General features: G+C 44.9%; 15 protein-coding genes and 3 long non-coding RNA genes across 21 annotated transcripts; 9 read left to right on the top strand and 9 right to left on the bottom strand.

The window, feature by feature from the left end:
- Positions 1 to 1,726: 1,726 nt before the first annotated feature.
- On the top strand, positions 1,727 to 3,963 carry LOC100822280 (costars family protein). Its single transcript, XM_010233092.3, has 2 exons — positions 1,727 to 1,912; positions 3,455 to 3,963. Exons 1-2 carry the CDS (start codon positions 1,832 to 1,834, stop codon positions 3,632 to 3,634), a joined length of 261 nt encoding a protein of 86 aa, XP_010231394.1. The 5' UTR covers positions 1,727 to 1,831; the 3' UTR covers positions 3,635 to 3,963.
- An 8,824-nt stretch (positions 3,964 to 12,787) lies between these two features.
- LOC100821972 lies at positions 12,788 to 14,433 on the top strand. Its single transcript, XM_003559512.4, has one exon. It carries the CDS (start codon positions 12,929 to 12,931, stop codon positions 14,288 to 14,290), a length of 1,362 nt encoding a protein of 453 aa, XP_003559560.1. The 5' UTR covers positions 12,788 to 12,928; the 3' UTR covers positions 14,291 to 14,433.
- Positions 14,434 to 16,512: 2,079 nt separating this feature from the next.
- LOC100821654 (1,4-dihydroxy-2-naphthoyl-CoA thioesterase 1) lies at positions 16,513 to 17,966 on the bottom strand. Its single transcript, XM_003559511.4, has 3 exons — positions 17,593 to 17,966; positions 17,299 to 17,490; positions 16,513 to 16,779 (listed from the first exon to the last, which is right to left on the bottom strand). The coding sequence occupies exons 1-3, from the start codon at positions 17,734 to 17,736 to the stop codon at positions 16,627 to 16,629; spliced, it is 489 nt and encodes a 162-aa protein (XP_003559559.1). The 5' UTR covers positions 17,737 to 17,966; the 3' UTR covers positions 16,513 to 16,626.
- A 4,571-nt stretch (positions 17,967 to 22,537) lies between these two features.
- LOC100821351 (uncharacterized protein At4g38062) lies at positions 22,538 to 26,532 on the top strand. 2 transcript variants are annotated; one of them, XM_024456598.1, is made up of 2 exons: positions 22,538 to 22,690; positions 22,946 to 26,532. In XM_024456598.1, the coding sequence occupies exon 2, from the start codon at positions 22,951 to 22,953 to the stop codon at positions 26,332 to 26,334; it is 3,384 nt and encodes a 1,127-aa protein (XP_024312366.1). In that variant the 5' UTR covers positions 22,538 to 22,690; positions 22,946 to 22,950; the 3' UTR covers positions 26,335 to 26,532. The 2 variants fall into 2 exon arrangements, with proteins under 2 accessions (XP_024312366.1, XP_014753809.1); XM_014898323.2 differs by having other exon boundaries at positions 22,585 to 22,846.
- A 799-nt stretch (positions 26,533 to 27,331) lies between these two features.
- On the top strand, positions 27,332 to 29,787 carry LOC112269708. Its single transcript, XR_002961610.1, has 3 exons — positions 27,332 to 27,414; positions 28,108 to 28,563; positions 29,203 to 29,787. It is a non-coding gene; the product is annotated as an uncharacterized LOC112269708 (long non-coding RNA).
- A 2,855-nt stretch (positions 29,788 to 32,642) lies between these two features.
- On the top strand, positions 32,643 to 33,551 carry LOC104582659. Its single transcript, XR_730528.3, has 2 exons — positions 32,643 to 33,012; positions 33,123 to 33,551. It is a non-coding gene; the product is annotated as an uncharacterized LOC104582659 (long non-coding RNA).
- A 6,069-nt stretch (positions 33,552 to 39,620) lies between these two features.
- Positions 39,621 to 47,189, bottom strand: LOC100832402 (ribonuclease TUDOR 1). Its single transcript, XM_003561032.4, has 17 exons — positions 47,031 to 47,189; positions 45,866 to 46,033; positions 45,438 to 45,512; positions 45,215 to 45,328; positions 45,030 to 45,134; positions 44,709 to 44,915; positions 44,414 to 44,629; positions 44,221 to 44,328; positions 43,921 to 44,091; positions 43,642 to 43,839; positions 43,181 to 43,543; positions 42,862 to 43,092; positions 42,599 to 42,784; positions 42,166 to 42,243; positions 41,874 to 42,068; positions 40,739 to 41,116; positions 39,621 to 40,227 (listed from the first exon to the last, which is right to left on the bottom strand). Exons 2-17 carry the CDS (start codon positions 46,013 to 46,015, stop codon positions 40,039 to 40,041), a joined length of 2,964 nt encoding a protein of 987 aa, XP_003561080.1. The 5' UTR covers positions 46,016 to 46,033; positions 47,031 to 47,189; the 3' UTR covers positions 39,621 to 40,038.
- Positions 47,190 to 50,356: 3,167 nt separating this feature from the next.
- Positions 50,357 to 58,072, top strand: LOC100846860 (HIPL1 protein). The gene is made up of 7 exons (XM_003559509.4): positions 50,357 to 50,588; positions 50,724 to 50,881; positions 52,106 to 52,900; positions 53,033 to 53,249; positions 53,832 to 54,010; positions 56,441 to 56,682; positions 57,450 to 58,072. Exons 1-7 carry the CDS (start codon positions 50,474 to 50,476, stop codon positions 57,841 to 57,843), a joined length of 2,100 nt encoding a protein of 699 aa, XP_003559557.1. The 5' UTR covers positions 50,357 to 50,473; the 3' UTR covers positions 57,844 to 58,072.
- A 761-nt stretch (positions 58,073 to 58,833) lies between these two features.
- LOC100846550 (beta-glucuronosyltransferase GlcAT14B) lies at positions 58,834 to 61,552 on the top strand. Its single transcript, XM_014897538.2, has 3 exons — positions 58,834 to 59,715; positions 59,827 to 59,942; positions 60,593 to 61,552. The coding sequence occupies exons 1-3, from the start codon at positions 58,943 to 58,945 to the stop codon at positions 61,237 to 61,239; spliced, it is 1,536 nt and encodes a 511-aa protein (XP_014753024.2). The 5' UTR covers positions 58,834 to 58,942; the 3' UTR covers positions 61,240 to 61,552.
- A 2,276-nt stretch (positions 61,553 to 63,828) lies between these two features.
- LOC106865890 lies at positions 63,829 to 65,278 on the bottom strand. The gene is made up of 2 exons (XM_014897539.2): positions 64,599 to 65,278; positions 63,829 to 64,229 (listed from the first exon to the last, which is right to left on the bottom strand). The coding sequence occupies exons 1-2, from the start codon at positions 64,880 to 64,882 to the stop codon at positions 64,190 to 64,192; spliced, it is 324 nt and encodes a 107-aa protein (XP_014753025.1). The 5' UTR covers positions 64,883 to 65,278; the 3' UTR covers positions 63,829 to 64,189.
- LOC106865891 lies at positions 64,165 to 66,587 on the top strand. The gene is made up of 2 exons (XR_001405463.2): positions 64,165 to 64,303; positions 65,287 to 66,587. It is a non-coding gene; the product is annotated as an uncharacterized LOC106865891 (long non-coding RNA).
- A 1,388-nt stretch (positions 66,588 to 67,975) lies between these two features.
- LOC100835177 (protein UPSTREAM OF FLC) lies at positions 67,976 to 73,255 on the bottom strand. 3 transcript variants are annotated; one of them, XM_010233059.3, is made up of 7 exons: positions 72,370 to 73,255; positions 71,763 to 71,980; positions 71,596 to 71,665; positions 71,384 to 71,499; positions 70,359 to 71,280; positions 68,469 to 68,753; positions 67,976 to 68,343 (listed from the first exon to the last, which is right to left on the bottom strand). In XM_010233059.3, exons 2-7 carry the CDS (start codon positions 71,920 to 71,922, stop codon positions 68,277 to 68,279), a joined length of 1,620 nt encoding a protein of 539 aa, XP_010231361.1. In that variant the 5' UTR covers positions 71,923 to 71,980; positions 72,370 to 73,255; the 3' UTR covers positions 67,976 to 68,276. The 3 variants fall into 3 exon arrangements, with proteins under 3 accessions (XP_010231361.1, XP_010231366.1, XP_024312980.1); XM_010233064.3 differs by having other exon boundaries at positions 68,439 to 68,753; positions 72,370 to 73,252; XM_024457212.1 differs by lacking the exon at positions 72,370 to 73,255 and having other exon boundaries at positions 71,763 to 72,187.
- A 3,857-nt stretch (positions 73,256 to 77,112) lies between these two features.
- On the bottom strand, positions 77,113 to 82,234 carry LOC100830687 (hydroxyproline O-galactosyltransferase GALT6). Its single transcript, XM_003561027.4, has 7 exons — positions 81,440 to 82,234; positions 79,746 to 79,978; positions 79,323 to 79,604; positions 79,105 to 79,233; positions 78,858 to 79,031; positions 77,990 to 78,097; positions 77,113 to 77,669 (listed from the first exon to the last, which is right to left on the bottom strand). Exons 1-7 carry the CDS (start codon positions 82,113 to 82,115, stop codon positions 77,460 to 77,462), a joined length of 1,812 nt encoding a protein of 603 aa, XP_003561075.1. The 5' UTR covers positions 82,116 to 82,234; the 3' UTR covers positions 77,113 to 77,459.
- A 1,087-nt stretch (positions 82,235 to 83,321) lies between these two features.
- On the bottom strand, positions 83,322 to 87,561 carry LOC100829451. Its single transcript, XM_003561024.3, has 2 exons — positions 86,998 to 87,561; positions 83,322 to 83,701 (listed from the first exon to the last, which is right to left on the bottom strand). Exons 1-2 carry the CDS (start codon positions 87,502 to 87,504, stop codon positions 83,696 to 83,698), a joined length of 513 nt encoding a protein of 170 aa, XP_003561072.1. The 5' UTR covers positions 87,505 to 87,561; the 3' UTR covers positions 83,322 to 83,695.
- A 2,164-nt stretch (positions 87,562 to 89,725) lies between these two features.
- On the bottom strand, positions 89,726 to 90,487 carry LOC100827949 (uncharacterized protein At5g01610). The gene has a single exon (XM_003561019.3). It carries the CDS (start codon positions 90,402 to 90,404, stop codon positions 89,895 to 89,897), a length of 510 nt encoding a protein of 169 aa, XP_003561067.1. The 5' UTR covers positions 90,405 to 90,487; the 3' UTR covers positions 89,726 to 89,894.
- A 2,808-nt stretch (positions 90,488 to 93,295) lies between these two features.
- On the bottom strand, positions 93,296 to 99,223 carry LOC100826717. Its single transcript, XM_003561017.4, has 9 exons — positions 98,643 to 99,223; positions 98,206 to 98,292; positions 97,710 to 98,111; positions 96,691 to 96,826; positions 96,400 to 96,562; positions 95,237 to 95,365; positions 94,159 to 94,353; positions 93,955 to 94,077; positions 93,296 to 93,867 (listed from the first exon to the last, which is right to left on the bottom strand). The coding sequence occupies exons 1-9, from the start codon at positions 98,884 to 98,886 to the stop codon at positions 93,766 to 93,768; spliced, it is 1,581 nt and encodes a 526-aa protein (XP_003561065.1). The 5' UTR covers positions 98,887 to 99,223; the 3' UTR covers positions 93,296 to 93,765.
- A 9,850-nt stretch (positions 99,224 to 109,073) lies between these two features.
- LOC100824252 (neurofilament medium polypeptide) lies at positions 109,074 to 112,283 on the top strand. The gene is made up of 4 exons (XM_010233033.3): positions 109,074 to 109,764; positions 110,333 to 110,434; positions 111,130 to 111,405; positions 111,775 to 112,283. Exons 1-4 carry the CDS (start codon positions 109,216 to 109,218, stop codon positions 111,973 to 111,975), a joined length of 1,128 nt encoding a protein of 375 aa, XP_010231335.1. The 5' UTR covers positions 109,074 to 109,215; the 3' UTR covers positions 111,976 to 112,283.
- Positions 112,284 to 112,476: 193 nt separating this feature from the next.
- On the bottom strand, positions 112,477 to 115,466 carry LOC100845944. The gene is made up of 3 exons (XM_010233030.3): positions 114,819 to 115,466; positions 113,731 to 113,793; positions 112,477 to 112,745 (listed from the first exon to the last, which is right to left on the bottom strand). Exons 1-2 carry the CDS (start codon positions 115,365 to 115,367, stop codon positions 113,773 to 113,775), a joined length of 570 nt encoding a protein of 189 aa, XP_010231332.1. The 5' UTR covers positions 115,368 to 115,466; the 3' UTR covers positions 112,477 to 112,745; positions 113,731 to 113,772.
- Positions 115,467 to 115,955: the final 489 nt, after the last annotated feature.

Below are 115,955 nucleotides of genomic sequence, written 5' to 3'. Positions count from 1 at the left end.
TTTTTCATATTCCAACGACATATACATGGAATGAGTTGTATTCATTGATATTTTTTAGTAACATGAATAATGTTCACATTAACTTGCTTTTGATGGAGAATCAACCATTTGTTTTGTCGTTGTACCCTAATGAGGGTTGGACATGTAAATATGAATACAAATGCAGATAATGTAGGTCAGAATATAAACTCGAAAATGAGAAGCCCAATAAAAACATCTGCAGTCATGAATATTTTGCCGATTTTTTTGAGGAAACACAAAAGCCAAACGCATTGGTGATATAACTTCCTGGACAAATAGCTAAGTCAAAAATGCTTGAGCCGGTAGGGTTGTTTTCAAAAGGCAGACATGGGGGTTGAGTTGAGATACAAAAGGTGAGCACATTAGCTTATCTCACATATCCCATATGAACTATGAAGTTATCTGGGCAATTTCGTTAAATCCCCCAAATAATAAGATGTTGCAAATATCACTCATCATGTATTGTATCTTCTATCGTATATTTTCTCTTTTTCATAAAGGTTGGCATATTTGGTTTCGTCGAGATAAGACCTCGATCGGTAATAACTTTATTAATACTCCCTCCGATCCATAAAAAGTGTCGCCCACTTGGTACAAAACAGACGACACTTTTTATGGATCAAAGAGGGTATGTGATTTTTATGATAGAAAACCACAATTATTAGCAAACTTTGAGAGACGAATCAATTGATATTATTTTTTTATCAAAGTCTTGTCTTATTGAAACCAAACACAATGACCTTTATGAAAAAGAGGGAGTATGCCGTAGTCAGGGTCAGATAAAGACAGTAGCATGTACTTATTCCGCCAAAGCCATGTCATACCATAAGATCAAGTTTGGATTGCTGCCATGAAATATCTGTTCCGGTTTCACCTCTACCGGCAACCACCACTAGGGGACAAATTTGGAATCCAATCTTCTGCATGCATAGTATGCATGCGGTCGTATGTAATGCATCTACACTATAGCAAATATTTTCAATAATACTTGTGTACTTCCTCCGTCCAACAAAGGATGTGTCAACTTTGACTAAATTTGAATGCATCTATACACTAAGTCATGTCTAGATCCATTCAAATTTTGACAAACTTGAGATATCTTTTGTTGGAGGGTGAGAGTATGATGATTGACATGTTGTTCGAAGATTATTCCCAAATATGTTGTAGATTGCTCTCTATCTTATCTCTCTCTACAAGTTCCTCTATTTTCTCGTAGGAAACATTTCATAGGTCATGAGTGTAAGTTATGTTTATGGTCCCTATCAAAGACATGTGTACCCTGATACTTCTTTTTTTTTCTACTTTTCATTTTAAATTCACACGCTGACGTAGGCTCTTACTCCAACCTCTGGTACTCTTTACATCCGTAAATATAAAATGATAATGTCTTTCAAATTTAATTATTGACAAAAAAATATTCAACAATATATATGGAATCTTTTTGAGCTGCACAATATATGGATTTATGATACTACCTCCGTCCGGAAATAACTGACTTGGATTTGCATTTATTTTAAAAATAAATATTATTTAAAAAAACATTTTGATATTATTTTTACAGCTTTAATATTGTCGATTGTGTAAGAAAATTCACTTCGAACCGTCAAAGTTGAAGTGATTTTACATCTTGCCCGTACATTTTCTCCGATCGACGGTGCACGCGCTGCGCCCGCGACGATGGGTGGCACTGCTACTTCACCCCAAGCAGAGGCTCTCCTGAGTTCCTCCATCTCCCACCAAAATACCACGCCACGACAAGATCCAATTCGCAGAAAAAAAAAGGAGCAATTACCCAGATACCTGAGGCGCCATGAACGTTGAGGAGGAGGTCGGGAAGCTCAAGGAGGAGATCCAGAGGCTCGGCCAGCAGCAGCCTGACGGCTCATACAAGGTAAGCATTTCCTTCCCAAAAACAAACGCAGATCTGGCATCGGCCGCCGCATTCCACACCTTTCGGGGTGGCCTGAGTATGGCTGAGTTCGCCTTGGGGGATTCATTTCGTTTCCTTGACCACCTCACGCCTATACGCAGTCTAGCTTCCGCGTGTCAATCATTCGATATGAATTTGTCTGCTATTGCCCAATTTACTGGGTTCGGTGGCGATCTTTGTGGTTTTGCTGCTGATGTGCGTATATAGCAGGGTGTCGTTCATAGAAGAGGATGTGTTTGTCTGAATGGATCACTCTATTCTGTAAATAATATGTGCAGTGGAGATCCAGAATTTGTGATTCTGAGACCACTATTACAGGTCCATGAAATACAGCTAATGGAACCTGCGTGCATTTTGTAACACAATTAATGGTCTGGATAATTCATAAGCTGAATAGATTGTATTAAAACTACAAGACATATTTTTCCCGTTTCTTGCCTGTGGAGCAGAGTTTACTCTGCATTTTTATATGGTTTCTGTATATTCAATTCGAACTATGTGGCTGCAGCAGAAGGGTTAAGAAACCACCAGTTCACCACAAATAGGGCTGCAGTCTAGGCAAGGTGATATCCTATACCAATAAAGATTTCCACTAGGATTATATGACAAAATGAAACATAGAAACGCAATGCACATGACTGTTCACCTTTTCCAGAACTAGCATGGTGTCCTGACATGTTGTTCGCACGAGATATTATATCAGTGTAAGGAACTAATATTCAGGGTTGAAAGCCAACCTATATGACTCCATGACCTGGCATTCTTCTACACACAAATATGTACGTGTAATCATTATGCCCTTCTTTAACTCCTACGTTCTAAATTCTCTCAATTCTCGTGTGTTCTCTCCTAGGAGGAACACTGTAAAGACTTCTTAATGAGAGCAATGCCAGAGGCTTGTATAATAGGAAGAGCGTAAGGAAAAATACCTGGAAATTTTAAAACGACATACAATTCTGGGCAAAAGAAATGGCTAAATTTACCTATATTTCTGGACATGCAGAGACAGGGTGGAGAGAGAGAGAGGAAGAGAACAACTAGCATGGACTTCTCTATTTTGGCTCATCGTCTATAGTATGTTCCCTTGTCATTCCTGTAAAACACCTGGTTGATTTACAGCCCTTGACTGTAAAAAAAGTTTGACATTTTGGATATGCAAATGGACAAAAAAAAACCTCAATATGATATCATTGTAGACTAGATAGAGCTTGACAGATCTTGGACCTTTTGTTCTTGTTCTGACATGGCATATTTTTTATGCACAACACTATAACAGGCAGCTGATCATTTAAGATTTGCTAAATGCAGTCCTCGTTTCCTAGAAAGGTTCTGTAGGAACTCTAAACATGTATCCTATTAGTAACTTCATCAAACGTAGGCTTATAACACAGAATCTTTATAATTCTATAGGAATTATCCGTGACAAAGTTTGTAGCATAGCTTTCCTGCACTTTCCGAACATATTCAAAGGATGTCAAATAAATGCAGTATTGTGGTTTGTAGGTGAAGTTTGGTGTCCTCTTCAACGATGACCGATGCGCAAACATATTTGAAGCATTAGTTGGCACCTTGCGGGCCGCCAAGAAGAGGAAATTTGTCACCTATGATGGTGAACTACTACTGCAGGGTGTCCATGACAATGTGGAGATAACCCTCTTGCCTCCTGTGGTCGCTGCTGCTTGAAGTGTGGAGCACTGACAAGTCTCTAATGTCATTGCCTCGAAGTGCCTTTAATTTTGTGTGCTTAAGTTCCCATGAACTGTTTGGTATTTCCAGAAGAGTACAATTATGTGATGTATAAACTCATGACCTATGCGGTTGCTTTCCTTGCATGGTTGTGTTGGAAATTCAGTGGTGATATGCTATGTTGTGAAAGAAACAATGACAAGCTCCGACTTGAGTTAATGACAGTACCACTCATGTTCACGGGGTATCCAATTGGCATTAGTGTTCTCATTGGCATGTAATATCACATCACTTGTCTGAGATATTGACATCCATGGTACTTCTCACCTCTCATTTGACATCATGTTGCATGGGCAACTGGGCTATGACTAGTTTGTTTTTACAATGTGGAGTGGCTCTTGCTGTTAGTGCTTTCATGAGATAGGAGGTATTGGGAAGAAGATACTATTTTTACTAACATTTAGACGTAAAGATATTGTATCGATAGGCATAAGTTATATCACTTCATCTTTCACCTTATCATAAGCCGATATGGATATCAGTATAACTTATTGACTAGCTATGTTTCACATTATTGTTAAGTCTGAGAAGAGGGTTGTGTGCAATCCAACAAGGACATTCTAGGGCTAAAACATAGCATTGCCCTTGCCCATGTGTTAATGGCATTATGGCGCTTGAGACTGATTTTCTAGATCTTCCTTTTCTTTGATTTAATTTTTCATGGCATATACAGTTGTTCTTTCTGAGTGAGCAATAACATGTCATTTATGCAGCCATCCAGAATTCCAAGTCAATGAGAAACTTACCTCTTCACACATCATTTTTTCCTCAGCTTTGTTATAGATATGAACTGTAATATATGACCCGGGGAAAACAATGGAAGGATGGGAAGGACGATGGTCTTTACCATTTCGCTTTTCCCCATGTATGCCTCTTGCCCACATGAGGATTGCAGGTGCCGTAAACATGGTAATGGTAGCCCCAGTGACTAGTCTAACAGGCACTGCATGCTGTGGCCTGTCATGTGTCAGGGTAGTTGGGATCCCGAATTCGTGATCAAGAATTTGATCGTCTTCCCTAGCTAAGGATCACAAATAATAGGGTTGATGTAGAGTTTAAGGTCAAATCTTATTCTACCCATTTAACATTCTTTAAAATCTGCGATGCATTAGTCAATCATACACAGACTTTATATGAAATATGTAGGGCAAAATAAAAATCATTTGTTACTTTGTAGCGGTAATTGTATACAATAAACCACTGGAATTTAGTAGAATCATGTAGGGTCAGATGAAAATGTTGACGGAGATAGTACAATATTTGGTAGAACTATCACAGTATTAATATTACCCATTAATATTCTACCAAATCAAGACTCCACCTAGCTAGGATCAGGTCGTTCCGGCCTATCGATCTATTTTTTGTAAATGATAATATTGTATGACTGAAATGAGATTCTGACCAACAGTGGTCTTGTGGCTGACCCAAGTTTGTGTTTTATTTGGTCTTTTGTGAAAAGAGAAAGACATTTATCACTGGCCGATCACTGTTATATGAAGTACAACACTACAGAATGATCAATGCAACACCTTGGTCTTCTCTCTTATGGTTTCTCCTCATCTTATATAAGCTTCTAAATGCAAAGCAGAGGAACAACTGAAGGATGCAAGAGAGATAGAGAATACTTGCCCCAATAGGAAAGTCACCATTTGCCAGCGTTCCGAGTCTAGTGTTTCCTGCATTTTGCATTTCTCAATTGTAGTGTGCATAAGGATGGGAGGCGTCATGAAAACTATATGTGTCTGTTCAGATAGTGATGAAACATGCAAGTTGTGAGTGTGAAGCGGTTTGAAGGAGCTCATAATCATATAGACTTCAACTCAACAAAGGAGCCTTATTACATCTCCAATAACTGCCTCAGTTTGCACTGACCTTGTCAACACCACTAGAAATATACCTATTATCAATAAAGTAGTAGAATTGTTCTAGATATATTGTCTACTATCTCTTAATTTAAGGTTGGTGGGTGGTGGTTGAAAGGGCATTTCGATTCCTAAGTGTTTTGGTGTTAATGACAACATAACTTGTATACTAATCGTGCACCAAGTGTTTTCAGATTTTATAACTAGTGTTGTGACACGATTCATCGCCCTAAAAAAGGAAAGAAGAGTAGAAAGATTTGCGGCTTTTTACTTTATTGAGTCATAGAAAATCCGTACTATAAAGAGGGAGTCCATTTGGGAACGCTTTGTGTGAATCAACTTCACGTACACAAATCTACTAAATTGCACCCACATAAAACCTAAACCCCGTTTTGAGTTGAGAGTTGTCGTTATCCTGCTTTGCCTATCAGACTTTTTCAGTGATAGCGGTACTTCCACCTAAATAGCCGGAAGTTCCGGTGGGCGGAAGTTCTGCCCTGGTACTGGTCTGGTACTGAAACGCTACTGGAATCATACTGCGTATAGCGGTAGGAGACCGGTAGCAGGGCGGAAGTTCTACCCCTTAAAACTTCTGGTCCACTACCGGCCTAGTACCGGTGTTACTGAAATGTGTCATAACGGCTGGATTTCGATGGGGTATAAAAGGGGCTTCGTCCCCAATGGGTTTCCTTGCCCGAGTACACCCAGTTCATCCCCATTTTCTCACTCAAGAACAACAAGAGTTTCAAATCTCGAGATCTCTCTCCCTAATGTGCATCCCCCAAGCCAATACTTTGAGAAAGGGTTGAGAAGAGCTCGATCTAGGCTTTCACCAAATCAAAAGTTGATTCCCCTCGTTTTTCTTGGTGGATTTTATTACTCTTGGGATTTTGAGATCTCTAGCCGGAAGGTGTCTCTTCAAGCACTCCAATCTTGTGAGGAGGTGTTTGAAGATTTCGGAAGGAGCCTCCAATTTAGTTATGGATTCGTGCCCTTCCCTTTGTTTATAAAGGTTTGGCGTTCGCCTTCAAGAAAGCCATTAGTGGAACTCACCTCGCCTTTGTGGTGTCGTGAGAGCTCATCCCACCTTTGTGGTGTGGTGAGTTGGAGAATAGAGTGAGCCTTCGTGGCGTCTCTCCTTTTGTGGTAGAGCACTCTTCCAAACGGAGACATACACCGATCCCAATAGGTGGAACTCCGGTGAAATCTTCGTCTTCCCGTGTGATATCATACTTGCCATTTTACTTACTTGTTTTACTTCATTGTCTATACTTTGCTTTGGCTAGTGCTTCGGCTATTGCACTTCATACTAGGGTTGCATTCCTTTTAGAGAATTTAGTGAACCCTAGGATTAAGTGTTTGTATCTTTCAAGAAAAGAAAATTAAAAAGTAAAATTTGTTTGTCGCCTATTCATCCCCCCTCTAGTCGACCATACCGATTTTTCAGCGGTTCTCACACTCTCGATAGAATTTGCCATTGTAGACTACAATTGAGAAATGCAAATCTTTGTGCTACTTTCCTTTTACCCAATTATGCTGCGAACAGAGTAGTTAATTTTCAATTACAGTGGTCCGGAGCTGCCTCTTTATTATTACTTTTTATACTTCTAAGTCCTAATTTATTAGATTTGCTCACAGTTTATATTTGTTCCCATCTGAGTCTTTCGTTATGGAATTTGGATCATGAAGTTCAAGTTTACCGTGTTTGGTCAATTATTTGAAAGTCAAAGAGAATGCATGTTCATAAATAGTTTTTTAAACATCTTCACAAATTGTTACAATAACCCGGAAATTGGAGGGAACTTTTTATATGTGTCATGGCTAGGAAAAAAAACACTTCGTAGGTAAAGACCCCTGATAGTTATTATTTTGCATTATAACATGTTAGCCGATAGCTTGATCTCTATGTACTTTTATCCAGGTTAGCATTGCCATGTGCTCTGTTCGTTGTCAAAATTAAGTGCCCCTTCGTGTGTTTTATATATATTGAAAAAGGGAGCTTCTTGGCCTCTACATCGAAGCGATGCACACAACCATTTTATAACCATATTGTACTATTCATATCCCTACTGCATGTACTTATTCACACAATGTGCTGTATCGTGGGAGATGTTTTTTTTAGGAAACACAGTACGAACACAGACGCTCACAAGCACGCACACACACTCACCTCTAAGAGCGCACGCACGCACACCCTACCCCTATGAGCACCTCCGAGAGACTGGTCCGACACATCATCTTGAGATTGACAAAGTCACCACAGGCGTCTCATAGTTGACGGGTACGCCACTCCCGCTGAAAACACAATGCCGGTTAAGTCCTGAAATAAATCCAGCGAAATGCGAACACCCATGTCAAATAAAAACTTGAACTTGGGTGGGCTTGTCCCACCACAAGGATCCAACCACCTGAGTTAAGCTCAGTTCGCATGTGAGATGGTATTTGATCTCTGCTGCAAGCACTTCTTCTATTTTTTTTCTTTTTTGCTTTACATTTGAGTTGGCATTAAGTTATAAACACTCTAATTGGATCAGAAGAACCGTTGGATTCTCACATTCTTCGAGGCTAACTTATGATCATATCTTTCAAGGTATGAATATTTCTCTTCTCTAAAGGGCAAAGAATCTGGCCCTTGTTTTGTGCATCAGCGTGTCTCAATCTCTGCCGTTGCTGTCTGTGATCGTGGCCGTTCGTGTCCCTACTCGTCTCTCCTCAGCGTGGAACACAGCCTCCCCTCGATCTCTCCGCAGCGCCGCCGCCTCCTTCCCGTCCAATCCATCGGCGGTGCCCGGTCTCATCTACTTTCCTCTGTCCTCCCCAGCCGACGCACACGCTCTCTCCCAATCATTTTCCCCTCCCCCTCCTCAATCGAAGGCCGGCGGTCCAGATCCATTAGCGCCGCCGCCCGTGGTGCCTCCTCCCTCTGCGCGGATCTGGCTGCCCGTGGTGCCTCCGCCTTGTCCGCGGATCCAGTCGCCCGTGGAGTGACTCTTGCTGTTTGCGTTTTATTTGGTCTTTTGTGAAAAGAGAAAAACATTTATCACTGGCCGATCACTGTTATATGCAGTAGTACAACACTACAGAATGAATTAATCTGATCAATGCAACACCTTGGTCTTCTCTTTTATGGTTTCTCCCTATCTTATATAAACTTCTAAATGCAAAGCAGAGGAGATAAAAGAGAATACTTGCGCCGATAAGAAAGTCATCATTTGCCAGCGTTCCAAGTCCAGTGTTTCATCCAATTTGCATTTCTCAATTGTAGTCTGCATAAGGATGGGAGGCATCATGAAAAATATATGTGTCTGCTCAGATAGTGATGAAACATGCAAGTTGTCAATGCAGAGCGGTTTGAAGGAGCTCATAATCATATAGACTTCAACTCAACAAAGGATCCTTATTGCATCTCCAACAGCTGCCGCAATTTGCACTGACCTTGTCACCAGTGTACCCATTATCAATAAAGCAGTAAAAATCATAGCCACTAAAAATAGAATTGTTCTAGATATATTGTCTACTATCTCTTAATTTAAGGTTGGTGGGTGGTGGTTCTCACATTTTCGATATAATTTGGCATTATAATCTTCTGTGTGCTACTTTCCTTTTACCCAATTATGCTGTGAACAGAGTAGTTAACTTTCAATTACAGTGGTCCAATGCCGCCTCTTTATTGTTATCTATACTTTTAAGTCCTAATTTAGTAGATTTGCTCACAGTTTATTACTCACTCCGATGCATAAAAAGTATCGCCCATTTTGTACTAAGTCAGTACAATTTTTTTACTAAGTGGGCGACAATTTTTATGGATCGGAGGGAGTATATTTGTTCCCATCTGAGTCTTTTGTTATGGAATATGGATAATGAAGTTCAAGTTTACAGTGTTTGGAAAATTATTTGAAAGTCAAAGAGAATGCATCCTCACAAATAGTTTTAGTAAACATCTTCACAAATAGTTACAATAACCGGGAAGCTGGAGAAAACTTTTTATATGTGTCATGGCTAGGGAATAACACTTCGTAGGTAAAGACCCCTAACAGTTACTCCCTCCGTCTCATATTAAGTGACTTATATTACATGTATCTAGACACTTTTTAGACATAAATACATTCATATTTCGGCAAATTTGAGTCACTTAATATGAGACGGAGGGAGTATTATTTTGCACTATAACGTGTTAGCCGATAGCTTGACCTCTGTATTTTTATTCGGGTTAGCTTGCCATGTGCTCTGTTCGCTGTCAAAATTAAGTGTCGCTCCGTATAATTTTTTTTTAAAAAGGGACACAATCATTTATAACTATATTGAGTACTATATTCATATCCCTATTGCATATGCTTATTCACACAATGTGTTGTATCGTGAGAGATGCAATTTGATCTCTTCTGCAAGCACTTAAACACTTAAATGGATCAGAAGAACCGTTGGATCCTCATATTCTTCGAGGCTAACAACGCTCATATCTTTCAATGTATGAATTGTGTTTAACTTGTCATGATCTGCTCACTGTGGATGAACTCTTGTTATTGTGCTATTTTATTCGAACTGCTTATCAGCGCATCGTGGATAATTATATATACTCCCTCCGTCATGAATTAAGTGACATGGATTTGTATAAGAATCTATACAAATTCACGTTAGTTAATTCGCGACGGGGGAGTGGTTAATTAATTGGACATACCTTGGGTTTCTATTGTTCTCTGTATTCCTCATGAAACTGATAAGGCCTTGAATGCCAAACTTATGATGTACATGTTTGAACTGATGTCTGGATTGAAAAATAACTTTTTGAAAAGTGAAGCCTTTGTTGTTGGTGGGGTGGGGGGGGGGGGGGTAGTAATAGTATTGATTCTTATTATGCTGGCCTTTTTGGCTGTCGGATTGGTACTTTACCAATTAAATATCTGGGAGTGCCTGTGAGTTTCTCTTCACTAAAAAAATAAGGATTGGACTTTTTTTTATGCTAAATTCCTGAAAAGACTAGAGGGCTGGAAAAGTTGCACCTTATCCATGGGAGGGAATATTGTTCTGTTGAATGCAAGTTTATCTAATTCGCCCTCTTATCATATGGCTATGTTACTGTTTAACAAGACCTTTATTGAAAAACTGGATAAACATAGAAGAAAATATTTATGGCAAGGTAACAGTGAGGAAGTACCATCTTGTGAAATGGCAAAGAGTTTGTAGATCAAAAGACAAGGGTGGCCTAGGGATTAAGGATCTCAGAAAACAAAATATAAGTTTACTATGTAAGTGATGGTGGAAGCTGGAATCTGGACAAGATTTGTGGCAAACTGTGATCAGGGAGAAATATCTGCATCATTCTACAGTGACTTCTGTAAAACCTAGCTAGAACTACTGATTCCCCCTGCTGGAAATCTCTGTTGAAAGTTAGAGAGTTTTATTTGGAGGGGACGAGGATTAAACTTAATAATGGGCAACCGATCAGGTTTTGGGAAGATGTGTGGGGAAATAACGTTGTCCCTCTATGCCTAAAATTTCCTGCCTTATATGAAATTTGTTCGCATGTGAACGCAAGTGTGAGGACCTTCAAAGAACAACTGCACCTTGTGACCTCCAGGAGGAGATTATGCTCCAATTTAGCTGGGCAATGGGTGGAGCTTTCCAGCCTTGTGTCCAACTTAGTGTTTAGCGATGAAGAGGATCAGGTGGTCTGGGCTTTTGAGAAAAAAAATGAATGTACCCTGTCAAATCAATGTATAAGTGGCTAGAAAGAAATCTGCATGACAATCATCATAAGTGGATCTCCCAGATGTTTCATGATGCTGTGCTAACTAGAGATAAAGTGAGGAAAAAGAATTGGCCTGTCTCCTTTCTGCTCCTTCTGCAATCAATTGGAATCAACTCAACACTTGTTCTCTACCTGTGTGGTGGCTAAGGTTGTATGGGGTGTGGTGGGATCTATGTTTCATACAATCTAGTGCCTTCATCTGTGTGGCAATTCTTTATTCGGATGCATTCTTTTTTGCCTCATGGGGATAAGTTTTGTGTTGGTTTAGCTGTTGTCCTGTGGGCTACCTGGAATTGTCGCAACAAAGTCACTTTTGAGAAATATGTGATGCATTCCCCTTTCGAGATTGTTTTTGCCGCATGCTCTTTCCTGTTGTCTTGGGCAGGTCTTCAGAAGCCAGTGGACGCAGAGCTGCTATGATCTGGAGCGAAGCAGCTGGTGCGCAATGCGCATGCACTGATGCGCCAGATGGGAGAAAGTGCGATGAACACTTTTGGGCCGGCGGATGTACTGGCTACTATACGGATCACTAAGGCGTGATCGCAAAAGGCTGATGAATTCGCTTGATAGAAGATGTTCTGCTTAGTTCTTTTGGTTGTCTTTCTGTTGATTTTTAAATTGGAACTCTGGTTCGTATCTGAACTGTTGGTAGGGATAGATTAGGGGGCAGGTTTTCGTCCCGTAATCAGTTCCCGATTGCGGGGCTGGTCAATGGGTTTTCTGCTCCACAGTATCCGATCTCTCCTACCCCTGTTCTACTCGCTCTGGCTGTAATGTGTGTGGGGTGTTGGACAAACTTTTGTATTTCCGTTATGCAAGTAATGAAAAGGGAAGAGATCTCGAATTGAAAAAAAAATATTACTCGAAAAAAATTGCTAGTACTTCCTCTGTCCAATAAAATATGCCTCAACTTTAACAAATTTTGAATGCTTATATACACTAAGTCATGTCTAGATACATCCAAATTTTGACAAATTTGAGACATCTTTTGTTGGACGGAGGAAGTAATACGTTTTAAGAAAACATGTGTGTAACTTTTGTTTTCTGCAGAGGTCGGCCCTCTTATTATCTCTTTTTGTTAATTAGGCTTCTAAGAAATTAACTATAGCCTTGCTTTTCATATTTGGACTTTTTTTTTATCACAAAACACGAGTTTTGAAAATTTTATCACTTAATCACAACTATTCTGCTAATCCGCTTTGAGAAACCGATAATTAATATGCTGATCGCGGTTTGATGGGACCCACCCGTGAACCTCTTGCCGGAAATAATATGGGGTTTTCTCCTCGGTCCGGTTCTAATCGATTCGACCTTCCACCTGTTCGCACGGTTTCCGTCGTCACCACGGACGTTATTAGCACTAAATCTGGCCCATGCGTCATCAACTGCTTACTTTCCAGAAGCTTCACGATTCCCCCAGTTACCCGCGCCCCGCTCCCTTTCTCCAAGCAATCCGGGGACTCCCCTCGGGACCTGTCGAAACATCCGACTGCTTCTCGAACCTTCCTTCATCTCCCAATATATCCCCTCCGCCCCAACACCGGACAGAAATCACAACACAGACAAAATCGAAAGAAGACGAACACCGATTCCGAGCGATCTCCAAGAGAGCGAGCGACAATGGCTTCTCGCCGCTTTTTCACCTACGACCCCTACGACTACTACTACCCCACGCCGTACGGCCACCCCTACTCCTACTACCAGCACCCATCCGCCGCCCGATCACCCGCACGGAACGATGGCTTGTTCTACCCCCACATCCAGCGCACCGAGCCGGCGGTGAGGGCGGCCGCGCGTCGAAGCCCCTACGATCTCTTCCCGGACGTCGAGAGTACCGAGGCGCCGATGGGGGCGTCCGGGTATCCCGACATCTACTACAACCAGCGCCCCTCCGCCTCCGCTCGTGCCCCTGCGCGGAACAACGGCGCCCTGTTCCCGGACGTCGATTGCGCCGAGCCGGCGGCGAAAGAGGCAAGGAGATCGGTCTCCGTCCCTGTCCACTTTGCCGGGCCCGAATTGGGACCGGAGCGGGAGCGGGAGACTGCGGTGGCGACTGAGATGGCGATTCCGAAGAAGCAGGCGCCGTCGGCGGAGCAAGCGGCGGTGAGATTGCAGGCGTCGGCGCGAGGGTTCCTGGCGCGGCGGATGGTGCGGGAGGTCCGCGCGGTGGAACGGGAGGCGGAGGCTGTCGCGGCGAGGATTGCGGCCGAGGCAGAGGCGCTTCTCGCGAACACGAGGGCGAGGGTGGCCATCGGGGAGGAGCTCATGCGGCTGCTGCTGCGCCTCGATGCGGTGCGGGGCGTAAGGGAGTACCGGAGGAGGGTGACCAAGCGGGTGCTCGCTCTCCAGGACGCCGTCGACGCCCTGGAGATTAAACCGGCGCCGGCGCCCGTCGAGATGTCAGAGGAGAGCGGGATGGCGAATCAGGCCGCAGAGCAAGGCGTCCGGATTGAACCTGAGGAGGAAGGCGTTCCGATTGAATCTGACGACGCGGTTGATTCTCCGGCCACCGAGACAATCGCTGAGATGGACATGGTGGTCGACGGAGGAATTGCCACCAGCGACGAGCGCGACCTCGGCGAAGCGGAATTGATGATGGACGGCGAGAAAGCAGAGGAGGCGGAAGGCGAGAATGCAGAGGAGGCGGAAGGCGAGTGGGAGATGGTGGCAGAAGAAGAAGCTGTCGCCGGTGAGAATCCGGCGCCCAAAGAGCAGCAGCAAGAACCGGCGGCAGAGGAGAAGGAGAAGAAAGCGGAGGGCGGAGGAGCTACCGACGGTTTAGACGCGAGGAAGGTGATGGAGATGGTGGCTGCCATGTGCGAACAGAGCGCGCAGCAGTGCGCGGCGATCGGGGCGCTCGCTGAGCGGGTGGACGCGCTTGAGCGTGCCGTGCGGCGGGTGGAGGTCGCCGACCGGCGCCGGCGCAGGAACAAGAAACTCAAGAAGGATGGAAAGGCTGCAAGATGCTGCTACAGCGACTAAGATGTCAATTCTTTTGTTTTATAGTTGTAAAAGTTTGGTCTTATCTTATTTTTTGTTGATTTTCGTTTCGTTTGTAATCTTGGATTTTCTGAAGCAATTGAGTTACCTGAATCTGTGATCAGACGATGGACTAACAGACTAAATTTTGTCACCAAATGTGATCAGCTAGCTCAAAAATTTGCCGCCCCGCATAAATTTTCATCACCAAATGTGTACTATTCATGGAGATTCCAAATATCCATCTACCTCTGGATGGAACTATTTAATCATTGTACTATTTCTAATCCTATAATCTTATGCTATCTAAATGAAGTGAGGTGGAGACTAGAGAAAACATGGCAAAATACGTAGAAGTACGAAAATTACGGTTATACTAGCTTAGCTGATGTAGATTTTGTCAGCTTTCTAGATGAAAAATGAGGCGGAAACTAGAGCAAGGAGTTGCCTGAATCAGTCTGTAAGAACACTATCCTCTTCATTCTACGTGTGACTAACCTGCAGTCGTCACCTTGCTGTCAAAAAAAAAAAAACTGCAGTCGTTGTCTAAGCTGAGCATGCCATGTCAATCTTGTTAGGTTGTGGGGGTTCCTGCAGGCCTTCATATCTTCTGTTTGATGATTAGTTTATTTTCTTCTCTATTTTCTTTTAGTTCTGAAATCTTGCTTATGATGGTAAATAAAGTAGGGTGGTAGATATATTCTCATGGTTATGCTTGTCCACACTTCCTCAGGGCAAGCGACACCTTCTTCCGGGTACTCCTGCTTTGTGATTGTGATCCAGAACTCAGGTGCATCCTGGTTGTTCAAGAAGACGGATACGTTAGCAAAGTACACAAGCAGACCACAAGACATTATAATGCGAATTCCCATGTGTTGTTTCTCCTTTAGTAATGCATCATTATATTGTATTTGGAGTGACAACATAGTCCTCAGCGCCATCACGGTGTCTTCCCTCTTTTGTTTCTCCTATGCCTGAATCGACCGAGCATTATTTATACTCGGTACATCTTACTACTTGGTTGAGAGAGCTTTGGTCACTGCCTTGATTGGCATTTGGCAGGCTTCGGCACTTCCTCCCCGTCGGCAAGATGGGGTAGCCTCTTCGTCGTCAGTCCATCACAAATCAACGTCAGAAGAAGAACCATTTGCGTCAGTGCTTTTCCAGGCTACTCCCTGAGAGGACCTGGTCTAGATCTTTGATTGCCTCAACATCAAGGCGATCGTTGAGTGCGTGCACTTTCTGATTATGAGAGACTGCGTGAAGGATTCGACATAGCCTAACCAGCATTGGTCCAAAAGTCTGGGCAAACAAGTAAATGTTACAAACTAGACTGTTGGAATCACACAAAAAAATCAGCTGTCTGTTTCAAATAAGTTTACCGTTACTCTCTGGCACAAGGGACATCTTTTTCCTGGTACCTCTCATCCTTACAGATGGAGAAATGAAGCGAAACGGAAATACCATAAAACTCCCACACCTTATGTCTTTTCTCCATCATTCTCTTCTAGTATTCATTTTCTGTGTTCCGCATGCCGACGTTTTATATAGACAAGACGGGAGAAAGGGACATGTATATATACTCGAAAAAGTGGATGCGGCATAGATGACAGTTGTACTTACGGATCACATGTACTCCAAAGACCCATAAAGAAAGAGATGCGGAGTAATTGTATTTTGTCCTTCAACTACTGCAAGAGCGTAGATTTCTGGTGTGTTTGCCATAGCTCCAACTTCACAAATTTGGTGGAGTTGGTCATTCATGACTCCACTTTTTTGTGGAGCTGAAGCTGGGAGTACTTGGAAGATGTTTAGAAGTTTTATCTTGCTGAATCTTCGAATTAATCACAACTTCAACTCTACGAAAAAGTGTATTTATAATGACCGGCTCTACCGAATCCGTGGTGCTGAAGCTTTACCAAACACACTCATCACCTAATTTTATGTGTAAACTCCATGCTTCGATTGTCAAAACCATGTAGATTTGGCTCTAATAATGGTTTGATTGGATCAAACCTGATTTGGATTCCGTTTAAAAAAAACTGATCTGGCTTGACATGTCAGCTCGAAGGTGGTTTAACCACGTCAGCTAATGATGTGGCGACCCAGAGTACCACGCTTAGATATTTTCCCATACCTCTCATTATTTCCGTTAGGTGTAAACTGAAGTCACGGCATCATCACATATGAATATATGATGTACCATGAAGCTTGTTCCCGTGAGCTGATTAATTTTTCTAGATATATGAGAAAAAAATAAGAAGCTTGAAAACAATATTTTACATCATGGTCACATGTGAATCATCGATAATCCAATATGAAGATTGTCCCTTGGAGATTTACAGTTTAGAGTATTTTCTAAGATTTTCTCCCGCAGTTTTCGTCTCATCCGGCACCGGTAGATTACAGAGCAACGTGACTCTTGCTTCGGCGATTTGAAGTCCTTTCCCTTCTGTGGATGGATCCATTTTCCAGAGCTTTACCTCCCATACCTTCAAATCCATTTCAGCACAACTATGGGTTAATGCCAAGCATCATGAGATTTGATAATGTTAAGCAACTACTCCACTATAGAAGATGGCTTTAACAATTCCGTCCGTCCTAATCAGCTTAGACAAGTTGCAGGTGTTTCACATTGAGACCATAATACCATTATCTTAAGGTCGTATGGAAAAAAAATGTTCCATTATCTTTCTCTTAAGCAAAGAACAACTTGCAGCTTATTATAAACAACTAACAACTGGGACCCAGTTTATTTAACATCACATGATTAGCATCAGCCTAGAAATTTCATTTTCAGGGTCAGCAAATAACAGCAAAATCGAAGGAAATCCACGCGGAATTGGAAAGCAGAGTTGGAACGAGTAAAAACAATTAAAGGAGAGGTTTCAGAGTCCAACTTGGGGTTGGGGTTGGCGTTTGGGTCGTAGTCAAAACCGATCGTGGGGTGGGGGCGGCGTATGGATCGATGAGAAGAAGAAGAAGAAGAAGAAGGGAAACAAGAAACGCACCTGGGTGGAGCGGCCGACGTGGACGGGGACGGCTTGCGCGTGGACGGTGTCCCCGAGGGCGGCGCTCCGGAAGTGGTTGATGCTGAGCTGCATGCCGGCGACGCGGCGGTAGCCCGACGCCATGTGCGCCCCCATGCTCGCGAGCCCCTCCGCGATCAGCGCCGACACGCCGCCGTGGAGCACCTTGAACGGCTGCCGGCCAGACACGCACGTGTAAAGCCCGAGAGCGTTTTGATTTCGACGGGTGGATTCAGGCAAGTCGCGAGGGGAAGGAAGGAAGGAAGGAAGAAGAACCTGGCAGCAGGTGGGCGTGACGAGGAGGCGGCCGGTGAGTCGCGACGGCGAGACCTCGTCGATCTCGAAGCCGAGGGCGTGGAGCGGCGCGTCCAGCTCCTCCGTCTTGGTCCGCGACGAGGCCGTGGCGGCGGCGGCGGCCATGGCGGCCGGCCGGCCGAGGACCTGCGGTGCGGTGCGTTGGGCGTTGGCCGGTGTGGGGGAAGGTGCGCCTGCCGGCTGCCGTGTCGTTGTGTACGCGTGTGTGTGTTTGGGGAGGAATGGATCGCGGTTAGTGGTCCTGGGGAATTTTAATTCGTTCAGACAACTGATTGCGATTGGCACCAACGGGATATGTATGCATCGGAGAAACTGGGCAGAGGCGTGGAGCCGTTGCCGATTGGACAGGGCTGTGGTGGAGTCGCTGGACCGAGATACTACTCATATTTTTCATTTGTTTCTTGTGCTTTTTCGGTTGTGTTCGTGCTAGCTGCTCCAGACAGCACGAACACCGGATAGTCAACCACACGTTTTCAGATCTGACGACTGCAAAATTTCGATGGCTCATTGCATAAATCTCGTATGACTATATGTCTGAGATCATTTTTTTTCTCAAAACATCTAAGGACCAGTTCTTTTTAGCTTCAACTTTTATAAAAACAGTTTTAACTTCTCTACCCACAAAAACGGTGGTGAGGAGAAGCCCTTAAAAAACTACAGTTCGGTTCTTTTCGGCTGTTGACATCTCAGCTTATTGTTTGAGTTGTCTGTTGAAAAGTCTATAATAAACTTGTTCTCTGTTGGATATCAAGTAACACAATCTGAACAATCTGATGATATACTCAAACAATATATGCTGAAAAGTTCAGGGGTTGTTCAGCTGATGCTTTGAGCTTACATCAGTAGTTCATGACACAGGGAACAAAATAGTCAAGAACACAAGTTTCACGCTTCGGCATCACAAAATTGTCAGAACTACAGAATGCATTGCATATTTGATCGATACCATCAATCACGTCTGAGGTGTAGCATGGCCACTAGTGGAGGTGGACGAGATCCTGGGATGATGCAAAGCCGCCTAAGAGGCGGGGGGGGGGGGGGGGGGGGAGGGGGGGAGCCGCGATGGTGCAGGGACGGCGCTGGACATCGACGAGGTCCCTTTCTCTGACCCCCTTCTCCTCCTCTCGTCGGAAGCGGCGATCGGGGACGACGACGACCGTTGTCGAGGCCGCGCTTGGCAGGGGCGGCAACGCGCTCTAACCAACAGCATGGACAACAGCGGGGCTTCGTGGGTTGACGGCAACGGAGGTTGGAGACGAATCCGCAGCGGCGGAGGCGGCAGCGCCAGCTCAGGGGAGGAACCCTAAGAGCATGTACAATGCAAGGTGCTAAGACATGTGCTTACGAAAATAAACCAAACACTTTTTAAGCACCAGTGCTTATTTGTATAGAGGAGGTGCCAAGTTAGGCATCTGCTTAGTCTAAATAAGCATCAGTGCTTAACAAAAACCGGTTAATTTTTCTAAGCATCCACATAGGCATCTTGCATTGTACATGCTCTAACCGTGGCTATAGAGGAGAAGGAGAGCTGGAGAGGAGACCGGAGGAATCGCGAGGGGATGCACGTGGGGAAAGAACGAACCGGTACGCGGCTGCATTTCTATTGTAATTAGAGTGCCTTTTTTGGGCAAAGAAAGGTGTGGTATTTCAGAAGTTCAGAAAGTTGTCCCAGACCAACTTTTTCTCGTACGAAGGATTTTGGGGATTGGGTCGTCACCAGAAACTGGTTGAAATCTATGGGCTGCTTGGTTTGAGTCCACAATGCACTTGCCAAATATTTGGTTGCCAAAATATTGGTTGAGGTTTTACTTGCCCATGATTTGGCCAACTTTGGTCAAAAAAATGAACTAGAGTTGTTAGTGGGGAATTGGCTTGTCAAAAAATTGATTTTGATCCAAACAAGAACCAAATCTTAGTCAATGACCAAAAATTTGATAGGGCATGGTTTAGCCACCATCCAAACATACCCTTATTTTTTTTTTCAGCTTGTCTGGATCTAAAAGCTTGTTTAGAAGCCGAAAAGAAGTGGCCCTAAATTTAGATGACACGGTTTTTCTCCTCCAATTGACCAAAACCGTGTCATTTGTCTCTATGTTTTGCTGCAGGTTGAAGCCCCCATCTCCTCCCAACCCTTCTTGATAGCTTTCTGCTTCCACCAACGGCCCAGCTCTCTCTGGCCGTGATCATCTCATCTCTGATCCTTTATATGTCAGTGAAAATCTTTTTCCTAATGCCTCTCATCCTTATCCTTATGCGGGCATAATCACATAATTATAATGCATAGTCTAACTTTGCACACGTCAGCTATCTTTTTCAATCCGTGTTTATCTTCTTTCTTTTTTTTCACGTTTCTGTTTCACATTTGGATGCTTTATAGGACAAATATAGGAGAAAATAATGAGAAGATATCAAACAGGTACCCGTTGTATTTATGGCGCGGTGCATCGTGAATGTATCCTCATATGTGAAGAAGTATTATTGCCACTTACCTCCTCACTGCCCCCTCATGATAGTCGCTATCGTTAACACAGGAACACACTCTTTAGAAGTTCACTTTCTATTTCAAGTAAATTACTAATCGGACAATCTAATTAGGGCACGTTCCCACCGTTGCGCTCCCGTGCGGCGCGCGTTCGTGCATGCACGGTTCAATGGCCAGCTGAGCATGCGGGCGGCGCACTCCTGATCCTTTCTCTTTTCTTGTTTTCTCCTCCCCGATGTCTCTCAAGACCGGCCGCGCTGTGTGGAGTCGTTGGGCCGAGATACTACTTGTACAATTTTCCTTTTGCTTCTTCCGCTTTTTCTAGTTGTATAGTTTTTTGGAAGAATTTTGTTGTTTCTATTGTGTTCGTGCTAGCTGCTACCCATGGCTGACAGAGAGGGGATAGAGTGAGGCCGATAAACCTGATAGTCATGCACATGATGTTCAGATCTAACGACTACAAAATATGGATCCTTTGCGAGAATCCGATATGAGGTCAATTTTTTCAAAACAATTTTGGATGACATATGCTTGTTTCCTACAATCTGCTACCCCATCTCCCATTAACTTTCTTTCCTTCTTGTTCGCTGTCTCCTTCCACCACCAACAACTTCCACCGGACGTGACCGTGTGATCATCTTATCTCATGTATGCACATATGTGCTGAAAACATTTTTCCTGATGCCTCCCATCCTTATGCTGATCCAATGAAACGTCACGAGTCTAACTTTGCACCTCATCGGTCTTTGTCAATCTATGTTTCTCTTTTGTTTTCTTTTTGCGTTTTTGTTTCACATTTGGATGCTTTATAGAACGAAGATAGGAGAAAATGAGAGAGAAGTGATATTGCAGATGTCAAACAAGTATTGTGGTATTGATGACACCGGTGACATCGTAGGTGAAGCATTATTGCTTAGAGGTGAGGCCATAACTAGTTTAATGCATGTATCATGGAAATAAAATAAAGCCAAAAATATTGCAAAATGTCTGGAGAGGGCAAACTATAAAGTTCCTCGTGCATGTATCAAGTTCCACTATCCGAAGACAGCAAAACAAACATAGTCAAGAATCCACACATTCATGTACACACTTGTCGTGCTTGTTATTTTTAACAGGAACGTACTCTACTCTAGAAGTTCATCGCTTACAAGTTCAAGTAAACTACTAAGAGAGCAAGAGAGCAAAAGGGGCCAAAGCTATTGCAACAGCAACACAGGACAACAACATATTATAAAAGAATAACAAGAGGCAAAGAACCTCCTAAAAAACATACATCGATATGTTTTTGCTATCCTTATAGGTTTTAAAAGGTCCTCTAAATCGTCCATCTAAACAAATGGGAACTCGAGATCATTTGATGCATCATGGCTAGGGTAACATTCCTTGGAAAACAGCGAACTATCAAACCACTACTCTGTGGTTGGAAGAAGATTAAAAACACGAAAAATGGCATTTACTGGTACATAGTTCTGCCCTTTTTGTTGATTCCATATCAGCCGTCGGAAGCCAAGATGAATTGAATAAGATCGGAACCGTGGACAATTCTCCTGCATAGCATCTTTCAGTGGTTCTAACCAATACAAGGAGATTGAAGTATCATACATGAGATAAGTCAGCAGGAAGATAGTAGCGAGAGACTCAAGGTGTTCGACACACCGACAGACAACAACCTCAATATATGTAGGCCAGTCCTCAAATATGGGGCATTAGAAATTTATCTATCCAGACCACAACTTTGTTATGGCCTCTTGGGCCGTTTTTCTGTTCATGCCTAGACTAATTAATAATTAAAGGAAATGATCTAGTGGCCTCGTAGCACCGCAATAACTGTGTTCGCCTCACAACTACCACCCACCACCGCAAGAGCAACCGGCGACGGAGAAGAGGTCATTATTTAATATTTTGATGTTGTAAACGGTGTTTTGATATAGCTAGAATCAAGTTTTTTTGCCACATACAAAAAGCTATTATGTTGCAACTATTTTTTAGTGTGCTTTGAGGGGGGTTTATGTTGCATGTGCTGGTTTTTAATATGGTTTGAAGGACCAATATTGCAAACATCTGAAAAATGCTGCATACGAATTTTGATGTTGCCATGGTCTAATAATGCACGAGAATACGAGATTCGAAGCTTTTTTTAGAAAAAAAAAATCCGACGGCCAGAGAGGCGACGGATCGAGGGCTGCAATCCACCGACGGGAGTACTGCCCAGAATTAATGCTCACGCCCTCGAATCCGACAGGCGCGACATGGTCCTGGGCCAGCCTGAAGAGCGAACCGTTGGGCTGAAGCTGAATAGGCCCATATGGACCGGTTAAGTTAAGCAATAAATTGTTCGACATTATCCCTCAAATTCACGTGGACCCATTTGTCAGCTTAACACCCACCCTCTCTCCGTCTCTCTCTGTGGCGGAGATCTCCCCCGCCGCGCGGCCAAATTCAAAAGCCGAGAACGGCGAGAAGGACCAAACGGAGCCCGACCTGGCCGCCGCCCAGATCCGATCCACCTCCCGTTGCTGCGGCCGCGCCGCAATAATCCAACTGACATCCCCCCCGTTCACCCAAAGTCACCCCCAGGTAAATCGCAACAGCGCCGCCCAAATTTCAAATCTTTCTCCCCTGTCCCCTCTCCCCTCTCTAGGGTTTCCCCTACCGTCTATATGTCGAATCTCTAGCCTCTCGATCCCTCCCGCATGCCCCCCTCCTTCTTCCCGACCTGCTCCTCCCTCAAAGGTGGCGCGCTCGCCTCGCCGTCCGCAAAGATTTGATGTTGTTTTTTTGTTGCCGTGTGTTTAACATCGCGGTCCGTTTTGTTCTGATTTGTTTGAGCAGTGGAAATGGAGGAGATGAGCAAGGAGTTGGACGAGCTGAGGTCCGAGGTGGAGGCCCGCACCGCCGAGTGCCGCGCCAAGTCAGCCCTCGTCGACGGGCTGAGGCGGGAGAGCGCCGAGCAGGCCGCGCGGCTCCGGGAGGCCAGGGCGGAGATCGAGAGGCAGGCGGGGGAGATCGCCGCCAAGGACGAGGAGGCCTCCTCCGCCAGGGAGCTGTGCGAGCAGCTCAGGGCCAAGTTCGCGGACAAGGAGCAGGCCCTCAGGCACCTCTGCGCGGCCCACGACGGCCTCAAGGCCAGCCTCAGGGAGAGGACGGAGTGCTGGGATACCGAGAAGAGGGATCTCGTTGCGGCCCTGGAGGAGTCTGAGGTGAAGCGGCAGGAGCAGGATGTGGCCGTGCGCTCCTGTAACGAGGAGATTGCGCGGCTCAGAAAGCTCTTGTCAGAGAAGGAGAAGAAGTGCTCGGAAGCTGACCAGAGGGCATTGGCACATAGGGAGGTCATGGTGAGGGACGACACATTGGCCAAGCTGGAGGAGGAGAAAGCTTCCATCCAGATCAAATTCAAGTGGAAGACCGAGCAGTTTCGGCACCTTGAGGACGCCCTCAAGAAGGTCCAGGATGAGTTCAGTGCTGCTAAGAGGGAGTGGGGCTCTGATCGATCTGCCTTGGTTGATCAGATTGACACTCTTGAGACCAATTTGGATTCCAAGACCAGGGTGGCCGATGAATTCAGGTCGAGGCTCGAGATGTGCAGCCAGGCGTTAGCCCATGAGGAGGGCCGCAGGAAGCTGCTCGAAGCAGAGATGTCTGATTTGAGGCACATGTACGGCAATGTGGTTTCGGAGTATGAAGAGGCCAGGTCAACAATTGAGTTGCTAACCTCGAAGAGGGATGGTGAGATTGCATCTTTGAGGAGCTCACTGGCTGAGAAAGTCACATTGCTAAATGAAATGGAGTACTGTAAGGCACGTCTTGATCAAGAAAATGAGGAATTGCGGTCTTCACTGAAGGAGTACCAAGAGTGTCAGATTAGTGGTGCAGATGCTGTAGTATCCTTGAAGGGTCTGTGGGAGAAATTCCGAGCTCTGGAGCAAACACATAGAAGCTGTACTGAGAAGCTGAGGGATAAAGAAGCAGAATGGAAAATGCAGATGGGCAAGCTTGGGAATGACCTGGATGGATTCTTGTCGCAGCTGGATTCCAAAGATATGCTGATCAGGCAATTGCAGAATGAGTTGATGAGCAGTTACAGTTTGCTGGATCTGCAGATTGTAGAGAACTGGGAAGCTTCCATAGTTCGTCTCTCTTTAGAATCAAAATTGTATGATTGCTGGTCGTGTATTGATACTTTAGAACTGAATATGCAGCAGCGTTGTGAAAAGTTTGAGCAGAGTGTTGCTGTCGCCAGAAAACAATTAGAGGAAAAGAACTTTGTCATTTCTCAATCACAGGCTGAACAGGCACACCAACTGGAGGTAATCGCGACATTGCGTGGAAGAATTGAGCAGCTAGAATATTTGGAGCGTGAACATGAAAAGATGCAAAAGCAGCTTGGAGCATACAAAGAAATGCTTGATGATGCATCAAGAAATGTTCACTGCTTAAAAGGTGACACTTTAGAGAAGGAAAATAGCTTGCAGGAGAAATTGGGGAAAGCATTAAGTGATCTCGATAAAGCACACCATGATCTTGCTGAGCAGAAAAACCAACTGAGCCAATTCGAAATCAATCTCCATCAGCAAAAGCAACTAGTGGACCATTTGGAAAAGCTAAAGCTTGATTTGGAGACTGAACTTCAGGGCTATAAGGATGACAACCATGTACTGAAGAGAGATCTGGATGTTGCTCTTAACGGCAAAACTGATTCCGAGGTATCTCTTATAGACGAAAAGGAGAAGTTATTAGGTGCTCTCAGTGAAGCAAAGTGTGCCCTTTCCGAGAGGAAGAGCGAGCTAAGCGAGAATGAAATCATTCTTCATCAACAAAAGCAAGCAGTAGAGAACTTGGAAAAGCTTAGAATTGATATGGAAATTGATCTCAAGGGCTACGTGGATGAAAACCATATACTGAAGAGGGATCTTGATGTTGCCCTTATTGCCAAAATGGAAGCCCAGGAGTTCCACAGAGAAGAAAAACAGAAGTTGTTGTTGACTGTTGATGAAGCCAATGGTGCCATCTCTGAGATGAAGAAAGAGGTGGACCAACTCAAGGCCAATATTCATCAGCAAAAGCAAGCAGTAGAGCATTTGGAAAAACTGAAAGTTGACATGCAAACTGAACTCAAGGACTACAAGGATGAAAATCATGCACTAAAGAGCAATCTTGATGTTTTACTTATGACCAAAGTCGAAGATGAGGACACCCTTAGAGAAGAAAGGGATAAGTTATCAAGCATAATTGATGAGAGAGATAGGAATATTGATGACCTTCAGCAATACATCAATGTGCTGGAAGAAGATAATTTGGGTAAAAAACTTGATGTAGCCAGTCTTATTAAGTTAGAGGTTGAGAAATCCATTCGAGAAGTGAACAACAGGTACTCTGAAATTGTCGAAGTCTTTGACAAAAAGCTCCTGGAGCTTGAAACAAGGCTTGGTTTCTTTGAGCAGAAATACACATGCAGAGAGCACGAAATCATGGAAATATTTGATCAAGAGGAAGCAGATTGGTATACACTAATAGCAGAGAAGGAAAATGCTATTGCTGACATTCAATTAATTGTTGAATCTGTTCAACTTAACATAAAGCATCTTCTTGAGGCCGCTGCATCCAAGCTCACAGAAGTTCAGCTTGACGTCAAGCAACTATATGGTTTTGCAGAAAATCTGAATTCATTAAATCTCATCCAAGAGCATGATAATTTTTTTAAAGACATGCTCATTGCAGAATGCGAAAGAGAGCTCGAAGGCATGCAATTGAAATTAGTTGAAGAGAAAGAACAGTCAGGAAATTTGAAACATGTCCTTGATAAAGTAAAAGCTGAGACAACTGCAGAAATGCTAAAGAAGGCAAAGGAGCATCTGGAAGTAGTAAATAAGCTGAAATGTTTGGAGGAAACAAAAGAAATGTTGGAAGAACATTTGGGAGAGTTGAAATCTAGAACAAAGGATATGTGTAATGTTGCTGTACAAGAAAAGAAAGGGTTGGTTGATGAGCTGAATGGTATCACCTTTTCCATTGAAGCTGCAAACCATGGAGATGAAAACCTGATGATAAGCTTGAGAAGGATCATGCAGAAAGTTAACATTGAAGAACCTCTCTTGAATGCTAGCAGTAAAGGTATGCCTAGCTTAGAGAAACCAAACACAAGAAATCATGTGCCCTTGACCAGGAACAAATCTGTAACTCTCCCAGATAGAAGATTGCCACTAAAAGAGAACAACTATTAGTCTTGGTAGGTGAAGTCAGATTGTGCACTGACTTTGTTGTAATCTCTGTACCCTCTTTTTGGGGGAAAGTTGTAATCTCTGTATCCAGTTTCTCTAAAATCCCACAGGCTTCATATGCTTCCTGCGGATACTTGCTGCCATTTGTGTTATTTTCTTTATACGGAATGGCTACGTTTATACAACATTTCTTTTCTTCAATAGCCTTTGAATTTTTTTAAATGAACTAATAAATAAAATGACTATGTGTTCCATTACCAACTTGATATTTTAGATCTGCTAGTTATTCTCATGTCCAATCTTAATCTCTTATTGTAATATGCATAGTTCTCACAGTCACATGTCTATAACTTTATGTTACTCCTGAGATATTTGTTATTATTAAGGTCATGATGATTGATGAGAAATTGTTGCATCTATCAACTGGCATCACAAGAAGGATCTGGAAGCGGTAAGCAGCAGTCTTTCTACCACACTTATGTCTGTGTGAACAGCATTCATCCGCAATGCAAATACTAGTACCAGTGGAATTACTTGCGTCGTAAAATCTTGATGTCTTCATTTTCTTATCACTTCATAGTTGATAGTTCATAGTATGTTCAGTTGTAGCTTGGGTGGTAATGTGACATTGACCAACAGGACTGAGTTTGGGTTAATTCCACTTGTTATTTGGCTTAGTTCACACTGGATCTCTTAGTTTTATAGATATGTATCAGGTTTCCATATTCCAAATGTTGTCAAGAACATTGGACAATAACATCATGCAGTTCTTGTGCCGAACATCAACGCATTAGATTTTGGGTTGCATGTTCTCTGCATTTATTCCTACTTTGCACATTACTAACTGTTTTTAGGACAAAGTAGAAAACCCTTCCCACTTCCCAGATTATTTTAGTAAACTTATTTGATATTTGGCATGATTTTCCGCAAGTTATAGATTTGTTTTTGTGGGTTAAAAGGTGCATGGAACTCAATGTGATGCCGCAGGTTCGCTTTGCCACTGTGACCCTTGGGTTTCTGGAACAGCAACCTTTCCAGGCATTGCAGAGTTCGAGGCAGTTATTTGTCTCCTCGCTTCTTATGGTTAGTTTTCATTTAAATGCTCAATCAGAGGTCTCGACTTTGTATGCTCTTACTGTTCTCTGCATATAGATTTGGTTGGATGGTACTCCCTCCGTTCCATAATTCTTGTCGAAATGTTACATGTATCTAGACGCTTTTTAGGAATAGATACATCCATTTTTGGACAAATTTGAGACAAGAATTATGGAACGGAGGGAGTAGAAGTTAATTTTCACAGAACTGCACACAACTATGATACTATTTATGTGTTTTGTTCTGGTGGTCAAGATCATATGGGACAAGCAAGTGAAGCAGCAGTCTATTCATTCAGCTGTAGCTTTAACCATTATCTATCAGGGTTCTGTTCTACTCCATGTGACTGTTTCGTGTCGGTTAAATTGTTCTGAAAAATGACCACAGAAGTAAACACTTAGTACTAATTTGGTATCTCATGGAAATTAGTCTGGGCATGTGCAAAAAGCCTCTCGAGAATTAAAACCACAATGTGACGCTTGGCTAGTGTTACTCTCTTTTGGTTACTACATGCTTCATGTTTGGAATTGCTTTGACTGGTCTGCAACGAAATAGTAATCTGATTGTTACTGCTATTCATCTATGGGCTATGGCCAAAGAGGGCAGATAGAGCATTTGTGCACTATTTACCTGTAACCTTTTTTTGTTTTTTTGTAATCTGATTTCTTGATTCCTCTGCAGCACTTCAATTTCTAAGCGATACCTATTATGTCACCTCCAATGTATGATTATGCCTGGAGTCCTATATGAAAATGGACAAATGGGTATAACGATGCATCCGGTAAGTCGTCTTACAGTGGCTTTCAAGAAATCTGATTTGAAGGTGTTCTAGAAGATCTTATGATGGTCCAGAAGTTTTTCTCGCAACAGGGATGTGATTTGCAAGAGCAGTTTTTCTCAAGAAATATCTGATGATGTGATTTTCTCAAGAACAATTTTTTCTCTCAGCAACAAATATCCATGTTCCTTCCACAGCATGAGCGCAACCATTGATTAATTGTTCTCATCTGCTATATCAGGAAGCATCTCTGGCCTTACTGCTTCCACACTCCTTTTGTAGCCTGTAGTCCTGAATTTCTGTGTCAGCATGCCGCCTGATCAAGTGAGTCCATAGTGCAGGGGTGTTTCTAGTATTTGGTAAGTAAATTGAGCAGGAGTGATGCGAAAAGCAGCTATACATTGAGCAGTGAGCACGAAGGTTTTGTGAATTGTTTGGTGCAACCAAAATTAGATGATTGACTAATTAAAAGGAGTATTCCACTCCTTATGTTTCAGTTGTTGATAATCTTTATGCACTGAAAGATCAAAAGTTCATATTGGATTAGGTTTAATTTGGTTGAGGCTAGATTTGATCAGTGGTGTAGATAAGGAGTTTGTTCTCTTCAGTTTTTGCTTGTGCCTCTGTTCTTATCCTTCCATAACAGTGCTTGTGAGCATGCAAAATTGTCAAGTCTTCATTGCACGGTGTTTTTTCTCTCCTGGCATTTCCTTAATGTTGAATTTATTTTTCAACTGGCAAAGGCCGAATGCTGTGCCAGGTTTCCACTATCTGTATTTAATCTCTTTCTACCATGCTCCAGTGTGGCCAGAATTTGGCTTTTACGAGATAACGATAAGCTATCATTTGATTAATGTGGCTCTTTAGAAAAGTGAGACTAGAAAGCAAATGTTTTTGGATTTAAGAACATCTTTGAATGCGTGGTCTTAAGCAGTTTAAAAGGGAGGCCTTGTTTCCATTGTACCGTATTTCTTATCTTCCTTTCTTTTCTTCTGTAGGCTGCACAAGATTCAGGTGAAAATATGGAGGTTATTTACAGAGTTGTTTCTCCTCATGCATGATGCGATCAAAACTGATGGTGATACCATTATAACAGTCACCATCTCCAAGATATGCAAAGCAAAGGGAAGGTACTCAGCACCCACATTTACCTCTGTTGTATGAAACATGTCTGAAAAGCGAATCCCAATGTTCTTTCTAGACTTCCTAAGTTTGAGTTTCTTGGTTTGGCTGGGGACATCTGCACACCCGGTGTTTTTTTTTGTTCATTTTTACAAAGCAAATGTTTCCTTTTTTGCCGCATTGTTCTTGTTTTCTCTATTCTGGTAAGGACAGACTAATACTACATCTGAATCGTACTGAGTCAACTGTGGCAGCCCTCTTCATTTGCTCTGCTTTGTTGCAAGTGCTCTATGGTCTTGTAATTTCTTCCATCTTCACCTTGGAGCTTTGGTGAGTCAAAGCCTGCTGGCCAGGATGGCAGGATGATTGCTGGGGATAAATGGCAGTCGAAAGTCCAGTTCTTTCTGCAATGTGTACTTAATTGTTTGGGTATAGCACCATACCTTTTATTTTTTTGTGTGGGAAAAAAGGTAGCACTATAGCCTTTCGACAAGACTTTCCAAAAAGAGAAGAAAAATAACTGATTAAAATAGTTTGAGTTGTCTTTAGTTACAGATTTGCAGACCCAAAGGAATCCGTATCTTTGTTAGGTAAGCCGCAAATCATCAAATTTTAGCTTGATCTAAATACAGTGCATATCCTATTAGCAAAAATTCAGAATTTGCAGCCTTTTCTCTCCCGTAAATGATGATCGTTCTATTGTTCTCTTCAGAAGAGCTACATCGTGAGAAGTGGGAAACCATGTTTACACGTAGACGTCATGTCAACAGGATTATCGGAAATTTTTTGCTCATGGAAAACAGGAATCAAACACGAACTACTTTTTCGCATTGAAAATAGATCTGAGAAATGATTAGCTTGGTACATTTGGATATATTTGTGACCAAATTCTTATTTGTTTTTTTTATTTTCATGGTAAAATGCGAAATTTACTCTTTTTCTATAAATTTTCGGATCCTTTTCGGAAGAAAAAAACACACGATGTAATTGTGAATCGACAGCACCCGTTAGAACAGTAGTATGTACCGGACGAGAAGTGACAAGCAAATAAAACCACAATCTTTTGCTACGGAATAAGCAACGAATCATCAAACTTGATATTGGACGAAACAGAGGTTTCATTGCAGCCAAGTGCAGAATTTTACAGCTACTTTTCTGACTGTTCTAGTGCTCTCTTCTGCAGATTGCAGACTTGAGAGGGGAAAACAACCTTTTTACAATTTGGCATCAGGGCCAGAACCTAAACCCTAACTAAATAATTACTCGAACTCCCAGAACGCCCTCCTGTTCGGTTCCTCCAGCTCGGCTTCGCCGCTAATCTTCTCCAACGCTGCCTCGGTAGTAGAGATCACACGATCTGCTGGCTCCGCTCCAGACACCTCGGGAGCAGGTTCTTCTTGGCCTGCTGGGCGCGCACCTCGCGCGTTCTTGGAAGCCTGCGGTGGGCACGTCGGCGGCGCCGGCAGCACGGGCGCGTACTGGTCGTGGCGGCGGTGGCAGCACGGCTGGAAGCGGCTGCACCCGGCGAGCTGCTGCGCGCTCTGGACGCGCCGCATCGGCACCGGACCGGCCGCGCTGCACGGGCCGCGCACGCTCTGCTCGCTCTGCACGCGCCGTATCTTGGGCGCCAGCGGAGGACGCCCTGATGATGCCGCGCGCCGCTGGACCTGGACGCCGGAGGCGGAGAAGAAGAGGCGGAAGACGGCCGACGGGCGCGTGGCCCTGAGTCTGTCGTGCTCGTCGCGCATGTGGGCGAGCTCCTCGTCGCAGGTGGCCGACACGAGCACGTCTTCGTCCTCCGCTAGGCGGTACCTGACCGCGGACACGATGGTCCTCTACCCGCCGGCCATGGCTGCAAGCTTCGCTAACAGTTCCCGGAACGAGGCGTCGCGCGGCACGACGAGGACGCGCGTCTCGCCGCCCGCGTACCGGATCGCGCCGTCGGGGCCCGAGGGCAGGAAGCGGCCGCCGTGGCTGCACATCATCCTCAGCCGCGCGGGCGAAGCAGTGGCGCTGGAGACGCCGCTCGATCGCTCTGCCGCCATCGGAATCTCGATCGGGGCGACGATTGCTCCTTAGCTAGCTTGCTCACGCGCAGGAGATGGGGAGTCGTGTGGGAGTCTCCTCGGGAAGGGAAGGAGAGGGATTTCGCGTGAATGTTGTGCGCGCACGCACCGCCAAGGCTGCGAATTTATACCGCTACTACGCGTACGCGGCGACGGGAGGGAGTAGTCCGAGTTGGACCGCGATTCGAATCCGGTAGCGTCGGACGATTCCCGTTCGGAGTCGGGTGGAGAGGCCATGATTCAAATTTGCTCGATACATGGACGCATATGTGTCTAAAAAACGTCTATATAACATGTAATAGAAAAGTCAGTTAATATGGGACGGAGAGAGTAGTTTATACAAGTTCAACATGAAACATACTCTTAGTACAATCAAGAATCATAACTAATCGATCACCTTCGTTTCTCAAACAACAAAAATCAACCCCGCCCCCAAAAAAGTTCAGATCTTCTTCCGAGATGCCAGGCACGGCAACACTCGTACTTGTGCCCTACTTCATCGTTTTGGGATTGTCCGGACGACGTCTTGCCCCTTCTGCAACACCCCGGTGCCCGAGGACCTGGTGCACCACGCGCTTGGCCCCTCTCTGGCGCGTTCTCGGAATCTCAACCACTCCGGACCGGATTGCCGCTACGTTCGACGGTCTCTATACCGCTGTCCTGCATGCTCTCTACGGGCTCTCACGTCCCCTAGCCAACACCTGCCTGCTCCTGCTCCTCTGGGCCATTTGGAAGAGTCGGAACCGCATGGTCTTCGACGCCGCGCCGCACTCGGATTTGGTTTTGGCCTCGTCGATTTGCGACCTCGCTGCCCTGTGGTCTGCTCGGCTTCCCCGTCGAACTCACCCACGTTCTCTAGTCGACCGAGTGTGTCGGTTCGCGCTCGTTTGTAATCTGTATCTCCCTCTCTCCTTTTCCATGTACTCCCTCTGATCCTAAATTCTTAATTTAAATTTGCCCAAATATGGATGTATCTATTCTTAAAAAACATCTAAATACATGTAATATTTCGACAACAATTTAGAATCGGAGGGAATACTATTTTTACCTCCTTTGTTGAATAAAGATTTTGTTTCAAGTGGGGCCCTCGCCCACCGTTGCCGGTTAAAAAAAATCAACCCCAGAAGCATAATAATTGAAAAATTACGGTTTTGCCATAGCAGTCACCTGGAATTTTTAAAATCCAGTCGATTTCTGGGCCGTTGATGTATGCTCAAGATTCGTGTCAATTTTGTTTTTCTTCTGCCTCCGACCGCTTCTTCCCTTCTTCCCTGCCCCCCGTCCTTCCCTGCCCGGCGGCGTGGGGTCGGCGTTGTCGCGGCCGCACCACCTCGACGGCGACGGTGCGAGCGAGGCAGGGCGCGCTGGCGCGGCCCTCGAAGCTTGCCACCGGGGGTCGTCTCCGGCTTGACCTCCGTTGCCTCAACTCCTCCCGCTCCGGCTCGCTCCGCAAGGTGGCAGCCGAGACGGCGGATGCCGGGGCACGCGTCTTCTCCGATGAGTTCCGGGCGAGGGGGCGGGCGATGGAGCTGCCATGCGGACCGACGCTCGGCTCGTACATCACCGTGGACGCGATATGTTTCGAGGCGAAGGCAGCGGAGATTTGCTCGCTCCCGTCCGGTGAATCCCTTCCCCTTCTTATTCTGCCGAATAATGGTGATCTTTGTGGTTCGTTTTGTTCGTGCTTTGCCACTGATTTTGCTTCCAATTTTTTCGGCGGATATGGCTAGGCGAATAGGTGAAGACAACAAGGGCAAGGTCATCTCCATCCTTCCGTGGTGACTGGTGAGGTATCTCTTCGCCCGTGCGGTGAGTTGGCTCGCCTATTCTATTTTCATTCGGGGATTTGTATCATATACTCTGACGAAATCAGCATTTCCTGAGATGGATATGGATGCATCTAGGTGACAATCTGTAATTGATGTAGGTGTAGCCTTGCATGCTACAAACTGACTGTAATTTTATTTGCTGTGTTCTGGAACAGATTATTTGGTAGTCAGCTTTTGTGCATTCTGTTGTCTGTACTAGTGTGCATAGTTCGCAACATATAGCATTAGCAGTCAAGTTACTTGATCAAGGTATGCTCACAATATAACTGTGTGGGCTCCTGTACAACATATTTGGAAACCAGATGGGACTCTGAATGTGCATGCTTTAAATTTGGAATTTCTTTTTTAGGGAAGTAGATATCTTATTGATTTAAAGAAAAGCAGTTTACATAATCATTCTGAACAATCACGTCAACCTCAGGTGGGACATATCCCATCCAGAAGTTGTTGACAGCATGAACTCTAGCTAGTTTAGCAAGCTTGTGGGCTGCCTGATTGCTCTCTCTGACAGTTTTACAAACTCTGAAGTCAAACAAAACAGACTCGATGGTTGGTTCTAATACCTTCGTAGGTGCGCCAGCTGCTGGAGAGGTTCTGGTTTCTTTTGTTGATCGCCTCCACAACTGCAGAATTCTCAGCTTCTAACACCACCGAGCGGTTGCCTGGATTTGGAATTTTTTCCAAACTGATCAGGCAAGCAACAGCTTCAGCTTCCTCAGCGCTTGCGCATATTCCGGTTGCCTAACAGCAAGCCAATAAGACCATCCCTTCATGATCTCTAGCAATTCATCCAGCATAGCTATGGCCGTTTTCTTGATTGTAGGCAGCATTGACATTTAATTGATCCATCCCACTTCCGGGGGATGCCAGTTAGGGATCTTGTTTGTGAAATTCTAAACAGAGTTCATTTGGTGACATGCAGCAGTAGAAGTACCTGCAGTAGAGGTTGGCTTCTTTCCTTTATGGTTGTCTGGAGTCCTGCAGTTTATCATTAGATTATGTAAGTATCTGTCCAAAAAGTTAACAGAATTAGAGATCTTACACTCTCTTTGTCATGGATCACGTCACAGCGCAAATGCCAAGATCGTTTGGAATTCCTAGTGTGAAATCATGACTAAGATATTTGTTACTCCCTCCGATTCATATTAATTGTCGAAATATTACATGTATCTAGACGCTTTTTAGTCATAGATACATTCATATTTGGACAAATTTGAGACAATTAATATGGATTGGAGGGAGTACTATGCTTTGCTATTCCTGTCCTTCAAATCTGTTTTGTTTGACTAGTCACTTCCTTAGATGTGGCCCCAGAAAAAACTAGTTGTTTTGCATCTGAGGTTATGAAGCATATTTGTTAACCCTGTTGGACAGTATATTTTTGTAGTTGAAGCATCAAGGTTCCTATACAATTTTGTAGCAGAGACACATCCCTGTTCGTACCCATTTGGTTTTGCATCGGTTCTGCTTTGCCATAACCGTTTAGCTAATATACACATTCAGTTATATCAGATTTTCTAAGATCCAATTATATTTTTATTAGTTTCAGTATTTGCTCTTATGTCATTATTTAAAATTTGTAAGGGGACAAGCTTTGCAGTGTTTTTATGCTGCCTAAGATTGCCTTTTTGGTTTGCTATAAGGTAATTCACACTTTATTTGTCTTTTTTTTAGATTTTTTGAGTTCTTTGAATTCTTTGCTGGTGTTGGCTGTGTGCTATAGGGGAAGGAAATCTAATTAGTGTTAGTGTTGATTAGTACTCGTGTTAGATGCCAAAGATGTTGCAGATGATGTAGTGTTGCAGATCTGATTTTCTTATCTTCGATATCATTTCAGATGATGTAGTGTTGTTATTCTGACCGTATAAGCGGAAACCTTGAGCTGATCATGAATGTACCTAACCTGACCCCTCTTAAGCAGCAATAACTCCTGCCCAGCTTAATCGTTCCTTCAGGTGTGCTCAATCATTTCATATGAAACATCAAAACACGTTTTGACATGGCAATATTTGGTTTGAATTTAGTTGCACTGCATTATGATTTCAATTACACTACCTTTACTTTCGCAATTGAAAGTCCGCCAAGTTGCCATTAATTGCAATTCCAGCATTCTTGAATTGGAAAGTGAAGGTTGGTCCTGTACTGCGAGCAATTCCTTAGGTTTTGAAATCTCGTTTGAGCTTTTAATCAGTTAATTCCTGTTTGCACTGGGTTTCAGAGTCAATCACATTACTTGCTGTTGCAATCGCAGTTTTTGAAATTGGAATTTGCAGTCTCTTTTTTCTTCGAACTTTTTGTAATATATAGATTTTGATCCCATTTGCACTGATTTTAAAATTTAATTGCATTCGTTCCGTTGTTGCAATCCCAGTTTTTTCAAATTGCAAGTGCAATTTATTGTTCTGGCTCTTTTTCTTCCCTTGTCGTTATGGACTTTGATCCAATTTTGCACTAAGTTTTTGAAATTTCAATTTACACACAACACTGCCTGTAGACAGGCTATTGTAGAATACTACAGCCTGTAGACAGCCCATTGTAGCATAAGTCCAGTACATAATAAGCCCATAAGGCAATAGGAAAGCCCGGTACTGGACCCTTCGATGTTGTATGAACGGTTGATGGGAAAGTGGCTGGAATTTTGCAAAATTCCAGTAACTTGTGCAATAGAACAGACCTAGTTATTCAGTACACAAAATCAAATTCAACCTAGCGTCACTTCGATTTTGGCTGCGGAACAGGAAATTCCATTGAGAACGGTGAGTTTCTCCTCTTTGCTCCACTTGCTTTGCTGGTTTACCATCTCCCAGCCACAGGGCCCCTTGTCTTTGACATGTCCATGCTTGAATAGAGCAACACGGCTCAGCGCCATGGATGCCTCCACGATGTGCTTTACAAAGCCTAGATATCTCGCTGTTGTCTGAAAGCCAACGACTACCAGCTCCTTGAGATGGCAGTAGCGTGCAGTAGAGGGCTGCCACGGAGGTATCTCCGGGCCCGGCTCCTCTTGGGATTTGGGATCAACATGGACATGAATGGTCTCCAGCAATGGCGCTGCCTCGATGAGGAGGACGGGCCCTGAGACATCCCGAGAGGAAGGCACCTCCGCAACCAGCAGCTTCCGGAAATTGGCCATTAGACAAACGGGATTCTTGAGGCCGATCCACATACCTGGCCCAGTAAACCACAGGGCAAGATCCGTCATGCCGATGGCGCGTTCGAAGAAGCTCATAAGCACGCGAAAGATGCGATCCAGATTGTTACGATAATGGAAAGACAAACTGTCCCCTTCCAGCGGGCCAACAGAGAAGACGAAGCTCACATGTGTAAGGCAAGGGGCAGCGGTGGCGGAGCTCAACACAAAGGAGGAATGCAAAACAGTGAGACTTTGGAGCTTGGGGAGAGAGCTAAGCTCAACTATGATCAAGGGGCTGTCAATGACAAGCTCCCTAATTTGTGAGTTGGGTGCATTGAATACCAGCCTCAAGCTTTTACCTGTCAAGGGATAGCGGCAGGAGATGAGGTGCAGAACTTGCAGCTGAGGAGGCGGCAAGCACGGTCTGGCGTTGACTTGGGCAAGCCTTGCAAGACGAGCGTGGTGAGCGCTGTGAGGCCCTCGAGTGACGGCGGCAAGCAGTTGGTGAGCTTGAGGCATTGCAAGCGAGACTCGGCTGGCTTTGCGCTGATGCTGGTACCAGGGGGGAAACTGTAGGCCGGCGGCTTGTGCGCGATCAGGCCCGTGGGCGTGGCGACAAGCTCCAGATCCCGGATGCCCCAGGAATTGATGGCCTCCGCTATGAGAGGCGTGCGATGCAGCTGGGCGAGGCGCTGCACGGCATGGCGAAAACCTCGAACGACAGCCTGGTGGCACGGCGGCTAGCTCCGCTGGCCAAGAGGCTCTTGACGGAGGCGACCATGGAGCGCGTGGCGCGGCGCTCGTACCGTCCGGTGATGTCGGTTACCATGTTGCTGCCGAAATAACATAGTTGATGCGTTCTCCTGGCCTCGCGGAGGAGGAGGAGGCGTCGCCTGTAGCGCGGCGGCAGTGCGTCGGTGACTTTGAGATCCAGCACGGGCAGCTCGCGGGGGAGGTGGGCCAAGCGCCTGGAGAGCGCGGTGCGGGAGTTGACACGGCGCAGGATTTGTAGAAGCAGATCGTTGCTGAGCGCACTGAGGCGGTCCTCGCCGCAGGCCTGCCGGCGCTGGCGACGGGAGGGAAGATCCTTCTTCTTTCTGGCGGCCATGGGAGAATAAGTTTAGCGGAACCAGGAACGGCCTGGTTAGGGTTTGCTTCTAGGGAGTCGTGTGGGAGTTTCGTCGACGTGAACTTCGCGTGAATGCTATGCGCACGCGTATGCGGCGACGGGAGGGAGTCCGATCGAGTTGGACTGCGATTCGAATCCGGTCGCACGATCCCCGTTCGGAGTCGGGGAGGAGTGCCCGCGGCCATGCGAGTCCGAGTTCAATGGGCCAGCTCTATGTTAAAAGCTAGCAGACCGGCCCAGCGGCCCGTTTCAAGTATTCAACCCCGAGCTCTCGATCGATCAAACCAGCGAAAGCGAAAGCAGCAATGGAGGTGGACAAGCTCACGGCAACGATGCGCGACTACTCCAACAACAACCGCCTACAACAGGCCTCGCCCTTGGCTGTGCCCTGCGGCGGCGGCGGCGAGCCGGCGGCGATGAGCGAAGAAGAGCCATGCACCGTGCGGGTGCGGTTCCCGGACGGCCGTGTCCTCTGCGAGAACTTCGGCGCCGACCGTCCGGCCACGGAGCTATTCCTATACTGCCAGTCGGTGCTTGTCCAAGGCGGGGGCGCGATGCGGCCGTTCCGGCTCGTGAGGCTCGCCGGTGGCGCCACCAACGAGATACGCCCCGACGGGTCGTCTTTCCGGAAATTCGGGCTGCACCACTGCACCGTGCATCTCGTTTTCTATGTTTGATTAGTTCGGCTCCTCAAGCAGCAGCATCACCGGACGGCCGCGGAGGCGTGTCAACTAGCTAGTAGTAGTGCTGCAATTAGCAAGAACGGTGACCAACAAGAAAACGACTCTGGATGCGACCGAAGACGAAGCCGAGCCATGGGCGGGCAGATGAAGAATTGGCGGTTGGTGTTGGGCCGCGTTGGCCACGGTGAGATTCGCGATGAAGTCAGACCTGAGACATGAACGGCTTGCTTTGCTTGTACCGAATTTTTGCAGGCAATTGTGAGTTTGGTGGGGCCTCTTGGACATGGAAAATTAAGCAGCTCTGGCTGAAGGATACTGTACAGTACAGACTGTCTAGCATGCGTTTTCTTTGTTTGTTGTTGGCTACAAAATTATCAGACCTGAGGCTGTATGTGTTTATCAAGTACAGTTAGGTTTTAGTTAAGAGCACTGTGCACTGGTTCAGCATGTACAGTCGCCTGATTTAGCTATTAATATGCTTTCAGTTTAATTGGTGTAAATCATGACCTCTTTCATTTAATTGAGTTCCACATAAATTCTAGAGAACTGTACAGCCGCATTCACCCGCATCATCCAACAAACTCCACTTCTATGTTTGAAATGGCAGGTTTTCATTTAGTAGAAGTTCGGTTTTTGGAGTTTCATCATCAGTTCACACTATTTGTTTTCTAAAAAATCTACTTCACTTGAATTTAATAGCCCTGAAGGTGCAAGGAGCTACTTTTGTGCTTATTATTGGCAGAGCGAGGTGTGGAGGTGAGGAGAGCCAAGGGGCTGACCGATCTGATTGATCGGAGGAAATGCGGGTTAACGCCTCATCGTCACGGAGCTGGCCGTGGTACCCGCATTCTCTTCCAACGTCTGCTACTTCGAGCCATTTTGTTTGCTGAGTGGAGCACCCATATTGACATATGCTCTTCGATTGTCACTTGCCAGCAGAAACATGTTATTATATGCTTGTATAATCCAAGATCTAGTACTCCCTCCCTCTCATATTAAATGTCACTAATTTAGTACAAACATTTATGAAACAGAGGTAGTACTATTTATCCGTGAATAAACTCTTTTGTTGTCACATAACAAATTTAACGGGTCCAAAGAACTATCAAAATAAATAACTGGCAACTATTTGCTTTCTTAAACACGAATCTAAATATGTGTCATTTTTCTCTTAAAAAATGTGCATCATTTTATATTCGAAGAACACGTGAGATTCATGCCAACTGTACGGCAAAAAAGGGAAAGAGGTGAAAGGAAAAAAATAACATAGAGGAAACCAAAGCAAGCCGGGAAGAGCCAAAATGAGAGGAACGAAAAGCAACTGCACACTCCAACGATTTAAACTCATACTACCCACAAATCCTATCCTCGTAGAACCAATGCAAAAACAGGAGCCATGCAACTGACGACTAGGGGAACCAGAAGGCCGTGTTCTCAACAAAATAAAAACAAAATAAATCGAGAAGACTATCTTTCCAGGGAATAACATAACGAAACAAATTGTCATATCCACAGTACAGGACACCAGTACAACTTCCATTTTGATATTCTAGTTCAATCCTGAATTTTAATTGACCGCCATTCTAAGTATTATATGTTCTGTCTACAAAGAAATACAGTCCACAAGGACACGACCTTATTGAGCTTAGGGGAAAAACAATGTATTTAAGTTTTTTATACTCCAAAGATGTAAGAAGGGTAGTTCTGCTCAAAGTGAGAAAATTTCGCGATGCTAAGTTCTGTTCCAACTAACTGCATAAATGAAGTCCTCTCACTAGTTTTAATATAAGCTCCTGACAGAGTTCCACTCGGTGTCCAAAACTTCATGGCTGAATCATGACCATACCACTGTCTGGAGCAGACTTCTCCCATCTACCGACGCCCTCCAGGTTTCCTTGCACCTGGAGCTTGTTCTTCTTCATCTGATTCGACATCTCCATACTGCCAAAGACGCAGCCTTTCCTTCTTTGCTTTCTCCTGGAACTGCTCCAGATTATTGAGTGCTGTCTTCCTCTCCTTGGTGTCCCATCTCTTGCTTCTTTCAAGCCGAGCAAGCCCTTCCTGCACATACAGAATGAGTACATTATTGAATGAACTTTCCAGATTACACAAGTAGATTACTGGGATGAGTTAGCTGCCAGTCTTAATAATGACACCTAATAACAATTATTTCCATTTGTTTTTACAAATATTACGAATAATTACTTACAAAAATTCAAAGTTTGGCAATCTATGACTCAATACAGACAACCGTGGTTAGAATCAGATATTCAGGTGTTATTGGTTTTCTAAAGCCCAGAGTCCATATATACCATAATATACCACATTTCAGGGGGGAAAACATCAGAAACGGGATCTGGATATTTCAAGGTCAATGTCAGCCGCAAAACATTGTGAGCCAATTCTGAGTTATTGTTTAAACCTGCTAAAACTGCTTAAGTGATATTCTCCAACCCTATTTTTCATAGGATCTAAAAATATTTTTTATAAAAGAACGCTTCATGTGGAAAGATGAAAGCAGACTCTGCAGAAGATCACCAGCCCATAATGCAAAGTAGTCAGTAGCACAAACCTCAAGCATGGCAGCATTGATGCTGGATTCTGCCTCTCCATCAACCAGAGTCACAATGAGAATAGGCCCAGTCCCTTGTCCCTTTGATTTTCCACCAGAAGTATCACGTTCCTCAATCATTGCCCGGTATTGTTTCGAACTGCTGAGAAGGCATTCACTAAGATACTCAGCTGCTTCCTGACCATAATCATCTTCCAGGCCAGGCACTTTTATGAAGGCAAGGCTGCACAGCTGAGCAAGAGCAGGAGAAGAGGATACTGATGGGTCTGCAGGTCGTATGCGGCTATAAGGAACCACTTCTTGGTTACCATAATCAATGTAAAATACTTCAAACTTGTCATCTACAGACTCTACAGCTCCTCGAGGTCCATTGACAATCTGCACAAGGAGTTACAATGGAAATGCTTCCTTAGGGTATCGTATGACTGTAAGAAAAGTATAAGCATGTAGCATTGCATAGGAATGGACCACTCAGCATGTTTTCCAACAATACAGGCAACTTGATAAGATATACTGCTACCGTATTCTGGTCATGTGCACTGTTAGTTTCTTAAGTATGACACTCAGGCATCTGCCACTTCCTTATAGTTATGTAATAACAAAAGGTAAAATTAGCTGCCTACAATAGCATTTACTAATTTTTCACAAGTTAGAAGTTCGCGACAGAAGAAAATTAAGTAGTCAACAGTAGCAGAACATTAGTGAAATATGAGTGCGATGAGCATAAGTCTATGAAAACTAACAATGGTTTAACTAAGAATAAATTTATAACTCATTTACCTTGTGGTCAGGTCCACTGGCTCGAGTAAGATACTGATACTTGTTAAACACACATGAATTAAATGGCTAATGACAGATCTAGCATAGGTATCTCTAAGGAAATGGCCCAAACCACTGTCCAAAATTTAAAACTAATTGTACAGTTACCCGCAAAAAAAAACTAATTGTACAGTTACAAGTAACTGATAGACAGTTTAACTCACAAAGATGGCAGGTATCTTACACTTAATGGCGCGGAAAATGTTTTGCATAGAAACTTGAGACAAATAGATATGAAAAGGAACTTTCAGTGAAGATGATGTAGAAATAAGTTACTAAGGTTAGCACAAGAATAGTTAGTTATTTTTAACCATACCATGGCTCTATTCCAGGAGTTGTCGAGGCTAAACTGAGCAAGGACTATCTCTCCCTTCACAGGATTAAAAGCACCAATGACTGGTGCGTCTTTAAGTTTCAATGATGCAAGCTGTTGTTGAATGGAAGACACTCTCTGGTCACCTACTGTCTGGGCATAGAACTTTCCACCTCCAAGGACTTCAGTAACAACAACCTGAAGTCAGATAATAGAGCCCATGTCAGCATTATTTTGGCTAAGCCAAAAATGTGTTTTTCAATATTTAATACTCCGTATTTGTTCAGGAACAAACCTTGAGAATTTCCTTTTGTTTGGATTCAGAGGCTGATCCATTGGAAACTTCTTCACCCTCCACGTAGTTCTCCCATATCTTGAAAACAAAAAGGTGTCAGTAACAGAAGTATATATATTTATATACTAGCATAGTGTCAATGCTTTGCTACAAAATCGTTAAAAAAATAGAATAATGACAACATAATAGTAAGATCATGCGCAACGTCAATAAGGCCTGACAACAGGCTTTGCTAGATTTGAACTATGAACCCAATCTCATAATAGAGAATGGAGAGCAGAGACAACACAAAGATTGGGGAAGATAGGGTTATTGCAGATTTTTACTTGTTATGTCCGATGTGATAAGAAAATGGCTGAGAAAGAGTGAACTGACGACCGCAACCTCCGAACTTTATAGGTAGGAAAGATATACTCCAAGATGAATGAGTTACCTTCAGTTTCTGCTGCTTTGCGGACTGTTCAGCTCTTGTGAGGACATGAGCATCCGGAATCCGATCCAAGTTAAATGAATTAAGCTTGGCCAACCCAGCCTCCAAAAGAACAGAAGACATGTTGGTCCTGGACTCCCACAAGGAACCTATGAATGTTCCAGTTCTATCAACTGCTTCAACCTCAATCTGCAAAATAATTTGGTATTGTTTATATATTCAAGACGAAAATATAGGGCATAGCGGAGAGGCAACCGGAGTCATACCTCCACATCACGCTGTAAAATCATCCTCCTCATCAAAGCAATAGCTTCGCTCGAGTAGGGCTCATCTTTACCTGGGCACCTAACACCAGACAATGAAAAGGCGATGCTGCATGTCTCCTTTGGAATTGTTAGCTTGAAACGATGGCCACTGAAAACATATTCAATAATAGCAGTATGCCTTTTGTTCCTCTGTAGGAACGGAAGGAAGTCTTTGGCCTTTTTAGAAGAAACCTGAGTCAATATGAACCGATAACAAGTTAGCACAGAAGCAGGTCAAGTGTCAAAGGAAACTAATGAAAGAAGCAAAAGAAGGCCATACAATTGTCAAATCTGTTATATGCATCACAGGAGAAAGTTTGCCAGAATGAAGTCCTTTTTTTGCTTTCTCAGCTCGTGAATGAGCTGCTAATAGAGCATCAAAATAATGTGATCTTTCCTCGTAGTCGCGGTGTTTAGATATCTCAGCAAAGCCCCGCGAGAGCAAAAGTTCAGCAACATTAATTCTAGGCTGGTTGCCCGGGCTAGTGATTGAAGATGTGTCATCTCCGCTGGCCAGTGATGGTGAACCTACAAAAACCGAACCATAATCCAGAACTCTGGTATCAGCTGCGTTTGACGAGGAAAGAACATTCTGTCCATCCATAGTGCTGATCCTTCTAGAATATTCCATTTCCACAGTCACCTAAAAAATCGAAAGGAAAAAATCAATCACTTTCAACTAAGATCACAACTTCTCATTGTTGTAACTTCAGTCAGAATATAGAGAGACCATATACATACTTGTTTGCCAATCAACCGTGTGCGCAAGAACTCCTTAGATTCACGAGCAAAATTTGCAGGCTTTTCCTCTTTACGAGGATTGCCTAGCTTAGGAGCCCTAATACTTGAAAGATTAACCCGGCGTTCTGCCGAAGGACTGCCGTGTGGAGCAGCATCATCAGCAACAATAATGCAATCCCCACTGACAACTTCTACCACCTATGAAGAGATCAAAATGAACCAAGTTTGTTAGTCACACAAATCATGATAAAAACACTACGTTGAAAACATGAAACCTACTTTTCCAGTGAATTTCTGGTCATGGATTGGCTTCGAGTTTGTGACTGGTGGCTTAAATCCAGTCCAAATGCGCAGCTGTTCGTTCTTTGCCTTAAGTTCAGCACTCTTCAGCTTTATTTTGACTTCGACATCTAGCATATTCGCGCTCCACTCGACATATTTCGCAAGACCCTGTAATGGGAAGGTTAAAAACAATTTTGAAATGCAGAATGCCTAACAACTTAAGAAAATTAAGCAATGTTTGTCTCTAAGAATGAATATTGTGAATACAAGGAGTTTGTATAAAATAGTTAGTCATACATTTTCAACAAGCTCAAGGGACAAGTCCTTTGCAGTGTCACCATCAGGGTAATACACTGAACCAATTATATTGTTAAAGCTGTCTGTGCCCTCCACAACAATCCGCACCTAGAGGGAAATACAAAATATGATGAAAGGGTGAGAAACGTTGGCTCCAAATATGCCATAAAATTTTGAACTAAAGGTGTCTTACATCTCTGCTCAGAACTCGAGTCTCTGTGAAGTGCTTAGCTTCTCTGCCAAACCTGTCTGGTGGAATTTCAGTAGATACCGCCGATGCAGCAAGCCTTTGTGCTGTAGTCAGTGGTGCAGGAGTTTCCCCAGAATCGTCACCATTTGTGGCATCGGCAGTGCCCTCCGCTTCAGTAACAACAGTAGGATTTGGTGGGCGTCTCCCCATGGATGGAGCCTACATTTCATTGTTCTCAATGTTTTATCTTCTAAAGGAAAAGGCATACAGAGGAAAATAAAGGGCATGTGAAGCATACCTGTACTCCAGCAACATATATCTGCACAAATTGGAAACTTGGGAGCAAGTAAACACGGATAGTACTGCCATCACGAACTTGTTCAACAATAGCTTCCAGACTCTTTCCTTTATTAGCAACCGCAAAACCCTTTGCATCAAAACCACTTGATTCACCAATTGCTGATGGTGGAAGATCTCTTATGGATTCTTCAGCAGCACCAGGTTCCTATTTGGTTCCCGGAGAATATGAAACAAAAGCAAGTCATCATTCAATATGACATTCATGCCATCCAATTGAAAAGGCTGGTTGCCAGACAGCAGGAAACCCAAGATTGCAAACCTTGCTCCAACGCCCTAAACCCTGTTGTTTGGCAACTTCCTCCAACCTCTGCAGCTCGGCAAGATATGGGCTTTGTTCACCGCCCTTCGGGACTTGTTCTTTTACCTGATCAAGCAAATAAGATTAAAAATTAGTGCAACATTTAGCAGGATAAAATACACGAGGAAAGAGTAAAAGATCATCACCCTTGCCCATCCTGCAGAAACTACTGAGTAGGCAACATTCTTGTCGCCGAGGTAAACAGTACCAAATTCCCGTCCAATGTTAGGAGCTGTATAGTCCACTCTGAATGTAACCTCCTGCAGTAAGTAGTAGTTTTAAATTTTGAATAGAAAAGAAAAATGTTTTCTGCGAATATAATGTATACACAGGAGATTTTGGAATGGATGTAAAATTCAGATGGTGTACCTTTCCTACACAGAGTTCCCTCAGGAACTCCCTGCTCTGCCAAGCAAATGGTTCGTCCACTCCACTACGACGAGCCTAGAGCAGCATGAAGTTTCCGATTCAATAGACAAGGAAAAAACAGAGAAAGAAATAAAAGGTAAAGATATGTATTTCGCAACAAACAGCACCAACTCTATTATAGGTTTATTTCTTTAAGAGTTAACCGTGCGAACATAACACAATCAAAGATTAGGAATAACAATGCAATGGTGGAGATAATTATTGTGACAAATATGAACTTCCATCAGCTCCCAAGCTTAACATGGAAACCACATTCAATTACTTTACAGAATTCATGGACGAAATTAAGAGAGACAATAATAAGTTGAAATGTCAAACAATATTTCTATTGTTGACAAGGATTTCATCAACTGCAGATTGAATCTTACCAGTCTTGGAGCCATAAGGTATGACAGAGTGATGGACTTCTCTGGCGGGATCTCTGCCTTTGTACTGCCCATGATGAGAAGGCAGTCACCAGAAGTCACAGCCTTCACCTTACCCCTTAGCCATCCTGACGCTCCTGTGTTTGATGCCATGGTAGTAGCAGTTATATGCTGTAATCAAAAGGAAAGATAGAACTCCATTAGCAATTAAACCAAATTTAGCAGAGTCCTTATAATTCCACAGATTCTTTTTATTTAGTTGATTTGTGACTCATATTTTCACGCAATAGGTCACATGTTGCTAAAGGAAAGATGGAACTCTATTAGCAATTAAACCAAATTTAGCAGTCTCCTTACAATTCCACAGATTTTTTTTTAGTTGATGTGTGACTCATAATTTTCACTCCACAGGTCACATGTTGCTAGAAGGAAAGAAGAAAAATGGGTGATCATGTGCCAAATTGACCACAATGTCAATTTTTCACATAAATCCCTGCTGTTTTTTTACGTTGCAAATCAATTCACTCCAAGTCTCAGACCCTACAACAGCCCTCTTTACAATACGCAACATCAATATTACAGAAAGAAGGGGGGATTACCGGCAGTAAACATCACAGATATATATGTAGGAACATGAAGTGGACAGCAGGATATCACATCCAGCTATTATCCCTACACTACACAAGAATTGCTAAAAACGAACATGTTACTACAAAAGGAAACATAGGAAAAGAATTGCACCCAGCAGATTTGGCCCACGCCTACCCCAAAAACCTGCAAGAGTCCAACCACTCCCGGGCAATGGCGGAGAACCCAATAGGACCCAGAGTAGGATCTGGGAGATCACGGAGATGAAACGGGGAGTAGGCGACGAGGAATAGGAGCGAGGGGGATGAGGCGCTCGGCGGCGGCTCAGGAAGGAAAAAGAGAAGAGGAAAACTACACAGCGGCAATTCCGTGATCTGGATCTTTAATGGCTGGAAACTTCCAAGCACTTCTGCCACAGCGACTAGGCGGGAGGAGGCGACGCCATCTCGGGATCGGTGCGGCGGGCCGGCGGCGGCAGACGGCAGGCGAGGTGGCTCGGAGGCTCTCGGCGGCGGATCGGATCGGGGTGGAGTAGTGGAGTCGTGGGTAAAGACAGAGAGCATCGGATCAGGACTCTCACCTCGGCGCGGTCGCCCGGAGAGCGACGAAGACGGAGCGGATCCCGGCGAGCGAGGTTCGCGGCGTGGGGTCCCTTCTCGCCGGCTTCGCGGCGAGGGGAGAGCGCGTGAGGTTTTTGGATGTATCGACTGGCTAAACGGGAGACTCTCGGAAGAGATCAAGCTCCTCCTCCTTTATAAAGAGTGCGAAACCTCATAGACTGAACGTTCCGGCCTGAAGTAGAAATACGGCGCATAGTCTAATACGGCACGGTTTACCTTTCTTTTTTCTTTGGGTTTTTCTTTTCATGGCCTGATACGGTACGCTTGTTCAGGTTAATAAACTTTATTTAATTTGTGCTTAGCAGGCACCTACTACTGGTAGCAAAATCATTCGACAACGGAAAGCAAATCGGTTCGGTTTAATTCGGTTTAAATCAAGATATTGCAAGTGAGATCTGCAATCCAGATGTGGGTGGAGGGCGAAATGTTTCCAATCAAGAAATTACCAGACAGAAGACCAAAACCAAAAGGCAAGAATTAGCGAAGAGGACCTGCTGATTTTCAGAGCTTTCGCCCATTTTTTTCCATGCACCAGACAAAAGAGTAGGGCGACCAACTAATTGCGAGCTATACCAAATTTTCGTCATATAAAATAAACAAAAACATGGTATTGCACACAAGTTCAAATTCAAATGAAATAATTCTAAATTTCATTTGGAATTAGATACATTGTCGAGCTTTTGGAAGGAACCGAAGTGCATCGAGATTAGCAGCCCAAAAGAGAGATCAGATAAGGAAGCGGCAGCGTGAAACGACAAGCAACCGTTTTTTTATTTTTCCCGCCGTGCAAGAGATAGAAGCGGCAGTATGGGAGTAGAACAACCTCTTTTGTTTCTTTCGCGCCACGTTAGAGATTAGATAAGAATGCAATAACGTAAAACTAGAGCAAAGGTGGCCAATTAATATGAAACGGTGGGAGTATGAGATAAGGAAGCAACGGTTTTCCTATTTTATCATGCAATAATAGGAAACCACGACATATCGTCTCCACCTATTATTGCACGGTAAAATAGGAAAACCGTGACAGCATTAAAACGCCTAGGTCACGCCCATGACAGCATGTTGACACGCCTAGGTCACGCCCTGACAGCATGGTAAAATAGGGAGTATAATTTTGTTACGTGAAGTTGTCCAAATTTTAGGGCCTCTTTGATTCGCAGGATTTCAAAATCGCAGGAATAGGAAAAACATAGGATTTGAATGTCATGGCATGTTGAATCCTATGGAAATTCAAAACACAGGAATGTGTAGTAGAAGTTGTTTGATTGCACCACAGGAAAAATGTAGGATTTGCTTAAAGGATCATGTGCTACTCATTGTTGTCATAGAGACAAAGGAAATTTTCCATGAGGTTAGATCTCATGGAAATTTTCTTTTGGAATTGCATGCAAACTAGTCCATAGGAAGTATTCCTGCGGTTTCAATTCTTGTAAATCAAACGAGTTACGAAGGAAAAATTACTTAGGAATAGAACCCTCCAAATTTTCTATGAAATTTCTTTGAATCAAACGAGCCCTTAGAACAAAAGTTTCAATTGATGCCTAACGTGTGCGTGGCAGCCTAGATATACGGAATAGAAAAGAGTATCCAAATGTATCTGGACTCTTGCACAGTTGCACAATTCAAATGTTTCAACATTGGGAATTGGGGCCTCTTCCACTTGCTCCATTACTCCGATCGCTGAACTGTATCCTGGTTGTGACGTTGAGCGGATCGACCCTTTTAAAGGCACATCGAGGCTTTACCTTACTTTGCTCTTGCCATTGACAAATGACAATCTGCTTCGACGAGTACTTCTGTTCCGTCCATATTTTCCCGTGAGATCTTTTTCCCCCATTGACTCGTGTTTTTATCAAGTGGTCGAGGGAGGATTGATGACCCGGTTGACAATTTTTGTCGCTAGGCTACTTGCGATTTTCCACGAGCTACACGCATGCACGGCACTAGCGATTTGATCGGCACACAGAAATAATGTAGCGATCCTGGTGCCGGTATAAGTGAAAAGTATCGAACTGTATTAAGATCGGGTGATTAACACATCTGCGTGACTGTGTTGCGATGCTCTCAAACACTGAACTTTCACACAGGAAGTTCTTCAGAAAACACAACGATCGTCCCTCGATTTCCCGTTTGTACAAAAAATAAGGCGTGTTTTTAAACGGTCATGGACCAACGGCGATTTTATACGCACAATCCACGGCGTCCCATCTTGAAGTAGTCAGGTGGTACGTATCGTTGTTTAACTTACCCAACTACAACACCCACGTGGGAATCAAGTGACTCGTGGTAGTCTGGTGGACCACCATATCCCCTTCTATGTACTGTAATATTTTGATTATCCTGTTAGAAGCACAAACCTGCGTAAGTTCTCATCTCCGTTTTTAAATACTCCCTCCGATTCATATTACTTGTCTCAAATTTGCCAAAAGATGAATGTATCTGTGTTCAAAAAGCGTCCAGATACATGTAATATTTCGACAAGTAATATGGATCAGAGTGAGTATAAAAGTTACAGTGTAATTTATTAAACTTTTATTAAGTTTATAAGAAAAAACTAGTAACAGCTCTAACTCTAAATTAGTTTTATTAAGTGGGTCATGCTGTATATTACCATGCTTATTTCATATTGTAGATGTTGGTATGTTTTCCTATAAACTTGTTCAAACTTTAAAAAGTCTAAAACTTAGAACAAAAAAAAATATGATTTCTTATATTTATGGGCAAATACGGAAAGACACAGCAATGTCAGTGGTTGGGTAGGTTCTGACTCTGAACATTTGGCTCCAGGGTTCGCCTTCCCCGGTAATTAATGCTTTGAGGGAGTGCTATGAGCAATACTGTAAAAATGTAGAGCTACATATTGGCATTGGGTTTTTGGGTTCAAGAGACCCCACTAAACTTTGGCAAATCCTATATTAAAAAAATCACCATTGATGAATAGAGCTAAATTCTCAGGTAAACGTCGAACATACACGTACGTAACTCCACGAGGTTTGTGAGGATGATTTGATATTGTATCAGTACGTACTTATATTCTTTAGACGGATATGAATCTGATCCGACTGTGAAAATATAAGCAAGCTAGAGTGTTGGTGGCGAGCGGTGACAGGAGGGAACGTCGTGCTGTGCTCACCGCATTGATCAGGCAAACTAAACAAGTCATAGCGATCTTCCTACTCCTGGTGTAAAACCAAGAAGCCCCAGCTCTCAAGCCGGCAAATGTCTCGCGGTCGCCGTTATTTATTGCAAATTTGGTCAACTCTCACATGCCGCCTGCCTTCTTCCTCCTCCCACCCCCGTCCCCATCCTCAGCCCCCAATAAATCTAGCCGCTGCTCGCCTCGCCGCTGCGCAATCATGCCCGCGCGCGAGAACCAGAGCCAAGAACCGGACGGCGTCCCACGATGGGGAGGCTATGCTCACGACGCTCAGTCTCTTTCCCTGTCCTCCTCCTCCTCTGCTGCCTCTCATGGCAGTCCTGCTGGCTCCTCCACGCCCTCCCGCTATGTACCGACTCAAGTGAGCACCGAAGCAGCAGCAGCAGCTGCTGCTGCTGAGCCTTTTCATTTGTCTTGACGATCGTCTGCGTTGTCCGTGGCTGGCTCGCGAGTCGCGATAGATTTTGGTGCTATCGGGTTTGCTTGCCGTTTGCAGGGGCGCCGGTGGCGCTGAACGGGACGCTGGGATTCTGCTCCTACAGAGGGAGCAGCTGCTGCGACGTCGCCGCGGACGCTGCGCTGCAGAAGCAGTTCAAGGCCATGAACGTCTCTGACGCACCGTGCGCTGCTGTCCTCAAGTCGGTCCTCTGCGCGGTAAGGACTAAGGATTGATATGTTCTTGCTCCCGTTCCCATTAGTGGGTAACGAACATAGGTCGTATTACTGCAACAAGCATGTGTGTTCATTGGGATGCACAGTACATGTTCGACGTTTTGCCTGGGCGGGGAAGTGGGGACGAAGGGCTTGCGCCCAGGTGTAACCTCGGTGGCAGCGTTGACCCGTCCTATTAGAAGTAGCTGAATCTCATGCTACGTTAGTACCTTTTCATATTTTCTCTCTGCCGTAGGTTTGTTATTAGTATTGCCATGAATCGGAGAACAATAGTTTCTTTTTTTTCTTTTTTTGAGGGAAAGAATAGTTTCTTCTTAAAAAAAGAATTCGGAGAAGGACAAATATTTATCCAAGTCTGCAAAAGGGTAAAAAGGTAGCACACGAGTCTAATTGCTACTTGTTGCTAGTATTTGCTAAGGACCATAATTTCTGTTTTTCTAGATGGAACTTGGGGAAAGCATTTTTACGTTTTGTGTCATCGTAATTACTGGTACCTGTTGGGATTTTTAGCCTGTGTATCAGGTTATTTTCCTTTATGGAATTATATTTTTGCTTTTATTAATAAGCAAAAAATGTTCATGCATGAAAGTAAAATTCAGAAAATAAATGTCTAGGTATAGCCAGGAAGGTTGCTCATCGGAACCTTAACCATAAAAACCTCTGAATCCAGAACAAACACACCCCAACAGTGATTTGTTAACTTGAATCTTATCCATGTACTACTAAAAACCCTCTCCTGGTTTCCATCACGCTTCATTGATACTCCCTCTGTTCCTAAATACTCCCTTCGTCCCATATTAAGTGACTCGAATTTGACCAAATATGGATGTATCTATACATGAAAATCGTCTAGATACATGTAATATTTCGTCACTTGATATGGGACGGAGGGAGTATAAGAAGTCCTAGCTTTGTACTAATTCAAAGTTCTCAAACTTTGACCAAATTGATAGAAAAATCTACCAACATCTACAAATCTAGTTTTATTAAATCCATCATGATATATAAATTCCATAGTATACTCATATGTTGTAAATGCTAGTATGTTTTTCTATAAACTTGGTCAAAATTTAAGAAGTTTGACTTAGGACAAAGCTAGGACTTCTCATATTTATGAACGGAGGGAGTACCTTATTGCCTTGATGCTGCACTGAACACTTCTGAACACCCTGGAACATCTGTTAATACAGTTTTGTTTGTTTTCAGAAATGCAATCCATTTTCAGCTGACTTGTTCAACTCAAGCTCAAAGATTCGTATGGTTCCTCTTCTGTGCAATTATACCTCTTCAGGAAGTCGTTCTTCTCAATCAAAAGATTCCACACAAGACTACTGCAAACTAGTTTGGGAAACGTGCAAAAATGTTACAATATTGAACTCTCCTTTTCAACCTTCCTTGCAAGGAAGTGCAAGACTTCCTAACTCATCATCAAAGCTTATTGATGTCTGGCAGTCAGAAAGTACCTTCTGCACATCGTTTGGTGGCTCATCTAATGACCAGTCAGTATGCTTCGATGGAAATGCAATTTCGTTTAACACTACTGAACCACCACCCTCTCCTAAAGGGGTATGCCTTGAGAAAATTGGTGACGGGTCATACCTAAACATGGCCCCTCACCCTGATGGATCCAACAGAGTTTTCTTGTCTAACCAAGCGGGAAAGATATGGTTGGCAAATGTCCCAGAACAAGGCTCTGGAAGTACTCTACAATTTGATGAGGCGAACCCATTTATCGATCTAACTGATGAAGTGCATTTAGATTCTGAGTTTGGACTCATGGGTATAGCATTTCATCCAAAGTTTGCTACCAATGGGCGCTTCTTTGTTTCTTATAACTGTGATAGAACCCAATCACCTAGCTGTGCTGGTAGGTGTTCATGCAATTCTGATGTTGAATGTGACCCTTCAAAGCTCGGCACTGATAATGGTGCCCCACCATGCCAGTACCAAGTTGTTGTTTCAGAGTATTCTGCAAAAGCCTCCTCATCAAATATTTCTGCGGTATGCATTTGGATACCCTCTTTTGCGCAGATCTTGATACAATATTATTTTTTACCCTTATTTCATTGTTGTTATTTTCTCATACTCCCGGTGGCATAATGCCATTCTCATTAGTATTGGTTTGCTTTGTAGGTAACATCAGCTAATCCATCTGAGGTAAGAAGGATATTTACAATGGGACTGCCATATAGAGCTCACCACGGAGGACAAATCCTTTTTGGGCCTGCAGATGGTTATCTCTACCTTATGATGGGGGATGGTGGAAAAAAAGGCGACCCATTCAATTTCTCTCAGAACAAGAAATCACTTCTTGGGAAAATAATTAGGCTTGACATTGACGATGTACAAAGTAAGTTAGCCCTTGCAATAAGGATCTTAGTTTCATTTCTTTCATAATTGCATCTGATTAAGGCTTATCATTTGGGTAAAACGTTTGATTTTTTTAATGATGCTAACTGAACAGCCTGCAAATCAAACTAAGGAACATCAGGATCATGCCGTTTCCACACTAATTTTGTGAGCAGATGTTAGCTATGTTCAGATGGTTGCGATTATTAAATATAGCTGACAGTGGTCATTAGCTGCCTTTATTGCCGATTTTAAATCACATTAACTTACTAATTATTATTTTTGAGAAACATTAACTTACTAATTTTGTGTATGGCTAGACGATAATGTCGATTTAAATTTAAACTTTTACTTCCTATTTTGGTTCAAGGCCAGGCTTCAATGTCGATTTAAACTTGTAGACTTTTCTGGGAATTAGTTTGATTGCTTGCTGTCGGTCGACTTTATTTTCTCAGATGAACTGTGAAGTTTTTAGAAATTTTATAGATTGAAAAAGCAGTAGCATAGGCAGTTAATGCGGCACCACAAAAATTGATTTTGGTTATGTTTTTGCTCCGAGGTCCTTCTAATTTCTGTTTTTCAGGCCAGAATCAAATCAGTAACCAGAGCTTGTGGGGTAACTATTCAATTCCGAAGGACAATCCGTTTGTTCAAGATAGTGACTTACAACCAGAGACTTGGGCTTTGGGATTTAGGAACCCATGGAGATGCAGTTTTGATTCTGAGAGGTCTTCCTACTTCTATTGTGCAGATGTTGGACAGGTATTTTCAAGACTAAGCAATACATCACATTTAATTTGCTTGTTGCTCAATCTTCATTGATAAATTTAACTGTATTTATAGTGAAGTTGCTTGATTATCCTACTCTACATATGATAGTCTTGAATTTGTATTATTTCGAATTTATATTGCATTCAGTGCTTCTGGGGCTTTGATGGAATCTTGACATGAGTATCGGACTGATATAACTCAAAATACTCCCTTTTCATTCTCAAGGCTCAGATCTTTATAACCTTTATTATTGCACTAGCTTTCGACATTTTCATCTACTTCTAGTATTCCTAATCTCTAATTCTGTGTTTAACACGTACATGTTTCACAGTTTCAGCCTTCATCATGGGTCATGTTTCAGCATTGATACAAGATTCTTTAAACCTCTTATGATCATCATATTTTGTGAAGCTTGAGTTTCATAATTTATGACGTATCTAGGATTTTACCACTGGGGGTGCCACACTTTGCACACTCAATTTAACTACCATGTGTGAACGTCATTCGACAAAAATTCAAAATTTGTCAAAATTTCGATGCAAATTATTATGGTGGACCGAGGTGAAATACATGAGTATGCGAACAATGCAAATTTGACACCCATATTTAATTTTTGTGGAAATTACAGTACATAACACATTGCTGGGTAGTTTCACACTTGTTCTACAGTAAGAACCCCAGCAAGTTTCACTGGGCCTAGCTAACCTCATCTCCCGATTTAATCCACAATCACTTTCTGTCTCACCATCTTCAAGTGTTTTGATAATTTCTTGACCTCTAAGATTTCGGACTATATAATGGCACTTACAAGTGGGCAGTGGAATTAGAGTTTGGATGATTAGTTCGTGCATTGGTGGTTCACCTATGGGCTTTGGTCCTGTGGTTCTTGGGCAGCAGATCAGCAGAGTAAATATATACTAGTACATGGAAAAAGTTTTGCTTTTTTTTTTCTCGAACACGCCGAGCGGCGTGTCATTTTCATTAAGAAGAAGGCGCAAGAAGCGCAAGTACAAAGGCAGCCCGAAGAGCAAAATGCTCAAAAACAGCAAAAAGGAAACAGCAAGAAGAAGAAGAAGGCAGGATGGGCTCCAGGCCCCTATACAGAAGGACTAAGCCCGGCATCGGGGGGCCGGGAGTGAAGGGGGAGGCGGTCGAGCTGTCGAGCGCCGGCAGCATGCCAAAGATCCGCCTCCACGAAGATATCCTCAACGAGACGAGCAACCACCGGAGAGGCCCCCTCGAAGACGCAAGTGTTACGGAGCTTCCAAATCCGCCAGAGGGAGAGATTGATTAACGTCCTGATGGCCTTCGCGTTCCTCCGGAGCCTACGAGCCCCATCCAAAAGCCAATCGACCAGGCTTTCCGAGGGGCGAGGCAAGCAGCAAAGAGCCCCAACTCTGGACAGGACGGCATGGAGAACTGCCTTCGAGAAGGAACAGCCAAGGAGAAGATGGGCCATGGATTCCGGCACCTGATCACAAAGAGGGCATCGCACATTGGAGGGAAGGTTGCGACGCTCGAGGCGATCAGCAGTCCAACAGCGATTGGCACAAGCAAGCCAAACCCAGATACGACACTTCAGGGGCGACCAACATCACCAAATTTGCGACCAAGGGGCGAAGCTCGGGCGATCGGCAAAGAAGTGAAGAAATGCCGATTTAGCAGAATAAACGCCCGCCGACGACCAGGTCCAGTGGAGAACATCCTCCTGACCGGGATGGAGTGTCACCGACGCGAGAGAATCAGCCAAGCGGAGAAATTCGGCCAAGCCTTGGGCATTAAGGGGGCCCAAAATGTCCTGAATCCAGGCACTCTCCGCAAGGCCGTCAGCCACCGTGCGGGAGCGGGAGGCCCCGTGACCGACCACGGCAAAGATACCCAGGGCGAGGAACATAATCGACCGGCCATCGATCCAGCTGTCTGTCCAAAAGAAAGTAGAACGACCGTCTCCCACAATCGAGCAACAAGCCGCCCGGAAAAGGGAGAGAATCTGTGACCGAAACCGGATGCGGAAGGAGGCCCAAGGCTTATCAACCGCGGTGCGTTGGAGCCAAGGCCATCGGAGCTGAAGAGCGGTGCTCACGAGGTTGGCATTCCGAACACCAAGACCACCCAGCCGGACAGGGAGGCAAACCTTGGCCTTGGATGGCGTGCCATGCCACCCCACTGGATCCGCCCAATGTATAGATACAACAAACAACGGTGTTTCACCCATAAACCACCACATTAAGGAAAGTAGGGTGATGATTTTGATTTATTTCTCTCAGGTATGCCTTTTCTCGGTTATTTTGAAAGAACAGAACTACTGCTGGTTCAATACAAACTTTTGAACAAACCATGATTTCATAGGTTGACCTCGGCAGAAATTGCATTTTGGTCTGTCCATCTAATCTCAATGGTGTTTTTACCTCACTTATGCAGGATGCATATGAAGAGGTAGATTTGATCTCCAAGGGTGGAAACTATGGGTGGCGGGCATATGAGGGCCCATATACTTATGATCCAGAATGGGCACCTGGAGGGAATACATCACTTAGTTCCATAAATGCCATCTTCCCTGTCATGGGCTACAATCATTCTGCTGTCAACAAGAACGTTGGATCTGCATCAATTACAGGCGGATTTGTCTATCGAGGTTCCACAGATCCCTGCTTATATGGAAGGTATACAGCCTTTTCCTGTCAGGAACTTCCTATTGCATTTCCTTGTTTTCGAGGAACGAGATCTAGAATCGAATGGCGCAAAAGTTAGTCCTTTTTTTTTTCCTTCAGCAGCTCGAGTAATTGCCACATCTCTAGTCTTGCACTCTGATAATCATGGTTTTCAAATCATTACGCCACCTGCTATATCCTTACTTTACCATCTCGACGAGTCAACACTATAACTTTCTGCTATGTTCAGATAACTTCTATTGCATGAGTTGATTGCAATTTCAATGCGTAACATTGTGCACCAAATTCCGGGTTATAAGCATTTAAGGATATAAAAACATATTCACACACGGTGCAAACTCTACCAAATAAATAAATGTTTAAATAAGCAAAAGTACAACTTTAGCACGGTGAACATTATTCTTCAATCCCCACTTTGCCAGGGAAGTAATGCTCTTGTCTTCCTAGTTTCCTACTTCATCTCCCCTTGTATAGCCCCTTTTTTGTTTTTCCTTTTGCTTTCTCCTTCTTTTGTTTCTCCTTTCTTTCTTTTTTCTTTTTTTCTTGTTGACCTGCTCGGGTTTTGTTTGTACTGGTGCTTCTTGCGCTTTCTTCTTAACGAATATGACATGATGCTCGGCATGTTCGAGAAAAAGAAAAGTTTCCTACTTCATTTACCATCGATAAGCTGCAGGCGCCAAGCAGCTTAGCTTCGTCTTTACAACCTTTATCATAAATGATTTCGTCGTTAGCTTTATCATCGCCCAACATGATTTCAGGTATATTTACGCGGACCTATACGCATCAGCAATGTGGACTGGCTCAGAGACCCCACAGAGCAGCGGAAACTACACCTCCACTCTGACACCATTCAGCTGCTCCAAGAACTCTCCGATGCCCTGCGAATCCGCAGACGGAGGCTCTACCCTGTCGTTGGGCTACATATTCTCCTTCGGCGAGGACAACAGCAAGGACATCTTCGTTTTGGCGAGCAAAGGCGTCTACCGGGTTGTCCGGCCTAGCTTGTGTGGCTACACTTGCCCCACGGAGAAACCAGCAACCGATAATGGAACAGCGACACCTTCTGGCCCTTCGTCGTTAGCCTCGGCGACACGGGTGTGGAAGTCAATGGCAGTGTCCTTGGCGTTTGTTGTATATATACTGTACTTCTGAGCTTTATGCGGTTATGCCTGTGTAAAATAGTACTGTTTTGTTCTAGTATTTTGTACAGCATGCACGGGGGACTTTGTGATGCTTGATTTTCATTCAAACTTTATGTGGTTTATGGCTTGCGGAACTTTCTCTTTCGGTTTCTATCCCCAAAGTTTGTAACCACAGATATAGATGTATGGCTGCCAAATCTGAACTAAGATAATACAGTATACATATCGGGCTTCTGGAATGACGACTCTCCAGCCGGGGAAGAATGAATGTGTTGGCGATCGATTCGCCGAACCAACTCTGTTAAGTTGCTACTCATCTGCAAGCTCCTCCGTCCTTGTCTTCCCCCTTGTACGCATTAGCCTAGGTGGCCGTCATCGGGTTCAGAAAATACGGGAAGAAGCTCGTCGCTGTACGTTCTTCTGTCTTGCTTCCTGTCGGGAAACGCATCGTTAACCGAATATGCCCTCCCCTCTCCATTCATTCTGCGGTTAGTTGCCCGTGATCCTCCCTCCAGCAATCGTGCGGACGTGTGGACGGCCAAGAAGCAAAGATGAGCTTGTTTATCATACGGGCACTCCATAATACAATCATTCCCAGGACGCAAAAAATAAAAGTAGAGAATCAAGCTTAAGAAGAATCCAATCCCTCGGAAAATCCCTTTGCCCCCCGCTCTCGTCGACTTTTTCGACGAGCCTGGGGACCGAACCTAATAATAAGGGGATGATAGCACGTACGTGGCGTACGTGGTAGCCCGTGACAGCTGCTGCAACGGCAAGGTGCCGCGCGCCGGCATAACTCGGCCTGACCTGCATAGATAAATTAGTCCGGTCTGGGGAGGGATTGGTTAATCTAATTATTCTTTTCGAAAACAACGTACGTAGCGCGTTCGTTCGTCCTCGGCTCGATCCACCGGCCGGCCGGCCGCGCGCGCCCGTATACGTATATACGACGTCATGGGCGGGCATGACCTACGTGCGAAAAGAATTATTATTTGGCCCCCGATCTCCCTTCTTCGTGCGCGTGGATTTGGGGCGCACGTTGTTCCTAGCTGTTGCACGGAACAGAGCAGAAGGGCGCGTACGTGCCACCTGTCCTGTGATATGAATCCATGGAGCATGGTGGTGCCATGGATGATGATGATGGGAGTAATGCCTTCACCTTCGTCGTGCTCCCCCTCACCACGACCATGTACTTCCTGCCCACATTTATAAGCACTCGCCCACGCCTCGTCTTTCCCTCCAGACCACACCTCCCTGCATACCTACCTAGCTCCAAATCCCAATCCATGGAGTCCGCCGCGCCCTCCCCGCTCCGGTGGGTGCTCTCCGTCGCCGCGGGGGGCCTCTTCGCCCTCTTCCTCCTCCTCGCTTCCTCCTCAATCCCTTTCCCCTCCACTTCCCTCTTCTTCACCCCCACCACCCCTGCCTCCCCCTCTCCCCCGCCCCCGCCGCGCTTCGCGTACCTCATCTCGGGCTCAGCGGGCGACGCGGCCATGCTACGGCGGGTCCTCCTGGCCCTCTACCACCCGCGGAACCACTACATCCTGCACCTGGACGCGCAGGCGCCGGACTCGGACCGCGCGGGGCTCGCCGCCTTCGTGGCGTCCCACCGTGTCCTCGCCGCGGCGCGCAACGTGCGCGTGGTGGAGAAGGCCAACCTCGTCACCTACCGCGGGCCGACCATGGTGACCACCACGCTGCACGCGGCGGCGGCGTTCCTGTGGGGGGAAGGGCGTGGGAAGGGCGCCGACTGGGACTGGTTCGTCAACCTCTCCGCCTCCGACTACCCGCTCGTCACCCAGGACGATCTCATGGACGTGTTCTCGGGCCTGCCCAGGGGGCTCAGCTTCATCGACCACACCAGCGACATCGGCTGGAAAGCGTGCGTGCCGGTTAAATTCTGCTCTTCTCATAAGATTGGAATGGAGAGCTGATCGCCTGATCCTCGATCGTTTTCTCTGTTCATTGTGATTGAATTGCGGGTTTGTGTCAGGTTCGCGAGGGCGATGCCGATGATCGTCGACCCGGGGCTCTACATGGACAAGAAGGACGATCTGTTCTGGGTGCCCCAGAAGCGGAGCTTGCCCACCGCCTTCAAACTCTTCACCGGTATGCAAAAAATGCTGCTGCTGCTGCCTGCTGCAAATTTGTCCATGGATTTACTCTGGTGCACTGCATCCCATGATGAACTTTAATGTTTGCGCTACGGCACGCGCGCGTGGATGCCAATGTCTCTTCCTAGGAAAATGCCATCGTCTCCGATTGTCACATAGCAAGTTAATTACTGGTATTAATTAGATTAGGTTCTTTCTGCTGCGTAGTGTTTGTCGCCGCTGTGTGTCCACTTTGACACGATACTTATCCCTGACTTCGTAACCTAAGATAATTAACTTCCTTGTACTAATCATTCAGGACCAAGTCGCCAGCTGCATTCCGGTTACAATATTGTTTCATTTGTGGTTTGCGCATTAGCTACTTTGACCTAAGAAATCATGGTGCGGTGCACGTTGCATGTATACTACAGAAGAACATCAGGATTCGATGGCAACCACATCCAAGAATTAAAACATCTTGATTACAGCAACTATCCCATACTAGATCGATTATATGCGACCAGAAAACTATTTGATCTTTGGATATGTAAACCTATCTTTTTACAGCAGTAAACAGTCAACACACTTCATCCATAAACTCTCCCCTGTGACAGAAGTTCCAAATTCAGAAGACAACTAATAAGCCCTCCTCTCTGTTTTTTCCAGGCTCAGCGTGGATGGTGCTATCGAAGCCGTTCGTGGAGTACCTGATCTGGGGGTGGGACAACCTGCCCCGGACGGTGCTCCTGTACTACGCCAACTTCATCTCCTCCCCGGAGGGCTACTTCCACACGGTGGCCTGCAACGCCGAGGAGTTCCGCAACACCACCGTCAACAGCGACCTGCACTACATCGCCTGGGACAACCCGCCGATGCAGCACCCGCACCTGCTCACCCTCGCCGACTGGGACGGCATGGTCGGCAGCGAGGCCCCCTTCGCGCGCAAGTTCCGCCGCGACGACCCCGTGCTCGACCGGATCGACGCCGACCTCCTCTCCCGCGCCCCCGGCTCGCTCGCGCCCGGAGGGTGGTGCAGATCCGCCGCGGCCGCTGGGGAAGGGGAAGGGGAGGGACGGTCAGGGGGTGCCGGGGAGAGTAATAACCGGACCGGCGGCGGCGAGGATCCGTGCACTGCTGTCGGGGACGCGGCGCTCCTGCGGCCGGGGCCTGGAGCGGCGAGGCTGCGGCGGCTCGTGTCGTCGCTGCTGTCGGAGGAGAACTTCCGGCCGAAGCAGTGCAAACTAGTAGAGCCTGTTGCCGCTGCGGATGATAAAAAGAAAGATGTAGGACAGAGCTCGGATGGCGGGGCATGAGCTGCTATGCTAATTGCTAATGTTCTTCCTGGATGGCAATTCAGCGTCACACCTTGAGGCAGTGTATAGTCGATTTTAATTTGTTACCGGGAGTGAGATTTCTCGGCATGTAGGTGATACCTCACGACGGTAAATGATGCTAGCTGCCGGGCACTTGGGATATACCAACACATCTACGGGGGATGAGGAATGTGCCCAATTTATACCATATAATTTTTCCTTTACCAGTATTCATACTCCATTTATTTATACCTCTCGTTGTCGATCTCTGTATCATTTTTTATTTTTTGAGACAGAGCTGTCCATCTCTTTAGCTGCTGTGCTTTTTTTTAGGGGATTTAGCTTTTTTTTTTTAGCTGATGTGCTTCTCTGTTTGTTGCGGTGCCGGCTTTCTTTAAAGCACAGGTGGGCTGACTCAGCGCAACACAAGGCCCAACTGAGGCCACTGGGCAATCGGCGGCCTGACGAGGCCCGTCCATACCAGCACATGGCCTGTTCAAATCCAGCGTGATAAAACTTATTTGCCGCTACAAATTTTCATGGACGATTGAGCATTGTGTGTTAAAAGTTACTTCAATTCCTCTGTTCCTATCTTTCTGTGAAGTTAATTTTTTAAAACTTTGACCAAGTTTACACAAAAAATTATTAATATCTATGACTCTAAATTAGTTCCATTAAGTCCACGATGATATACATTTTCATAATATACTTATTTTATATTCTAGGTGTTGATACATTTTTCTATAAGTTTGGTCAAACTTTAAGAAGTTTGAATTAAGACAAATTATGACTTCTTATATTTAGGAAAGGAGGCAGTATCGGTTCAAACATGGTCCCGTAGAATTTGTGACGGCTGCTCGAAAAAAGAACAGGTTAATAACAGCTGGCTCTAGATCAAGCATGGAGCAATTTTTTCCTAGAGAAACTGGGATTTGGGTAACCGATATGACACATACTCTCTCTTCATGAGTAAGTGTACTTTTAGGTTTTATCTTAAGTCAAACATTTCTAGATTTAGTCAACTCTGTTAAAAAGAGTAGCAGCATATAAAACATTTTAAAACGGATCTAATGATACTAACTTAGTGTCATAAATGTTGCTACGTTTTTTATAAAAATTTTAACTTAGGACAAAACCTATAAATACAAACTTATTTGCGAACGGTGTGAGTACGTAGTACTCTCTACACACAACCATGTAGTGGACACAAATAATTTGATGTTCATTTGTGTCTTGACTTCGAAATTTCCAGAAAATAAAACTTTTTATCTAGGAAATGTGGTTAACGGCGCCCGCTAACCAAAACCTTGCCATGGATCGCCGAAAGCAACCACATACTACTGCCCACGCATGTACTGGACTGACTCAATTCGCAACTTAGTCGTTATCACTTAGCAGTAGCCAGTAGCGTACCGCCTGCCTCTGTTCCTGGCTTCTTGCTATACATATTCCCCGTATCTGCGTTCATGCAGCTAGCCAGTCATGCATGTCCTCCTTGGACTCCGTCTCTCAGCTGGCGGCAGGAATATTTTCATGGAGAGGAATTTTTTGCGGCAGTGGCCCGTCAACGTTTTTGTCAATACTGTCTTCCTCCGGAAATTATTGACAAAACTAGCCTGACGGAAAGCTTAAAAAGAAACACGTGGACTTTCCGCCAATGACATTGGCGGAATGTACTGTACACGGACTGTATTGTCGGAAAACGCTTTTGTCCCTTTTCCATCAATGCCATTGACAAAAAGACCTTTCCGCCAATGCCATGGGCGGAAAGGCCTTTCACCAGGCTACTTTTGCAATTTCGTTTTGAAGGAGGTTGAATTTGTCAAAAAAAAAATGCCGGGGGCCACTGCCGGAAAAAAAATCGCGAGCGACCGAGTCCCAATACTCTCATGCACACAACTAAGCTACCCTACCAATCTTACTGTATACACATAGTAGTAGCTTAGTTGTGTACTTGTGTCGCCATCGATCGACCGTCGTCGTCAATCATCACTGCATGCCTCAGGCAACTCGCCGTACGTATCGATCCAGCGATAACATCATCGGGATTCAAGGCTCGAATTAGCTATATGCAACGATCCTCAAAATGCGCGTCTCGATAGCAGCACACAGGAGAAAGAAGAAAATAAAGAAGGTAAAGGGGGAGGGAAGAAGATGCCGCTGCTGCCTCCAGGCATGTGTCTGCGTGCAAAAGAGGACCGAGCCCAATCACGGAATCACTCGCTACCAATGGCGACGTTGCCCAAGAATCAAGATGGACGAGCGCAGATCACAAGAGAACCTCTCCTGCTATACTCCGATCCGTAGCAGCTGCCGTGCCGACCCAATATGCATGATCGCCTACACGGCTGCACACCCCAACGTCTGGAATTTCAGGTTGTATAATTGATCGTTCATGGTTACACGCATGCAAGTACGTGACAGAGACTCGGAGAAAATGGTACACTCGTTCGTTCGAGATCCCTTTGCTCCTTTCGAGTCCTTTAGCATGCAAGCAGATATATACGGCCCAATAATTAAAGAGATCATTGGGAAGAATGAAAGCTAGACACCTAGTAGTCGTTTCAGGAAAAAGAAGAAGCTAGAATCTGTCGTGACAAGAATCTTTGAGTCGTGTGAGCTTTTACTCTGTGTGAAACTGTGAACGCAGTAATACGCTTGGAGTTGGAGTGCTCCTTTTAACACCATTAACCCCTCCAAAAGAAGAAAAAGGAAAGGAAAAAAGAATACAAAACCCTCGTCAAGAGAGATCAGAACACTTTGGCCAAAGCAAGCGAGTACATGAATACTTATATAAGTATATAACTCTCCCTCGACGACCATCATGAGCACCACCATGGCTGTTGCAAGTAGCCATGGAACCTTCCATTGCCACTTCAATGTTGTGCTCGATCGGTGTTTTTGGCCTTTGGATCTCGGCAGTTTACGCGCCTAAATGCCTGTCGACGCTCTACACTCGCCTCGCCGGTGCGTCTCCCCATCTGGTTCTCCTGATAAAGCAAACGCATCATGGTCAGCAAAACATGCATGCAGAGAGAAAAAGCAATTAAACCGGTGAACCGAGGTCAGTTTGCAAAACATGCATGCACTAGCTAGCTCGTTTGATGGGCCCCGTATATATTTATGCATGTCTGGTTCATGATTAGTAGGACGATCTAGATGACTAAATACTGCATGGTTCTGCACACTTCAATCATTTGTTTGCCAGTATATGGAGTAATAGAGGCGAGCTGCAAACATTTCTGGAGCAAAGAAGGGTGAAATGAACTAAAACTAACCACATGCTTTGCATTATACTCCTATATACTAGTAGGAAGGAATAATGTACTAACAGACATGAGATAAATTAAGTACGATACCTATTGTGAATCGGATCAGGCCCGTTGGGCACCTTCCTCTTGCTGTCCTTGTACGTATCATCCAATGCAGCCTTCTCGGAAGGCACCGTTGTTGCAGCGGCAGCAACCGGCGGCGGCGGCGCCACATCAGTGGCAGATATTGCAGCTGGACCAGGAGCACCGGTGCCAACGTTAGTTGCCCCACCGGTCCTAATGCCGTTTGCCATTGTCGTCGACAAGAGCACGACGACGACGACCAAGGCCAGCCCACTGATCCGGCATCGACCACCAATACTGCCGCCCATTGTGAAGAACTGCCCACGGCCCCTTCTTCTTTGCCTGTCAGATGATCGGGTGACCGATCACGACAGACTTAATTCTCTAGCGACTTGCTTCACAAGTGCTATATATGTCTCCTCTCCTTGGGATGCCGTAGAGAAGAACAGTATGGGGGCAAACAGATGATGGCGTGCTAGCTAGCTAGGGAAGAAATGGGTATTGGCCACAAAGAGAATAGGTGGAGTTCCTTTCTTGGGGGCAATGGGGAGTAATGGAGAGTGACAAGTGTCAAGTGGCCGGGCAGGGAGGGAAGGAGTGTGTGTGGTACTATGATATGCTATAGCTTACCTACACATGATCTTCTATATATACTCCTACAATGGAAATCTGTTCTTCTCGCTTTGATCCCCTGACGTTGATATATGGACAGGGATGTGGCGAGGCTCTGGTTTCCTTCCCTTTGTTGCTTGGCTCGAAAAAAAGCAGCAGAAATCAGGAGCAGCACACAGCAGGTCTAGTCGTGATCAGCCTACGCATAAATAGGCGCAGAATAAGTTGTTGTGCCCGAGGAAGACAGGGAGGTTCCAAAATAGTATCGGCACCTATCTACTACCAGTACTCGAATAGATCATCTAGATATATGTGCAGTGCAGGGGCCTACGAACTGATCCTTCTCTGAACTCTGAACAAGCTGTAAAATATTTACAAAGAAAGTGGTAGGAGGAGTATCAGATATGGTCGCTTTATACGTTGTTCCTCCGGCATGGCTCCAATGATTCCACTACCATATGGTTCTGGTTGATGGCGACATGTGATGTGAGCATCGTATCGTATCAGCTAAACAGAGAGCCAAGACAGTCAGGGGAACCGGAACGCAGGACTGGTGGTGGTCATCAGGTCATTTCTTGGTTCCCCTCTTCCTTCCTTTGTTGGATTTTGGGGTTGGGATCGAAAGCGACCATGTGATCTCGATCGATGCACTTCTCCTTGGCTTTGAGTTTGGTTCGGGGCTCCGTTCCCAAACCGGACGGACGGACGGACTCATCGCTGTCCCTTGTGCCTGCTGCCTCCTGTTTTAATTAGCTCTCTCGGCCAATGGCCATGGCGCATCGCTATCGTCCCCTTATACTGGAATCATAGCTGCTCTCCCGGAGAGATTTTCCTGCTTTTGAGAGGGCCAACCACCCGGCCAGGTTGGCGTACATCGCCGTTCATGGATATCGCTATCGCCTGGAATCAATCTCCTGCCGCGGCAGGGAGACAGGATGGGGGAATGTTTCTTTGACCGGATGGGTCCCTGCTTCCTTTCCTTTGGACCGTGGAGCTCTGTCATTCTCGTTCGAAGGGCGGAGGAAGGTTAGTTTGTGCGCGCGCGGCGTGGCGTGCTGCAATGAGTGCTGGCACCGGGCTGCCACGCCTCAAGCCACCACAAGCAGATTGGTGGTTTGGCTTGCCTCTCGCCAAGTGTTAATTGGTTCTTAATTTTGATGTACAAATTCGACGAGAAAGGAAAATGCTAATCATAGGTCGGGGGTTGAACGTCCCTTCATGTGAAATCTCTATTGCCTCTTTATGTTCAGTTTTGCAATTTCTGAAATGTGTTAGGCCTCTCATGATGCTACTAGGTGGCGTTATCTCTAGCATCTGTATTATTAGTAAGAGACAACACATAGAAGACTATTCATTGGAAGATAACTTAGTTGAATTTATTTTACAATTCCTTGCGTGACACATGAATTTATTTTTCGGAGCCAAGTGCAAGGAGTGCTTTCTGGAGTAACACATGGTACCCTCCAATGAAGAGCTATCCAGGATAGGTGTTTTTCTCTTTTTTAGATCTAGGTTTCCAAATCGTGAACGTTTTCACCGTTATATTTTTATCGACGAGAGTTTTTTTTTATCTAGATCCCATATTTATATGTGTTGACGAAAATAATTCTTCCCATTTTTATCCTCCCATGATAGTTATTATTGTTACTCTTAAGTGTCCTATCTAACAATGATGTGACACAAAAATGGCACAACAATAACGATACGCGAGACGCTATGAAACAGGAAACATGATATAGACACAATACAATATGAACGTAAGACGTTAGGTAGAACATCATGTAACATGAGGCAGAAAATTTTTGGACACAAAAGTTTCAAGACAGCTGCGAGATACAAGGCAGGACAAAGGCACAAGGTATGACAACCACGCATGAAAATTTGCGAGACTTTAGGAAGGATAAAATTGTTATAAATGTTTTCAAGAAAACCTATCAATATGAGATCTACTGAGTATTTTTCAATCTCTCATCACGAATGGTCGACATCGAAAATAGACTGTAAATTGGATGGTCTTTCAAAGATATTACATTTTGAATTTTAGATCTAGAAAAAGAAAACTCATCTCCCACGTACTCAGCACATGTCGCACCCAATTGATTGTGTCGAAGATCGCAAGCGAGGCCTTGGCATGGAAGCAGGCGCAGCTAATTGGAGACTTAGGTTTTAGCTTCGAGTGACAAGAGGGGGATGATCCGTGGAGAGACATGGGTTGAATCTTTCGTAATTTAACTCTTGTTCTCGGCTTTCTTCTATAAATGATGATACATCCCCTTGGGGTATTCTTGAAAAAAGAAACACATGTGGCGCTAGGAGGCCTCTGAGGGGTCAACAAAACAGAATACTCCCTCTGATCCTAAATTAAACTAAAACAACGACAAGTATTTAGAATCGCGAGTAATAAAGTACACAAAAATTAATGGAGCAAATGAAGTTGTGGCAATCACCACAACGCCGTTTCAGTTCCAGCCCTCGATTTTTGCGGGCCTAAATTCGTCTGTAATTTGCTGTTCTGACTCCTACCGGGCTTGTCTAGTCTAGAAGCTAACGACCAAAAAGTTTATGGCCCAAGGAACAGCCCGTCTGCCCAAGGTCTCAGAGCGAAGACGTCTGGATCTTCACTAACTCACTACTAGTACCTATTTTGCCAAAGTCTCGTTTGTAGCAGCACCAGCCCAAGTAAACCTAGCGACTGGGCTTGGGCCGAGCATACCCTTTTGTCTACGAACGAGAATTGTCTCTTCTTCTGTACTATTTCTTCGAATGAATGCTGTGCAGAATCCGTTAAAAGCGACTGAACTCCTCAACTTGACGCGTTATCTTCGAAAGCATAGAGAAACATGAACGATACAAGCACTTACAACTCACAATGAGAACAAAATTTCAAAGAAATGAAAGAAAGGATAAAGAAACCAGATTACAAGAGCAGATTGAATGCCTGAAGAATGAATCTAACTTAGTACTACAAGTTACAACTATGCAGAAAGAAACACGAAGTACTTCTCCCTTTCGTCGGTAACTCTCATAGAGAGAGATCCCCACAACTACGACACACCACCAGGTCAAGCTGCAGAGCTCTGGCTTCAGAATTTAACTTTCGTCGCCGTCGTTCCAAGGCACGGTGCACTGGATCACAACGCGAGCTCCTGACGACAGCCTGCAAGTATGGTTCAAACAGACCTCAATACCAAACATCCGAGGGAAGGATGGTTCTGTTGTTGCAAGGGGGGAACTTAAGCATCGAGTTCATACCCAGTGCTGACAAAGAGTTGGAGCACTTAACTTTCTTCGATCTTGACGAGCTTGTCCTTATTCTCGTTCCTGAAAGAGTCTATCCTCGCCGGTGCTACCGACGCATCGGTGAACCTCTTGCTCCCTCCGTCCACAGACGCTATGCTGGAGTCTTGACCGGCGGAGGAACTCCTCCGGCAGTCGGAAACTGGGGATTTATGCGCCTCGCTCTTCGGGTGCAGGAAGGATGACAGTATCGGTGTCCGGGGTAGGCACCTCGAGCGTGACACTGTATCTTCTTCATCGGGTCTTGCACAGTCAAGGGTCTCGCCACCCCTGCAGGTTAATTTGTTCATGGGTTAGGATATGTTTCAAAGGAAAATCAACAACTCAGCATGGCAAGGCAAGTAAGGATCCTATGCAATTAACAAGGGAGAGCGACTGCATATGACATGATTATTGTGCCAATGGCCTAATATTCTGCATTTCTGTTAGGTTCAGACGTATGCTAGGTAATGTTTTGGATTTAACAGGATGATGGAAACCATGGTCCAGTCGGGATTGGTATCAGTATATGAACTTGGCTGGCTTTTTTGCAGTAGCAGTTCACAGACTGGTCCCTCTATTACAACGACAGCTCTATTCAACAGTATGAAGAAACAGGGTAGCTGCTAAATTTTCAGTTGTGCAACTGAAGAATCTTGCCAGCCAACTGTGCAGTGTGGTCCTCTACATCTGACAAGTGGCTCCTGTTGTTGGCAATGTAGTAGAAGTGAAGCTACTGGCATAGAATTAAAACTGTAGAATTCAAGTAGTGACAAAAAGAATAACAGGAGGGCTTTGTTTGGGACAGTGGGTACCAAAATCTTCAGAAGAAAATATTCACCCTATCAGTAACTTCTCAGTGCACCAATCTACTCATGTTCTTTATCTTCTAACCAGAATTTGTAGCAGGCATACTATGTATGGCATTATTCAAAACAAAACTACTCATGCAAAATGGGCAAAGCAAAAGATATACACCCTCATCATCTTGTTTTGGATTTAATATTCGCTCTCTTATCCAGCATATTTACCGATTTTGCAATCTCCCAGCCTCGGTTTTCTTCAGTAGATTCCTTATAGTTTGCTATTTTGTTTGTTTACATGTATGCCATGCCGCGCCAGCTACATGTAGCATGCTGGCAACACAGGACATGAGCGTGAAGTGTCACTGGCATCAACCTAACTGCAATTTGTCTCGGCTAGAGTGTGGGCATCACGGAATGATGGAAAACCAAAGGACGATGGTCCTTCCGTTAATCAAATCTATCGGGTACGTGGTTCTTTTCCATCTCTTAATTCTCTGACCCTGACCTAACCTAACCCCTTTCTACAGATATTATGTGCAACTGCAATGCTCTTAAATGAACAATCGGTGGAACATTTTACCTTGAATGTCCATATTTCAAACACTAACATCTTATTGCTACTTAAGTACTTCCTTTCTACAGATATTACGTGCAACTGAAATGCTCATAAGTACTTCCTTCAAATGATGACTACCAAATGATTTGGAAAATAATGCACCATCTGATTATCAAATCTATGGTAAGACTAACTCGTTCAATGTAAGCACAAGGACAAACTTGTTCAATGTAAGGCAAAGTATGAAGTCACTGAGGACTTTCCGCAAAGAAAACAATTGCAGAATTGGCACAAGATTTGTACCGATAAGTGATGATACATTTCCTCAACCAGTGCCATAGAGCCAGTGACACAAAATTATCACAATACATTTACATGTACGGCAAAGTCAAAAGATAAAAAGTGCAATTTCTGAATTCTAGTTTTATAAGCACAGTTGAACATTATGGTAGGCTTTATGCATCCTCAATGCAGAAGCCAGGGCTTCCTTTATCTAAGAAAAACTTTAATATTATGGGAAGTGCCGAAACTTACCTTTCTGCGTTGTAGGAAGAAGACCGTTTAAGCACCGAGTGCCTCTCAGCGGGAACTTCTCTTTGCATCTTAGTTTCAATGATGCTTCCACTAAAATACTCCTTATCTTCTAACCGCTTCCCAATGAATCTGGGATTCTCTGATAGGTAATCGAGCTCACCCATCATCATGGAGCGGGAAATTAACGGCGAGGGGAACTTCAGGTTTGGGAACCTTGGCTTGTATGCCCCAACAAGTCCAATACTGTCATGATCTTTCACTGAAAGTGAACCACATGTGATGAGCTGCATCAGTACATTGGCCGGCCTCAGCTTCGGGCAGGTCGGCACAACAATGTCATCCTCTTCAATAATCCTAAAGCTATTCATTGCATTGTCAGCTCGTATCAATGACTCTAAACTCTCTGACTTGCCACGGGTTGAAGCTATGCTCAATGGAGTAGGACACTGGGACATGACATCCCTGGAAATCCCCTGGAGCTCCGCTGATCGGCGCGGATGGCTTTGCTGCCGGTACTCGGTAACTTCACGAACTACCGAGTCGTGATCTGTGCTCAGACTCTTCTTATGCATCTCAGGAACTTTCCGGGCCGATCTTCTGCCAAGATCATCAGTTTGCGTCGCAGCATCCATCAAACCTGTGGGCTTGTAAACCCTGAATTCTGCTGGACTTGCAGAGCCAGCCCTTGACATGACAGTCCTCTGAGGCTCCTCTGACTCTGGTGACATGTTCTCCGAGGAGTTAACCCGGCATGGCAAGAGGGAGTCGTCCTCATCTCGCATTGGTATCGAAGGTGCACGCCGAGGCTTGGCTTCTCGCACTGTTACACTAGGAGGGGAGGAGGAATAGGAAGCCTCTCGTGCACCCTCTTTCAGCCTGCTCTGTTGCTTCTGGTTGCCATTACTACCATGGTAAAATTGACCTATTTAAATAGGCAAAATAACACCAAGGTTCACTACAGTGTCAGCAAAGGTCCTACTCCCAGTTCAGAAAGACGAATGGCAACTCAAAGGAAATTTCCTTACCCGAAGAAGGTTGGTCCAAGAGCTCGGAGCCCTTGAGCACATATTCGCCGTCGGTGGCCGGGATGACGAGGTCGTCCTCGGCGAGGTCGTGCCACACGAATCCGTTCTTATAGCTCCTGAAAAGTACACATTCATCTCGTCAAGCTCACCAAAATTCAGAAAACTAAAAAATTTTCCTCAGGGAAAGGGAATCTCTTGCTGGCTTAATTTACCTCTTGCAAGACCACGAGTACATGGCGGCCATGCCCTTGCCACGCACCATGTTGAGGTGGTTGATCACATCTGGCGCACCCAAGCAAGCAATCGCCATTAAACAACTGTACAAGAAGATAAACTATACAGGGAGAAATTGGCGTTTCTTTTGGCCGCGCACACTGACCTCTGAGGCAGAGCCCATCCGTGGAGGAGGAAACCGGCACCTCGACGAAATGCGGGTGCTCGAGGTGGCGGCTCCGCGTGAGGTAGTACACCACCGGCACCTTCCTCGCCGCCGGCCTTTGCCGCTCCGGGCTCCGCGGCCGCCTCCCTCGGCTCTCCATTGCCACCAAACGCCCTCACCCTCAGCAATGGCAGCTCAAAGACTACAGAAATGTACGCCTGCAAGATCGCCGAGCCGGCGTCAATTCACCTAGAAAGCGGCGGCGTTACCAGCAGGCAGAAGGAGGAGGAGAGCGTCCCATCCAAGAAGAAAGAAAAGAAGTGGGACTTTTCAGCTGTTCCACCCGGTGGCCCAAAATACAAGATCAAGGCCAGAATTGGCCGAACGGGTGGCTCCAAAATCTGGTAACTTCCGAGCGAGTAAAAAAAAAACTGACAGAGATGACTACACGCAACAGCAGAGCGGGGATAACTCCGAGGCCGAAGCGTTCGAGAAATCACCGGGCGCGCGCCTCCAAAACCTCCAACACCCAATCGATAATTTCCAGGAATCAGACAAGAACAGAGAGGAAATCAGAGGCAAAAGGCAGGTATAGTAGGAGTGGTACCTGAAAGGCTGGAGCCAAACAAAATTCAAGCCCCGGCCGTTTACCCGACGAGCGAGAGGACTGGAGTGAGCTGAAGAGGGGTGGTGTTAGTGTGTTAGCGAGGGCGCGCAGGAATGGCCAAACCGTGGCGTGAGCGGGGGGGCTGGGCTGGACGAGAGAGACAGGGGGGAGGTGATAACAGGGTAGCTCCAAGATTGGAACTTTTCGACAGGCAGCGAGGCTGGTGCTGGTGACGATGGGGGCGTGGGCGGGAGGGCAGGGGAACACGCGCGAAAAGGGGATGGGACAAGCAGATGCCTCCAAGCCCCTCGAAAAGGTTCTCTTCGGTCCAGCACTCCAGCGGAGCGCGCGGCAGCAGCCGGAAGCGAGAGCGAGACGGTGTTGCACGAGGAGGGCAAAGACGGGAACGGAATCTCTCTCGCTAGGCTCTCGGGCGGCTCAAGTAGGTGGCGTCAGCACGTTGTGCTGTCGTTAGAAGAAAGACGCCGCCGGGGACCGATGGAACCAGACGCGGAGGAGCTATATGTAGAAGGAAAGGGGAATTGAACCGGATCGTGGTGCCCGCTGCGTTATGGCGGGAGTTGTTGCGATGCGAAGGCGGTGGAACTTTTATCTAGCAGGGAATGGGCATAGAAACTGTGATGAGAGGCGACCAGGCCGAGCCGAGCTAGGCAGCTGGCCAGGGTCGCGTCGCCGTCCTCGTCCGGCAGCAGCAGCTGCTGCTTGCGTGCGGTGCAGTGCGTGTCAGGGCAAAGGAGAGGGACGAGACGAGACGAGCGCGAGGTCAAAGGAGAGCGGCGGATTGTACAGTAGAGTGCTGCGGGGACGGGGGGCGGCGAGCAGTTGTGGGCGGGGGTGACGAAGGAGGGACCGAGGGGAGGCAGCAGTAGTACGAGGCTAGCCGCTTTTGGCGGAGTGGGTGGCAATAGCATTAACTGCGTCGCGTCGGGGAGGGGAGGCAATGCAATAGTATGCAAAGACAGAGAAAACGGAGGAGGAGTGCCGGCCCGCGGGTGATTAGCGGGATCGCGCTCGCTGGACCGAGCCCACGATGAACCCACCCGCCGGGCGCCGGTGGTTTTTCTCCAGGCGGTGAAATCTGAAATGGCACCGGCCGGCTCACGTTATTCAAATTTGCTAAGTCTACGTTACCAAATGTAGACTTGTGAAAGAAAGAAGAATACTGCAGCCTGCCCCCGAGTCGAGCGGCCGGTAGACCGTAGACCCAGCTCACGGATAGTTGAAGCATATAGAAGCTCGAGAGGGGGGAAAGCTGCTTCGGTGCTATCATTGCCGCATCGAGGACCTCGTACGAAAAGTTTTCATGTTTATTACGCCGGTAGAGGCATGGTAGCCAGCCTCGAGGGCGTACTTGTATGTGTAAGGCCTCATTAAATAGCCCCTCCTCCCTGTCCGTTCAATGCCGAGGATCGTATATGTCCACAGTTGTTTCATTGTTTGTGTATACGATAAGGCATACATACGCCTGCTTCGTACAGCAGCATGGCGCGTACCTTCTTCTTTCCTTTCTAGACCTGTCGTGGACGTGCATATACTGTTGCGGCTTACCATTACCCGGACTGTTTCCCTGCCGTGAAGGGAACAGTGTCCTTAATACACCGTGCAACGGCCGGCGGTGGTGGCATGGCATCGATGCCATTTATTCCTTGGATCTGAGAGGCAAAGATGAGTGTGATCCAGTGTTTGCATCTTGCTGCCGTCCGTGGCACAGCCGCACAGGGAACTGCCATCGTGTTTTCTCGAAAGTAGGCCAATTGAGTTTTTCTTAACAAACAGTACCGTATACAAAACACGGGACATAGTACATACTACCTTTGTGTTCCGTATCAATTAAAGTTTTAGAAAGCTACTTTACCTCTTCAGGACGTCAATTAGTACGGGATGGAGAGAGTAATACTGTAATACGCATCTCGTCGGCGTCGCACCCATCCAATCACAAAAATGTGCATTGAATGACCGTAGCTACATATTGCTTGCATATAAACTAATCATCAAAGTCACTTCGATGTCGAGATAACTATTGCTTATCGCTTAAAAAAATGACCAGGCACACCACGATTAACGGTAGAAGGCCTAAATATGAACTTGCATCACTGCAAAGAAGGTGACTCCAGAAATGTATTATGTACTTAGGTTTACTACGTGGTTGATGCAAATGGGATTCCGCTGAGTCAAACTAGACTTGATACAAAGTAAAATAAACTAAATTCCAGATATATCCATACGTTTCTTGTTTTTTTTTTTTTGCTTCCGTGAGTGTTCTGCTGAAAAAGTTATTCTGTTTCATTTCCATTTCCCTAAAATAAAATTTCATTTCTATCTTTTTTCCTTTCGGAGGTCCGATATGGTCACGGGAGATTGGTTACGAGAGTATCATACTTTTTCCGTCCAACAAAAGATGTTTTAACTTTGACTAAATTTAAATGCATATATACATTAAATCATATTTAGGTATATATAAATTTTCATAAATTTGAAACATCTTTTGTTAGAAGGAGTAAGTACTAATTTTCTAACGACTAATCTCTGCTGCTGACTTGCCATGTCTCTGGCACACAGAATCCAGGAGTCCAGTAGCCAGGAGGGAGGGCGAGACCGTACAACCAGCTTTCGGCAGCGTGAGCACGGGCCACCCAGCAGCTCCTTTCACCATACGGAGACCCCTGCCAACCTCAGGCCATATCCTTTTCCACATTCCGTTTCATGCCGAATTTATTAACGCACCGAAGCACAGCATGGAGCCGTGCTCCACGAGCACTGAGACAGGGGTGCCGCTCGGGGTGGATGGATACTGCCGCAGCAGGCAAAAGACCGACCAGAGAATTTTATATCTGTCAGTTGCTTTTTTCCCTCCACCTTTTTTTCCCTGACCTGGACTATACGTGCGTGAGTGGAGTGGAGTGGAGCGGAGCTGGAGTGCAATGCATTGCAGAACAGGGGGAAACTTGAATTGGGGGAGCCCGGGACCCACACAAAAGCCTGTGCAGCTGTGTGACACTGACACCGTGGGCCGCCGGCCAGCCATCCCGGCTAATAAATCAAAGACTGTTGCTCTATGCCTTTTTGGCTTTTTTTTAACCCTTGCCGGAAGTCAAAGCCACAACAACTGTAACAACGGCGCTGCTTTTCGGGACGGCCTTGACCCTTGCCATCTTTGTAGTTTAGCCCGTGGCGCCATGCTGCTAGGCTGCTGAGTCTAACATTTTAGTACTCGGTTTAGCTGATTCTGCTGAGGATTTGGCATGGTTTGTGATTGGGTTCTTGATTGACGCCGCATTGGCGTTTACCCAAATTTTACCGGTCTCATGTCTCGCTCAACTCAGCTAGCTAAGAGTTGTAGGACGGCTATAGCCCATAGCTCCAGGAAAATCTATGCATTTTCATGGTACGTGGCGCTTCGGTTTACCAAACTCTTATTCCAATGTTCCCTAATCTCCACGTTCCACAGCAAAAGTTCCATGCTCTTTGTCATTCCTCGCATCACGTTGGGTACCTCGCACTAGATCGAATTGTTTTTCACAACGTGCAGTGCAGGACCATAGCCTATGGGAATTGTCTTTTATCCTCCTACCTGCCTTCCAACGAATGACGACGCACTCTATAGTGGACTACAAGGCCACGTGGCACACCTCCCATTATCGTGTACTAAGAGCCACGGTACCCGCGTAAATATGATGAGATGACCAGACCTTCATGTCGTGGACTCGCTTTGACCACACATCGTAAAGCATGGTAAAGTAAAAAAAAAAAGTTGTAAAAGAAAAGGAGAGGTCTGGGTAGGATGCCAGATTATCGACTGCTAGTCACTTAACTGGGGTGCAGCCAGAGAACCGTAACTGGGGTGCAGCCAGAGAACCGAGCGTTGCTCGGGTGGCTTGCTTGGCCGTTGTGCAGTCGTGCAGGCAAATGTAACTACGAACAAGAAAGCAACCGGAGCGTGAGGGCGAGCATTATGGCCATATCTTTTAATGTTGCTTTTGCGTGTTAAGCATTATGACCATATCTTTAATGTCGCTTTTGTGTGTTAAAAGAGGAATGGAGATGATTTAAGTGATTCCTTCTCGACTCACGAATGTACATACTACTCCGTACTCGATCCAGTAGTACATACACAAGGGCAAGCAATGTTTTGTGCCGTATTTGTTATTCTCACAATCCCCCAAACCAAGACGTGTGTTCTTTTGTATTCTAATCGACTGAAGCCAGACAAAGTTACCAGGGAGTAAGTGAAAAGGGAAGGTTACGCCTCTAACTATAGTTTAACCCTGGGATTGATTGATCATTATTATCTTAGTTTACCTGGACGAGCAGCAGCAAAAAGGGACCTGTATTAATACATCTGCAGCAGAGGAACGAAGGCAGAGGCACAGACAAAACGCCTAGTGAAGCAGACAGGAAAGCATGTTAGTAGGGCCAGCATGGCTCGGCACTTGGCAGGGCAAAACAACAGTTGGCGTATTCGTGTTTTCTCCCCTTTCTGCCAGTGCCACCACCGCACGGCACATGTTGCTACGAATACCCCACAAGCTGGCTGCATCCTCCCTAAATTTACAGACATTCTCTTCTCGAGTTTTCTACGGGCTTGATGCCAAAAATAAGACCAGTGCTACTTGTGGACTAGTATAAGCGGGGTGTGCCCATAGGGGGAGAGACAAAAGGAACAAAGTAGACGTGTGAATTTGTGGAAACAGTATAGAAATCCCTTTTATCAAGTCTGTTCTGTGGTATGGCCCGGCAGCCCCGGTGAATCTTTCAGCTTTCTCGTAGTACCAGGCAAAAGCCTTCTGTTTTCTCGGAAGACAGTATATTAGAAATCCGATTAGTTTATAATACAGAGTAACATGCATAATTTAGTATAGGTAAACCCTTCGAGTTTCGATCTAACGGTGTGTGTGTTCACCACTTGGCTATGTACATGTGATGTGAGTCGTGGTGGAAGTCACCTGTCAGCAGGTTCCTCTGGAGCTTCTTAACTTATCCAAATCTCCACCGAAAACTGAGCCGGATTGTCCAACGGTTGATAGCTAGAGTTTCACCGGATCGAGCTTCCGGAGGAGCTTCTCGTGCTGTCATCTCGCGTTGCAGCATTGCGGCTTCCCTCGCCCCAGCTTCTCCCAGAGGCACAGCATCTGCCCCGGCGACTGGTAGTGCGCTGTGAGGTAGTCGTCGACGCAGCCGAACTGGCAGAACCTCACGCTGTGGGCGTACTCTACGGCCTTCACGGAGCCGTTGAACTGCCCCACCCACATGCCTACGCTCACATCCTCCATCTTGAACATCTGCGGCCAAAGCAAAACATCGAGATGCAATCATTTGCTGAACCCCCCCGTGCACACATGGCTGCATTAAGGTGATGGATGCAGCTTTTGGCTTCTTTATATGGGCGTCTTTTCAAGTCCAGGCATGATTGGGCTCGTGTCTTTTCAGTTTTTTCAATCAAATGTGGCAACATCTAAGGGCGCCAAAGTTAAACCATGCGGTTCTTGACTGTTTTGAGTTACTTTTGTACAATGTGAAATGCAACCACTGAATATGATCCTGTGCCACTTGACATGAAGTGAATACAAAGAATAGAATATGTTAAGTGCAGAGAGCTTACATTTAGCCTGCCCGTCTCCATTTCAAACACGACGAAATTTGCAATGTCAGAAGAGACAATGTAGCCAGGACCATCTGCGTAGGGTGGGTATGTATCTTTGGGCCACTCCTGGAATTTGAGTGGAGAATATTACAGAATAGTTCAGTAGGCACAGGGCAAACTCAATAATGGTGCACCAAACGGTTCAGTAACGACATGCAATTAGCCAATGATTACATGAGTGTATGAGACAATAACATATTCATGCGGACAACAGATACGGATTGCTCATGTGGTTCTCGTGAAGTGACAGCGAGTTGCATGTTTAAATAATGATTTTTTTTCCACATCAAGAACAAGACCACACCTTTTATTTTCCTAAATCACTGGAACCCTGCCTTAGCCCGTCAAAATAAATAAATTACTGGAACCATAATAAGACCAATCATCAATACAGCTGCAACAGGCTGTTCATGATAATGGAAAACCTTTGCAATTGACTCAGTCAAGTAGTCATAGTTTAATTTCTTCTTACTAATGAAATTTAATGCAGCTCTTATGTTCACTCTTCACAAACAAGTACTCTTTGTCATTCTGAATTCATGGGAAAATTTCATTCCTTCTGATCCCTTATGTAAAAGCAGTAAAACTCTACCTCAAAAGAAAGAAAGAAGTAAACGCAGTAAATCTCAAGTAAGATCTGATCTACTCCTCCGATCCATATTAATAGTCTCAAATTTGCCCAAATATGGATGAATCTATGCCTAAAACGCGTCTAGATACATGTAATATTTCGACAAGTAAAATGGATTGGAGGGAGTACTTAATTCCAACATAACCTTTGACAATCACATTTTCAAAAGGAAAAAATTGCAGTGCTCCACTTTACCTCATATGAGACGGCCCATTTTCCTTTTCGAAGTGGTCTGTGGTAATAGTTCATGTTCCCCACATAGAAGCTTTTATCATCTGGGATTTTCTTGACTTCAGCCATAACTGAATCAAGCCTGACAAAGGTATCATCGTCGCACTTCATGACGTACTTTGCCGAAACAACACGAGCCTTGCAAGGACAAAGTAAAAGATTGAGGCCAATGCAAAGTAGGTTATATCAAATCCATCCTTGTGCTACATACCGCATACTCGCAAATGGCAACAGTCTTCAGAACAACCAGATCATAGCTATCCACAAATGGCACAATGATGATGTCTCTGAAGAAATTAGCCTCTTTCTTCAAATCTTCGTTCACTTCCTTTCTTTCATTCTGCCCTGAAACATGGTTCAGTTATATATCTCTTCATAAGGACAAGAGAAAGAAAACTACCAAAACCAAATGGTGAGACATTCAATTACCAAGGCAACAAAAAAACGAGCCATTGTACTAGATGAATTCCGTACTGCAGACATCCATGATCTCCTCACAGCCATGCGCTCAGTGAAGTGGCTGCCTGCTGAAAGAATGCCTATGAACAGCTCTACAGGTTCTTCAGTAGGAGGGGCTTTTAGTTCGGCAAGCAACTCCAGATTTCTCTCTGCAATGTTAGGATGAGCCCTGGGTAATGAACCAGCAACCATTGATTCAACTTCAATGTCACCATTTACTTGCAAGATAGCAGCATCCTCAAGAATAAAGCCCTTGAAAGAACAAAACAACGCATTAGTACATCAGAAAATCTTGCCAAAATTAGTTTCTTATTAAAGAAAAAAAATTAAATCTACACCCACATCACAAGGTGTGCACCCTTTCCAGTTAGGAAGTATAGAAGCACTACTTACAACACGGTAAGGGAAAGATGTGACATGCCTCCCATCAACTTGAACATGATAACCTTCCAAACCGGCGCTTAGTGTTAGAACAAACAATTCATCCTCGACAAAAGGATAAGGCCAGTCTATCAAATCTTTGCTTCTCTGTCCAACGACACGGTTACGAATCCATATCATTTTCAGCTCCTCAAATGTGTCAGCAGTGTTCCAGGCCCATTGCTCACATTGCACCAATCCATCAACTGTATCATAGGAAAGCAATGTAAGAAAATCTGGCGATGGTCACCAGCTAAACTACCAGTCTACCACCACCATTTCAACATTTCTCAGCTGAAACTGTTTATGGATAATATTACCATTAGCCCAATATCATTCAATATGAATTTACCATGAGATTATAAAATGGACATCCCATTGGAATCATGCAAATATCAAGTATATTCGAACTATGGAGAAGTCTAGCAGAATTTCCCTACAAAGGATTATCTCCTCTAATCCTTTTTCAGTTACCAAAGTAAAACTAGGAAATGGGCGCTATCTTGTTAGTATGACCGGTTATGGACAATCTAATAATGGTAATGTATTCATTGATGTTCACCAATGTAGTTAGGTTTTTTGGATGAACAATGTACCGAGTTAGTCTTGGTTGCACTGGTGAGTTAGTCTTAGTAACAATTAGCGGACATGAAAATTGTCTTTAGAACAGCAAAGCAACAATACATGAATGAACTATACTACATATGTCAATGTCATGGAAGATCTAGTTCCTTTTCCATATGATGCAACAGTACCCAAGCAAGAGGCAAGTCTCACTCTAAATTTCTAATCAAAACATAAAATAAATGGAAAAAATGTCAATTTTCAAACAGCACATATAAGAAAAATACCCAATTCCTCCTAGTTATTCTCATTTTGAATATATCTGACAGTAACACTTGCACGTTCTTGGGCACAATTGAATTAACATGCAAAATATGCAGAGTGAATGGTTATCTAATATCCATGTTTGAATCAACTAAGAATCTTGTTTCACTCTTGGTAAAGCATCCAGCAAAATATCCCTACATTTTTTCAACCAGCGCTATCCCCTTTTACATTACATGAAGGGAAAAGAAATCCCTGCATCACTCCTCCAAGCTTGGGAACGTTCAAATTTCTCCCCTCTTGTTATACTTTTTGAATTGTCAAAATGGCACGCACGGTGTGCATCAGTACCAAGGATCATGGATCAAGATCAGTAGTAGCTAAGGTAGTGCAGTAATCAAAATGGTGAGTGATGCTGCTGCCTTCGCTAATAGTCAATATCTCCCTCCAAACATTAACACCATCAAGGCATGATGTTAGAATAATTAACGGCAGAGGACAAAAGCTACAAATCACTGAAATTACCAAAAGGAAACAGGAGCCTTTTCACCAAACGTGGTCGTACGATCGAGCCACAATCAGATTAAGCACCAACTGCGAAACATGTCACTCAATGCCAATCATTGCCATAAACATGCAACCTACTTGGTTAATTACCGGCACACATGTACTGCTTATAGTACTGTAATAGTCTAGAGTTCCCGGTAGGCCGATAGATTGGTTGGTAATGACCTACCGCACTGATTGGTTGGAGTATCCCCGTGGAATCACGAAGTGAATTTTGAGGTGAAAAGTGCAAGTACACACAGACACAGGAAGGAAGTGGCGAAGGTACGCACCGGTCTCCTCGTCGGAGCGCGAGCGCCAGCCCTCGCAGCGGAGCGCGGGGCCCCACTGGCCGCGGAAGCGGGTGTTCTGCTCGATCACCGGCCGGCCGCTCCAGTCACCCCGGAGCCGTGGGTTGAAGTGGAGGATCGTCGACGCCGCGTCCCCGTGCCCCGCGCCCCGAAGCTCCACCGCGAATTGCGCCAGGCCGTTGCCGGGCACCTTACGCGGCGAGGCCACCACGGTGACGTGGGACCCCAGAGCCAGCCCGCAGGGCAGGGCGAGGGCATTGCCCGCGGCCCGGAGCTTCCCGCCGGACAACGCGACGGAGGGCGGGCACCGCGGCGAGTCGGGGCTTCTAGCGTGCGGCGGGGCGGCGCCGGCGGAGACGGAGAGGGCGTCGCGGAGGAGGCGCCCGCCGGTGCGGAACGCGCGGACGGCCGCAGCGTGGAGCGGCGGGGTGGCGTTCAGCGCGCGGAGGTCGAGGCGGGATATCTCGAGCCGGTGGCGCGGGGAGGGGACCTGCGGATGCGCGGTGTCGGCGACCGCGGCGGCTACGGCGACGGTGGTGGGGCCGACGAGGCGGTCGGGGTAGTGGAGGGAGAAGGTGGCGAAGGAGAGGAGCGCGGCCAAGGGGAGGAGCAGCAGCAGCGGCCGGAGCCCGCAGGCGGCGCGGCGCGGCCGGCGCATGGCTGGCCGGCCGGCTGTGGCGTAGCCTTTGTCGGTTTAGTTTGGATTTTGCGGGGGTACGGGCCGCTTCGGAGGAGGGAAAGGTGCAAGAGTTTTGCAGTTTTCGGGAGGTTTAAGAGGAAATGTTGGCCGCTCGCCCCTTTCCCTTTGTAAGATTGCTAGTACTAATTGCTGCTGCTTCTTGTGCTTGTGTACACTCAAAAGCGTTGGGTTTCCTAGGGGCCAAGCATACAGCGTCTCGGTTGCTTTGTTAGACATCGAAGATTGAGGTAGTGCAACTTTAGGCTAAGGACTTGCCTTGTATGATTGTATCACACTATCACTGTACCTCCATTAAACTGTAGAAGAAATCTATCTCCCAGAAAGCAATCTTTTACAACTAGGTGCGACCGTAGCTACTGTAGGAGCAATAGGTACATCACATAGTAGTCATTATATGTACTAGGCATTACTACTATGCTTAATTACTTCCAACTGAAACGCGGGATTAGTCCATCAGAGCGGGCTGTCATTATGTACAAAACAGATTCAGGTAGGTCTTGAACTAGAAATACACGATCCCCTTTTGGGTGTTTTACGTAGTACAAAAACTTCAGGATATGCACGCTGAAATCTGCATCTTTACACGGGTGCGTAAGCGACATTCCACGTGCCCCATCCACGTAACCTTTCGAACCCCCTTTCAGGAAGCCGTCGTGTCCACCTGAAACGAGAAGCGGGTGCACAGAGCTCACACGCCCTCCTTCTCCATGCAGACGCCGCGTTGCTAGCCGGCAGATGGCGACGAGGAGAAATGGACGGGTGGCAGGAGATCGAGCCGATTTGCTGTGAGACGATCCGCAGATGGAGACTGGGTGCACTATGGATTGGATTGCGATGCAAAACAAACGCGTGCGTGCTCTAGAGTCCAAATTGCCCGCCTAGCATGGCAGAGAAGAGGCAAACAAATATGTGGTCAACGAGCTGCGAGTATGCAACTTGACATGTCCTGGAGCACCAGGAGCAGCCGAGCAGGCAAGGCAAAGCAGCGGCTGCATATTCCAGGACCACAGTTTTCCTTTTTCTGGAAGGATCCGAGAAAAGGACAAGTCGACGAGGTTTAAGGGCAAGCGGGCCCGAAACGGCCGCAAAAAGGTTGCAGCTGACAAAGGCCCGCACCGGAATTAGACAGTCGATAGACCACAGAACGGGTCCTGCGAACCAGCATGACACAAGGGCACGTCGGCACGCATGATTTCCCTCAGGCGATAACAAAAGTTTACACGCAACAACGTACTAGTATGAAACTCCACTCTACTGGAAAAAAAATGTGGTCTCATATGAAACAATCCGAGATCTACATTTTACACGGGTTTCGGTGCCAGTAAACGGATGTACTAGTGCAATTTACACATAATCCGTGTGCACTATGAAGAGAGAGCAGACCACTTACACCTACAAGCTCAACATCACAACCATCGCAGAGCCTCTGCCTCAGCTCAAGAAGACTCTAGACATCTTTTTCTTTATTGGCACCGAACAACATAAAGATCCAAGGAAGTGCTCAAAGTTTGCTGCAGGTAAGACGCCCAGCTAGAAGCTCAGTCCTGAAAAGGTAACAACAAACGATTGTCAAACACTGAGTGGAATTTTACTGGTGAGGCTCATATGAGTCTGATTACATGTACTTGCTTTCGTTTGTCACTTTGTCAGCTCCGGTTTACAGTCGTGGTTCACTAAAACTTGAGTACCAGGCATATGGTTTGGGGTATAACAAGACACAACAGGAAGGACATATGGTCCAACACAGAAGGTATATTTGACAAATGATGAAAATGGTTGAACAAGGCTGTTATGACCACTGATGATATCCTGACTTTACAAAAGATGATGAACATGGTTGAACAAGGCCGTTATGACTACTGATGATATTTATGAAAGGGGTGAACAAAGAGTGTTGACATTATGACTGCTGAATTACTGATGTCATCCTAAATATTCTACTCCCTCAATAAGTGACTTGGATTTGTATAATTTCCGGATGGAGGGAGTACCAAATATGACATCAAAGTTTTATGCAAAACAAGTGAGCACATATTTCAATAATATATATGCATTAAACATTAGTACTAACAGATTATTACGATAAGATGCAAGATAATCAGGGCTAATATTTTGTTTCAAGATCTATGCAGTGCACCATATTTTCTTTCAAGATCACACATTCATTTCAAGTTATTGGCCCCAAAAAAGTTGTGTCACAGACTCACAGCCAAGTCTTATTTAGCCACTTGCAGATTCTGAGAGGGCATACGTAAGTTAAATCTGTCATTAGTTCAACTTACGTATGCCCTCTCAGAATCAGCAAATTAGTGGGTTGTAGTTCCTTCTACTAAATCTGTCATTTTCATGCTTTGACACACTGCCAAGTCAACTCATTCGCTATATCTGATAAGAATATCAACTCATTTGCAATGCTGGGATCTAATCCATTTTTTCCACAGAGCATAAAACATATACAGAGGTAAAATAGACTCATCCAATAAATATTTTTCACTGGCAGCTCAACTATATCACATCAGTCGTATGGAAGTATTTAACTTGTTTCTGGGCATGTAAGTTGCCCATTTGCAATTTTCATACATGTAATGCAATGCTGGGATCATATTTCTACTTCTTTCATAGTTCTAAGTTTAAAAAATACACTCTATTTAAACAAAGATAGAAACCACATTTAATATATAAATCAGTAGGGTCACTATGTAGGACGTGAAGTATTAAAAAGATCTGGCTTGAGTAGAGGCTTCCGATATGATGCTCCAAGGAAGATTGATGACACAAAATACTGTAACACGGAAAGTACATAGTTGCTTTTAGACTCATGCCTGTGAAGGATACTAGAGGACGAGTGTAAAGGATATATTATCATGGTATGGGAGATAGATGGAAATAAGTTAAATCAATCCATGCACGAATGAGATTTTTGGTACTGTTGTACCGTGGCAAGACCTCTAGTAAGTCCATAGGACTTCTATACAGCGTTCCAGACTTCTCCAGCCTTCATCCATCATTTGATCTCCTACTGCCTCTTCTCCATTCTTCAAAGAGAAAAATAGACATATACCACCCAAAGTACTCTGTTCATAGACATACCATCCAAGGGCATTGATTCTCTTAAATACCACCAGAATTTCACGATCCTCTTCAATATACAATTTGGTTGCCATCTGTTAACTATGCATCTCATCACTTAACATTCGTTTCTCTTCAACTTCCTCTCCTTCTTTAACCCTCAGGACAAGTCGCATGTTCTCCTTTCACACTTGTGTAGCGGACAGGATGACAGATTGACAGGCATATGATATTGGATACATGAGTACATAGTTGCAAGTGGGACTGCCACTTGCCAGTCTGCACCCCTCCTCAGCCCTTGCCACAACCGAAGCATGGGCAAAATTCACTGAAAGCCTCGCCAGCTTCCACAGGATCCCAATCATACACCAAGCTTTCTCTGCATGCTCATGCTTCATCTTATGCATGCTACCTTCTCATCCGCCACCCCACACAATTAAACCATTTAACTCCTGTCTCTTGATACTTGCCTCGCATGGGGCGTGTAGGTCTAGGCACAGTTGGTGTAGTGAACTGTAAGTGTCATTTAGTCAAAGGTGCATGAAAGATTAGATATTGTTCAATCATGGTGGTTTTACCAAAGAGCGCTATGACTCTTTTCTCTCTGAATTAAGTACACAGGGCTTATACTCAAGAATTAAGGCATCAAGCATCATCCAGAACAGCATATTGAAGAGGACCACAAACTCTTCATGCTATTAAAGCAAGCAGATACTCTGTATTTTTTAGTAGTATACATCAAAACCAGGGTACTTTGGGTGCTACATACCAAAATTCTCTTCTTTAAATGGGCACAGCTCCCTCTTCTACTAGTTCGTAACACAAGAGCCCTATCAAAGTAGCTGCTTCTCTAAGCACAACTGTAATCCTCAACACCAAAAGGTTCCCTCGCTCCTTTAACTTTGTCTATGTTGTCACCAATACTCAACACAGCATTTTTAATACGCAAGTAGTTGTTGTTTTTTGTGACATAAACTGATGTTAGCTAAGTTGGCACACTGTTGGATTAGTTGCTGGGCTTGTGGTGCGAGTAGGTGAAGTATGATGTAGAAGAAGATCAACCTTTCATACAACCCCAATAATTTGATGTTTCTCAACCACTGGGTGATCAAGGAAGTTGACTACAGCTTCACTCAACTTAAAACAATAAACAAACAGGGATCAACCTGCAAATTTTAGTGTGAGCATCCATGTTCTTACCTTTAAATTGGGTATGACAGTGGACATGTCAGCTACCTCTCCCAATTCCATTTAAGCTTCTTTTACCACATCCCTTAGCACCACATGTAGGTGCTAAGTACTTTAAATTCTATTATTTTAAAGTGCAAACTGATATGCATGATCTTATTATCTATTTAGCTTAGCATTGGGTGCTAAGCTTAGCGGTGCTGCCAAATAATTTTTTTATATTCGCAACTTCCATCACATTCATTCGCATTGGTGCTAGTTAGTTTCTATGAACTTTAGCTCCAGCAGCCCTACTTACCTAGGGATGAAGATGTTGACTATAGTTGTCACATCAATTAGAACAGCCCTACAAGATCGAGAACAGCACTAACCAATGCTAAAAACGAAACCTCTATATTCGAGCACTCAATCTATGCCAAAGTAGATTGGCTCTTGCTAGTTTAAAATGCGAGTATCAAGCACAAGTATATGGATCCAAATTGACAACTCCAAAGTTGACCTTCTATGTAATTTTCTAAGAAACCGCTCAAGGCGCCTAATTGAAACAGCAGAACACTAAAAGCAGCTAATCATAAGCCCATACCTCTGCAACGGGGAGCAGGCCAAGCTCCCGGATCACCCCAGCCACCCCGCGGAGCTGTGCGCCGGCGCTGGCGCCGCAAACGGGCACCTTATCGAACAGCGACGCCGACAGCTCCTCCGAGACGAACCCTACCTGGAATTCCAAGGTACCATCCTTGGGGTGCGCAACGATGCCCGAAACGGAGACCCAGAGGAAGAGCTTCTTGGCCTGGATGCCTGAGAGACTGGTGATTTTCCCTGATGATAGGCAGCCACGGATGGTCTTCTCGTAGTACACGAGGTGGTCGCCGAACCAGACGTAGCAGGTGCCGGCGAGGCGGATCTCGAAGTCGCCGGTGGTCTCGTCGAAGGAGTAGGAGGCGACGGAGTCCGGGATGAGGCCCTTCGGGAGGCCGTACTTCGGGAGGAGGTCGTTAGCTGCGCCGTTTGCCGAGGCGCCACCGGCCGCGGAGGCGAGCGGCGCCGCGGCCACGGCAACGGCGACGAGGAGGAGGGTCAGGGGTGACATGGTCGTTGGGGTTTGGGATTTTCGCTCTGCTTTGCGTGGGGATCTTGATTGGGGACACTGGTAACAGAATTAATTAGGGACAACATCTTGTTTTAAAACTAACTAGGGGCAGCAGCCAGCAGCTTCTTATTTTTAGGAGAAAATCAAACTGCACATAATTAAGCTGCCCTAGTTAGTTTTTCTCATAAAAAAAATACAAGACAAACACTAATGCAAGACATTAGAAATACTCCCTCCATTTCAAAACACAAATCATATAGATTTTTCTCATTTGTTCCAAAACACACCTCATTTTTTTCTTGAAACCCGCACCCGACCAATAACTAGTCACATCCATTTACTATTAATCCAATATGAGTGGTCAGACACTAGAAACGAGAGCTGCCTTGGTCCAAGTACACAAATCTATATGAGTTGTGTTTTGGAACGGAGGGAGTATAAGGACAAATTGATCTTTGAGCCCCTATTGCAAGTCCCGACGCCTGTCAAATTGATTTATAGTTGCACATTTGTATAGTTGACAAATTTGATAATTTGTTCTACTCACTTTGCACTTTGATGATTTGACTTGTCTTGTGTCACTTGCATGTGGGGTATGGAGACACGTGTAACTGAAAGTGAGACAGGGCAAATTATCAAATCCGTCCAGCGGAAATCTACAAAGCAGTAAAACTCAAAGATTTATGTGTTTTTGTTGTGAGGAATTTTTCCTTGTTCCCTCAAATCTTAATTTTGTCCTTGTGCTTTTGGTACAGCTTTGGTTTTCAACAATTAGATCATAATGTCATCATATTGAACATACTTATTAGAACTAAAATGATGCAAGAAGAAATATCTTTTTCTTCCTACAAAGATTTCAGTTGGTGGTCGTCTGTTCACTCCATTAAAAATGTTTTCTATATTGTTAGAGAATGAATATAATTATACACATTCAATATGCTAGATATACACACGATCTTTTTACTACAATTGACTCAATTGATGTATATTCTGAGATAGTTGTTACTGAGTACAAAATTTCAAAACATATGAACAAAAGTGCATTTATACAATTATGCAAAATAATAATAATTTCGTGGGGTACTCATGTGTATTTAGCTAGTATAGAAAAAAAATCAAACGTGTTGGCATGGTTGGAAAATTCCTTATAAAATCCAGTGGAATTTGCCTCGGAGAATTTTTCCATGATTTTCAATCCTACGAGTCAAGTTGTCATGTCCAAAATCTTTTAGCATCATTTGAAAATCTTTTGAATTAAAGAGGTGCACTGTGTGTCTTCTTAAGAAGATCTTCTGTGGTTGTTTACTAAGATCTCGTTGATACATTTACAGAGATGTCGAAGGAACATTGCAACATCAAAACTCCTAACAGCTCGTTTGGCATCCGTTCTTTCATTTCATTTGGTAGAAATGAAATGAAATCCATTTTTTGATAGGATTTTATTTGGTTGAATTTGAATTCCGGGTTAAAAAATCATGTTTGTCTACCACATGGATTTGTAGAATGAGAGATAATCTAGAGAAATGATAACTTTTAGAGAGAAATCGTGGTTAGTTATAATGTGATTCCATAAAAATTGAGATTGAATTTTTATGGCCAATTCCATGCCACAAACAAGTTGGTTTCTGGAATAGAAAATGAATTTCAGAATTCTAGATACAAATGATGATGGATGCCAAATGGGCTGTAAAATTCACTAACCTATCACCATCAATAATGTGACACCTTACTTCACCGATTCATGGCCGACTCACCGGAGCCAGACTGGGACCATGGACCCACTAAAGGCCGCATTCAAGGCACCACCGAAGATTGATCGGTGCTTGCTCACTTATTGGCTGAAGTTAAGAATTGGTATCAGAGAATCATCACGATTGGTTTTTGCACGTGTATTAGCTAATTATGCCATGACCGCAAGGTGCGCCGTGTGTTTCACTGCGCCGTTCACTGGATTGTGCGTTTGTGTCACAAAACTTGTCTTAGATAAATGTAATCTTGTTCCTGAGTACTCCCTTTCAATTCTTAAAAAAAGTTGTCATATTAGTTTTCATTAAAACAAGATTTTGATCACAAAGTATTATGTGACACGAAATTAGTATCGCTAGATTCACTATCAAAAATACTTCATGATACTTATACTTTCATGTCATATATGCCACATTTTGAACATACTGTAGTAATTTGTGATCAAATTGTTGTCGTAAGGAAAGATATGTTTCCATCTATTCAAAACTCTTACTGTATTATATTTATTGAACTTCATCCACATTAATACATCATCACGGCACCGTGTTTCTCCCTTTGTCCCCTCTCATTCTCAATAGGAAACGTGCAAATTTCTTTACCAATTTTCAGCAACAGACTTGAAAACAGTTCATATTTGAAGTCACTCACACCTCGGCAACGGGAAGCAGGCCAAGGTCCCGGATCACCCCGGCCGCGCCGCGGAGCTGCGAGCCGGCGCCGATGCCGTTGCCGCAGACGGGCACGGCCGCGAAGAGCGACATGGGCACGTCCTCGGAGATGGGGCCAGCCCGGAACTCGATGGTGCCTTTCTCCGGGTGCGCGACCATGCCGGAGACGTAGACCCAGATGAAGAACTTCTTGGCCTGGATCCCGGAGAGGTTGGAGATGGCGCCGTAGGAGATGGTGCCGCTGATGGTCTGCTCGTAGTAGACGTAGTGGTCGCCGAACCAGACGTAGCAGGTGCCCGCGAGCTGGATCTGGAAGTCGCCCGTGGCGTTGTCGAAGGTGTAGGAGGTGACGGAGTCCGGGATCAGGCCCTTGGGGAGGCCGTACTCCGACAGCACGTCGTTCGCCACGCCGTGCAGAGGCGACGCCGCGGAGGCGAGCGTCGGCGCGGCGGCCACGGCCACGAGCAGGAGGAGGAGGGGAGACATGGCCGCCGCTGGGGTTTGGGGGTTTCCTCTGCTCTGTTCTGTTCTGTTCTCCTCTGCTCTGCTTTGCGGAGGAATTTGGTGTGTTTTATAGACGCCTTTGACGTTGGGACACTAGACACTTTTGGTTTATTTTCCTTTTTCTTTTTGATCGAATTCGAAGAGTGACTCGCCCGGAGAGCATACAATACAACTCATTTATCAATATCTGTTTGTACCACAAAATTTAATCACGGGCCACCAAGCACAGCTACCCCGAGTTATGGAATTTCCTCGGTTTTCTTCTCCCTCTCCGATTAATAATGATGAACCGGACAACATTATGTAATTTGTCCGTACTTTATAAATGTGAGATCATCTAATAATTGCAATTTGTTTTAAAGAAACTATCGATATTATATATGAGCACCAAGATGGCAATGTTGTGTGTATGAGTAAGCATCTTCCACTTTACTCGTGTTCAGGAGTAAGATTTATTTGTATTGGACATGAAAAACTAAATCTCATTCCCTTCGTATACGCTATTTTCTTATCACTATTTTCATTTTCATTATTAGAAATCACACGACTATGGGACTGATTATTGCACGGTCAACTGAAAATTAATTTGCCTTCTGTACGTCTTAAATGTGGAAAATGATAAAACTACGTGGAAGTGTACTAAATTAGGATAATACACTGTGCAATTAACGTATACAGATCTCAAATAATGGGATCGATGGATCCTTTAGACATCTTTGGAAAGCTAAATTGACACTTAAAATCAAGATCTGTCTTTGTCTCATTTGGCATAAGGCAATTGCTATGCAGGATAATATGCACAAACTTAATTGGGCAGGGAACACTACCAGTTGGTTCTATGATGAGCAAGAAACAATACAACATTTCTTTGAGCGTGCCGTCTTCAAATATGTCTAGGGTGTGATGAGCATGGCGATAAGAGCTGGGGGGTAGACCTGCATGTTTTACTCAATATTTTTCGGGGATTGCATGACATCTTCATGTCATTAGAAATGTTCAAATCGGTGGTTATTTTGGGGGAGGGAGGGGCAAACGTCTATTTGAAGCCCTACAAGATGATGAAGCCCTAGGGGAGAACAAATGTCTATTTATTACCCAAAACACCCGCTATATCCACCTACGAAATTAGATTGGTTATGAATTCAATCCATTATCAGTATTTGACAATTTTAGTGATTTAAATTTCTCTGGATTATTTTTTGCGATTTATCACCAAAAAATATTTTATTTTAAGAACACCGGCGTACCCTGAGCGGATCGAGTTATCCCTAACCCGACGAAAGGACCTAGCAATATAAAACAGTGTGTACATACACGACCTCTTCTAGTTGTTGTACTGTATTCAATTATTCTGTCACAGTACATACGTCCCCATCTAATCATCTCAACTAATTTGGACGGGGGGCAACATGGCCGCTGCACGCTAATAAATCTGTGTGTGGACGCACGCAATAAAACCCAATTATATTGAGAACCATTAGCCAGAGACGCTGTCCCCAGTTCAGCAGAACCCGAGCTGTAAGTATTAAAGGCGACAGCGATTCAGGTAGGCAGAAGTTGCTGAGCTAGCTTGATTGCTACTGTAATTATGTCCCTCAACGCTCGCAGACAGATGCGAATTTGCTGTAGCTGGAGTACCAGCTGTGCCGAAGAAAGCCAAGCTCTGTGTTTTGAGTTATCTATACAAGTAGTATTTCTTTTAACGTGCGTACTCCGTATGAGTGCTTTGAGTTTTGAAAGAACGTCTATAGTTAAGTTTGTGGCATCGATTGACAGTTGAAATACTCACATCTCGTAGGACAACATGTGCCGTTTATGCTAAGGAAAAAAAAGGAACACGTGCCGTGATCCTTTACGAGAAAGGGCGGGTGTTTTGTTGGCGATCATTGCTCAAACTACTTTTAGCAAAACGGAGACTAGGTAGCCAAAAATGTTGGTTTAGGTTTTAGCTGCTCGTGTTTTCTTTCATTACTATAAAATTTAGGAAGCAAAACACACGAGGAACGACGACGGGGCATGGCAATAGGCCAAGCGCAATCCTGTGCTCCCCGAGGCCCGAGCCCGCAATAGGCCAATATGTTTCCCCGATATTTGCCGGTATTGTAACTCTACATTTAACGGCTAATGCAATACACTTCGATAAAATGAGAGAATACAAGAAATAAGTATATAAACAGCTAATGCAATACACTTCGATAAAATGGTGGTTGTCCACTCACGATTTGTCCAACCTACCCAATTAAGAATATGAGTACGTATTATTTTCTTGCACTGCACCATTTGGCTGAACAGAGCTTTGTTAACCTCGAGATATTTTTATACGAGTAAACATAAACATTAAGTTTTAGTTACGTAGCTCGAGCTAAAAGATTGAAGACCCCTTCGGCCCTATTAAGCAAGCAAATGAAAGCTTATTATATACTCCCTAGTTTTATAAGCTTACCAATGTGCTCCTTCCGTTCCATAATACTCTCTCTGTCTCATATTAAGTGACTCAAATTTGATTAATGTCAAAAATATTAACATCTGCTATTCCAAATGAATGCACCATGCAAATATATTTCATGATAGATTTAGCGACCAAGAATTGAAAATTTAAATGTTGTTAGATTTTTCTACAAACTTGGTCAAACTTGTAAGTTTAACAATCAAGATTTGGAACTTTAAATGTTGTTAGACTTTGACAAAGCTTACTCGCGACCATTGGACTCCTTTAGTTACCTAGCAGCCATAATTCTATATTTATTATTACTATAGACTAGAGTAATTCATAATTTCTCTTTATTTTCCTCCTCGTTGCCATCTTCCTAGCCTGGGACTATCGAAGCTTTTGAACCAACTCAACATCAAGCATCAGACTGTACATAAGAGTGTTCCAGACTTCCAGCATATGCAGATTCTTTCCTCTTCCTGATGTTGGGTGCTACAACTTCCTTCTTCATTGTGGGGTGATGGTTATACAGTGCCTCCCATCTTCACGTTCTAATCTATTTCTTTATAAAGGAAGCAGCTCGTATTCATCACGAATCCTCCTCAAGTTCCATGTAAGTCTAAACCTACTACACAGGGAAATTGGTCATATTTACTAATGATAGAATCATGGGTAGCAACAACAGGGGCATTTGGAGCTCATTTCATGATATACAGATTTACATGTAACATTGCCTCCGTTAACATTACTTGTATGCAGTTTCACATGCTCGGCCGCTGGTGCTTCTACAGCAATGGTAAGAGTCCACTCCGATTTCTTGGTCAGAAACCTCAAGGGACCTCGCCTTGGCCTGATTTGGCTACCTCTCAGATCAGAACAATGGTTAGCTGGTGGTTCTTGTAAGCACCAAGTTCAGGCACCATGTGTCATCAGCGACTGATATTTTGCGTAATCTATCCCATTCAACCTAACACAGCATAAGACCTGCTCAGGCAATTCTTCAGGTTTATTTCCCTGCAGAGTAAGAAGCAAGCACAGTAAGTGACCTATCGTGCATAGCAAACTACCAAAGTAAATTAGCCGGTCATTGTTACAACATACCTGAATGGTTAGACCAACATCTAGCATGCATATTTTTAGCCTGTCAAGAAATGTTTCAAAACCTTTCCTTGAGATGTACCCAAATCTATGCATATCAATGTCAACCTCAAAGTAGTTATCACCCTGCACAGAAACACAAGATGCTCTAACACTCGTTCTACAACATAGTATTCCATAACATTTCTAAGAGTAGGCACAACTAACCAGGAAAAATTGATGCTGGGGTCTAGAAAGCACAGGCTTCTCATTGTATGCATTCATCAGCTTCCTCTCTGCTGCACTTAAAGGAAGGTCTTCCAGATTAGCCACCCGCCCAAGTATCTTCAGCCGTTCTCGAAATGGTATAGTTGTTTCCATTGGAAATGCTTTAATCTTTTCCACATCATCATCAACCAACCTCTGTTTGCCAAGTCAAAGGAAAACAGTCACACTGTTGTTGACTTCTAACTGTAATTACTAATAACTCCCTCCGATCCATAATAAGTGTCTCAGATTTAGTACAAAGTTAGTACAAAGTTGTACTAAACCTGAGACAATTATTATGGATCAGAGAGAGTAGTATAAAGCAGAAGGACTAAATACAGATCAAAGAAAAGGGGCCTGTTAAAATGCCAAAGGTGGCCATTGACAGATCATGAATCACAAACCATGCAGCATTTAGAGTAAATCAGTAGAATTTTTTTATAACCCCCTTTTCTGAAACAACATTTTGACCCTGTAACCAAAACTGTGCACCATCCGTCAGTAATGAATGAAAATGTGGAGTACACCATTTTAGTTTTTATCTAGGTCAACCATAGAGTTCAATATGCCAAAGAGTTGGCCCTACAACCCACCACTTGCAAGAAAATGTATAGCATGAAGTTTGGCTCCACGACATAAAACCGTCTTTCAGTTATCACAGAGCCAGTATTCCCCTTTAAATCTAAGGAAATATTGTTCAGACACTTAAAAATCTACTAACCAAATTACATCTATACTGTAGTTGTATATTGCCCAAACGATATATAAATTATTATTTTTGCTTTTGTTAAAAAAAAATTGGTTTCAAACAACCAGAGAAGCTTGGCAATGGGCACTGTATAAAATTTTCACCACCCACACGAATAATTAGAAAATGGCCATTCTCAACACAAGGATATGTTTTCCAAACAAACAGCATTTGTAAAGGTATATAGCATCAGCACTAGGATTATCATTACGTATATTTACTTAAGACTACACAGAACGTTAATAGTCAGTGAAACTGCAAAAGAGATGTGAGAACCATCAAAATTCTTACTCTAATATTCTCAATGAACAATGGCGGAAGCTCTTTTGAGTAACCTTCAGAAAGCCGAAAATACAAAACAAAGCTCATCCCTTCCCCATCAGTTTCATTCTGAAAGAGTGAAGCAGGATATAGTGGAACCTGAGAAAAACGCATAAAGACTTGTCATTGTCAGTTTGTCACCACTGATTAAAGAATAACAAGAGCAAAGAATGTTTGAAGAAGAAGAAAAAACAGTAGTTAAGCCAAAATTCATTTTTATCTTAATTGCACAATAGTGGAAATTTGCTGAACTACTGCAAGGCAATTCTGGCGAAGTTTATCCCTACACACAGTTGGTCAGAGGCTCTACCATGCCACATTCATAGCAGTGTGCTAGTGTTTCTATGAGGACTGGGTGATAGCCCAGCTTTAGTAGCACACTGACGTCTCCTAGGCAGCCTGGTTTGATTCCTGTGTGGAGAACCAAACCTAGTTGATTTCTTTCATGGGACGAATAGACCTTGTCCCCCGTAATCTCATTGCTTTCTTCTCAAGACAATGCCGCCGGAGCTCCTTCTCCTATTGGTATCTTTGTCTTACAGTAGTGTCCTTATCTCAAAATATTTGTAGTGAACATATTGTATCAAATAGTACTCATCTAGGGGTTGTATAAGCAACTGAAAACTCGGCCTAGCTCCGTGGGGCAGGATAGTGGATGCTCACGCCCATTGACAACCAACCAGTTCAAATCCTCTTCAACTTGAATTTGATCTTTTTTCTTATTCCACTTAATTAGGTATCTAGCCTACCCCAACTTGCTTGGGACAAAAGGCTTAGTTGTTGTTTTTGTTCACTCAATGTACAAGCAATTGGTATTGTGGTAACCACTAATCAGCAAAAAAAAACATGTCATCATTTCAAATACTACTACTATTTTATTATGTAAAATTTCACATCGTATTAAAAGCATAATAACAGCTACCACAAATATGACTGAAAGCACATATACACACAGTTTACACAAAATTAACCTAAACAAACAAGAGTTTTCACGTGTAATGATTACACAAACTGAGCATCACTAAAAAGGAATTGTATGCAGAACCTTCATCCTGAACCGGTGTATCAACAATGTTGTTACTTAAGGCTAAATTTTGATAAATGCATAACCACTTGGCACAATTATAACACACCTGTACATTGACCACCAAAAGAGGTGGGAGCTTGCTGGAGATTTGAGTATCAGGAAGTTTAACAAATCGAGATATATGATTGAGTTTTTGTGGCGATAAGTATACATCAACTCCAAATGGATAGTATGCTGCACAATTTTGAGCAAGCTCTTTCTTTTTATCCCTGTAGAAGTTTAATTCGACAAATTATCAGTTGCTATCCAAAAGAAACCAACCTTCTCAAATAAATGTGCACGTCAGAACATGAACTGGTGCTAGTATGTATAAAAAGAATCAACAAATGATGTTTACCTAATATAGTTAGATCCTCGGACTCGGAATGTACCAGGATCAACATGAGACCAGCTATTCAGAACTTTCTTTTCCAGCAAACATAACTGTACCTGAGAACCTGCTAGGGGCCTTTCAAGAAAATCCTTTGTAGACACTGCACAAAATACAGATGTTGCCTTATAATTTGATAATGCCATATATTCAGGATTGCCCTATCCCATGTGTAAACCAACATCTTCAGACAATCGAGGTACACTAACATGTGAATGTTTCCAGATAAAATAGTGATTCAGTGCCTAGATCTAAAAGTTATTACTGTGCACACAGCGGACAGAACTTGAATCGTCATATCAGAAATCAACATGGTCCTTATGTTTGGGATCTATCTCACATCCAATTGATCCATGGGTCGATCGTCACAAGTATAGAAGAGAAAAAAATAATCATAAAAGATGAAGATGCAAATCAATTTGTGCTAGAAAAGCAACAGCTGAAAATCAACAGTGCAATCAGAGTCCAACTTCAATTTACTTGATGCAAACCGTACCAATGTCCATCCTCAGGAAAGTTATCTTTAACCGCAACTGTGATTGTTTTTCATAGCAAAATCTAGCATGATATTTCCCAAAAAACTAGAAGCACTAAATTGAAGATACAAAAAAACATTCCTCATGTCAGGAAAAAGAAGATGATAAATTTAGAAAATCATCTGTCTGCAGAAGTTCAGAGAAACAGCGTCACTACTCCCTAGCTGGAGGCTTCACTTCTTATACAACCTGTTAGCTTTCTTCTTTTGTGTTTCTTAAATAGTCATCATATGGGCCCAAAGATTCACTATAAATAAATTATGTAAGGGAGAACACATGTACTTAAGCATGAGTCATCCCATCAAACAATATGGGGAAGTTTCGAGTGCAATTTTTTTTCTGAGCACAGTAACGTGGAAGGTTATTGCATGTTATGGAAGAAGTTGGTACAGACTGTAATTCAGCTTTGAGAAAACCAGTGTAACCAACGGTGGATGAAGAAACGCTTACATAGTGTGGATGGCGGGTGGGCTTCCCCAGACTTCTTCTTGAATGAGAGCTTCAACGAGGGCATCTTCATGGAATGAGTGGGGCTTGTGGAAAGAGCTCGCTTCTTCTCGTTTACACCAACAGCAGAGGCCATACAGGGTAAACAGTTGTTTGGCAGAAGACCACAATCGTCCAGTATCCTTCCTCCACCATTCGGGCTATCGTCGCCTGAAACACTCACCACATCCTCATGGCTAACAGAGGACCTCACACCATTCTCCGAATTCCCTTTTGGCAGCTCACTGGACCTTGGCTTCCTATGGTGGTTATCAGCAGGGTGTGTAGCTCCATTGAAGCTCCCGCCATTGAAATCCCTCATACTCAATGCTGCTTCGTTCTCGAAGCCATTCAATGAAAAGGCATCTGCAGAGTCAACAAGAGCTCAAAAGGTTAAACGGGCTCCAAATCATGGCATAGGGGCGCTAGCCTACTAGAGCTACTGCATTGCACATGTTACCATCTTGCACGCTGTGGAAATCGTCCTCCCCATCTGATTCACTAATCGCGAACGAGTCGTACCAGGCCTCCTCCAAGCTCCCAGTCACTGCAGGCAAAAAGTTCCGAACATTACGTCAGGTGTCAAATTCGGACCAGCGAGTACAATGCCACGAATCGCCATTCATTGGCGCAATAAACTGGCATGTACTCCCCAAAATACTGATTACAACGCCCACTGATCCCACTCTATGGACCAAGGTAAAATCCAACGAAGCGGTTAATTATAAAAAAAAATCACCCGCTGTTGCTAGATGCGCACGATCCCCAGATGCAGTAATTTAATCCCCAAGGACGCAGAATCTCACAACCCACATGGTCCCCCGAGATCAAATCGATTCCCCAAACAAGCACAGGCAAAAAAAGGGATTGTAGAAAGCAGCCCATCGACCCACCCACCTTGGAACGCCGGGTTGCTGTACGTCCGGCAATCGCCGGAGGCCGAGGCGGCGGCCGCCGACGGCGAGACCGAGCCCTCGGCCTCCTGGATGGTCTCCATCGACGCGGCGCGCGAGGGCGCCGTCCTGCGGCCCTTCCCCCGGCGCCGCCTCCGCCGCGCGCCGCCAGCCCGGGCCGCGTCGCCGGAGCGCGGCGTGTTGGGCTTGCCCACGCAGGCGCTGGGCCGGGAGACGCACGCGCCCATGCCCGCCGGCCCCCCGAGGAAGACGGGGTTGCCTCCCCCGTTCGCAGCGGGCGGGGCGGGGCGGCCGAGATCGGCGCGTGGGGCGGTGCGCACGGCGCCTCGTCGCTTGGGGGGGAGATGCGATTGCGCGAGGAGAGATTTTTTCTTCTTCTTATTTTTAGAGGGCCGCGCAAGCGCAAACTCTGTGGCTGTGGAAGGGCAGGAGGAGGAGGAGGAGGTGGAGGCGGAGGAAGAGGAAGGTGGCTCCGTGGCGTGGCTGGCTGCGGCGCCTGCCTGCGTGCGTTCGCTTCGCTATGGAGAAGGAAGGAAGGAAGGAGCCCGGGGGCCCTTCTTCTCTTCCCACACGAGTGCGTGGGATGGTCTCCCTCCCGTTGCTCCTGGACGCGGTCCACGGTAGGCGCACGGTCTCCTTTTGTTCCTGCCTTCGTCTTTCTGGTGGGTGGGGCCCGTCAGTTTCTGGTGGGAGTTGGGCAGGACGCGAGACCTGTGATATGTGTAGGTGAGATTAGCATTGACGCGATTCGGGGCCGGTGCCATGCCGTTTACTACCGCGGTGCTTGTCAAAACTCTTTCCATTTTTGCTGCAATTTTTCACCTAGTAGTTAAACTCCTTCCATTTTTTCTAGAGAAAAGAAATTTGGGGTGTATCAGCTTGGTGTACTACCGAGACTTTGTGTCCAAAACTCTCGGTTAGAATAAAATGGAGGTGTATCAGCGGTGCTTGATGTTTGCATTCATAATTTGCCGATTGGAATAAAATGGAGGTGCACGTTTGTGTACGGGGAACCGAGTAAACAGTTGAGGCACTGCATGTGAGAGTTGATACGCAGGATCAGACCCATGCCCGATGGCCTTGGTTAATGGCGGGGGATTTTAATGAAACACTGTGGCAGAATGAACACTACCCAAGACGAAGAAGAAGCGAGAAACAAATGGCTGAGTTCTGGGATGTGCTCCCAGAGTGTAACCTGCATGACCTGGGGTTCTCTGGAATCCCTTGGACGTTCGATAATAAGCAGCTGGGTCTGCAGAACGTTAGGGTGAGGCTCGATAGGGCCGTTGCCTTGCCCGACTGGTCTGAGATCTTCCCTGATTCTTATCGTCACAAGCCCCGCTCCAAGTAGCTGCCCCCCGAGGGAAATGCAAGAGGTATGAAGAGTTCTGGGAACGAGATAGCGGCCTCCCGTAGCGAATCACTGAAGCTTGGGGAGCTGGGCCGAGTGGGGGTGACCTGGGCCAGATCTCGGAGAAGCTTGCCTCAGTCATGGGCTCTCTCCAAGGGTCGAGCAAGAGGTCTTTTGGACGGATCGACAGAGAAATTGCAAAATTGAAAAAGAAGCTCGCATCGATGGCACATCTGAGAGACCCGAGATCGCAACGGCTGCAGCATGACATCAGAGTTAAGATTGATGAGCTGCTTGAGATGGAGGAGGTTTTCTGGAACCAGAGATCTAGGGTGGGATGGATTAAGGCGGGTGACAGAAACACAAGCTTCTTTCACAGGAAAGCCACGTGGCGAGCAAAAAAGAATAAGATTTCCTTGGTCCAGTGGGATGATGGTTCTGAAACTTCACAGACCGAGGTGATGCACAATCTGGCAACAAGTTTCTTCCAGGACCTGTACACTGCCGACACCTCAATTGCTCCAGAACAGGTGCTCGACATGTTGCATGAAAGGGTGGATGCAGATATGAATGAACAACTCTATGGGGACTTCTCTGATGAAGAAATAAGCAATGCCCTGTTCCAAATTGGACCAAGCAAAGCTCCGGGGCCGGACGGTTTCCCGGCTCGCTTCTTCCAAAGGAATTGGCTTCTGCTAAAGAAAGACGTCACCGAGGCTGTTAAGAGGTTTTTTCGGGAGGGGAAGATGCCGGTGGGTGTGAATAGTACATCGATTGTGCTTATTCCGAAAATAAAAAACCCGAAGAGATTGAAGGATTTCAAGCCGATTAGCTTGTGCAACGTCATCTATAAGGTGATTGCAAAGTGCCTTGTCAACCGGTTTCGGCCTCTCCTCCAGCATCTGATTTCACCGGTGCAGAGTGCCTTTATTCCCAGGAGGATGATCACCGACAATGCGTTGATCGCGTTTGAATGCATCTTTGCCGTTCAAAAGAAAGATACGAAAGGGAAATTCTGCGCGTACAGGCTGGATTTGACCAAAGCCTATGATAGTGTGGATTGGAACTTTCTTAGAGGGGCACTCCAAAAACTGGGTTTCCACGCCAAATGGACCAACTGGATTATGGAGTGTGTCACGTCCGTCTCCTATTCTGTTCGTTTCAACGGTGACCTTCTGAATCAATTCACTCCGACCCGAGGGCTTCGCCAGGGGGATCCCCTGTCACCTTACTTGTTCCTAATTGTGGCGGAAGGGCTGAGCGCTTGTATCCAAAATAAAATTGCAGATAACTCGCTCAAGGATTTGAGGATCACTAGGAATGCACCAGGTATTTCGCACCTGCTGTTCGCCGACGATAGCCTCCTTTTCTTCAAGGCCATGGCTGACCAAGCACGGGTGGTTAAGGAGATCCTCTCAAGATATGAAAGAGATACATGACAGTTGCTTAGCCCACAAAAATGTTCCCTGCTTCTGGGTGGTGTTGTTACAACGATTGATGGAGCACGGGTGGCTGCCATCCTGAACGTCGATAATGTTGGCCTTGAGGAGAAGTATCTTGGACTCCCTATTCTTGAGGGTCGGATGAAGGATGGGAAATTCCAAGCAACAAAAGACAGAGTGACTAAAAGGCTTAATGACTGGACAGAGAAATACCTCTCAGCGGCGGGAAAGGAAGTTCTTATCAAATCAGTTATACAAGCTATACCAACCTATAGTATGAGTGTTTTCAAATTATCCGCTTCATTGTCTGAGGATCTAATGCAGCTTGCGAGAAATTTTTGGTGGGGCGATGAGGAGAACAGGAAGAAGGTTCATTGGTTGGTTTGGGATAAGTTGTTGCGGCCAAAAAACCAGGGGGGAATGGGCTTCAGGGACCTCAGGGTTTTTTATCAGGCGCTGCTGGCTAAACAGGCCTGGCGAATCATCACAAATCCTGAGAGCCTCTGTGCTCAGATTCTGAAGGCAAAATACTTCCCTAATGGACATCTCCTTGATACGGCTTTCATCCAGCACGCCTCACCAAGTTGGTAGGGCATCATGAATGGGCTTGATCTGCTGAAAAAGGGAGCGATCTGGAGAATTGGAGATGGAACTAAGGTGCGGCTCTGGAGAGATAATTGGCTCCCAAAAGGAAATCTAAAGGCGACGGGCAGAACCGGTAGAAATAGATTTAGATGGGTCTCGGATCTCATTAGGACTGATTGTCTCGCGTGGGACGAACAAAAAGTGCGAGACACCCTGCTCCCTTTCGATGCAAACACGGTGCCTAGTATCCCTTTGATCTCGCGCAACACTGAAGATTTTGTGGCCTGGCATTATGAGAAGACGGGGATTTTTACAGTGAGTAGTGCGTACAGATTGGGGTTAGCACTCAAGAATGATGAGGAGAACTCGGGCCAGGGAAGCGCCATGCACAATGGCGATCGGGCCTTGTGGGAGATGCTCTGGAAAATCCCTGTCCCCTCGAAAGTTAGGGTGTTCGCCTGGAAGCTTGGAACAGAATCCCTTGCGGTGCAAACCAATCGCCACAAACGAGATGTTAGAATCACACTGCTGTGCAGGATTTGTGGTGATGAAGAGGAGAATGGATACCATGCCGTCATGAATTGCACCAAGGCACATGCACTCCGCCTTGAGATGAGGAATGTCTGGCACATCCCTGCGGAAGAGAAGCTCACAAACATTGGCCTGGACTGGGTTATTGTTCAGCTCAGTCAGATGTCCAAGATCCAGAGAGCGTGTATGCTGTTTATTTGGTGGCGGGCCCCGCACCTCCGAAATGATATCGTGTTCAAAAAAGGGGAAGGCACCATTACTCAGTCGGTGGGCTTCCTTCAGAGCTACCTTCAGACGCAGCTAATGGACGAAAGGTGTGCACGTGTGGATGACAGAAAGGGGAAGAGGGTGGTTGATGAGATCCCGGCAACCCAGCTGAACGAAACCGAAGATCCTCCCAATCGTTTCCAATGGGAAAGGCCGGAAACCGGCTGTCAGAAGCTGAATGTCGACGCAAGTTTTAATGCTGATACTGGGCAGGCGGCCTGGGGGTGCATCCTCCGAAATCATTTGGGACAGATCGAGATGTCGGCCTGGGGGGAACTATCTCGAGTTCCTAATGCGGGCGTGGCTGAGGCGCTGGCGTGTTTTCACGGTCTCACGGCCGCCTCTCGAGTCACCGCTTCCCCTATTGTCCTGGCCACTGACTGCTTGCAGCTGGTTCCCGCCCTTTCGAAGGAGGAGCCAAATCGATCCGATATTGCGATGATTGTCAGAGAAGTTAAGCTCCAGTTTGATAAGTTTCCCCATTGGGCGGTCAGGAAAGAACCGCGTCAGGCGAATGCTGCGGCGCACGAACTTGCTAGACTTAGTTGGTGGGTCTTGCAGGCGACTGTGTTTTGGGGTCAGCCCCTAGAATTGTTTTAGACGTCTCTGTAAAGGATTTTATGACTGTTCCCGTTGATTAATGAAAGCCCTGTTTTTTTAAAAAAAAAACTCTCGGTTAGATCTGTCCTTATGGACTGCACAATGGTGGCGAGAGGAAAAGTAATGTGAGTACTACTTTCACGCATTGACCATTGACTGGACTGGATCAGCGGATTTGGGAGATGGAACGTCCCAGCCCCGTATCGTCAGAACAACTCCATGTAGTAGTAGCATCCAGTGCACGTGCATCATGGGGGTTTCCGGTCCAACATATCATCATGCGTTCACGGCGTCAACATAGTACGGAGGGAGATGTGATGCTACGGTCAGGTTCAGTGTTGTTCTCTGTGTATGTGTATGCTTTCCTTTCTGTTGAACACAAAAAGTGAGAGAAATGTTTTTCCCTAGTTAAACGTTTGATGTAAAATCTCCTCCCTTGCTCAACCGAAAATAAAATAAAGAAATAGCTCGAGTAATGATCGGATGGACGATAGTACGAGTAGAACTGTAGAGATGAAATGGCGAAAAAGATGCTGAACAATTAAAGCTACGAAGTGACACATGCGTCTCGCTTAATTAAGTGTTTCCTCGCTCCGAAGGCTGTCCCCCTTCGGGACCTCCTTTCTGGTGTACGTGGACGCTGTCCACGGTGGGCGGCGCCGTCGCCGGACGTCACCGCTTTGCCTGGAAGAGCCCGACGGCACAGCTGCGTACGTCACCGTTTCTTTTCCAGGACGTACAGTGAGTGCCAGCTTTGACCTTTTCCATACGCCCTCGATCCACTAAACTACTGTATTCCCATTTTATTTATATATTTCCAGAGTTCCAAGCATGATTACCTGACATGTTGCAGATACTTTATTGTTTTCGAGCCGCCTATTTTTGAACTGCTGCTGTCAAAATAGTTGCGCTAGCTGTAGATAGAACAAACCAAAGCAAACCAAAGCGGAGACGTCCACGTCATTTTGGCAGTCAGTATCGCCGTATCGGCACTGCCAGATCTCATACTATTAGCTCCGTGGCATGATGTAGTAATCCACAGTATAGGTGTGTTTTAGCAGGATAAGAATGTGACATCAGCATCTATTGGAACTTTGGAAGGCCAACGAACTCGTCGGACCTATATTGCCCACACACGCAAAATTCCAACACAGACGGGTGAGGATTTTTTTGGGGTTCCAGACTCCACAGCGCATCATGCCCTGGTCTGAATTGTTCGTTTTTGTACCTCCAGCTAGCTTTTAAGAAGCTTCCAACCTGGCTTGGTTAAGCGGAAATGCTCCCATTGAATTTCCAATTCAACATGCCTAGCTACGCGGAGGGACCCGACAGAATAAAGACAGGCGTAACCACTACTGTTTGTACACGCAAATTTCCTAAAAACAATGAACTATATACGGAGTAATATATACGTACTCAGGCGTCTGGAAATGCGAGTTGTTGATACACAAACAAACACGAGAGATCACGTGTTAGCGTTAATCATTACCCAGCCTCATCTCAATTGCTTTAGCCGACATCACAAAACCAGAAAGACGAGCACGCACAAGGAAAAGGTAAAGCGCGACCCGTCCTGACGGACAGGGACCTTTCACCTGTGTACCCGCGTATTCTATTCGACAAAAACTCTGCCATAAGCAAGTACAGTAAGTAACCCTGACCGACGATTCCACTGTGCCGCCTTGCTTGACAGTTGACACGAGCAGCAGCTGGTTAGCGGTAGAAAACCCGAGCAGTTCCCCAAAGATGGCTAGACAGAGTCCAGCTACGTGTCAAGTGGCTAGGCCCGTATACCGGCAGGTGGAATCTTCTCCTTCTTCCGGTCCGATCGAGCGATCCGAGGAGGGGCGATACGATACGATACGCCGCCCAAGTCAACCTGCGCGTGTGACCGTTTGGTTTGGGTTGGTGCGTGCACGGTTCCTGTTGCCCCTTCTTCTGGAAGCGAAGGGAACGTTTGGGCTTCGCTCTCGGGTCATCTCGTCGTAGCTCCTCCTCCCCCGCCTTGAGTTTTGAGTGTTGCTGGCAAGTCCTCGGTACTCTACGTAGGTGCTTCGACCTTTTGGAAAGGGAATGCACTGCTCTGCTGATATTTGTTTTGGTCGACTTGTAAAGCATCCGGTTCCATGAGGGGGGGAATAGAAACCACAATAGCTTGGTATATGGAACGCTAGTGTTCTTGTGGGTGCGCCGACAAAGCCATCTAGAAACATAGAGCTATGCTTGTTAGCAGAAGAGTAAACAAGCTCGTTGTGAAACAAAAGGGTCGATGCAGATGAAGGAGTAAAATTTTTTTGACGAAGAAACGAAGTAAAATTCAGGAGCTTGTTTGGTGGAGCATGTAGTACTGGTTCCGATTATAGCACGGAGGCGTCATATGCATGTATGATTGAGAGAAACTTTGGCAAGCGTGGAATGCATGAATCGCGCATCATATAGTTCCACACGGAACAATTCGGATGCGGTCGTGCGGAGCGGCGGAAAAACGCCCCGCGTTGCTATAAGGCATAAGCTAGACGCAACGTCGTATTGTGCTTGTCCTCCTGCTCGAAGCCTTAACATTAATTAACAAGCGCTACTATTCTTGACTCGATTTTGTTCAAATATGGAGGTATCTATTTTTAAAAGTCATCTATGTATATGTAATATTTCGACAATAATTTAAAACCGGAAAGAATATCATTCATTTTCTAGACGAGAAAATAAGTACTACTAGTACATCATTTCTTTTCGCGTCTCGACGTTTTTGTCTTCATTGTTCATGCCCAATTTTGCTTAGAATGATCACGTTAACGCTTGCGGATATTATATTTTACGAGTATAAACTAGAGATTGCATGCATAATTTCTGGTGAGAGTGTTGAAAATATCTCCCACGAAGTCGCTTTAAAAGTTACCTAGCTTTCATGGCTAATCTAACAATTGTCATTTTCCATCTAACTAGCCTAAAGAGCCTTTTATCAACTGATTGCCGAAGATAAAAAGTTGGACTCCACATACTTCTTGGAGATTCTTTATTAACAAAAGTTCCAAAAGAAGCAATTTCCTCAATGATCCCTATCTCTCTGAAAACAACGTGAGATCAGAATACAATACCAATATGGTTCTCTCTCCCGTGAGCCCAATGTGACTTTTCAATCTTATTACTTCTTGGCCTGGCTAAACATAAATACGCTTAACGATGAAGTTGGGAAAAAGAAAGCTACAACCGCATAAAGAAGAGATACTTTTTGTTTCTGCCAGCAACCAAAAAAAATGCTTCTAATATTTAGGCAAAGCGAACATCGATCAGTTGGCAAGTCGTTGTCTGAAGGAAAACCAAATGTTTCTCCCCCGTGCATGCACGCAGAGCACCCAAAGCTTCGTTCGGGTCCCGTTGGAGTTTGGAATCGGAGATGCTCTTTTTGGCTTCGTCTCATGAGCACTTCAGGGTTGGAACCACGTCCCTCTCACTCTCGGCATGGCCGTTCTGCCGGGCCTCGGAGTACGGTTCGTTCTCTCGCGAAGCCGAATTCGAATCCAACTTGCTGTTCTCATTTGTGTTAATTCCCTTTTTTTTTCTTTGTCAAAATTAAATATCGAAACGTGAGCGCTATTTTGTTAGAAACCAAGAAAGCAAGTTGAGGCATTAATCTCGGACTAGCATCTTATTGATGCACTTCATATTTTAAACGGAGTTCAGCCCGGATGCGTGGAAAAATGTACGACACAACATAATATCCGTTTTGTTTAATTATGACGGTACATTGGATATAAATTTATGTAGAGAGCTAAGAGAACGAGCTAAGGTGGGCCATCGAGAGAGGCCTAGCAGTAACTCCGAAGGGCAAATTATAACTGATGTGCTTGATCTAATGACTGGAGCAAAATGCTATGGCTTGTCATACTATGAGTAACATAGAGATCATGCTGTATGTAACTATGGTCATAGTGCATATAATCATAAGCATTGATATTATAGTGTATTCATTTATTGTTTTATAAGAGACATTATATCTTGAAAAATGTTATGTTACCGGTATCATACTATGATACTATTACTTTCTCTTTCTACATTTAATGATATGCACATCATCCAAGTGACTAGGTGGCAATGCATCATACTAGCTATATTACTTCCACTATGACTAGCCTAAAAGATGCGCGTTACATATTTAAGCACTAGATTAACAGGGTCACATATTGATCAATGGGACTGTGAGCAAGACCAGATAAATCCAATATTTGTAAGGAAGAGACTAATTGCTACGCTTGGGTGTGCTCGCACCTGGGGAGCTTCCCTCCCTGTCCACCAAGCCAGCGAGGGTGAGAACACAAGATTTTATTGATTCAACAAACTGAATCAAAACTGAAACGTACAAGGCCGATAAAACTTTAGATAAAATTTAAATTTATATAAGAGGTTCTTTGAAGTTAACATCTCTAACTTCACCATTTGTATCTTGATGCTTCTCTATGATGATGATGTTAAGAAAATATATGCACAAGTTAAACCAACCCCATAGTACTTGAAGAGCGACAAAACTTAGCTAGATGTCGCTCCAGTCTCTCCCTAAAAATGCATCCCCATCGTCTAGGCCAAGGGCCCCCTCCTCCTCCGCCTGCCGGTTTGGCGGGAGGGGGTGGGGACCCCAATTCTGCGTTGTGGCACAATAGTTAGGTTTCCTAGAATTAGGGTTTCGTTCCTAAGCAGTAACGCTATGGTGGATATGGCATGCATTGCGATAGAAAAATATCCCCTACTACTGATCCACCTTGTGGCGACGATGTCATCGGTGGCATAGAGGAGGGCGGGACATCGTCCCATTGCTTCTATTCAAGAGTAGTTTATTTGGTTTCGTGTTTGTGTTTTGTAGTTGCTCTTTGTGTCTTGGTGCTTCTTCTTCATTCAGCGAGGCTCTTCCAGCTTCGACCCCATCACAGAACTGATGAGGATAGGTGTCCTCAAATCTGTCTGGCTGGATCTGGGGTGGTCATCCAACTCTTTTCGTCGAGTTCTTCTCGGAGACAACGGTATGTTCTTCAGATCCTGTCACGCGACATCTTCTTACTCGGACCAACGATTCACTGAATGCTACATCAATAATGTTTTCATGTCTCTCACGTTATTCGAAGGTTTAGAGACAACAACGAGCATCGCTCACGGCGCGTTGCCTTTCAGTGCAGGAAGAAGACGGCATTGTTTTCCTACAAGGACTCATGTGTAATTTTCTTTTATGTCAAAGATGATCGTATACGAATTGATTGATTTCGGGTAGTAGACACTAGTCTGTGGTTTTCCTGCCTCCCCTAGCGCCGAATCCGTGGAGATTGAGACGGAAGATTCTTTTGCTGGTCGGGACTCGGGCGCATTGTTTTCCACAAGGAGGACTCATGTGTAATTTTCTTTTATAATAACCCAATTCTTAGTCGGCCCAAAGGCCTAAGCCAGGGAGTTCACGAGCTCGAAAACTGGGAGGGCCCAATAATTTCCTACACCAAGCCGACAAGCAGAAGCTCAACAAACCAGCCCATGGTTTTCTAAAAAAAAAACAGCCCATGGAGTTGGGTCAGGAATCGATCCAGGGCGAAATCCTCGAGGAAACCAGAAAGTTCGGAAAGCTCAACTGGAAACGGAAACACCCATCAGCGGCTCGGAACTTTCTCAAAAAAAAATAAAAAAAATCAGCGGCTCGGAAACCCAGGGCCGCCGCCGGCCGCTCGCAGTCGCACCCGAAGCTGCGAAACCCCCACAGGTCACAGCACACGACACGCGCAAGCAGGCAGGGCAGGGGCAGGGAGATGGTGGCGATCTCGATGTACCGCGGCAACCTCCACCGGGGCGCGGCCGACGCCGCTCGCCACTGGCCGGTACCCGCACCCACCCTCTCGGCGTCCCGGTTCCGCCGTCTCCTCCGCAGCCGCTCCCTCGCCGTCTCCCGCCTAGAAGGTGCCCGCAAGCTCGACTCCGGGAGCTCCTCCCCCAACTCGCGCCTGGATGAGGGCGCCCCGGAGCCCGTGGGACAGGCGGAAGAAGTAGACGGCGGACAGCAGCAGCAGGACGAGCGGCAGGAGGAGGAGGAGGAGGAGCAGGCGGAGGGGCATGATGTGCAGCAACAGCAGCAGCAGGAGCAGGCGGAGGGAGAGGGGCAGGATGAGCAGCAGCAGCAAGGGGAGCATGGGGGAGAAGAAGAGGAGGAGCAGGAGGAGGGGGCGGTGGAGGATGTGGAAATGGACGATGCTGGAGAGGTAGTCGCTGGAGGTGACCATGCTGGTGGCAATGGTGATCCTGAAGAAGGCCAAGGCGAAAGCGAAGGCTTCGACCCCAACGCGGAGGTGCCCAACTCGGAGGTGAGGCTTGTTAAAACTCTGGGCTCATGGTAGCTGCATGTTGATCTATGTGGACTTTTAACCGTGATCGTGTTAAGAATGACCCTAATTTAGGGACTCATGTAGATACTGAGATTGTCAAGAACCAGGCTTTGTAGAGCCAATAAACCCAAAGTGATGACTCGACTTTGGGGGAGGTTTAGGTCTTTGGAGGATTATGTCTCATCAGAGTCCTGTACGTAGATTTTTGGAATTGGTACTCTTTCCTGGTGACATGGTGGTTCTGTTTCAGAATCAAGATGTTTAGCAGTGTTGGAAATAGTTTTTTTTTTCTTTTCTCAAATGCGCATCAAAATGTGTATCATTTTCTGTTGGAAATAGGATGAAATTGTAGGTTGGACTGTTTGATTTGTAGCTTGGAATTCGTGAGGCATGAGTAGAATTGAATAACTATAATGCTGTTCACATGTTGGGGTACTGATGCTTGCAAGCTCCATGCATTATGTTCGCCATTTTACGAGCACCATTGATGTTTCTAGTCCTTTTTTTCCCGTCGATTGAGACCTTTTGAGTTTTATATCTATTTTAGGTGAGTTACCGTGATGGGGTTGAAGGAAAAAAGAGAGATTTGAGTGACAAGCTGGATACCCTAAATAAGAAAAAGCATGATCTTGTGCAGATGCTGAAGCAGGTATCATTTGTGCCAACTTTTTTTTCTTGTTATTTTGACTGCCATTGTTGTTGAAAACTAATTGGTATGTGCTGCATATCTGTTATGATATGTTAACTGAACCTTCAATGCTGGCTGATATCGGATATTACATAAATTTGTCCAGGTGATAATGTGGCTGGGTATATCTGATTTTATCATTGATCAAATAGCCATTTTAAAGCACACTGATTTGGATGAGACTCTTCCATTTAAAAATACCTGAATGCAAACATAGTCTACTTGAGCATGCAACTGATAAAAAAATAAAATAAAGTCCTAATCCACGTATGCATCAACTTAAGTACTTCGACAAATTTGGAGTGTACAAAGTTTGTCATTACGGTCAGGAAGAGTTCTGCAAGGTAATTCAAGTTGTGTATCCATACTGACTGAAAAAAGAAACTCCGGAACTCATCAAGCTTTCTCAATTCTGTTGATATGTGCAAGTTATACTATCTTGCACTTGTTATTCTTTTCCTCAGTATGTTATAATAACATTAATCGTGTCGCAGCATATGTGATGTCTCCCAATGCTACGAGGCATCATCATAATCATACAGTTAATTTGTCACCTCCTCACAGCTGGCCGTACTTAATTGGAGTAGTCTGTGGACATGTTTATTTTGGCCCGGTAGTCATTGTACTAAGTAAGATTAGTTTGGCTGTTTGAACAGGTTTTAAATGCCGAAGAAGAAATCAGAACTCGGAGCATGCAGGCCCCATTACGGGCTGCCATGCCTCAGCAGTCAGAAAATGCAGCTGATGGAAGTTCTGTTCCTAGACAGGCGCCCAGAATGACCGTTGATGTCAATTTTAGTGAATTTGCTGGAGAGTCAGATGCTGGTTCCAACCAGGGCACTCCTGGACGCCCCTTGCATCATGTTCACAGTATTTCTCCTTCAACAGCTTCTTTTGCTAGGTCGCCATTTAGTTCTCTCCACCACAATTCGGTAAGTTGTTGCAGTGGTCATATTTCGAGTTCATGTCGGCATTTGTCTGTTGGATGCTTTAGTGAAACAATTTTTGATAATAGCAAGAATTAAACTACACATGGTGCATCTAGCCACATCAGTACTCCCTCCGATCCATAAAAAGTGTCGTCCATTTTGTACTAAGTTAGTACAAATTTTGCACTAAGTGGGCGACACTTTTTGTGGATTGGAGGGAGTAACCATTTTGGTAATAATCCTGAATTTCGCAAAGTTCTTCATCTTGCCAGTGCATTATGTGTTTAAGATTTTCTTTGTCGGGGTTATGGTTTTGGCAAAACAAAGTACTTCTGTTCATTTTTGAACTAAAACCGCATGTGGTCTTTATAGGGCCACACTCCAAGAAGCCCGGCGACTTTCTCTACAGCAAGTCCATCTCGCTTTGCAGCTAGCGGGCATCAAGGGAATCCTTACAGTCATCCATCGGCATCATTACCAGGAAGTAACTTTGTAGCCTCGTCGCCATCCCCTGCCGCATCAGGTGGCTCTTCCTCCGTATTCAGGGACTATCGCCCACCCAATTCAACATAATCCCAAGCTCAGTGAAATTAGCACCCGTCTCAACCCAAAGGCAGTGTACAGGACCGTCACTATGAATTTTTCAATGCTGTTAATGCGCCTCTCCTAGGTATTCCTTATTGACAATATAATCAGAATGTGTCGAGCAACTGTGGGAGAATAAGATCATGTTGCAGCACCATTCCGTATTCAGGCCAGTGCTAATGGAAGGAATGGCATGTTCGTCATGTGTTGACTGTGGTTAGAATGTAATGTCACCCTAACTATTAAAGAACAACAGTACTTATTTATCTGATTTACGAGTCTTCGACATTGAAAAATTGGTTTATGCTATTCAGCATATAACTGATTATTTGTCATGGCAATACCGCAGAAAGAATGATCTGCAAGCCTGAAACCATACGGTTTTGTTTTTAATCTCTGCGCGTCAAATTGTATTCCTTGTGAGAATCTCAGGACCGATTCTGTGTAGATTTGTTCTCGTGTCTTGTCCTCATGAAGACTCGCTTATTATACGCAGGAAACTTGAGTGGAAACTTATAAAGGTCGAACAAAATAATGACAGACACCACACCAATTTACAGGTGCTATTGTACTGGATCAATATAACAATAGCACATTCATGAGATCGTTTGGCTCTCAAACAAATGTACAGCTCAGACCGCAGCATCAGTACTATAGAAGTCGTAGTCTCGTAGAGTGATACACCATGTCTAAAAAATGCCCTGTATTCTAAATTGTTCGTACTCATTCAATCCCTTCAGGAGGCGGAAGGCTGGAAACTACAGAAACAAGATATTATAAATTAGTCCAGTGACCGGAAATGAACTAAATCATTGAAAAAGTACATATGATAAAAAGAATGTACTCCCTCCTATCCATAAAAATGGTCACCCATTTTGTACTAAGTTAGTACAGTACAAATTTTATAGATCGGAGGGAGTAAATCTTTTGCACCAATAACGAACACAGATAAACAAAACACATGCTGCGTTCTGCGAGATACACTAACAAGCAATAAGATAAGAATACCAAAGGCCAACAACAGCTCTAATGGGCCATTGCTGGATTTTTATTTATTTCAGAGGTTCGAAATTTGTTGGCAAAGCGTCGGACCATTATCATTACTCTGCACATACTGTGCTCAATACCAGCATTTAGGTGATGGACAGAAACCTGTCAACCGAAGTAAGGAAGCTTGTTCAAATTATGACTCATTCTAAACAAGTTTTGGATAACATACTATAAACAAACTTATAATTTGTCCAAAAGAAGAGATGGCCAGTGTTACACTTGTTTTTTTTTTCCAGTACCAGTAGTATAACCCATGCTTAGTAAACTGAGACACTGAGCATAAGTAAGCCAGAATGTATAAAGGAGTATCATATACACAAGAACGAACCAGAAGAAAATGGAGTTGGTAAACAGAGAAGTCTACTGATAAGGCTGAACATTGATCAAATGGGGAAAAAATGCGTAAGTGAGATGGGCTTCCAAGAGGAAACCAGGCAAGCTGAATCTAGAAAGTCTGCAAGTTACGCTGTAGTCTGGAACAGCAAAAGCAAAACATATGGCTCTCTAATAAATCTTTAATCCAATTGAGTGTGTTCCTTTGTAGCCATAGCAACATCCATTACCAAAGAACTCCTAAACTATGCATGCCTCACAGAAGACGGTTTACCGATAAATATATAAGATCAAGAATGATTCAACATCTGCATGACTGTAATAAAAGGCAGAACATCGCAAATTAAGATTGTATGTTACCTCATGTGATATTGCCACAAAATTATAGACCTTCTCCATCCGCTAAAATTGGGCAAAGAAGTCCTGCAAGGTCCATAAAAATATTTAACAAACAAGCAAGTTAATGCAGTAGTCAGCTACAGCATGAAACTCTGGTACCATGAAAAAGACATATCCCTGATTACAACTGTGACATACAACCAACCACATTATCTACAAGCCATGTGCAAGCAAATAAAATAAAAATAGTGCAAACAAGTCAAATTCATGAAATAATATTTTAAAGTTGTAGCTCATTTCCCACCACTTATATCTTTAATCCTAATCATGAAATGATCTAGTGCCAAAACAACAGACAAGGTTTGATCAAACAGAAGGACAGACATTGACCAACCTCAAACTTTGGCGAAAGAGGTGAAAGAAAAAGGAAATCCTCCATAGTTTCATATTGCAATGACATTGCTCAGTATCATCACAAATATCATCATGTCATTCACATGTGTCCCTGAGCCCCACAAGATATTCTCATATAGAATGGTGTTTTCCAATTTCAGCAGCTCTGCGATAGTACCAAGCTAATTTGTATATCACTAATGTTAGCCAGTAAAACCACTGAGTATACATTGTTGAAGAATGGGACAACGCCACGAGCCCATGAACAAAAGGCGACATACAAATGGCTACCGGCTTATCGCAGTTCGCTGATATCTCTAGCAGACTAGCAGTAACACTAACCCATTACCCGAGATAACATCTCTATTTATGACCGCATTAAATAACTTCCAGATGATGCAATTGCAATCACACACCCTAATTTACGAATAATTATGTCCCATCACATCTTTTGTTTTCCATGTAAATTTCAACATAGGAAGCAACTATCAGCTTGTTTTCCCTTTAGCATTAAGCAATATCCATATACCTCAGAAATCTACAAGGAGTAAGGTTCTAGAAAGAGCACAAGTCGCCCACGATACTAATACTCGAATCCATAGCTCAACTTATGATATAACCCGCACTAAATTTGCCAACAAAGTTAGTATCAAATAGACCGAACACAAGAGGGGATCGAACTCAAACAGGCCAGACCGGCGCGGAATCCATCAGACCTGGAACCATGTCGCGGCGGTGGCGAGCGCAGACGAGAGGCGGCACCTCTTGGAGGAGTCGCACGTGTGGACGGATTGGAACTCGCTGGCGGGAAGCTTGCGGGTGATCCAGCCGATGTCGAGGTAGACGAAGCGCGGGGGAGGGGGCAGGTCGACCTTGACGCGGATGACGTTGAACCAGACGAGGAAGCGGCGGACCTGGATGCCCGATAGGCCGGTCAGGGAGCCGTAGCGGAGGACGCCCGTGACGCGGGCCTCGAAGTAGGTGAGATACTCGAAGTGGGCGTAGCAGGGACCCGCGAGGTCGACGGTGAGGCTGCCGTTGTCGGCGAGCGAGAAGGAGGTGACGGTGGAGGGGAAGACGCCCGCGGGGAGGCCGTAGAGCGGGAGGAGCTCGTAGAGCGTCTCGTTCTTTTGCGGCGGCGGAGGCGGAGGCGGCGACGGCAGCGGCGGTGACAGCGGCGGCGGCGCAGGAGATGGGATCGGGGGCTCCGCCACCGCCGCCGCCACGCCGGCGAGCAGGATGAGGAGGAGAGGAAGGGGCGGCATTTGGGGGGAGAGGGAAGCAGTAACACGTTTTTTTTTTCTCTCGTTCGCTCCCTAGGTGGGGGCAACGTGACGGCAAAGCCTAGCTGATGACCACGGCGGACGGGTTTGGGTTTTATGGAGGTCTTGGCCTCCGGTCAACTTTGTTTTGCTTCCCAATTAGAAGTACGGTCAAGCACTCCAAGCCGGGAAACACCTTGAGGCAACAAAATTCAAGATCGGATCATGGATTTTATTTTTGAAAATGATAAGACTCATCTTGCATCAAAGATTCTCCTGCAGAAAAGGACACATAAAACAGAAAATACACAGATGTCTTCGGAGGCATGTGTCCCTGCCAAACGCAGCGAGGAAGACGTCGTATATGAGACCACGCCATTGAGGAAGTGACTGATTGTCATATTGTCAGTGACAATTAGGTAATAGGCATGCTATGTCTAACAAAATTGCCGAGATCTTAGAACCAAAATGGCATTGCATGTCTTAGTAGTAGGAGAGAATTGACATGGTACCACTATGAAGAACTTAAAGTTTCAAAATACCACTCAAATAACTAGTCTTGCCAAAATATCACTGCAAATTGATTTTTCA

Source organism: Brachypodium distachyon, chromosome 1 (genome assembly GCF_000005505.3).
Source record: "Brachypodium distachyon strain Bd21 chromosome 1, Brachypodium_distachyon_v3.0, whole genome shotgun sequence".
Lineage (NCBI taxonomy): Eukaryota > Viridiplantae > Streptophyta > Magnoliopsida > Poales > Poaceae > Brachypodium > Brachypodium distachyon.
Note: the sequence above shows the minus strand (reverse complement) of the source record. Positions and strands in the feature narration are given on the sequence as shown.

Coding starts and splice junctions, on each gene's coding strand:
- LOC100822280 (XM_010233092.3), top strand. CDS start 1,832: ATGAACGTTGAGGAGGAGGTCGGGAAGCTCAAGGAGGAGATCCAGAGG. Junction 1,913..3,454: donor AGCCTGACGGCTCATACAAG/GTAAGCATTTCC, acceptor TGTGGTTTGTAG/GTGAAGTTTGGTGTCCTCTT.
- LOC100821972 (XM_003559512.4), top strand. CDS start 12,929: ATGGCTTCTCGCCGCTTTTTCACCTACGACCCCTACGACTACTACTAC.
- LOC100821654 (XM_003559511.4), bottom strand. CDS start 17,736: ATGGCCGCCGCCGCCGCCACGGCCTCGTCGCGGACCAAGACGGAGGAG. Junction 17,491..17,592: donor TCACGCCCACCTGCTGCCAG/GTTCTTCTTCCT, acceptor TCTGGCCGGCAG/CCGTTCAAGGTGCTCCACGG. Junction 16,780..17,298: donor ACGTCGGCCGCTCCACCCAG/GTGCGTTTCTTG, acceptor ATGGATTTGAAG/GTATGGGAGGTAAAGCTCTG.
- LOC100821351 (XM_014898323.2), top strand. CDS start 22,807: ATGCCCCCCTCCTTCTTCCCGACCTGCTCCTCCCTCAAAG. Junction 22,847..22,945: donor GACCTGCTCCTCCCTCAAAG/GTGGCGCGCTCG, acceptor TTGTTTGAGCAG/TGGAAATGGAGGAGATGAGC.
- LOC100832402 (XM_003561032.4), bottom strand. CDS start 46,015: ATGGCATCAAACACAGGAGCGTCAGGATGGCTAAGGGGTAAGGTGAAG. Junction 45,513..45,865: donor ACCTTATGGCTCCAAGACTG/GTAAGATTCAAT, acceptor ATGCTGCTCTAG/GCTCGTCGTAGTGGAGTGGA. Junction 43,093..43,180: donor ATATAACAGATTTGACAATT/GTATGGCCTTCT, acceptor ATATTGACTCAG/GTTTCTTCTAAAAAGGCCAA.
- LOC100846860 (XM_003559509.4), top strand. CDS start 50,474: ATGGGGAGGCTATGCTCACGACGCTCAGTCTCTTTCCCTGTCCTCCTC. Junction 50,589..50,723: donor CCCGCTATGTACCGACTCAA/GTGAGCACCGAA, acceptor TGCCGTTTGCAG/GGGCGCCGGTGGCGCTGAAC. Junction 52,901..53,032: donor CCTCATCAAATATTTCTGCG/GTATGCATTTGG, acceptor TTTGCTTTGTAG/GTAACATCAGCTAATCCATC.
- LOC100846550 (XM_014897538.2), top strand. CDS start 58,943: ATGGAGCATGGTGGTGCCATGGATGATGATGATGGGAGTAATGCCTTC. Junction 59,716..59,826: donor AGCGACATCGGCTGGAAAGC/GTGCGTGCCGGT, acceptor GGTTTGTGTCAG/GTTCGCGAGGGCGATGCCGA. Junction 59,943..60,592: donor CGCCTTCAAACTCTTCACCG/GTATGCAAAAAA, acceptor TGTTTTTTCCAG/GCTCAGCGTGGATGGTGCTA.
- LOC106865890 (XM_014897539.2), bottom strand. CDS start 64,882: ATGGGCGGCAGTATTGGTGGTCGATGCCGGATCAGTGGGCTGGCCTTG. Junction 64,230..64,598: donor CCTGATCCGATTCACAATAG/GTATCGTACTTA, acceptor TTGCTTTATCAG/GAGAACCAGATGGGGAGACG.
- LOC100835177 (XM_010233059.3), bottom strand. CDS start 71,922: ATGGAGAGCCGAGGGAGGCGGCCGCGGAGCCCGGAGCGGCAAAGGCCG. Junction 71,500..71,595: donor TACTCGTGGTCTTGCAAGAG/GTAAATTAAGCC, acceptor TGTACTTTTCAG/GAGCTATAAGAACGGATTCG. Junction 68,754..70,358: donor TCTTCCTACAACGCAGAAAG/GTAAGTTTCGGC, acceptor ATTAACCTGCAG/GGGTGGCGAGACCCTTGACT.
- LOC100830687 (XM_003561027.4), bottom strand. CDS start 82,115: ATGCGCCGGCCGCGCCGCGCCGCCTGCGGGCTCCGGCCGCTGCTGCTG. Junction 78,098..78,857: donor AATGGGCCGTCTCATATGAG/GTAAAGTGGAGC, acceptor CTCAAATTCCAG/GAGTGGCCCAAAGATACATA. Junction 77,670..77,989: donor TGGAGACGGGCAGGCTAAAT/GTAAGCTCTCTG, acceptor CTTTGGCCGCAG/ATGTTCAAGATGGAGGATGT.
- LOC100829451 (XM_003561024.3), bottom strand. CDS start 87,504: ATGTCACCCCTGACCCTCCTCCTCGTCGCCGTTGCCGTGGCCGCGGCG.
- LOC100827949 (XM_003561019.3), bottom strand. CDS start 90,404: ATGTCTCCCCTCCTCCTCCTGCTCGTGGCCGTGGCCGCCGCGCCGACG.
- LOC100826717 (XM_003561017.4), bottom strand. CDS start 98,886: ATGGGCGCGTGCGTCTCCCGGCCCAGCGCCTGCGTGGGCAAGCCCAAC. Junction 96,827..97,709: donor CCACCCGCCATCCACACTAT/GTAAGCGTTTCT, acceptor TATTTTGTGCAG/TGTCTACAAAGGATTTTCTT. Junction 93,868..93,954: donor ATGTTGGTCTAACCATTCAG/GTATGTTGTAAC, acceptor CTTACTCTGCAG/GGAAATAAACCTGAAGAATT.
- LOC100824252 (XM_010233033.3), top strand. CDS start 109,216: ATGGTGGCGATCTCGATGTACCGCGGCAACCTCCACCGGGGCGCGGCC. Junction 109,765..110,332: donor CGGAGGTGCCCAACTCGGAG/GTGAGGCTTGTT, acceptor TATCTATTTTAG/GTGAGTTACCGTGATGGGGT. Junction 110,435..111,129: donor TTGTGCAGATGCTGAAGCAG/GTATCATTTGTG, acceptor CTGTTTGAACAG/GTTTTAAATGCCGAAGAAGA.
- LOC100845944 (XM_010233030.3), bottom strand. CDS start 115,367: ATGCCGCCCCTTCCTCTCCTCCTCATCCTGCTCGCCGGCGTGGCGGCG. Junction 113,794..114,818: donor CCGCCGCGACATGGTTCCAG/GTCTGATGGATT, acceptor TGGACCTTGCAG/GACTTCTTTGCCCAATTTTA.